Source organism: Cryptomeria japonica, chromosome 5 (genome assembly GCF_030272615.1).
Source record: "Cryptomeria japonica chromosome 5, Sugi_1.0, whole genome shotgun sequence".
In the NCBI taxonomy this organism is placed as follows: Eukaryota; Viridiplantae; Streptophyta; class Pinopsida; order Cupressales; family Cupressaceae; genus Cryptomeria; species Cryptomeria japonica.
The window spans coordinates 10367923-10512101 of NC_081409.1; positions in this window are offsets into that span (position 1 = coordinate 10367923).

The window sequence follows — 144179 nt, forward strand, 5'->3', positions numbered from 1 at the left end:
CAGTGCTAACTGCTTCTCTCCAATACACATGTGGTAGATTTGCTTCAGATAACATACTTCTTGCTACATCCAAGATAGTTTTGTTTTTCCTTTCAACAACTCCATTCTGCTGTGGTGTCTGAGGTGCTGATAATTGTCTTTTGATTCCATTCACTTCATAGAATGTATTAAAGTCCTTAGATGTGAATTCTTCTCCTTGATCTGATCTTAAAAATTTGATTTTCTTACCGGTTTCATTCTCAACCATTGCTTTGAACAGTTTGAACTTTCCAAGTGCTTCTGATTTTTCTTTGAGAAAAGTAACCCAATACTTTCTAGAATAATCATCAATAATTAGCATGAAATATCTATCACCTTGTAAGCTTTTAGTTCTAGCTGGACCACATAAATCAGTGTGAATCAAATCAAGAGCATTATTGGATTTGTTTGGAATACTTTTGAAACTAGCTCTAACTTGTTTTCCAAATTGACATTCCTTACAAATTGTATTCTGAGGTTTCACAACTTTAGGTAGATCTCTAACTGCCTTAGAAGTACTGATTTTTACCATGCAATCAAAGTTTACATGACATAGTCTCTTATGCCATAACCAAATTTCATCTATATATGCAATCAAGCATGCCTTTTCAATGTTATTCAAATGAAAGATATTACCTCTAGTCTGATTACCGGTTGCAATTTCCAAACCAGTTCTATTCATGATTTTGCATTTTCCATTTTTAAATTGTAACTAAAATCCCTTCTCAACTAATTGACCAACACTTAAAAGATTATGCTTTAATCCTTCAACATAGTAGACATTGTCAGTGTTATGCTTACCATCAAGAGATATTGAACCCTTACCTTTGATTGAATAGGCTTTGTCATCTCCAAATCTTACTAAACCTCCATTGTATTCTTGAAAGTTCAAGAATTTACCTTTGTCTCCTGTCATATGATGTGAGCATCCTGAGTCAATGATCCATTCATCCTTTACTTCAACTTTAGCTGCTAGGGCTTGTTCTACTGGTTGAGCAGTAGGTGTCGGTTGATCTTCTGTTATAGCAACAAAAACCCATCCATTGTCTGCTGGATCCTCATCAGAATCATCAGTCACACCTTCATCAACAATGTAACAAGATTTGTCTTTGTTCTTCTTAAATTTGTTTCTCTGATATTCAGGATTAGGCTTGTATGTTCTTCTAGCTTCTTCTCTTAGTCTAGCATGTCTATTAGGGCATCTCGAAGCCATATGACCAATTTTATTGTAGTTGAAACATTTAAAGGGTGCTTTACACTCATACTTACTTCCAACTGGACCTTTTGGCATTTTCCTTGCAAATAGTGCTTCAAGTTCTTCAAGCTCTTCATTCTCCTTCCTAGTTTCTTCAAGTTCTCTTGCATAAAAGGTTTTCCAGTCTGATTTGTCAAATGATGGAGCAGATGATGTTGATGTTTTAAAGGCCAAATCTATTTTTATAGTAGCAACAGGACCAAATTCCTCAATTTCAAAGTCTGAAAGTTTTCCAATCAATGTATCCCTAGTTACTGATGTATTAGGCATCGTTCTCAACTCATTTATAGTAGTAACCTTCATTTTATATGCCAGTGGCAATCCTCTTAAGATTTTTGACACAATTTCATCCTCACTCAGGGTTTCTCCACAACATTTAATACCCAAAACAATTTCATTTACTCTTTCCATAAAAGTAGAAATTCTTTCTTCTTCCATTTTCAGATGTTCATACCTAACTCGGAAGCTTTCAAGTTTTGCAATCTTAACTGTGGAATCTCCTTCATTTAGTGTTTCCAAATTATCCCAAATAACTTTAGCAGTAGACCTATCTAATAATCCCATGATTTGTTGATCTGATAATGTGCTCAAAAGTGCTTCTCTTGCTTTGCAATCATTCTCCTCATCTTTAGCTAAGGTAGTTGGAGCAGTCTGACTAGCTACAGTAGCAGTATAACCATTCTTTGTAACTTCCTAGATGTCTTTACCAATGCAATTTAGATGTGTCTCCATCCTAATCTTCCATATCCTATAGTTGGTTCCATCAAGTTTAGGACTGTCCTTCTTGAAATAATTAGTAGACATTGGATCTCCTCGAGTTGTTAAACTTCTGCAAAAGAGAACTACGCTCTAATACCAATTGTTATGTCCCGAAGACAACTGAGAGGGGGGGTGAATCAGTTGTCTAATAAATTCAAACCAAAAACCATTTAACCAATTTAATGCTTAATACTAGTAAACCAGTTAAGTATGCTGGTAGACAGTGTTAACAGTAAATTGCTATACTGGTAAAGATTAATGCATGAAACATAAACATAAAGTCATCCGCAACACATAACACCAATATTTGTATGTGGAAACCTTGTAAGGGGAAAAACCACGGTGGGAAACCTTACCCACAATCAGATGATACTACTGCAGATAGTAAGTGTACATAAATGGGGTTTGCACATACAAAAAGGCCAACAGCCTAGAGTTCACTGCTCAATCACAAAATGGGAGTCACACTGACTACAGTTGGATGGTTAAATCCAATAAGAATGTACTGTACAAAATAGCATCTTCATATGCTAGATTCAGTACCGGTGTAATGCTGATATGCTTCTACAAAAACCTAGCTTCACCTTCAAATGATGTCTTCATGTATACCTCTTCTTAATATCACATATACCTTCTCACAATTCTTCTTCACATTCCACATTTGATCTTACAAATAAGATCTTACATTTATACCATAACCTAAGACCAATTTTAGTAGGTCGGCTCTACAAGATATTACAATAAAAACATTTTACAAAAAATATAATATCCGATGCAATAACCGATTGAACATGTCGGCTTAATGCATTTACAACAATAATAAACCATCTCCATAGCATGCCATGCTGATCTGGAAAAGATAAACCTATCGGTGTAACCCTAGATAACCCTGGACCTATTTGCCGGTAAAAGAAAATATGCAAATATGAATATACCAATGGTTAATTCTTCAAAACAAAGTGTCCAGATGATGTCTTCGACATTACCAAGTGTCTTCCATATCATTCCAAGTGTCGGTGATCATTATATCCTGTCGGTGAACCATATATCAGTAACTGTACAATAGTTACTTGCTTGTCGGTAAATGTTGCTGGATCTCCAAAGTGCTAATGTTTCAGTAGGTGTTGACATCAATGACAAAACCATACCAAAATACCAACACAATTCTCATCCAATAATCTATAAATTGAGCATTCAATCTCCATTTTCAACAATCATGAACTTTGAATCTTTGTGTCACTTGCAGGTTGCCAGCGCGATATCTGAGAGCCACCATACCACAAAGAGCAGAAGAGCAATGAAAGCTATATGTAGTTTTGGAATAGGGGATTTTGATTGATTAACTTTATATTCTTATTTCTTGCTTGTTTTACATTATTCCATTGTATGTTTGTTTGAATTCCAATTAGGATAGGTATTTGTGAGATCCCTTTCATTCCTAGTTGGTTTGATTGATGAATTTTAGCATACAAAATTTTGGTGAACTCGATGTGAACTAACAACAATTTAGCCTTTTTTTTCTTTTGTGTGGTTTTATAGATCATATGAAATTTTTAATATTTTTTTTGTAGGTTTGTACAGATTGCAGAACAAATTCTGAATCACGCAATCACATAGATAGGCTCATGCAATCGATCACACAGGGTCATGCATTTGTGTGGAACCCATCATGCTAAATCCTTTACTCTGTCACACATTCACTTAAATATTGTCACACATTCGTCAGGGTTATTTCTATGTTTGTTTATCTACTATTTCTTATTTCCTGCTCTTTGTTATGTTAAATTTTTTATGAAATTGGGTAAATATGAATAGGGATTACATTTATTGCATGCTTAATTATGACATTTTATGGCACGTAAGGTACAATTCAAAATTTTAGGTGCAAGGAGGACGAAGGAACAAAGAAGACAAGCCAGACACTATCAACAAATCCTAAAGGCAGAAAAGAAGATACAAGATCTAGAGGATCAACCAGCCATCGACGTATACAACAGCCTAGTTCTCTCATATAGAGTAAAATATGATTTTCTTAACATAGAATGGATGATGAGAGATCTTGCTAGGGCATCACAATCTATTTTGCAGGTTCTAGATTAGAATTAGCTTTATTTTTTATTTTTTTGTGTGGTCTGTCTATGGATCGTGCAATTGATCATATAGAATCACACGATTGCTCAGGTATCATCACACATTCATGTTTTTCATAGTTTAGTTTTCTATTTTTTGTGGGTTTTATTCAGTTACTGATTATGTATTTGCAGCATGTGGCGAATTTATAGAGAGGATTAGATTATTACTGAATCATAAACACACATTCTCTCACACTTCAGTTTTGGGCTTAAAATATATAATGGTTAAAATGGACATCCATGTTATCACACTTCAGTTTTGGGCTTAAAATAAACAATGGTTAAAATTGACATCCATGCATTCACATTTCAGTTTGGTGTTTTAAAATTGACATGAACATGCATATCTCATACCTAAATTTGGGTTTTAAAATTAAGGTGAATCAGTCTTCTCAATAGAATAACTCACATTTCATTTTTCTTAAGGGAAAGAACTTTTTATCATGTTTGGGGTGGACCTACTACTGCATTAACTACCTTTCCACCTGCCTTCGGGGTCTTGGGAGAAAGGGAGAAGGTGATAACAACACCCATTTTTTCATTTTAGTAGTGAGGGGTATCTTTAACTGGGGATTTCATCACCCCACAAAGGTACTTCAAATTGGGATGCCTTGGGGATATCATCTCTCCCAGTGTACTCTCGAGCGGGTTTTATGAGCCATTATATAAATATACTGGTTAGGTGGCTAGAGTGTTGAGTGAATTCGACGTATGTGGAGGCCTTTCCTGCATCGATAAGCTCAACTAAAATCTTAAGTCATTTTCTCTAAGAATTCATCGTTAAATCGAGATCCCTCAAAATTTTACAATAAGAACCAACTTAGTAGCCCAAATCCTACATTCAGTGATTCCGGGAGTGCGGATCGTACCCCATAGATACCCCTCATGTACCTTGCATTATGAGACAGAAATCCCTCTGTGATAAGATCTTCGGATCTTTGGGGTAAGAGAGACTAGCATGCCTGAGAAGTGTGTGCCATAGAGTGGAGCTAGTGTTGCCAGACTCTCTATTTGTTCATCTTGTTTCGGTATTTTGATGCAGGGGCCTCATTGAATGGTGTCCACTTTCTAGCCTAAGATTGTATTCTGTGCTTTTATGTGTATCGTTGTACTAGACCAATATTGAGTCAGTTTTTGGGATATTTTAGGCCCTATCTTATGTATCTCTAAATTCTTAGAGTTGGTCAAAACACAGTTCAGTCAGCTATACCTGTCTTCAAACAACTGTTCTTAGATTTGGAAAACAACAAACTTGTCCTACACACAGAATTACTAGAAACAAAGTCCATCTTGAAATGTCAGACAATCCTGCAAAATTAAAATTTTACATACTTATGACCATAGGCAGTCCTTGCATAGTCCTCATTTACATCCTTATTATCATCCTTAGAAGTTACATAGTCCTCATTTACGTCCTCATTATCATCTTTAGAAGTTGCATAGTCCTTATTATCGTTCTTAGAACTTGCATAGTCCTCACTTATGTCCTTATTATCGTCCTTAGAAGTTGCATAGTCCTCATTTACATCCTCATTATTGTCTTTAGAAATTGCATGTCCTCATTTACACCCTTATTATCATCCTCATATATGTTGCATAGATTTTGTCCTTATTGGATTTCATATACGTTTGTCTTAGTCCATCATCATTTGCATAATCATCCTAGAAAGTCATACCATGTGTCTTAATGGGTCTCCCAGGTGATGGTTTTCTCCCCTTTGAGCAACCTAATCTAGTGCTTGTTGGTATTATGGATGTGTTGCATTAGTTTTGTCATTGATGTCAACACTTATCCTTCTGGAGATCTTTGGTTACGTTGAACCGACACATTATGTTCACCGGCATGTTCAATGATTTATGCACAGTCACCGATATACTGTTCACCGATAGGTTATATTATTCACTAGCACTGAGGATGACTTGTTATCATCTAGAGATCACTTGGTTTTGGTATTTTGGTTATTGGTCTAATCGGGTTGATATATTTTCTATTACCGACAAATTGGTCTAAGTTATGGACTGACATGCATTATCTATTCCAGATCAGCACGACGGGTTATGGAGATGATTTAATTAATTGGATATTGTTGTAAATGTATTGAGCCGACATGATGCATCGCATCTTGACTTATTTTTAATTGGTTTAATTGTAATATTCTTAGTTATCCGACCTACACATTTGGTCTTGGGTTTTGGTATATATTAAGATCTCATTTGTGAGATGACATGAGAAGATATATGGTTATGGTATTGTAACATGGTATGTGCGAATATTGAAGATCATATGAGAAGACCATAGAGAAGGTTCAAGGAAGGTTTGAAGGTGATTATCAGAGCTTAACCGATACTGAATCCAATATTAGAGATGCTACTTTGAGTAGTACATTATCATTGGATTTAACCATCCAATTGTAGTTAGTGTGACTCCTATTTTGTGATTGAGCAGTGAGCTCTAGGCGGTTGGCCTTTCTGCATGTGCAGACCCCATTTGTATACACATTGTAGACATCTAAAAATGGTCAATGCTTGTGGAGTCATACTTTAACATTTGCGCATTGCCCTATTTTAGGGTTCTTGCGTCGCATTAACATTTCTTCTATGTTGTGCACTTGGTCTTTATCATTTGCGAGCATCGAGTCCTTCTTGTGCATTCCTCATTTTTCTCGCTTTCGAATTAGGTCTTGTTGATAGCAATCTTCAGTCATGATTTTGGTCAATCTTATCCTGTCACATCATGGTGCGTGCTCATTTATCATCATTTTGGACATCGTCAATCCTAATCGATGATAGAATTAGGGTTTTGTCCTCTTGTCAATCTTGTCATTTTGTGATTGATTCATCATTGATCCTTGTCCTTTTCAATCATGTCAATTTGGATCGATTAGTCATTGTTCCTCGTCAATTGGCGCCTATCAATTTGATCCCCTTGTCAATCTTGGTCAATTCATTGATTTTTGTCAACCAATTTTAATCATTTATCAACATTGGTCCTTTGTCAGTCAGAATCATGATCAAATCGACCCTACATCAATTATCTTTTGTTAAGACCTAATTTTTGTCCTTGCATTTCTAATTCATCTTCTAGGATTTTATGATTTATTCATTTAATCTTGTTTGTCATTTTCCCTTTAGGGTAAATAATTTATTTATTTATCCTAAGTCTTCTTGTCACAATTAAATATTTATTTAATTGGCTAATTAAATCCTCTCTCTTTTTGTAAATTAATTAATGAATGAAAAATTATTAATTAATTTACCTAATTTTCATCAATTTCTAATTTCCTAATTTCCAATTCATCTAATTTTCTATTTTCTCCTATTTTTCTAATATTTCCCCTAATTTCATGGGAATGACATTTCAATCTTGTCATAATTTGTCATAATTTGTCAATCAATCAATTTTGCATAGCAACCTTGTCAATTTTGTCATAATTTGTCAATCAATCAATCTTGCATAGAAAGTGTCAATTTTGTCATAATTTGTCATATTTGTCATTCTTGATTTGAAATTTCCTTTCAAATCTCTTCATGTTAATCTTGTCATCTCTCCAATTTGTCTATAAATTGGATGAATTTCTTCAATCAAGGGACCCAAATCAATCACGCTTCTAGTATCCTTATGTTGTCTTGTCAATCTTGCTTTCATATTATGCTTATGCACTTGTAGGTGAGATCCACAAACACACTAATTTGAAGGAGAAAGAAGGACAATGGAGAATTCTGGAGGAGATATTCACGTTTGTAATGGTTTGCATTTGATTTGAATGTCTTGTTTTCAATATCTCTAATGAATGTTATTAGGATTTGTCATTGTAATCTAGTTTTTGTGATTGAGCTAGGCTAATGTTTATATTGCTTTGATGGTTTCCAAATTCCTATCATACATTAATTGGTGAACCCGACGTGAACTAACCATTTAACCATGTTTTGAGTGCCTTTTGAGTTGTTTGTAGGTGAAAAAAATCAAGAAACAGGGCAACTTAGAGCTTTCTGGACACTTCTGCACCTGTGTTGGAGTTTTCTGCACTTGTGTTGGAGTTTTCTGCGCCTGTGTTGGATTTTTTTGTGCCTCTGTTGGAGTTTTCTATGCTTGTGTTGGAGTTTTCTGCACCTGTGTTGGAGTTTTTTGTGCCTGTGTTTGAGTTTTATGCGCTTGTGTTGGAGTTTTATGCGCTTGTGTTTGAGTTTTTTGTGCTTGTGTTGGAGTTTTCTGCTCTTGTGTTGGAGTTTTCTGTGCCTATGTGGGAGTTTTTTGTGCCTATGTAGATGGGTTTTGTGCCTGTGTTGAGGCATTCTATGCCTGTGTTCAATCATTCTATGCCTGTGCAAGGCCAGAAACAGAGGTGAAACTAGTGTTTTTACTTGCAAATTACTTTGTTTTTCATTCTGTTCTTATATTCTGGTTTTCTTTGGTACTGATTCTCTATGCAACACCTTGGCATTACGTGTGATGAAGACTAAGAATGAAACTACTAACAAATCTTATGCAGGACGCGGTCAAAGACTTCTATTAAAACATCTTGCATGTGATTTTTTAAAGTAGTTGCACATTTAGTTTCCTAAAGGTTAATGAACACCATGCATTCTTTGATTGCTTTTAGTTTGATTGCATGTTTTAACCCTTAGAATTGGGCCTACCTCCTGATTTGCCTGGCACTTCGCATAGGCATTTGTGAGAGGGAACGACCCTAAGTGGTGACGGGCTAAAACTAAGCTCTTCCGAACCATTCTAAATAAATATGGATGCAACAAAAGTTGTAGACAACGGGTGCTGGAATGGTATTGCGACAATTTATTTTCCGGATCAATACCCACCTGAACAGATGCCCTTACTAGAAGCTCTTGTTTAGATGCCAAAAACCTTCTATCTGTTGGCTCAGGCGTTGTGATACGCGCATGCCAAAGACACCTCTCATGTACTCCTTAGTTAGAGATAGCAAGTTCTTGGGAAGTGATGCCCCTTGAACTCGAAGCTTGGTATGCTTGAGAAGTGAGTGCACTGTAAGGGGGAGCCAATGCTACCAAACATCTAGCTATCCAACTAAGTGTTGTATTTCAAGTAGAGGATTCAACAGATATTGCCCTTGCCAGCCATAGGATTTGTTGTAAATGTGCTTGATTGTTTTGAGTCAAAGTCAAACAAACATTTTGTCTTCCATGATTGTCAAAGGTTAAATTAAAAACAAACTTTCAAAAGTGCTCATAATCAACTTGGATTTTTGAAATCAACAACATTCAACTCAAAACACAATCCAAACAAAGGTCCAAGTTTGTCTAAGTATTCATCCAACATTTGAACATGGTCATCAACACATTAAATGTCTTTGTTTCAAAATTCATGTCACTTTAGGCTAGGTTTTGCATAGTCCCATTTAGGTCATAGGGCATATTGTCATCTCCTTTCATTTTAGTCCTTTTCATTGCAAGCATCCTCATTTTGCACTTAGGTCCAAGATCATTTCCCTAAGTTTGCATTTCATTGTCATATCCAAGACAGATTTCCATTTAGGTTGCATAGGTTGCATTATTCCAAGTCATTGGTCTTCGCATATCTTTATCATTGCATTGTCATATCATATCCTTAGATCATTTTCATATCATATCCTAAGTCATTGTCATAATCATTGCTTTCTTGTGTGTAGTCTCAAAAATTGGGTTTGTCAAACTTAAAAAAATCAAAACTTTGGATGATACCCTAAGTTGTTGTTAAGTAGTCTTGACCTTGTCTAAAACTTGTCCTTTTATTAATATCATTTTTGTCAAACCTAGCTTAGTATCCAAGCATATAGGTGAGATATTTTCAATTTGTCCTATTGTCATTTGGTCTTTTGTACTTTAAGGTCTTCGCTTCATTTCAACTTCCCAAGGTTGAGTCTTTAGGTTTGCATTCCAAAAAGTTTGTCAAAATCTTGAAAAACAACAAAAACATTAAGTTGCATTGTCATCCTTTTAGGTTGCATTTGTCAATCCCATTAGTTGCATTGCATAGTGACATGTTTGTTGAAATGAAGTCTCAACCTTCTTATGAAGCCATGTAATCACAATTGAGAAATCAATCATGTCAATCCAATCTCTACATGTCTCAGAACTTGGATCAAACTTATCATGATGATGTAAATGTCCAAATACAAAAACTAGAGGAGAAAATAGCTCAAGAAAAGGATATTTTGGAACAAAAAGTGAAAAACATTGAGAAGAATATATCACAAACGTCCAAAATGTTTCAAAAATTTCCAAGTCGAAATCCAAATATTGAGCCAATTGATGTAAGATCTCTTATTGAACGATCAGACATACCAGCTCTCCTCTCGCAAATAGAGATGATGAAACAATTTCAAGAAAAGAGACAACAACATTATGTGTCTCCACAACAAGAACAAGAAGGTGTTTACTATCAATCACATTTTCAACCATCACAACCAATTGTTCAACAGTTTCAACATTTCCAACAGACACAACCAATGGTCCAACATATACAATAGACACAATCAATGGTCCAATTTCAACAATATGTCCAACCAACTATACAATGTCAACAAATAGTTCAACCAATGGTGGAATATCAATGTCAACAACCACAGCCAAACATTGAAAAACAAAGGTTGCAGCACACACCAAGCCAAATTTTGAACATGTCAAACCAATTTGATCAACATCTAGTTCGAAATCAAAACATGACATCAAACCAGAACCAATTATGTTCCAAAAAAGTTCAAATTCTAGATACAACTATGTCAAAACCTCGAAAGAAAGGTGGCTTTATTGCAATGATCTTAAGGAAATTACCAAGTGAGTTCTTTGAGGAAGATCAAAATAATACACTTATGTCTAGCAATGCCTCACCCCCCCACAAACAAATTGACTCTCCAGTGGCATCTATCCCTACACCTTTAGAAGTTTCACAAGAACCTTCCATATTGTCCTCATCAAACAATACACCCAAGGATGAAATTATCCAAGAGCTATCCATAATTGATTGCCAAGATAATCCAATTCATGATGCACATCCTTGTCATGTTTTAGAAATACAAGACCCAATGCCACCATGCACTTTATTGCCATTGCCTGTTTTAGAGGACCCCATTCAAAGTCCCTCTTCCTCATGTTCAAGAATTGATTCCTTGCCAGAATCCATCACAAATGTTCAAAGTGCATTTCCTTCATGCCAAAACATTGATTCCTTGTCAGAATCCCCCATGCATATCCAAATTCCAATCCCATGTCAAGAGGATAATTTAGAGCATGAAGAAACGTGTCTTAAAACATATCAAGTTCAAGATCCCCAAACCTTATCATCCCATTCAATTGTTGATCAGGGCCCCATGTTCCTAGATACTCAAGATGATTCCCCTATTCTTGTCTATCCTATCCAAAGTCCTATTGACACTCCATTCCCTGAGCAAGATCAAGATATCCCAGTCCATCCAATCCCAAACGACCCCCTTCCATTTCATGAAAAAAATGTCCTTTCAAATCCCATTGACATTCCACTTCCTAAGAAAGATCAAGATATCCCTTCCATCCTTTCTGATGATCCCATTAAAATTCAAGAGCAAAACACCTTTAAAGAGGATTCCAATGATCTTCCTCCTTGTCAAGATCAAATTATTCCTTTAAATCATCCACAAGATCCTTTTGTTCCTCCATCTCCTTGTCTTAATGCTCCATATACACTCCAAGATTGCATCTCTTTTGATGATCCCATTATTTCTCCCATTCCATCTCTTGAAGAGCCTGTCATTGAACCATGTCCACTACAGAATCCTAGTCCCCCTCACAATCCTAGTCCCCCTCATGATCCTAATCCCCTTCATGATTCTAACATGTTAGTGCAAGATGTTCATGAACCCTCGACATGCATAATGGGTTCTTCCACTTTGGTGCAATCCGATCCACTTCAAGATCTCATTATTTCTCTCATATCATATCCACCTCATAATGGACTCGCATCTTCTTCCCAAAGAAAAGAGTATCCTACAAGTCAAGATATTCATAAAGGCAAAGGAGTAGACCTTCATGAGAAAGAACCCCTCCATATCAAAGAAGATCTTAAGGGTCATCTCTACACAACTCACTCTCAACATGTTGGTATCCCTCCATCAAAATCAAAACATACACCTTCCCCATCATACTTTCCATCCATCTTAGGTCCTTATATTCCTTCATCCTCTATTCAAGGTCAGAAAAGGCACACATCCTTGAGTAAATTTCATCCATCCAAAAAACCTCCACTTCATTCCTATCAATCCATGCATTCCTTTCCCCCTCCAAGCAATTTGGATGCCAAGCATAAAAGTCATAAGTCTAAAAATCCACATGTATTCAAGGATCAACATGTCCAATATAATCGACATGTCAAAACAAAGAAAAATATGATCCAAAAAGAAAAGGAAAAATCCAAAAGGTCATAAAGGCCCATTGCTCAAAAACAAAAGTCAAAATATATATGGGTTCCTAAATCCCTTGTGCAAGAAATGCACTCCAAGGAACCACAAAAGCATGAAAAATCAAAAACCATGTGGATCCCTAAGTAGCTTCTTGAAGCACAAAAGGAAAAATCCAACTTGGCCTCCAAAATTGATATTCCTCTATCCAACCCTCTCAAATTTGTTCCTCCATCACCTTCTTCATCCATTTTGGGCCCTTATGTCCCAAAATCCATAGCCTTTCCTTCGTCAAAATCTCAATATCCAAAATACATCTTTCCTCCATCAGTCCATCACCCCTCAAGGTGTGTGCCAATGTTGATCTTGCCTTCATTTCCATCCACTGAAGCCCAATTCTTCCAATACCCTATCCATTATCCAATGCATATTTTCCATCCTTCGATCCCTTTGATCCCATCCTTTGCATAAATCCTTGCCTTAATTTCATCTCTTTTTTTTTCATGTCCTTATCCTACCAACGTCTTTGAGCATACTTTTAAAGGTCATGGTCCATTTTTTTCAAGGCTACTATCCAAACAAAAAGATGTTTGAGTCCTTCTTCCATCCCGTATCATGTGTCCATTTTCAACTAAAATGTCAAAATCCAAAAAAAAAAAAAGTGAGAAAAAAGGAAACAAAAGAAAAAAAGTAAAGCAAAAATAATTCGTCCACTGGTGAAAACCTGGCAAACAGGCACCTTGGGCAAGTACCGTGATGAAAACTTGGCAAACAAGTGTCATGCATAATTTATGAACTTCTTGTACACCACACTTGGGGGCAAGTTTTATCCTATCATATCCTTTTGTCCTTCATTGTTCCATTATCCTATCATACCATGTCATTACCCTTCATATCCTATTGTCTCTCCTGTCCATTTCCTCTTTCCACCTTTGATCTTGACAAGGCTAAGGATCGTCATGAGCATCATGCATCTTGTTTGCAGCTTTTAGTCCATCACAGCTTTTGGTCTTTATCCATTTGCTTATTATAACCTTTCATCCATATTCCCTAGCTTATTGCAACTTTCTGCCACTATCCCGTATCCTATCCTGACCTTCAGTCCATGTCCCTTATCCATTCATGGTCTTGCTTATCCTATCCATATCTTATCACTATCCATACACTCTTTTTGTCCCTTGATCTTGATCTGACATAAGGACGTGAAATACAAAACATGTTTTTCAAAAACCTCTTGATATGTCCCTCATGCCATGTCACTGCTTTACATTGTCATATCCAGTCTCTTGTCCCATCACGCCATAGCCCTTGAAAATTGAATCCGTATTGTCTCCATAATAAAAGGCCTTTGTCTTCCCTCTATCCACCAACATTTCAAAAAGCCTATTTATTCACCTGTCATATTCCTTGCCTTGCTAGACACTAGGGGCAAAATCATAAAAAATCAAATAATGTCCTGAAATAATCTTAAAAAAATTGAAAAATGTCCTGAAATAATAAAAAATAAATAAAATTGAAAAATGTCCTAAAATAATCTAAAAAAATTGAAAAATGTCTTGAAAAAAATCCCTAAAAATCATATAATGTCATGAAAAAATCCCTAAAAAATCACATAATGTCCTGAAAAAATCCTAAAAAGTCAAATAAAGTCCTGAAAAAACGAACAAAAAAATTTCAAAACATCAAAATCCAAAAACAATTTCTTTGACATTTTGCATTTTGTCAATAAATGGTACCCTCTGTGCATAGATAGATCATTGAGCATACATCCAACAACAATCGATCAAAATTTATGTAGACAACAAACAGATAACATGTTACAACACTGCGCTTTACTGAAATCATGCATTAATAGATGAATTTTTCAATCAAACCAAACATTCAAACTGATCAAAATTGTCATATCAATCAATCAACATCAATATCATTTGTCCTTATCATTATTATCATGGGTCTTATACAGGGTGTGGTATACTCAAAACCAGATTGTGTCCTATCTTAGACGAGGTACCGCATTCCCTAGAACTAGATAGCATGATCATTCTTGTGTTCCACTTTTGACAATGACGATCAAAATGTTTGTTTGACTTGGTCAAATTTGTGCGTCTTATCTTTTTACTGATTTATCTTTGGCTTCGATCATGTTCCTATGTTGCTCGAGGATGTCCCTAAGTGATTTAGAGTGACCGGGATGGTTCATGGTCCCTTTTTCTTTTCTTTGTTGTGTTTGTTGTTTGTGGAATGTTTGTCACCAACTAGGGCAACTATATCATTGGGTGTTTGTGATAAGTACGTTCGCTTTGTGAACGCCACACATACCTCAACCCTTGATGTATGCACCCTAGGATGCTTCACTCATTCCTTGTGTGCGATGTGTCTGTCTTTTGCAAAAAGGGTTGCATTTTAGCTTTGGCCTTCAATGCCATGATGCTTTGCATCCGCTTTGCTACATTAAATAATGGTTCTCACCTACTTATGTGCATTTGTAAAAGCAAGTTTTCCTTCATCTCTAACTGTCCTCTGTCTAATTTCTTCTTACTAACATTTCTTCCGTCAGTCTTGGGGATCCGTTCGAACCTATCATCTTCTGTCCTTCTTATCGATCAATTGGCCTCTTTTCTGGATTTTTTCCGGCCAATTCCTCGAGGGGGCATGCATATCTCATTGTTATTGTCTGGGGCATTTTCATTATTGTTCTTTGAAACAACGCTTAAAATCGCATTGTCTCAAAGAGGGGCAAAATGTAGACATCTAAAAATGGTCAACACTTGTGGAGTCATACTTTAACATTTGCGCATTGCCTTATTTTAGGGTTCTTGCATTGCATTAACATTTCTTGTATGTTGTGCACTTGGTCTTTATCATTTGTGAGCATCGAGTCCTTCTTCTGCATTCCTCATTTTTCTCACTTTCGAATTAGGTCTTGTCAATAGCAATCTTCAGTCATGATTTTGGTCGATCTTATCCTGTCGCATCATGGTGCGTGCTCATTTATCATCATTTTGGACATCATCAATCCTAATCGATGATATAATTAGAGTTTTGTCCTCTTGTCAATCTTGTCATTTTGCGATCGATTTGTCATCGATCCTTGTCCTTTTCAAGCATGTCAATTTGGATCGATTAGTCATTGTTCCTCATCAATTGGCGCCTATCAATTTGATCTCCTTGTCAATCTTGGTCAATTTGTAATTGATTTTTGTCAACCAATTTTAATCATTTATCAACATTGGTCCTTTGTCAGTCAGAATCATGATCAAATCGACCCTACATCAATTATCTTTTGTCAAGACCTAATTGTCATCCTTGCATTTCTAATTCATCTTCTAGGATTTTATGATTTATTCATTTAATCTTGTTTGTCATTTTCCCTTTAGGTTAAATAATTTATTTATTTATCCTAAGTCTTCTTGTCACAATTAAACATTTATTTAATTGGCTAATTAATTCCTCTCTCTTTTTGTAAATTAATTAATGAATGAAAAATTATTAATTAATTTACCTAATTTTCATCAATTTCTAATTTCCAATTCATCTAATTTTCTATTTTCTCCTATTTTTCTAATATTTCCCCTAATTTCATGGGAATGACATTTCAATCTTGTCATAATTTGTCATAATTTGTCAATCAATCAATTTTGCATAGCAACCTTGTCAATTTTGTCATAATTTGTCAATCAATCAATCTTGCATAGAAAGTGTCAATTTTGTCATAATTTGTCATATTTGTCATTCTTGATTTGAAATTTCCTTTCAAATCTCTTCATGTTAATCTTGTCATCTCTCCAATTTGTCTATAAATTGGATGAATTTCTTCAATCAAGGGACCCGAATCAATAACGCTTCTAGTATCCTTATGCTGTCTTGTCAATCTTGCTTTCATATTATGCTTATGCACTTGTAGGTGAGATCTACAGACACACTAATTTGTAGGAGAAAGAAGGACATTGGAGAATTCTGGAGGAGATATTCACATTTGTAATGGTTTGCATTTGATTTGAATGTCTTGTTTTCAGTATCTCTATTGAATGTTATTAGGATTTGTCATTGCAATCTGGTTTTTGTGATTGAGCTAGGCTAATGTTTATATTGCTTTGATGGTTTCCAAATTCCTATCTACACACATAATATTTGTAGTAGTATCATCTGATTGTGGGCTAAATAGAGTATAAAATTGTTAGAGTAAAGTAATTAATTAACCTTACTCTCCTCTTAAGATTTCACTTTATGCATATATTAGTCATTTAATAATTAATATTTAATTATTAAATGCACTCACCTTAGGGTTAGGTTTTCCTTTGGTGTTGATCTCCTTTATAAGGATTGATCTCTTGTATTATTGTATCTTCTTGATTCATTTTTCTCTAATAATAAATCTTTTCACTTTGTCAGAGCCAAAACCCTTGTTTTTCGTTCTCTCTCTTTCTCTGTGACAGGTTTCTTGCATGCAGGTTTCTTTGGGTTCTGTGGATTTGTATTTCTCAAATCCTACAAAAATTGCCCATAGAATTGATAGAGAAATTGCTGCAAAACTTCTAAGAGAAGAGCTTGAAAAAATTCTGTTTTAAAAATCTCAAAATACTCAACAAGTCTCATGTCAAAATCCTCAATAGAGAGTTTGGTCTAGTGTTGCATACTCCATATTTAGGTTTAGAGTCTTTCATTATTGTCGTCTTGCATTAGGTTCTAAACCATCCTCATATAGAAGTCTTAAATGCCCGTCACAAGGTCACAAAAGGCAAAAAATAAAATGGACCCAAACAATGACCTGTCAGTAAATCCAACTTGGAATATGGACATGTCAACTAATCAACAATCAAATCCTCAGGCAATGCCCACAATACATGAACTACAACAAAATTTAACACGCGAAGAGATTGAATCAACTCAACAAGACCCACATGTCCTTATGATCTTAGATGCTCTTATACATAATGATAGGGACAAATATCTCTCATTGTTATTAAAAAATGGGGCCAAATTACCTGAAGATTTTGATATCACACCAATCTTACCACTAGGAAATACTTTGGGTCCAAATAGCAGTCAAAGACCACATATGACACAAATGCAAGCAATGACCTCAAGTTTTCCTCAAAATTCTCCAACATCATCTATGTAGACATCTAAAAATGGTCAACGCTTGTGGAGTCATACTTTAACATTTGCGCATTGCCTTATTTTAGGGTTTTTGTGTCACATTAACATTTCTTTTATGTTGTACACTTGGTCTTTATTATTTGCGAGCATCGAGTCCTTCTGCATTCCTCATTTTTATCGCTTTCAAATTAGGGTTTTGTCCTCTTGTCAATCTTGTCATTTTGCGATCAATTCATCATCGATCCTCGTCCTTGTCAATCTTGTCATTTTGCAATCGATTCGTCATCGATCCTCGTCCTTGTCAATCTTGTCATTTTGCAATCGATTCGTCATTGATCCTCATCCTTGTCAATCTTGTCATTTTGCAATTGATTCATCATCGATCCTTATCCTTGTCAATCTTGTCATTTTGCGATCGATTCGTCATCGATCCTTGTCCTGGTCAATCTTGTCATTTTTTGATCAATTTGTCATCGATCATTGTCCTTTTTCAATCATGTCAATTTGGATCAATTAGTCATTGTTCCTCATCAATTGGCACCTATCAATTTGGTCTCTTTATCAATCTTGGTCAATTTGTCAACCAATCTTCATCGTTTATTAGCATTGGTCCTTTGTCAATCAAAATCATGATCGAATCGACATTAATTTATTGTTGTCTTGACCTAATTCCTTATCCTCTTATTTCTAGGATTTTATGATTTATTCATTTAATCTTGATTGTCATTTTCCCTCTAGGTTAAATAATTTATTTATTTATCCTAAGTCTTCTTGTCACAATTAAATATTTATTTAATTGGCTAATTCCCCCTCTTTTTGTGAATTAATTAATGAATGAAAAATTATTAATTAATTCACCTAATTTTCTAATTTCATCAATTTCTAATTTCCTAATTTCCAATTCATCATTTCTAACCTTATTTATTAATTTCTCCTAATTCCTAATTTTCTATTTCTCCTATTTTCTTCAATTTTTCTAATATTTCCCCTAATTTCATGGGAATGGCATTTCAATTTTGTTAATTTATCATAATTTGTCAATCAATCAATCTTGCATAGAAAGTGTCAATTTTGTCATAATTTGTCATATTTGTCATTCTTGATTTGAAATTTCCTTTCAAATCTCTTCATGCTAATCTTGTCATCTCTCCAATTTGTCTATAAATTGGATGATTTTTTCTTCAATCGAGGGAGAATCAATCACGCTTCTAATATCCTTATGCTGCCATTTCATCTTGTCAATCTTGCTTTCATACTATGCTTTTGCACTTGTAGGTGAGATCCACAAACAAAGTAATTTGAAGGAGAAAGACGAACAATGGAGAATTATGGAGGAGATATTCGCATTTGTAATGGTTTGCATTTGGTTTGATTATCTCTTCTTCATATCTCTATTGAATGTTTTTAGGATTTCTTATCATTGCAATCTATTTTTTGTGGTTGAGCTAGTTTAATGTCAATTGCTTTGATGAATTCCAAATTTCTATCTACATTTTCTGGTGAACCTGACGTGAACTGACCCCTTAACCATGTTTTTGAGTGCTTTTGAGCTGATTTGTAGGTGAAAACCCAAGAAATAGGGCAACTTAGGGCTTTCTAGACACTTCTGTGCCTGTGTAGGAGGGATCTGCGCCTGTGTTAAGGAGATCTGTGCCTGTGTCAAAGAGATCTGCGCCTGTGTCAAGGCATTTTGTGCCTGTGTTGAGACATTCTGCGCCTGTGTAAGGCTAGAAACAGAGGTGAAACTAGTGTTTTTACTTGCAAATTATTTTGTCTTCATTCTATTCTTATATTCTGGTTTTTCTTTTGTACTGATTCTCTATGCAACACCTTGGTGTTATGTGTGACAAAGACTAAAAATACAACTACTAACGAATCTTATGCAGGACGTGGTCAAAGACTTTCACTAAAACATCTTGTTTGTGATTTTTAGAGTAGTTGCAAATTTAATTTCTTAAAGGTTAATGAACACCATGCATGCTTTGTTTGTTTTTAATTTGATTGCATCTTTTAACCCTTATAATTGGGCTTGCCTCTCAATTTGCTTGGCACTTCGCACAGGCATTGGTGAGAGGGAACTACCCAAAGTGGTGACGGGCTAAAACCAAGCTCTTTCGAACCACTCTAAATAACTATGGATGCAATGAAAGTTGTAGACAATGGGTGCTGAAATGGTATTGTGATGATTTATTCGCCGGATCAATACCCACCCGAATGGATGCCCTTACTAGAATCTCTTGTTTTTAGAGGCCAAAATCCTTCTATCTGTTGGATTAGGCGTTGTGATATGTGCATGCCGAAGACACCTCTCATGTACTCCTTAGTTAGAGATAGCAAGTTCTTGGGAAGTGATGCCCCTTGAACTCAAAGCTTGGTATGCCTGAGAAGTGAGTGCACTATAAGGGGGAGCCAGTGCTACCAAGCATCTAGCTATCCAGCTAAGTGTTGTATTTTATGGTTAGAGGATTCAACAGATATTGCCCTTACTAGCCATAGGATCTGTTGTGAATGAGCATGATTGTCTTGGGTCTAAGTCCAAACATCTTGTCTTTTGTGATTGTCAAAAGTTGGATTATACAATTGTCACAAAACATCATTTGTCAAACAAGTCCAAACATTGTCCAAACAAGGTTTTAAAAAGAGAACATTCATCCAATAAAGTTCAAAACATGGCTTTCAAACACATTGAAATAAAAAACTTTGTCTCAACATTCATGTCACTTTAGGCTAGGTTTTGCATAGTCCAACTTAGGTCCTAGGACATATTGTCATCTCCCTTCATTTTAGTCCTTTTCATAGTAAGCGTCCTCATTTTGCACTTAGGTTCAAAATCATTTCCCTAAGTTTGCATTTCATTGTCATATCTAAGCTAGATTTCTATTTAGGTGCCATTCGTGCTTTATCCTTGTCATGCTAAAATTAGGTCTTGCCTAGGTTGCATTTTGCATATTCCAAGACATTGGTCTTCGCATATCCTTATCATTGTATTGTCATCTTGTCTTGGCTTCATCTTGTCATATCATATCCTTAGATCATTTTCATGTCATATCCTAATTCATTGTCATAATCATTGCCTTCTTGCATTTAGTCTCAAAAATTGGGTTTGCCAAACTTAAAAAATCAAAACTTTGGATGATACCCTAAGTTGTTGTTAGGGAGTCTTGACCTAGGCTCAAAATTTGTCCTTTCATTAATATCATTTTTGTCAAACCTAGCTTAGTATCCAAGCATATAGCTGAGACATTGTCAATTTGTCCTATTGTCATTTGGTCCTTTGTCCTTTAAGGTCTTGGCTTCATTTCAACTTCCCAAGGTTGAGTCTTTAGGTTTGCATTCCAAAAAGTTTGTCCAAATCTTGAAAAACAACAAAAACATTAAGCTGCATTTGTCAATCCCATTAGTTGCATTGCATAGTGACATGTTTGTTGAAATGAGGTCTCAACCTTCTTACAAAGCCATGTCATCACAATTGAGAAATCAATCATGTCAATCCAATCTCTACATGTCTCAGAACTTGGATCAAACTTATCATGATGATGTAAATGTCCTAATACAAAAACTAGAGGAGAAAATAGCTCAAGAAAAGGCAATATTGGAACAAAAAGTGAAAAACATTGAGAAGAATAGATCACAAATGTCCAAAATGTTTCAAAAATTTCCAGGTCAAAATCCAAAGATTGAGCCAATTGATGTAAGATCTCTTATCAAATGATTAGACATACCAGCTCTCATCTCACAAATAGAGAGGATGAAACAATTTCAAGTAAAGAGACAACAACATTATGTGCCTTCACAACAAGAACAAGAAGGTGTTTACTATCAATTAGATTTTCAACCATCACAACCAATTGTTCAACAATTCGAACATTTCCAATAGACACAACCAATGGTCCAATTTCAACAATATGTCCAACCAACTATACAATGTCAACAAATAGTTCAACCAATGGTGGAATATCAACAAGTTCAATCAGCATATCAATGTCAACAACCACAATCACAAATTCAAAAACAAAGGTTGCAACATGCACCAAGCCAAATTTTGAACATGTCAAACCAATTTGATCAACATCTAGTTCAAAATCAAAACATGACATCAAACCAAGACCAAATTCTTGCCAAACAAGTTCAAATTCTAGATACAACCATGTCAAAACCTCGAAAGAAAGGTGGCTTTATTGCAATGCTCTTAAGGAAATTACCAAGTGAGTTCTTTAAGGAAGATCAAGATAATACACTTATGTCTAGCAATGCCTCATCTCCCCACAAACAACTTTAATCTCCAGTGGCATCTATCCCTACACCTTTAGAAATTTCACAAGAACCTTCTATATTGTCCTCATCAAACAATGCACCCAAGGATGAAATTATCCAAGGGCTATCCATAATTGATTGCCAAGATAATCCAATTCATGATGCACATCCTTGTCATGTTTCAGAAATACAAGACCCAATGCAACCATGCACTTTATTGCCATTACCTATTTTAGAGGACCCCATTCGAAGTCCCTCTTCCTCATGTTCAAGCATTGATTCCTTGCCAGAATCCATCACAAATATTCAAAGGGCATTTCCTTCGTGCCAAAGCATTAATCCCTTACCAAAATCCCCCATGCATATCCAAAGTCCAACCCCATGTTAAGAGGATAATTTAGATCATGAAGAAATATGTCTTGAAATAGATCAAGATCAAGATCCTGAAACCTTATCGTCCCATCCAATTGTTGACCAAGATCCCTTTTCCCCAGACACTCATGATGATTCCCCTATTCTTGTCCATCCTATCCAAAGTCCTATTAACACTCCATTCCCTAAGGAAGATCAAGATATCCTAGTCCATCCAATCCCAAACGATCCCCTTCCATTTCATGAAAAAAATGTCCTTTCAAATCCCATTGGCATTCCACTTCCTAAGAAAGATCAAGATATTCCTTCCATCCTTTCTAATGATCCCATTAAAAGTGAAGAGAAAAGCACCTTTGAAGAGGATTACAATGATCTTCCTCCTTGTCAAGATCAAATTATTCCTTTAAATCCTCCATAAGATCCTTTTGTTCCTCCATCTCCTTGTCTTAATGCTCCATATACGCTCCAAGATCACATTCTTTTGATGATCCCATTATTTCTCCCATTCCATCTCTTGAAGGGCCTGTTATTGAACCATGTCCACTACACAATCCTAGTCCCTCTCATGATCCTAATCCCCCTCATGATTCTAACATGTCAGTGCAAGATGTTCATGAACACTCGACATGCATAATGGGTTCTTCCACTTTGGTGCAATCTGATCCACTTCAAGATCTCATTATTTCTCTCATATCATATCCACCTCATAATGGACTCGCGTCTTCTTCCCAAAGAAAAGAGTATCCTACAAGTCAAGATATTCATAAAGGCAAAGAAGTAGATCTCCATAAGCAAGAATCCCTCCATGTTAAAGAAAATATTAAGGGTCATGGCCTCAGTGGAATTCCTCAAGACGTGGGTACCCCTACTAAATCCAACATCCCTTCAAAATCCAAACATATCCCTTCCCCATCATACTTTCCATCCATTTTAGGTCCTTTTATCCCTTCATCCTCTATGCAAGGTCAGCAAAGGCACACATCCTTGAGTAAATTCCATCCATCCAAAAGAACTCCATTTCATTCATATCCATCCATGCATTCCTTTCCCCCTCCAAGCAATTTGAATGCCAAGTATAAAAGTCATAAGTCTAGCAATCCACATGTATTCAAGGATCAACTTGTCCAATATAATCGACATGTCAAAACAAAGAACAATATGATCTATAAAGAAAAAGAAATATCCAAAAGGCCACAAAGGCCCACTGAGAAAAATAAAGAAAAGTCAAAATATATATGGGTTCCTAAATCCCTTATGCAAGCAATGCACTCCAAGGAACCACAAAAGCATGAAAAATCAAAAACCATGTGGATCCCTAAGCAATTCCTTGAAGCACAAAAGCCTAAAGAAACATCCAACTTGGCATCCAAAATTGTTATTCCTCCATCCAACCCTCTCAAATTTGTTCCTCCATCACCTTCTTCATCCATTTTGGGCCCTTATGTCCCAAAATCCCAAGCTATTCCTCCATCCAAATATCAATATCTAAAATACATTTTTCCTCCATTAGTCCATCACCCCTCAAGGTGTGTGCCAATGTCGATCTTGCCCACATTTCCATCCACTGAAGCCCAGTTCTTCCAATACCCTATCCATTATCCAATGCATATTTTCCATCCTTCCATCCCTCTGGTCTAGTCCATTGCATAAATCCTTGCCTTAATTTCATCTCTTTTTCCATGTCCTTATCCTACCAACGTCTTTGAGCATACTTTTAAGGGTCATGGTCCATTTTTTTTTAAGGCTACTATCCAAACAAAAAGACGCTTGAGTCCTTCTTCCATCCCCTATTATGTGTCCATCTTCTATTGAAAAAGTCAAAATAAAAAAAAAAGTGAGAAAAAAAAAGAAAAAGAAAAAAAAAAGTAAAGCAAAAATAATTCGTCCACTGGTGAAAACCTAGCAAATAGGCACCTTGGGCAAGTACCATGATGAAAACCTGGCAAACAGGCATCATGTGTAATCTATGAACTTCTTGCATACCGTACTTGGGGACAGGTTTTATCCTATCATATCTTTTTGTCCTTCATTGTTCCATTATCCTATCGAACCCCTATCATTACCCTTCATATCCTATGGTCCCTCATGTACATATCCCCTTTTCCACCTTTGACCTTGACAAGGATGAGGATCTTCATGAGCATCATGCATCTTATTTGCAACTTTTAGTCCATCATAGCTTTTGGTATTTCTCCATTTGATCTTACAACCTTTCATCCATATTCCCTAGCTTATTGCAACTTTCTGCCACTATCTCGTATCCTATCCCGACCTTCAATCCATGTCCCTTATCCATTCTTGGTCTTTCTTATCCTATCCATATCTTATCACTATCCATACACTCTTTTTCATTCCTTGATCTTGATCTGACATAAGGATGCAAAATTTAAACATGGTTTCAAAAACCTCTTGACATGTCCCTCATGCCATGTTCCTGCTTTACATTGTCATATCCAGTCTCTTGTCCCATCATGCAATAGCCCTTGAAAATTGCATCCGTATTGTCTCCATGATAAAATGCCTTTGTCTTCCCTCTATCCACTATCATTTCAGCAAGCCTATTTATTCACCTGTCATATTCCTTGCCTTGCTAGACACTGGGGGCAAAATCATAAAAATTGAAAAATGTCCTGAAATAATCCAAAAACATTCATATAATGTCCTTAAAAAAAAAAATCCCTAAAAAGTCAAATAAAGTCCTGAAAAACAAAACAAAAATATTCCCTCTGTGCATAGACAGATCGCTGAGCATACATCCAACAGCAATCAATCACACACTGTGCTTTCCTGCAACTCATGCATTCATAGATGAACTTTTCAATCAAACCAGACATTCAAACTGATTAAAATTGTCATATCAATCAATCAACATCAATATCATTTGTCCTTGTCACTACTATCATGGGTCTTATACAAGGTGTGGTATACTTGAAACCAGACTGCGTCGTGTCTTAGATGAGGTACCACATTCCTTGAAACCAGACAGCATGATCATTCCTATTTTCCACTTTTGACAATGACAATCAGACTATTTGTTTGACTTGGTCAAATTTGTGAGTCTTATCTTTTACTAATTTATCATGTTCCTATGTTGCTCATGGATGTCACTGAGTAATTTAGAGTGACCGGGATGGTTCATGGTCACTTTTGTTTTTTGGTTATGTTTGTTGTTTGTGGAATGTTTGTCACAAACTGGGGCAACTATATCATTGGGTGTTTGTGATAAGTACGTTCACTTTGTGAATGCCGCACATACCTCGACCCTTGATGTATGCACCCTAGGATGATTCACTCATTCCTTGTGTGCGATGTGTCTGTCTTTTGCAAAAGGGGTTGCATTTCAGCTCTAGCCTTCAATGCCATGATGCTCTGCATCCGCTTTGCTACATTAAATAAAGGTTCTCACCTACTTCTGTGCATTGGTAAAAGCAAGTTTTCCTTCATCTCTAACTGTCCTCTATCTAATTTCTTCTTACTAACATTTCTTCCGTCAGTCTTGGCAGTTCGTTCGAACCTATCATCTTCTGTCATTCTTATCAATCACTTGGCCTCTTTTCTGGATGTTTTCGGCCAATTCCTCGAGGGGGCATGTATATGTCATTGTTATTGTCTGGGACATTTTCATTATTGTTCTTTGAAACAACGCTTAGAATCGCATTGTCTCAAAGATGGGCAAAATGTAGACATCTAAAAATGGTCAACGCTTGCGGAGTCATACTTTAACATTTGCGCATTGCCTTATTTTAGGGTTTTTGTGTCACATTAACATTTCTTCTATGTTGCGCACTTGGTCTTTATTATTTGCGAGCATCGAGTCATTCTTCTGCATTCCTCATTTTTATCACTTTCGAATTAGGGTTTTGTCCTCTTGTCAATCTTGTCATTTTGCGATCGATTCGTCATCGATCCTCGTCCTTGTCAATCTTGTCATTTTGCAATCGATTTGTCATCGATCCTCGTCCTTGTCAATCTTGTCATTTTACAATCGATCCTCATCCTTGTCAATCTTGTCATTTTGCAATCGATTCATCATCGATCCTTGTCCTTGTCAATCTTGTCATTTTGCGATCGATTCGTCATCGATCCTTGTCCTGGTCAATCTTGTCATTTTGCAATCGATTTGTCATCGACCGTTGTCCTTTTTCAATCATGTCAATTTGGATCAATTAGTCATTGTTCCTCATCAATTGGTGCCTATCAATTTGGTCTCTTTATCAATCTTGGTCAATTTGTCAACCAATCTTAATCGTTTATCAGAATTGGTCCTTTGTCAATCAAAATCATGATTGAATCGACATTAATTTCTTGTTGTCTTGACCTAATTCCTTGTCCTCTTATTTCTAGGATTTTATGATTTATTCATTTAATCTTGATTGTCATTTTCCCTCTAGGTTAAATAATTTATTTATTTATCCTAAGTCTTCTTGTCACAATTAAATATTTATTTAATTGGCTAATTCCCCCTCTTTTTGTGAATTAATTAATGAATGAAAAATTATTAATTAATTCACCTAATTTTCTAATTTCATCAATTTCTAATTTCCTAATTTCTAATTCATCATTTCTAACCTTATTTATTAATTGCTCCTAATTCTTAATTTTCTATTTCTCCTATTTTCTTCAATTTTTCTAATATTTCCCCTAATTTCATGGGAATGGCATTTCAATTTTGTTAATTTGTCATAATTTGTCAATCAATCAATCTTGCATAGAAAGTGTCAATTTTGTCATAATTTGTCATATTTGTCATTCTTGATTTGAAATTTCCTTTCAAATCTCTTCATGCTAATCTTGTCATCTCTCCAATTTGTCTATAAATTGGATTATTTTTTCTTCAATTGAGGGAGAATCAATCATGCTTCTAGTATCCTTATGCTACAATTTCATCTTGTTAATCTTGCTTTCATACTATGCTTTTGCACTTGTAGGTAAGATCCACAAACAAAGTAATTTGAAGGAGAAAGAAGGACAATGGAGAATTATGGAGGAGATATTCACATTTGTAATGGTTTACATTTGGTTTGATTATCTTGTCTTCATATCTCTATTGAATGTTTTTAGGATTTCTTATCATTGCAATCTAGTTTTTGTGGTTGAGATAGTTTAATGTCAATTGCTTTGATGAATTCCAAATTCCTATCTACAATCTATACAAACAAATGTCATTTCAAACACAAATTATTAATCAAGTGCATCATCCTCAACAATAAACATTAGCACACTGACATAGGCTATATTGATAATGTCAAGTGTCTCGGCACCTATTCAAACACAAGTTCCTCATACAAAAAGTGTGACTCAACCTCCGGTTTCCTATTCCATAGGATCTACATACAGTCATCAGAATACAAATCTAGGTTCTGCTAATACAATGAATACAACCCAGTAAAACATGGGTTCACATACCGCTTATTTCATAGTACCCAACAGAACCCATAACACACGGAATTATAATTATGGTACCTTTCAACAACCTCCTACTTATACTACCACAAATCCTTTTGTGGGAGATATACATGTGCAAAGTGTACCCTAACTCAAACAGATATTGTGTCCCAACAAGTACAGAATCTACAACAACAAATGACAACTATGCAAACCGGTAACGATAAAAAGAACTACACAATGCAAAACTTACGTGCTTATCCTTTTGATCACACTTTATACATGCCGCCTTTCCCACCACATTTTGAAACACCAAAATTTAACAGATATTGAGGGAAAGGTGATCCTAGAGATCACATCAGAGAGTTTTTGATGGCATGTATAGAGGTTGCAACTGAAGACACTTATCTAATGAGACTATTTCCTAAAAGTTTGGGAGGCTCAGCCTTGGAGTGGTTTTCACATCTACCACCAACTATCACATCATGGGGTGAATTATCTGAACATTTCATTGCTAACTCACATAACATTGAAACCCCAATCACTTTGATGGACTTATGTGCTGCAAAACAATATGAGAATGAAATATTTGCATCCTTCATACAAAGATGGAGAGCTCTCTATAAGAGATGCAAGGCTATTATTCCAGAAACAGAGCAAGTTGACATGTTCACAGAAAAATTAATCCCTAAAATCAAATACTCGATACAAATGCAATGTTTGACGACATTTAAACAAATCATAGAAAAGGCCATAAAGTGTGAGAAAGGATTAGTAGAACAAGGTCTCATAAAATATGGCAATAACAACAACAATGATAAATCCAAATTTTGGTCGAAAAACAAAAATGTGACCAACAATGTGTTGTAGATGCCCATACAATGAATATAACTCAACCGATTTTGTCTTTACAAGGTCCAAGTCAATAATTTAGTCCACTTATAGAGAATAATACTGTATCGGCCAATGTAAATGTTGCGCAAACCATGAACACAAAATTCCCAAGGGTAAATGCTCCAAAAAGGAATTACACGCCTCTAGGGGAACCTATTGAATCAGTGTTAGTAAACTTGATACAGAAAAACATGATCACTTTGCCAGACTTAAGAGTATATGAACCAGGTCCTTTCAAACCTACATGGTGGAATGATAGTGATTTATGTGAATATCATCGTACTAAAGGTCACAAAACTGCAAGTTGCTATAAATTGAAAAACTTAATCCAAGACATGATCGATCAAGGTGACATCATGATTGATGCCAACAAAACATTAGCAAACATGAATCATACCATCTTTAAGGATCCATTTGTCAAACATGATAAAGAGAAGGCATCTACATTGATAACACAAGACAATACAGCTAACTACACAAAAGTCTCATACGACTATACTATTCATGCCATTAGCTCAAAAGATGTAGTAAATGATGATTCAGAAGAAGCACTCGATAATGATGAGAAATATCAAAAGACTTATAACGATGATAACCAAATTTTCATGCTGCCAGAAGCACCAAAATATGATGAAGACGAGAACCTTTGTCTTATGGACTGCAGGCGTGAAGAACCATTTCATTTGGGATGGTTTGAAGATGAAATTATAGCACATATCATGGATGTCAGACTTGGACATGATGATTACAAGAAGGGATATGAAATAAACCTTGATAACACAACATATGTTATAGACAATTCCTTCACAAGAGATGATACAGTGGCTACAATCACGATAACTCCCAGAGACAGAGACTTTGTAGTAGTTACTCATAGATCTAAAGTAAATTTACAAGGAGTACCATCAAACACACCACCAATAGTAGGGATCTATAATGTTGTTGAGCAGCTCAAGAAAACCTCAGCACAAATATCACTATTTGAACTATTGCATATATCAACAACACATAAAGCTATCCTGGACAAAGCACTTCAAGATTCAGTAGTTTACAGAGATAGATGAAAATGCCTTCCAATCCATGGTGGGGAATCTAGCACAGGGTACCCATATTGCGTTCACACAACAGATATTCCCAGTGATAGAATTCTCCATAATGACCCGCTACATATATAATCTTACATACATAAGAGAAGAATTAGAAGAGTACTTATAGATGGAGGAGCCGGTCTCAACATCTGTACATTAAAGCTGGTTAAGGCATTGGGATATTCTGAGCTTCATATTGATCCTTCAAAAAGAATAAACATCAAAGCATATGATGATGAAGAGAATCCTTCAAAAGGTATAGTTACGCTACCAGTGCAAGTAGGACCTATAAAAATAGAGGTTACTTTCCAAGTGTTGGACAGAGAACTAGGGTAAAACATGTTATTGGGCTACCCATGGATTCATACCATGCAAGCTGTACCATCAACATTTCATCAATGTGTTAAATTATCATACAATGGCATTGAAATCACCATAAAGGGTGATCCAAACCCATTCCAACACTGTAATCACTTAAAGGAAAGTGTAGATAACCAGGTACTCATTAATCAAGTAGCACCCCTCACTACACAAATGGAGCCATTAACGATCACATAAATACAAAAGAATGTGCCTACAACATCTTCTTTGCAGATTAAGAATATTGGTTGTGGGGAATACTCTATTTCAAGTACCTCAAATGGAAAATAGTTATCTCTTTCTCCTAGGTCTTTTGGGAAGCCTCAAAACATAGTAATGAAACAAGACAAAGGAAAAGAAATAGTTAGATACTCAGATTCATGCTCTTTCATTAGGTGGGGAGATTTACAAGAAGAATCTCTGACTGAAGATTTCAATCACTGGATATACAAAGAAGAAGATGACATGACAATACCCAAGTTACCTTTAGATCAGTATGAAAATGGATTCAAGATGCTAAAAAACATGGGTATGATGGTACCATAGGCCTGGGATTACAAAAGCAAGGAAGATTAGAACTCGTTGTACCAAATGAAAATCCAAAGAATCAAGGGTTAGGATATAAAGATGTACCAAATATAATGAAAGAAAGACAATGTACACTAGATATAATGAACAGACCAAGGCTACCATTACAGTACATATCTCAAAGTCAATTGTCAACACGAGTATTTCCCTCTTCATCTCAGACATGCGAGAAAGTACCAACATCTCATAGTATGGAATTAGATGGTGAAGATATGAGACAACTTCTACAAGAAGCTAGCACTGATTCACCTAGCAATACAGTATTTGAAACATCCGCACAAGCAAATACAGTAACAAACACAGGCTTAGCACCAGTAAATGAGCCTAATCCTTGGTTGTTGTCAATACTTTTTCCAAGGGAAACAACTCAAGCTCCACCCAATGAATTAGATGAAGAAAGACTACAATGACTTATACCAGGTTTAAGAAGGGTGACCTCCATACAAAGGAGACCTACAAATATACAACAAAATTAGATGCAAGAATAAGAGGAGATAAGTGATACAACCTCAGAAGCTGAAACATACATAGAAAGTGAGATAGATTCTCATGACTATGAATTCCTATTTGATCATGATTCCATCCCATGAACAATTGACATGATAGAGTATCACAAATCGCCTATAGATGATGAAAATATACCCGATCACTAAAATAACCAGGTATGCATGTTATCAAAATCTGTTACAACAGAAGGGAGCAATGAATTACCCCTTGTACACTCACATTTGATTGATTAGGGACGAGAAGGAGAAACAACTCTAGACTGGTTTGAGAATGATGAAGCTATTGTAGAATTCCTTGGTGTCAGAGAAGGGTTTCCACAAGGTGATCACAAGGCAGGATTTGTTGTAGACCTAGATAGAACAAAATACTTTGGAGAGGCAAGTGCCTCTATGATAGAAGATATAGATCAGAGTGATAGAAATGGCAAGAGTGAGTTAGACAACCTCCCTATTGAAAAAGACAATTAAACATTACTCACGGAAGAAACAGAAGAAGTCAATATAGTAGAAGGAGAAGTTGTACATAATATCCACTTGGCAAAATCATTAAACCGGGAAGAAAAGGACAAATTCATACAATTTTTCAAACAACATCCTATCAATTTTGCTTGGTCCTATGCAGATATGCCAGGCCCAGATCCATAATTGGTGTTACATCATTTACCATTGCTACTAGGAATTAAACCGTACAAACAAAATCTAAGAAAGATGCATCCACAAATTGCATTACTGCTCAAAATAGAACTCCAAAAGCTTCTGGATGTGGGCTTCATTTGACCTATTGACTAGGTAGAATGGATATCCAATCTGGTGCATGGGGATATAAGAATCTATACCGACTTTTGAGATCTAAACAAAGCATGTCCTAAGGATGATTTCCCATTACCCAACATAGACATGATAGTTGACTTAACTGTTGGGAATGATATATTTTCATTAATGGATGGTTTCTCAGGATATAACCAGATCAAGATTGCACCAAAAGATCAACACAAGATGACATTTACCTATCCATGGGGAACATACTGCTGGAATGTCATGTCGTTTGGTCTTAAGAATGTAGGAGCAACATATCAAAGGGCTATGATGACACTATTTCATGACATGATCCACAATATCATGAAAGATTATGTGGATGATCTACTAGCTAAATCACAGACAAGAGAAGGTCACCTTGAAGTCCTTGCAAAGATATTTGATCGATTAGAGTAGTACAATGTTAGGCTAAACCCAAAAAAGTGTGTGCTCAGTGTAACAACAAGTAAACTTTTAGGATTTATTGTGTCTAACAGAGGAATTGAAGTAGATCCTACAAAGGTCAAAGCAATCATGGATATGCAACCTCCATCAACACTTAAGAAGTTAAGAGGGTTGTAAGGAAGACTATAGTCTATAAGGAGGTTCATAGCACAACTAGCAGATAAATATCACCCATTTCAGTATTTTCTCAAAAAAGGAGTTACCTTCAAATGGATAGAACAATGCCAAGAATCTTTTCAAGCTTTAAAAGATTATCTTCTGAATACTCCAGTATTAGTTCCACCTACTCAAGGAAAGCCCCTATTACTATATATATCAACAAAAAACTCATCTTTAGGAGCCTTGTTGGCACAACATGATGATAAAGTAAAGGAAAGAGAAATCTACTATATAAGTAGAACCCTAATTGGATATGAGCTTAATTACACTCTTATAAAATGAGCATGTGTAGCAGTGATTTTCGGATCTCAAAAACTTAGACATTATATGCTGAGTCACAAAATCCAACTCATCACACATTTTGATCCACTCAAATATTTGTTAAGCAGAGCAAAATTGACTGGAAGATTGGCTAAGTGGGTCATGATTTTAAGTGAGTTTGATATAGAGTATGTGGACAAAAAGGCAATCAAAGGGCATATTATAGTAGAGGCTCCCTTGCAAGATAGTCACCCGCTACTAATAGACTTTCTTGGTGAATCTATATTTACATTAGCAGCATCTACCATGTGGAAATTATACTTTGATGCATCCTATACAAATCATGGAGCTGGAGCTGGGATTATTTTTATCACCCCTCAAGGTGATTCTATCCCTAAGTCATTTAGAATAAATTTTCCTTGTACGAACAATATGGCTAAATATGAATCTCTCATCCTAGGATTTCGTATTGCTGTACAATGGAGGATAAAAGAATTGCAAGTCTACGGTGATTCACAACTGATTTTCAATCAAGTCAATGATGATTATAACACAAAAGATGATAAAATACTACCTTATAAACAAATGGTAGAAGATTACAAAGAACATTTTAGTAATGTCACTTTTGAATAGATTCCAAGGATATAGAACAAGGCATTTGATGCCATGGCTAAAGTAGGATCTCTGCTAAATATGTCTAATAATGAAACTCATTTTGAGTTTATTATAGAATAATTGATGATACCGGCATATGAGATTCCCTCATCAGAATATGTATGTGCAATTGTGGGTCCTGAATCCCCATTGTATAATTAGATACACATACTTACATAGTTAGTATATGTCTCCTGATTTGTCTAGAAATCAAAAGAAAATTTCTTATTCATCAAGCGTCCAAGCACACTATTATTGCTGACACATTATATAGAAAGGGTTTTGATGGAACCCTTCTTTGATGTCTTAATGAAAGAGAACCACAACTTTCCCTAAAGGAGGTACATAATGGAATTTGTGGGGAGCATCAAAGTGGCCCACCACTATTAAAGAAATTGTTAAGAACTGGATACTATTGGCCAACTATGGAAAAGGATGCCAATAAATATGTACAAAAATATAAACAATGTCAAATGCAAGGAGACCTCATTCATGCACCTGTACAAGATCTTCAACCTATTACATCACCATGGCCATTTCCACAATGGGGGTTAGATCTAGTTGGTAACGTTAATCCTACTTCCAATTGGCACAAATTCATCTTAAAAACTACTGAGTATTTTACTAAATGGGTCAAGGAAATTCCCCTTATATACACCACTGGTAAGCAAATAGCAAAGTTCATACTTAATTACATTATCTGTTGGTACGGGATTCCAATGTGCATAGTGCCAGACAATGGACGTGTTAGGAACCAGGAAGGAAAACTGAGAGGGTGGGGGGGTGAATCATTTGTAAACCAGTTGTCATAAATTACAACCCAAAACCAATTAATCCAACTTGAAACTTAGTGCAGGTAAAAGAAACTTAATGCCGGTGAAATAGATTAATAGTTATAGCAGTACCGATAAAACTTAATGCATGAAACAGAAAGAGAAACAACATCCACAACACATGACACAGATATTTTGACATGGAAACCCTGTAAGGGGAAAAACCATGGTAGGATACCTTACCCACAAGCAGATGATACTACTGCAGATAGTAAGTGTATACAAATGGGGTCTGCACATGCAGAAAGGCCAACCGCCTAGAGCCCACTGCTCAATCACAAAATAGGAGTCATACTAACTATAATTGGATGGTTAAATCCACTAACAATGTACTTCTTCAGAATAGCATCTACAATGTTGGATTCAGCACCCGTTTAAGCTCTGACTATGAGTGCGAAACACCTTCATAACCTTTCCTTCAACCTTCAGATAATGTCTACGTGATTCACACACTCTCATAATATCTTATTTTCAATAAGATCTTACAATCATTTATACAAAACCTAAGACCAAATATTATGGTTGACTCACTAAAGATATTACATTTAAATCAATTACAAATAAGTCTTGATGTGATACATTATTTCAGCTCAATACATTTACACAATATCCAATCAATAAACCATTTCCAAAACGTGTTGTTTTGATCTGGAACAGATATCATGTACCGGTCCATAACCTAGACTTATCTGCCGATAAAGGCAAATATGTGAACTTGATTAGACCAATAAAAAAACACCAAATTCAAACATCCAATCTATGTCTTTGACATAACCAAATGATCTCCAGATGATAACAAGACATCCTGTCAGTGAAGCATATACCAATGACTATGCATAAGCCAATAACCATGTCAGGACCACAATGTGTCGATTCAATAATAAACCAATATAACCATAGTGCCAAATCAACAATGTAGACCTCTAAGAAGATAAGTTTTGACATCAATGACAAAACCAATGCAACACATGATGAAGTCATCCATAATACCAACAATCTCCCCCTTTGGCATTGATGGCAACACTAAATGGAAAAACATCTAAGTTCCAAAAACAGAATGCCAAATACCAATAAACCAACAATCTCCCAAAATAGATCAATACCATAAATCAAAACCAAAATAAATCTCTCCAAGTAGAATGCCCATCTCTTCCTAAAGTACAAAGTTTTTCCATAGATATCTCTCCCCCTTTGACATCAAATGCCAAAGCAGTTAAGAATCAAAATCGAAACTTAACACACAGCTAACTACTCCCCCTGAGTAGTATCTCTCCTTCATCAAGACCGGAAAAAGATTTTTCTATTAGTCCCTGTCGGTTTGATGTCAATCTTCATTATTCAAGTCTCTGCTGGTGGGGAAATTACCCCAAGCTACTCTCTAAGATATTCAAATGTTTCCTTAGGCAAAGGATTTGTAAAAATATCTGCAATTTTCTCTTTAGTATTCACATAAACCAATCTCACTTCACTTGCTTCAACATTCTCTTTTGGAAAATTATACTTAATAGAAACATGCTTTGTCTTAGAGTGAAATACCAGATTCTTTGATATATTAATTGATGTTGAATTATCACAATAAATTATTATCGGTTCTTTGCATTTTACCTTTATATCCTTCAACATTTGCTTGATCCATAATACCAGAGTACAATTAGTTGCTGCTACAACATATTCTAATTCTGCTATAGATAATGATGTACAAGTCTACTTCTTACTTATCCATGAAATTAACCTTCTGCCAAGAAATAATGCACCGCTAGTGGTACTCTTTCTGTCATCTACATCTCCTGCCCAATTTGCATCTGTATATGCACATAAATCAAAATTTTCATCCTTAGGATACCATAAACCAAGATTTGTTGTGCCTTGTAGGTACCAGAAAATCCTTTTTACTACACTTTCATGATTTTCTTTAGGACTGATTTGAAAGCTAGATACAATACACACTACATTCATTATATCAGGTTTGGTTTGTGTTAAATATAGTAATCCTCCAATCATAGATTTTTACCTTGTCGGATTAATAGGAGTTGAATCATCCTTTAATGTCAATTTATCTATTGTAGTCATAGGAGTGCTTACTGGTTTGGAGTTTTCCATACCAAATTTCTTCAAGAGTTCCTTCAAGTATTTTGTTTGACATATGAATATACCTTTATTTGTTTGTGAAATTTGCAAACCTAGAAATTTTTTTATCTCTCCAATCATAGATATTTCAAATTCTTCCTGCATCTTGTTAGCAAAGTCTTTACATAACTCTTCTTCACCTCCAAAAATGATATCATCCACAAATACTTCAATAACCAAAATATCATCATTGGTAACTTTGTAATACAAATTGTTGTCAGCATTACCTTTTGTGTAACCAATCTTTAAAAGATATTTATCCAATCTAGCATACCAAGCTCTCGGAGCTTACTTCAATCCATATAAAGCTTTCCTTAACCTGCAAACTATATCCTTATTATCTGTCAATAAAAATCTATCAGGTTGTTCAATGTAAACTTCTTCTTCAAGATCCATTCAAAAATGCACATTTTACATCCATTTGATAAACTTTATAGTTCTTATGAGCTGCAAATGCAAGAAATAGTCTAACTGCTTCAATTCTGGCTACCGATGCAAAGGTTTCATTATAATCAATTCCTTCTTTCTATGAATAACCTTTACAAACTAATCTTTCTTTGTTTCTAATTACTTCACCATCCTCATTAAGTTTATTTCTATATACCCATTTAGTTCCAATTACATTTTTGTCTTTAGGCCATGGAACTAATGTCCAAGTATTATTCTTTTCAATTTGTTCTAATTCATCTTCCATTGCTTTTATCCAATGTTCATCTTGACATGATTCAATAATAGATGTTGGTTGAACTTGAGAAATTCAACATACCTCTTCATTTGTCAATCTTCCTATTGTCATAACACCTTGATTTTTATTTCCAATTATTTGATTCTCTGAATGATTCAATCTTACATACCTGGGTTTATTCTTATTTACATTCACATGTTGTTGTTATTCAGTCACAGTTGAGTTTTCTAATGATGTCGGTGTGACAGGATCTTCACTTTGTATCAGTGCAATCTGTATTGGTTCATTTATAATCATTTCAACTGTCGGTTCTACAGATCTTGAATCTCCTCTAAAATGTTCATCTATCTTCACATTAGTACTCTCTATGATTTTCTGCAATCTTTTATTATAACATCTATATGCCTTGCTTCTAGTTGAATAACCAAGAAATATTCCTTCATCACTTCTAGGATCAAATTTGCCAATATACTGATCTTTTCTAATATAACATTTGCTTCCAAATATTTTGAAATATTTAAGAGTAGGAGTATGACCAAACCATAGTTCATAAGGGGTCTTACCAGTTTCACTTTTGATGTGAATTCTGTTGAAAGTATAAATCATTGTATTCATGGCTTCTCTCCAATACACATGTGGTAGATTTGTCCATCATCATGGTTCTTGTTGCATCCAATATAGTTTTGTTCTTCCTTTCCACAACTCCATTCTACTAGGGTGTATGGGGTGCTGATAGTTGTCTTTTGATTCCATTCTCCTCACAGAATGAATTGAATTCCCTAGATGTAAATTCTCCTCCTTGATCAGATCTCAAACATTTGATTTTCTTGCCGGTTTCATTCTCTACCATTACCTTGTATATCTTGAATCTTCCAAAAGATTTTGATTTCTCCCTGAAAAAAGTAACCCAACACATTCTAGAATAATCATCAATTATTAGCATAAAGTATCTATCTCCTTGAAGGCTTCTTGTTCTTGTTGGACCACATAAATCAATATGAATTAAATCAAGAATATTATTAGATTTCTCAGAAATGCTCTTAAATGTTGTTCTAACTTGCTTTCCCATTTGACATTCCTTACAAACCAGATTATGAGGTTTCACTATCTTAGGTAAATCCCTTACTACCTTAGTTGAACCGATCTTTACAATGCAATCAAAATTCACATGACAGAGTTTTTTATGCCATAACCAACTTTCATCAATGTGTGCAATCAAACATGTCTTATCACTTGTATTCAAATGAAGATATTACCTTTAGTTTCATTACCGGTTGCAATCTCCAATCCAATTTTGTTCACGATTTTGCATTTTCCATTCTTGAATTGTAATTGAAATCCTTTTTCTACTAACTGACCAACACTCAAAAGATTATGCTTCAAACCTTCTACTTAATAAACATTGTTAGTATTGTGCTAACCATCCAAAGATATACTGCCTCTTCCTTTGATTAAACAAGCTTTGTCATCTCCAAATCTTACTAGACCTCCATGAATTTCCTGTAAAGATAATGATTTTCTTTTATCACCAGTCATATGATGCGAGCATCCACTATCAACGATCCATTCATCCTTTTCTTCAATTTTTGCTGCTAGTGCCTGCTCTATCGGTTTGACAATATGTGTCGGTTGATCTTCTTTTATTGCAACAAATGCCCATCCACTATCTGTTGGATCTTCATTTGAATCATCTGTAACACCTTCATCTGCATAGTAACATGACTTATCTCTATTTTTCTTAAATTTGTATCTTTGATATTCAGGGTTAGGCTTATATGTTCTTTTTGCTTCTTCCCTTAGTCTTGCATGTCTATCAGGACACCTAGAAGCCATATGACCAACTTTATTGCAATTAAACATTTGAAAGGTTATTTACCTTCATACTTACTTCCTGCTGGACCTTTAGGCATCTTCCTTGCAAATAGTGCTTCAAGTTCTTCAAGTTCTTCATTTTCTCTTCTCATATCTTCAAATTCTTTTTGCATAAAGTACTTTCCAATCAGTTTTGTCAAATGATGATGATGATGCTTTGAAAGCCATATCAGTTTTGAATGTAGCAATAGGACCAAACTCTTCAAGCTCAAATGTTGAAAGTTTTCCAACCAAAGTATCTCTAGAAATTGATGCATTAGGCATTGTTCTCAACTCATTAATGGCAACTACTTTCATTTTGTAAGCTGGTGGCAAAGCTCTTAAAAATTTACAAACAATTTCATCTTCACTTAAAGATCCTCCACAACATTGTATTCCTAAAACAATTTCATTAACTCTTTTCATAAATAAATAAATTTTTTCATCTTCTTCCATTTTTAAATTTTCATAACTGACCCAGTAACATTCTAGTTTTGCAATCTTGACAGTGGTATCTCCTTCATTCAATGTTTCCAGTAGATCTATCTGACAATCTCATGATTTGTTGATCTGATAATGAGCTCAAAAGTACTTCTCTTGCTTTGCAATCATTCTCCAAGTCTTTAGCCAATGTCGGTGGATGAGGGATATTCAGAGTAGGACCAACATAGCCATTCTTTGTAACATCCCATATATCTCTTCCAATGCAGTTCAGATGTGGTTCCATTCTGATCTTCCATATACCATAATTAGTTCCATCAAGTTTCCGATTGTCCTTCCTAAAAATATTTAGTGCCATAGGATCTCCTCAAGCTATTAGGCTTCTACAAAAAGAGGACTAGGTTCTGATACCAATTGTTAGGAACCAAGAAGGACAACTGAGTGGGGGGGTGAATCAGTTGTGAACCAGTTGTCATAAATTACAACCCAAAACCAATTAATCCAACTTGAAACTTAGTGCCAATAAAAGAAACTTAATGTCGGTGAAACAGATTAACAGTTATAGTAGTACCGGTATAACTTAATACATGAAATAGAAAGAGAAACAACATCCACAACACATGATAGAGATTTTGATGTGGAAACCCTATAAGGGGAAAAACCATGGTGGGAAACCTTACCCATAATCAGATGATACTACTACAGATAGTAAGTGTATACAAATGGGGTCTGCACATGCAGAAAGGCCAACCGCCTAGAGCTCACTGCTCAATCACAAAATAGGAGTCACACTGACTACAATTGGATGGTTAAATCCAATAACAACGTACTGCTTCAGAATAACATCTGCAATGTTGGATTCAGTACTAGTTTAAGCTCTGACTATGAGTATCAAACACCTTCATAACCTTTCCTTCAACCATCAAATAATGTCTGTGTGATTTTCACAAGGATCTGCTTATTTTTTCTCTTAAATGATCTTCAATATTCGCACACACTCAGAATATTTGATCTTCAATAAGATCTTACAATCATTTATACAAAACCTGAGGCCAAATGTTAAGGCTGTCTCACTAAATATATTACATTTAAATCAATTACAACATGTTAGCTCAATATATTTACACAATATCCAATCAATAAACCATTTCCAAAATGTGTCGTGTTGATCTGGAACGAATATCATGTACCGGTCCATAACCTAGACCTATCTGTCGGTAAAGGAAAATATGTGAACTCGATTAGACCAATAAGAAAAACACCAAATTCAAACATCCAATCCATGTCTTCGACATAACCAAATAATCTCCAGATGATAACAAGTTATCATCACTACTGGTGAACTGTCGGTTCAACATATATCGGTAACTATGCATAAGCCAATAACCATGTCGAGACCACAATGTGTCAGTTCAACAATAAACCAATATAACCATAGTGTCAAATCAACAATGTAGACCTCTAAGAAGATAAGTGTTGACATCAATGACAAAGCCAATGCAACACATGACAAATTCATCCATAATACCAACATGATGTCCATTCAAAAATCAAGAAATGAGAGATTTGTGTGAAAAATTTCAAATACAACAGAGATTTGCAGCACCATATTATCCGCAATGCAATGGACAAGCAGAGACAACAAACAAGACAATATTGAAGATCCTAAAGGAAGTTGTCACTGACATAGAACAAGACTGGAATCTCTAGATAAATCCTACTCTTTGGTCTTATAGAACAGGAGTATGCACCCCTACAGGAGCAACACCATATTCATTGGTCTATGGTACAAAAGCAATACTACCTATTGAAATAGAACTACTGTCTTTAAGAGTCTCCTTAAAAAACATCATATCTGAGGAAGACTATCAGGTTGCAAGATTACAAGAGCTTGAAACGCTCAATGAAAAGAGACAAACTGCTTTAAATCATTTGCAAGGTTAATATAATAGATTGAGAAGGAGTTACAATAAATGAATATGCCCAAGGAATTTCGAAGTGGGAGATCTAGTTCTCAAGGAGAACCAAAGGAACCTAGTGGAATGAGAAAATCTAGGGAAGTTTGAACCTAACTGTCTAGGTCCTTTTATCATAACAAGGGTTATAGGAAATGGAGCATACAATTTGGCTACCATGGAGGGAGATCCATTCCCTGACCCTATGAACAACATGCACCTTAAACAATATTATATCTAAGGGCTGGGTTAGTTTAGATTTTACTTTCCGCATTGCATATCATTTTATTCAAAGCACTGCATCACATATAGTTTCTTTTTCAAATGCATTGCATTCACAAATTTTATGACATATATCAGCATCAATAAAATAAGGCAACTTTCCAAGTCTATCATTTGTTTGCATTCAAGAGAAACAAGGCTCCTCTCCTTTCTTAGATATTCAAACATGAAGTCTTTGAGGTCCTAAGGTCATTCATTTTCAACATTACCCTATGACGACACTTTACTTATAGTTGGGTAGTGATTCACTATTTGAGACGTGTTGACCCAAAATATATCAATTGCTATATCTCAAACACATTAACAAAATCTCTAATTCATTCAAGACACCTAGTTGATCATATGACTAGTGAAAAATATAAAATTCTACTTTAGCACCACTATAATTGTCACACCCAAGTAGGTTTCATTACTTACAAGTCAAGGCAAGAAAATATAAAAGAAAAAGAGTGATGCCAAATATTCATCTCAAGGCAAAAGTGCAATGATATATAACTGAAATATCACACATGCAAGTGTGACAAAAATATTGATTATGGAAACATGTAAGTAACTCCATCAGGACTATGGACGCCTACTGGCAATGGAGCAATATTTGAGAAATTACAGTCTATAACCTCGTCGGAGCTCTAAAAGCTTGCTGGTAGTGAGGCTCTATTCGGGATGCTTTTGAAGTTAGGATAATCCATGTAGCTATTCGTATAGGATGCTAAGGATCTTTAATGAATACAGGAGTAGGAATTAACTCATTTGCACACACATGGGCAAAAGAAGATCAAAGTTTCAAGAACCAATGGGGAAGTTTTCCGCATCTCCATTTGTAAATCCTAGTCACTAAGTGTGTTAATTTGGATGTTCCAAGGGACCTTAAGGATCGATTGACTACTTATCTACTAAATTTTTTGTACCTCCAATTCAATTGGTGTATTACGAAATGCTAAACAAACACAATCATCCTTGTTCAAGTAAGAAGTGCATCTTCATCATGCATATTGCATTAACATAGGTCATGTCAAAAATTCATTGTCCCCACATGCATTCTGTAGATCGTCATGTCATATAGGTTTGCACACTGGGGGCATATCTAAAAAAATCCTAAAAATCATATAAAGTCCTGAAAAATTTCAAAAACATTGAAAAACACAAAATCCAAAGACATTGAAAAATCTTTCAAAAATAAAAAACAATGAAAAACATGAAAATTAAAAAATAGTGAAAAGCACAAAATCAAAAAACAGCGAAAAATGTCCTAAAAAAATCAACCAAAAACATTCAAAAAATTATTGAAAAATCATACCAAAAACATCTTATAATGTCCTGAAAAAATACAAAAAAATTAGCGGAAAATGTCCTAAAAAATCAACCAAAAAAATTCAAATATCAATCCACAAAATCCAAAAACAATAAAAAATCAATCAAAAAACTTGCAATAAAATGTCTCACAAGAATCATATACCCTATCAAATATCCAACAAACACTTCGCACGAAGTTAACAAAAGATATGACTATTTGGTCAAATATCTGCAATCAACTGATCAAACTGTCTTATCAATCGTATCATATCTAAATCAAGTGATCATTATCTTGTCTTAAATAGAAGATGATACACTCAAAATCAAACAAGTCATTCTTAAACAGTGTCCGCAACTTTCTGAGATCAGACATTATCAACTATCACAATAAGCAACTGAGAACGAAGGCACAAGGTCAGTATAGCTACTGAATTTTGTCCAGATCAGTCTTTATCTTTTATCATTTGGCGATAGATCGTGTTCCTATGCTACTCAAGGATGTCCATAAGTGACTAGAGGAGTCGGGATGGGCATTATCTTTTTCTTTGTTTGTTGTTTGTGGTGTGAACCAATGAAGTTCTAGGGTAATAGTTCTAGTGGGTGTCTATGTTGGCATACTCATTCAACAACTAGAATGGAGGGTTCACTCCTTGTCTGCTATGCGTTTGTTTCTTCAATGAGATATCTTTACATCTTGGTTCCTTATACCCTGATGTACTAAGATCCATTGTTCAATAATAAGGCTCAGTGATGAATATATATTGCGTAATAAATAATGACATGGGTTTGTGAATCAATCATTCTCATTTCATCTCATTTGCTTATTGCTAGTTTGTTGATTCTTTTCTCATCATCTCTTTCTAAATCATTTTCTATCATCTAACATTATTTTATTTTATTCTAAGGTTCATTCTCTCATATTATATCTCAATATCATCTTCACATCACCTATCTCTATCTCTAACCAACTAACCATTCTTCTATCTTTTATCTCACATTCTTTTTTTTCGAGAGAGATTATTCATGTCTTTAATGCACAAACAATCTCTCGAGGGGGCATTATACCCTAAGCGTCGTTGGGGCACACTGGGGCATAATTTTTTTTATTTTTTGTTGAAATAATATTGTTCTGACATTGTCTCAAAGAGGGGCAAATGTAGACACCTAAAAATGTCTCATTGATCATGTACTAATTATTCCTCTAATTGATTAAATAATTCTTTGATTATTTAATTAAGTTAATTAATCTTATTCTTCTAATTTCATATTTCCTCATCATCTTACTAATTATTCTATTTTTAATTCTATTTTTAATTTGGATGTTCCAAGGGACCTTAACGATCGATTGACCGCTTATCTACTAAATGTTTTGTACCTCCAATTCAATTGGTGTATTACAAAATGCTAAACAAACACAATCATCCTTGTTCAAGTAAGAAGTGCATCTTCATCATGCATATTGCATTAACATAGGTCATGTCAAAAATCCATTGTCCCCACATGCATTCTACAGATCGTCATGTCATACAGGTTTGCACACTGGGGGCATATCTAAAAAAATCCTAAAAATCATATAAAGTCCTGAAAAATTTCAAAAACATTGAAAAACACAAAATCCAAAAACATTGAAAAATCTTTCAAAAATAAAAAACAATGAAAAACATGAAAATTAAAAAATAGTGACAAGCATAAAATCCAAAAACAACAAAAAATGTCCTAAAAAAATCAACCAAAAACATTCAAAAAAGTATTGAAAAATCATACCAAAAATATCTTATAATGTCCTGAAAAAATTTAAAAAAATTAGCGAAAAATGTCCTAAAAAAATCAACCAAAAACATTCAAATATCAATCCACAAAATCCAAAAACAATCAAAAATCAATCAAAAAACTTGCAATAAAATGTCTCACAAGAATCATATACCCTATCAGATATCCAACAAACACTTCGCACGAAGTTAACAAAAGATATGACTATCTGGTCAAATATCTACAATCAACTGATCAAACTGTCTTATCAATCATATCATATCTATATCAAGTGATCATTATCTTGTCTTAAATAGAAGATGATACACTCAAAATCAAACAAGTCAGTGTTAAACGATGTCCGTAACTTTCTGAGATCAGACATTATCAACTATCACAATAAGAACTAAGAACGAAGGCACAAGGTCAGTATAGCTACTAAATTTTGTCCAGACCAGTCTTTATCTTTTATCATTTGGCGATAGATCATGTTCCTTTGCTACTTAAGGATGTCCACAAGTGACTAGAGGAGTCGGGATGGGCATTATCTTTTTCTTTGTTTGTTGTTTGTTGTTTGTGGTGTGAACCAATGAAGTTCTAGGATAATAGTTCTAGTGGGTGTCTATGTTGGCATACTCATTCAACAACCAGAATGGAGGGTTCACTCCTTGTCTGCTATGCGTTTGTTTCTTCAATGAGATATCTTTACATCTTGGTTCCTTATACCCTAATGTACTAAGATCCATTGTTCAATAATAAGGCTCAGTGATGAATATATATTGCATATTAAATAATGACACGGGTTTGTGAATCAATCATTCTCATTTCATCTCATTTGCTTATTTCTAGTTTGTTGATTCTTTTCTCACCTTCTCTTTCTAAATCATTTTCTATCATCTAACATTATTTTATTTTATTCTAAGGTTCATTCTCTCATATTATATCTCAATATCATCTTCACATCACCTATCTCTATCTCTAACCAACTAGCCATTCTTCTATCTTTCATCTCACATTCTTTTTTTCGAGAGAGATTATTCATGTCTTTAATGCACAAACAATCTCTCTACGGGGCATTATACCCTAAGCGTCATTGGGGCATACTGGGGCATAAAATTTTTTAATTTTTGTTGAAATAATATTGTTCTGACATTGTCTCAAAGAGGGGAAAATGTAGACACCTAAAAATGTATCATTGATCATGTACTAATTATTCCTCTAATTGATTAAATAATTCTTTGATTATTTAATTAAGTTAAATAATCTTATTCTTCTAATTTCATATTTCCTCATCATCTTACTAATTATTCTATTTTTAATTCTATCGCCATTTAATCATTTAAACCATTATCTAATGTTAATTAAATATTTATATTTAATTAATTGTGATTTTTAATCCTCAATTTAAATAATATTTATTATTTAAATAAATTCATTTTCAATTTCTATCTCTTGTCATCTAATCATTTAACTCTCTTCTAAAATATTAATTAAATATTATTTATTTAATTAATTGTGATTTTAATCCTATAATTTAAATAATCTTTATCATTTAATTAAAGTCCATTTCTAAATAATTAAATAGTTTCTTTAAATTATTTAATTATTTAATTAATTCTTCTAATTCAAGTTCCAAATCCCCAAATGCTAATTTCATTTAATTAATTCTTTTAATTTCATTTTCTTCTAATTTAATTCAAATTCTTCCAATTTCTTCTAATTTCAAATATATGTGCATGATTTCAAAAATCAAATTGAAAATCAAAGTCAAGTTCTAAATATATTCAAATAACAAATTGAATTAAAATAAATTCAATATGTGAATTAAATCTCATGCAAAGATTAAATTGAAAATCCAAGTCAAAGTTCAAGCACATGCTAAATTAATTAATTCAATCAATTAATTAATTAATTCAATTATCTCTTCAATCTCTATTTCTATCTTTTAGTTAGCTTTTTTCTAAATAAAGCTCTTAATCAACTTTCAATCAGTTAACTATCTCCTCCTCTTTATTTCCTCCAATCATTTTTTTTCATCCTTCAGTCAGCTTTTTCTCAACTAGTTAACTCAATTAATCTATTCAATCAATTGAGTTCCACCTCCAAATTACCAGTTCAACTATCAATCAACATGTGAGCTCACCTGAGTTCCACCTCTTGATCAATATATTCTACCTCTCATTCAATTCTCATCCAATAATCTATAAATTGAGCATTCAATCTCCATTTTCAACAATCACAACTTTGAATCTTTGTGTCACTTGCAGGTTGTCAGTGCGATATCTTAGAGCCACCATACCACATAGAGAAGAAGAGCAATGGAATCTATATGCAGTTTTGGAATAGGGGATTTTTATGGATAAACTTTATATTCATATTTCTTGCTTGTTTTGCATTATTCCATTGTCTGTTTGTTTGAATTCCAATTAGGATAGGCATTCGTTATTTCTCTTTCATTCCTAGTTGATTTGATTGATGAATTTTAGCATATGGCAAAATGCATAAGTAAAAGTGTTGTGAAAGTTCCAGATTCTGAATTGTTCTTTCATAATCATAATTTTATTCAAGAAGAAGATGTTGCAAAGGAGTCTTGTTACAAAGGGAGGAAAACCAATGTCTCCTATATCTTATTGTCAGAGTTTGACAGTTTTAAATGAAACAAATTTTCAAGCATCTTATGTGATTGAAGCTTGCACCTCTAACACTGCAAGAATTTACTATTTATATGCTAATGAAAATGATCCCTCTAGAGATGCAAAAGATTATGTCACACAATTGAAAGGATTGGTGACCTACGTAGTAATAGCTTCTATTGAGAAAACTTGTGATAGCATGTGTGATGAGGAATTAAACAAAGACATGCTAAAGATTTCTACTTCAAATTTAAATGTCATTTCAACAGATGATTTTAATCAGGCAAACATAAGGAGCAAGCATAGAGAATAAATGTGTAATCATGAGCAACCAAGAGATGTCTCTTATGCCAATATACAAATGGATTATGAATCATTTCGATTCATTTGCAACTATAATGATGAAGAACTATTGCAACCCGAATGTATGGAAAATCATAAAGATGCTAGGAAAAAAGTTGGGGATAATGAGTAATCTATCATTGACAAAAATTTCACACATTGAATCTGATTTTTGAGGTATCCAATTGCAATAATGAATATTGTGAAGACAAGGTATGCTTAGAAGAATTCAACAGTCATCCCATACTAGAATCTTTTTGTTTTGAAGATGAATTTGATGATGCATTCTTAGAGGGAAAACATTCAAAGAGTTCAAATTTGAATAAGAATATTCCTCTAGATCACCCTAGCATTCTTTATGTAGGCTGCCTATTAGAGATCTGATTCACCATTCAAAGAATCACATTAAAGATGCTACTGTTCTTGGTGCAGATTTAGATCATCTTACACAACATGGTGTCAATAATTCATAGCTAGAAGTTTATAATCTAGAGTGGCCTTTTGGATTCCATGTTTTATTTGAAGGGCTTTTTTAAGACATTATTGTTGAGTCTTTTCTCACGGTGGTTGCATGTTGGCTATTGAGAAGGATGCCTTTTTCTTACTAACCACTTTTTCACACCGAAATGTATTTCTCCCAACTTGTCAATGGTTTTACATGAGAAACCTAGTGCATTCCCTGAGGTAAGGGGCTCATACCCTTGTACATATTTGTAACTAGTTTTGGTGTGTTGTAGGCTTAGTTTGGTTTGAGTCTGCTTCCAATTTTGGCTTGTTAGTTTCTAGCTTGTGCCCAGTTTTCCCTCCACCCTTATGCAAAATAATGCCCTATCTTCCTTCTATGTTTTCTGAATCTGCAACCCAATGGATAATGCACTAGTCTTGCTTGAGATTCTAGGTCCCTTGCTTCATCCTTAACAGTTCTTGTCCCCAATCATAGCTAGTTGTTAGCATCCCCTCAATTTTCAAACTTAAATTCCCTACATTCATTTTATTAGTGGTCTTCTTTATTGGTTATGCCTTTAACAGTAAAACCTTAAAAGTCCTTGAGTTCTAATTTGACCCAATGTCGTGATTCCAAAGGGGTTTTTAGATATAGTAAAAAAAGGAAAAAGGAGGGAAGGAGCTTATATTTTGATAGAGTCTTGTTGTACAGAGAGACGAGTCAGTGAACTCATGCTCTATTAGTGAAGAAATAAAGAAGATATTTTAAATCTTTCATTTTTTTGGTTTTCTTTAAATTGCAATGAACTATTTTTCTTTGTAGTTTTACTCTTCAATGTTACTCTGCTATAATGAACTATATATGTATTTAATTCTAAAGATTTGAATTCATATTAAATCATCTTTCGAAAAGATTCTATTATTATTTCTTTTCCTGGGTAACATTTGTGGGTGTGGAATAAATAAAATTTGTATTATTTATCTATATTCACTTCATTTTAAGTCCAATCATTTGCATCTACTTTCATGGTTATGAGTAGGTGTCTGTTTACTTTTTCTTCTTTCTGGTGAAAAGTATACCCTATTTTCATTCATTTCATATCTTTTGAAGGTAACTGCGCCTTGTAAAATAAGCGGATAGCGCATACAAATACTATTGCATGTGACTCAATTGTTGGTCATATTGTCATTGATATGGACAAGAGAGTATAAAACTGAAGTGACAAATCTATCGACCAACAATAAATTAATCATTCTTGTTCAACATAGTTGTAGCGTCCTAAATTGTACGCACTTGCTAAAGTAGTACAATTTCACACCTAGTTTAGCACCCGCCTTGGTGCATCTTGCATTTTGCATTGCATTTCCCCTTTAGCACTTAATTAATTAAATTAATTAGGTCTAAGGTCCTATTTTATCATCTCCTATATCATAAAGTTGGGCCCTTTCATTAAAGTGTGCCCTTTTCATTTTATTTCTCCAATACATCATTTAATCAAAAACCCTGATTAGGTCCTATTTTGAACTTGGGGGCTTGATTTCGGGGGTCAAAACATCTCGAAATCACCTGTAACTTCGGGATTCTCTCTAAAATCATCATATCCGACAGTCCTAAAAATTTGGTGAAAAGTTGTCGGGACCATGGCGCCCGGAGTGCAACATGGTCCCGGACATTTTTCCCAAAATTTTAGGAGCGCGATCCAATCATAAAATAAAGCTTAACCCCAAGAAATTGGTGGGAGATTCAATCTCTAAGTCGGCCTAAAGTTGAAATTAAGACCTAGGGTTTCATATATAAGAGCTCTCTTTCTTCATTTGAAAGGATCCGATTTTTGTTTTCAAGGACCTTCTATGCAGCGAAAGAGCAGATCTTTGAAGACTTCAACAACACTCAACATCCATCTATCAAGCATTCATTCAATTTCATTCATCCATTTTAGGGCTTGGAAGACATTGAAGAACAATAGGAGATTACCGACTGAAGATTGGCTTGTACTCCTCCCTTGAGGGTTGGGTATGATTTCATGTTGTTTTCATGTCTTTGCATAAGCTTCAATATATCACTTATTCATGCTTTAGATCACTTTGCATCTTGATTTAGAGCATTTATCTTATCATTTACAAGCAATTAGGGTTTACTTTCTAGGTTGCTCTAGTTTGCTTTCTTGCATTTTAGGACCTTGCACACACACTAGGTCTGCACACACAATACATTTTACAATACAACTTGGCTATTCGTGGAGGTGGAAATCACCGAAGTGGGGGTTTGACTAAGGCAAAACCCTATATAGCCGCTCAAACACCTTTTCAGATATAAGTGCAGGTTTCGGGACTCGGACGACGCCGCAGGTTGCAGATCCGGGAGAAGCAGACTGAGACCGACCTTCCCACCAAATTTCAGAGCAAAAGACCAAGATAGGGGCATGGGGCGCCCTGGTCCTGCCAGGACAGGGGCGCTGGGTGCCCTGGTCCTCCTGACAGACAACATTTTCAGCATTTTCAGCAGTTTCAGGGGCAGATTCAGGATAGTGGCGCCCGCGCCCCCGTCCCGAACATTTTCATTCATATTTTAACACCAGGTATGCATTTACATTCTTGTCTTGTCCTTGTGTTTACAGCTTTCCATTGTTTAAGTTCAATTCTGCAATCTTGTTATTAGTTCATACTTGCACTTTGGGGTTAGGGATTGAACTTGCATCATTCTATCTATCATTTACAACAAAGGAATAGAAATCCTAATAGGTAGCCCGTGGCTCTCTCTTCCACAAGAAGAAGTAGCCAATTGTGTGATACCTCTAGGCTCTTTCGTATTCCACAAGTGTGTGGTTGAAAGTGAGATTAGGGCATGTTTGCTTAGTGTCACTTTTTCTCCCACATATTTTGGTGAACCCGACGTGAATTCCAATCTTCTCTAATTCTGATTTATGATTTCAAATTTGAGTGTTTATGCTATTTCAAATTCAAATTTGTATTTACAAGTCTTAATTTCTTGCAAGATTCAAAAATTTAGAGGAAATTTTTGCTAAAACCCTAATTTTTCAATTCAAAGTTGAACTTGTGGATAGCTTAATTGGGATCAATAATTTCAAATCTGATTTAGGAACTCATTTGAATCATAAATTTCATTGTCTAAATCTACATTCTAAGTTCTTGCATTGGTTAAAATTGAACATTTCCTTCTATTTTGCATGTGTTATCATTTGAAAGAGGAAAATTAGTGTCATGATGCATTCATTTCATAGATGTGATAATGGGTTAGCTTCTCTTGTTTCAATTTTTCCTTCTCCTAAAGAACCTCCCCCTATCTATAACAACATTTTAGTGCCTAAAAGATTTGCTATCAATCCCTTTGAGACTCTCCCATGCTCTAAGGATGAAGACTTTAAGAGTGATCTTGACAATTCTCCTAAAATGTGCCCTTCCTATTTAGCTATCCTAGAGGAAGAGAATGATATCATAAACACCTTTCTTAATTTTACTTCACCTTCCCTACATGATGCCTCTCTAAGTGAAAAGGTGTTGATGGATATTGACTTATTTTCTCCTAAATTTGGTCCTTCCAATGGGGGCATGTTAGTGCAACAAGAGGTTATGAACACTTCTTTCAAAGATCTCCTTCCTAAGAATGAACCTTTGGAGAAATATGTTCATGTTCCTCCTAAAAAACACTCCCTTCATGAGGATCCTTTTGTGCAAGAAGATGACATTATCCCTACATTTCCTATTGATGGCATTTCCTTTTCTAACAAAATTCCCACTAGAGATGATGAATTAATGATAAATGCTTACCCTTCTCCTAAAGTTTGTCTTACCCATAAGCATCCCTTAGAGAAGGAAGATGAAATAATAAGCAATTTCCTTAAATCTCTCTCCCATAAAGATCATATTGAAAATATTTTGAGGAAAGAGGATGAGTTTAACACATCTATTGATGCTCTCCCTCCTAAGGATGAGGAATTAATAAACAATGTTATCTCCTCTCCCGAAATTGACAATACTTCAAACATTCCTTTCAACCACTTCACTATTTGGGATGAACCATTAGAAGAAGGTATAGATTATTCTCTACCCCTAGCCAAAGTGGATGAAATCAAGATTGGAAACTCCCTTGATAGTTTCTCTCCTTCCTTGAATATCAATTATTCTCCCTCTAAAAATAAAGCATCTCCCTCTCCTCAACTTGGTTCTACTCAGAAGGAAACCCTAGTTCAAAGCAAGATGGTTAACATCTCTTTCAAAGATCTCCCTCTCAAAAGTGAGACTTTAGAGAGTAATGTTGATCCTTCTCCTAGAGAGTTTATTCCCCATGTAGATCATTTGATGATAGAGGATGATATGACCTTTCCTCTTCCTACTAGAACATCAATGCCTACCCCTTGTCTCTCTCCTAAAATTGATTTAATCTGTGATAAGATTTTAGTGCAAGAGAAGACTATCAATAATTATTCCAACACTTTTGTTCATTCCTCTAAACCATCCTCAATCAATTTGATACATGTGAATGAAACACCTAACAAACCTCTCTTCACTGTCCAAGGTGCTTGTCCTTCTCAAAATTCTCAACCTTTCAATAAGCCTATCTTAGTGGTTCAAGGTGGTTATGCTAATGATTCTTTTTGCACGCCTAAGAAACCTATTATTACTATGCAAGGAGGTTATTCTACTAAGAGCCCTTATGAGTATGCTAAGCAATTGACTAGAGAGAGTTATCATGCGGTTGCTCATACCTATAACACAAGAAACAATAGGCAACCTAATCCTCCTCCAGTTATCCCAACTTCACTTCCTCCTTCCCAACCTATTCTTCCCCAAGCTCCACGTATTTCACAAGTTCTTGGTAAGGAATATGATCTCATAGAACAACTTCAAGCTACCCCTGCTAAGATATCCCTTTGGGATTTGATTCAAACTTCTTCCGCTCATCATGGAATGTTACAAGATGCCTTGAAAGATTTGAATGTTCCTCCACCGAATACATCTAGTAATATAGCATCTTTGGTTAACTCTGCGATGAATCCTAAAGCTCAAATTGTGTTTACCCAAGATGAGTTGCCTACTAGTGAAATTCAACATCAATATGATCCCTTGATGATTGTGGTTATCATAAATGACACTGCTATAAGACGAACACTGGTAGATAATGGCTCTGGCCTTAATGTGTGTAGCATTAATCTATTGCATAAGATGAATGTGGATACATCCCTTATTAAGCCTGACTCTCGTCCCATTCGAGGCTTTGATAATGTGGATAAGTCTTCATTAGGTATTATCACCTTACCCATCACAGTGGGACCTGTTACTTTGCCTACTCCTATCCATGTTATGTCGGGAAATCTAACATACAACTTGTTATTACCTTGGATTCACAGTATGCAAGCTGACCCCTCTACATTGCATAGACAAGTTAAATTCATTTATAACAATAAGACATATACCTTGATAGGTGACACTAATCTTCAGGCTTGTTTGCAAACATCTACTTCCAAAGGGAGTTCTTCTAAATCTTCCTCTTCTAATGATGACTCTTTAAACAAGATACCTATGAACAAATCATTACCCTATGATAATCAAAATTCTTTGGATGAGTCTGAAGTTCCTGAAGAATATTCTTCTCAACTTGAATCTACACATGAAAAGGCTTTTGATCCTGAGAAGGTTCTCGCAGAAGATGATTGGGGATCTCTTGACTTTAATCCCACCTTTGTAGGTGAGTATAGGGTTCCTCCTAGAGATCTTAAAGTTAAAAAGAAGGAAGAAACTAGAGATCAATCAGTCTTACCTGAACCTATGAGTAATAATTTTGTGGCCGCTTCTCAAACTTCTTCTCCTCACACTTCTAATTATGAAGAGTTTGATTCTTTGTCTTATGAAAAACCGCCTTCTCTTTCTGAAATGGTTGATCGTTATGGTCATGGTTTTCGCATTTTTGCTAAGCATGGGTATCATGGAAATGGTTGTGGCGCTCATGAACAAGGGATGAAGGTTCCTCTAGAGACTAATTTTCACAATTATGCCTTTGGACTCGGCTATAATCCCTGCAAACGTACCAAAGCATCTAAAAGACCATCTCTCAATGTGAATGCTATATTTAGTAGTGATGATGATCTCACTTCAACTAAATCATCTTCTACTTCTATCAACTCTCATTCCCCTCATAAGGAAATCTTGGCGATGAACAAGTCCCTTTATGACTCCCCTCAAATTTCTAAATACACTTATGCATCTTTATCTCCTATTCATCATAAAGTCCTTTCCTCTAGGGATAAGGCTCTAATAAATTACACTCATCCCTCTTCTAAGATTTCTTGTGACCTTTCTTCTTCAATTTTTATCACTTTATAAATGTTTTTGATCTCACTTATAGTTGAGCATTTAGCATGTCATATTCAAATACCTCATTCAATCCATCATGTCTTTAAATAACATTAATGGCTATTATGTTGCTCATCATTATGTGACATTGGTAGCTCATTTACTGGGGGCTCATTGTCATTCATGATGGTACAATTTCAAGTACAATCATATTTTTGAAGCAACATAATAGCCTAATTTTCTATGTTATCTCTTGTTCCTATGGGGACAAGAGTGATTTCATACATCTCTTCTTTTTCTTATGTCCAAATCTCTTCCTAGAAGATTGTGTAAGTCCTCATTGAGGCAATGATCTTTCCTTATTTTTATCTAAGGATCCACTTTTTCCTATTTCGTGGATGGTGTGAAATTTATTACTTGATGTTATTCCTTGTATGCATTTGTTGTTGTTTGTTCAAGGATTCTCTCTTACAAGAGGTGTAAGTCCTTGACTACAACCTCTTTTGCACTTGGTAAACTACATCCATAATGAATTCACTCTCCCAATTGGGTTAAAAAGAGCGTCATCCTTCATTAAGAATCACTTTCACCTCGCAAAAGAAGGCAGTATTGCATTCTTATTCTCTTCTTTGTCTTATTCTAGAAGATGTTATATTTGTCTAAGACAATTCCTCTTGGGGATAGGTGTCTTTTGTACAAAAATCTCTTCTCCTCTAAGGATCTCCTTTACACATACTACAAGATATCCCTTTTCAACTATCTTATCCTTGCTTAAAGAGTGCAAAAATCTCTTGCTTGGATCTATGACATTGTTGCATTTTTGGGGTATCTTCTTTTGTGATGAAGGTAGGTATCCTTGTTCTACTTTTCTTATGACATAAACATTACACTTTTGAGCAATGGGTCATTCTCGGAACCAGAGCACAGACTCTTAGAGAGAGATGTCTCCATTTTTCTTTTATGCAAGGTGATTATTCTCGGAACCAGAGCACAGACTCTTAGAGCGAGATGTCACGCTTTTGTACTATACATATACAGGTTGTAGCATACTTAGGCATAAACTCCTATGAGATGCTTCTAACCTCACTTACACACACATGCACGAGGTTGAGTGGAACTAGCGGCATAAGGCTAGACTTTCTCACTCTCCTCCCTTACATGGATCACCTAGACAGACTCTAGGGGCTAGTTTTCCATGTCCTTTTTCCCATGGATCACCTAGACAAGATCTAGGGGTGAGAAGTCCATGTTTTCTCTCTCACTATTCTTCTCATGGATCACCAATGTGTGCATTCATGCTTTTTTTCCTTTCTTTTCTTCTCTTTGCATTTTGTTTCCATTTACATCCTTCATCTCGTGTTAGAGAACTCTCAAATCCTCACACTCTTTGTTGTGTTGGAATTGAGATTTAGTCCTCTTTCTTACCAAATGATTCTCCATTAGTTTTTGATCTCATATCAAATCTTCTTGTGAGCATTTGTCATCAATTTTCTTTAACAATTCGAAGTGGTAAACATGATACCCTGTTTCAACTCACTAAAATTAGCAAGCTGAAATAGGGGGGGGCATATAGCTACCCTCGAATTTTCATCACCTTCCTTAGTAAGCATTAGGTGATTTTGTGATCTAACGTGTGTTTTGTAGGGTGCGGTTCCTAACTGTGTACTGCAGATACCGCTGGGGGCTTCGTTCGACGGACTTATGGATATATCCTTTTTCAAATAATGTTTACTTTTCTGTACTTTAGCTTGCATATGCACGTAGTACTCATATGACCGCTAAAGTGGGGGCTAAATGTAGCGTCCTAAATTGTACGCACTTGCTAAAGTAGTACAATTTCACACCTAGTTTAGCACCCACCTTGGTGCATCTTGCATTTTGCATTGCATTTCCCCTTTAGCACTTAATTAATTAAATTAATTAGGTCTAAGGTCCTATTTTATCATCTCCTATATCATAAAGTTGGGCCCTTTCATTAAAGTGTGCCCTTTTCATTTTATTTCTCCAATACATCATTTAATCAAAAACCCTGATTAGGTCCTATTTTGAACTTAGGGGCTTGATTTCGAGGGTCAAAACATCTCGAAATCACCTGTAACTTCGGGATTCTCTCTAAAATCATCATATCCGACAGTCCTGAAAATTTGGTGAAAAGTTGTCAGGACCATGGCGCCCGGAGTGCAACATGGTCCCAAACATTTTTCCCGAAATTTTAGGAGCACGATCCAATCATAAAATAAAGCTTAACCCCAAGAAATTGGTGGGAGATTCAATCTCTAAGTTGGCCTAAAGTTGAAATTAAGACCTAGGGTTTCATATATAAGAGCTCTCTTTCTTCATTTGAAAGGATCCGATTTTTGTTTTCAAGGACCTTCTATGCAGCGAAAGAGCAGATCTTTGAAGACTTCAACAACACTCAACATCCATCTATCAAGCATTCATTCAATTTCATTCATCCATTTTAGGGCTTGGAAGACATTGAAGAACAATAGGAGATTACCGACTGAAGATTGGCTTGTACTCCTCCCTTGAGGGTTGGGTATGATTTCATGTTGTTTTCATGTCTTTGCATAAGCTTCAATATATCACTTATTCATGCTTTAGATCACTTTGCATCTTGATTTAGAGCATTTATCTTATCATTTACAAGCAATTAGGGTTTACTTTCTAGGTTGCTCTAGTTTGCTTTCTTGCATTTTAGGACCTTGCACACACACTAGGTCTGCACACACAATACATTTTACAATACAACTTGGCTATTCGTGGAGGTGTAAATCACCGAAGTGGGGGTTTGACTAAGGAAAAACCCTATATAGCCGCCCAAACACCTTTTCAGATATAAGTGCAGGTTTCGGGACTCGGACGACGCCGCAGGTTGCAGATCCGGGAGAAGCAGACTGAGACCGACCTTCCCACCAAATTTTAGAGAAAAAGACCAAGATAGGGGCGTGGGGTGCCCTGGTCCTGCCAGGACAGGGGTGCTGGGTGCCGTGGTCCCTAGGATAGGGGCACTGGGCGCCCTGGTCCTCCTGACAGACAACATTTTCAGCATTTTTGACAGCTTTTCCAGAGTGCAAAAACAACAGTTTTCGGAGCAGTTTCAGGGGCAGATTCAGGACAGTGGCGCCCGCGCCTCCGTCCCGAACATTTTCATTCATATTTCAACACCGGGTACGCATTTACATTCTTGTCTTGTCCTTGTGTTTACAGCTTTCCATTGTTTAAGTTCAATTCTGCAATCTTGTTATTAGTTCATACTTGCACTTTGGGGTTAGGGATTGAACTTGCATCATTCTATCTATCATTTACAACAAAGGAATAGAAATCCTAATAGGTAGCCCATGGCTCTCTCTTCCACAAGAAGAAGTAGCCAATTGTGTGATACCTCTAGGCTCTTTCGTATTCCACAAGTGTGTGGTTGAAAGTGAGATTAGGGCATGTTTGCTTAGTGTCACTTTTTCTCCCACACAATAGTTTAACTAGGTGGTTAATTTACAATGTAGTACCCCTCCTTGACTCATCCTTTATGAGAGGATGTGGTAAACACTTTTATATTTGTGCTCTGATATTCTCTTTGACATTAGTGGATTCATTATAATTTATGTGGATGAAGTTATGTCCTGGACTAATATGTTTATCAGACACATGCGTAGAGATCTAGATGCACTCATTATTAATGTATGGATTATATTTCTTATGAGGTTAAGATGGCATATTGATTATGCTAACCCTGTTCCATGATTGTGATGATGATTGACTTGATGTTATGATGATTGTGACTATCTTCTAGTGTCTTTGTGATAGGGACTATGTCATACCACTCATTGCGAGCATAATATGGCATTGTGATTCTCTAACACTTGCCTAATTATTAATGATAAATTATTGTATATATTATATTGTGGTTATTGGTGATTGCAAGATTGCAGGTACTAGACATCAACTCCACCAAGTCTCATAGGTCTAAGCGTGTCTTATCCTAATGGCAACTTGTCGGAGATAGCATAAGTTTCCTTTGTTATACTCTAGGTCATAGTTGAGTTGACATGTGGCATCTTGCAGTGGTGTTCAACCCTTATATCAGTTTGCCTTATGGAATTGAGAGTAATTGATTATATAATTAATTAATAATTGATTAATATAGTTAATTAATGTTGAAATTAATTTGTTATATAGCTTGGTCATTTAATTTTTATTTGTCTAATTTATTATTGGGATTTGATATTTATTTGTATTATTTAATTATTTTATATGGTTTGTAAATCAAACATTATGTGAGGAAGTAGGATGGTGAGCGAAGGTGGTGAATTCGACAGTGGCAGCGGCAACAGTAGGCCTCAAACCGACAAGCAGATTGTTGGGGCTCCGATTTATGGCAAGGATCAGGGGAAGTTTAGGTCTTGGAGAGATGAAGCGGATGAAGCTTTTCCAATCGAAACAATGTGGAAGCTTACGATCAGCAAGCAACCAATTCTCAAAACAATAGCATGGAAAGATCAATCCCCAGGCCGGCCATGGAAGGTGGATGTACCTAATCCTGTGATGAGAGGTAGTAGGGAACTTGGACCACAGAGGAAATCAGATGCTAGTCACCCCTACACAGATAGTAATGTCAGGCCAATAAACTCGTAGGCATGTAAGAAAAATGGCTTCTCATGGAGCAATGATGGTTGGTTTCAAAATGCGAAGCTTCCTGCTTCTGATTTGGCGTGCAATTGGAAGTCAATTTTAAAACCTAATCCCTCTATATCAGAGTCAAGAAAACTTAACATTTATAATTGTCATAGGCAAGGTTTTAAACCCCCTCTGGGTAACTACCCTAATAAATTTCAAAATGGGTGATTTAGGCAAGACAAAACCTCATGCATTGATCGTTCTAAGGCCTGGTAGTCCACTGCCTCGGCTAGAAGACAATGATCTAATCTGGATTGAGTTTGGAAAAATGAACACTGGCGAAAATACAATCCATCGGCTCATCTAGCCATCCACAAACCAGTAAGGAAAACTTTGAGACCCACTCTTATTTTGGATGATAATAAGATTAATTTGGCTAGTTCAAATCTTCAAGATTTTTGTTTCTTTACCAAATGGGGTGGTGGCAAATGGTTAAGGGGAAATTTTGAGAAATGGTGTAGATCGCAGTGGGGGGAGAACATTAACTTTAATGTCTTTCCAAATGATTATTATCTGATTGAGTTTATGAAAAATGAGGACATGTTTAATGCTAAAAATAAAGGTCCTTATACTTTGGACGAGATTGGGGTGCATATCATTGATTGGAAACCAAATTTTAATCCCCGGTTCCATACCCTGCTAGAAAACATAGTCTGGTTAACGTTATATAACTACCCATTAGACTATTGGCACATTGAGATCATAAAAGATATTTGCAAAGAGCTTGGCACTTTTGTTTCTGTGGACGATATTCTGGAGGATAGGGTGTGGGGTAGCTTTATCAGGATATGTATTAATATTGGCCAAATCTCCAAAATCCTAGAAGAAGTCAAACTTATTGGGGCTGGAGAGGTATGGATTCAAAGGATTGACATGGAAGATCAATTGCACCTTTACCCCAAATGCTTCTCAAGGTAGCACATAGGTATTGATTGTGAAGTATCGACCTCTAGCCTTAAAAGTTATGCTTGTTTGCAATCTAAGCTGGTTGACATGAAGTTAGTCAAGGAGAATACAAAAAATCAAGAAGAAAATGATGTTGAGCAATCCTCGGCGGCCAGTATGAAGGAGATGGAAAAGAATAATCTTGTTGTTTATTCTCCTCTTATTGTGTCTAGCCATCAATAGGCCCTTTCTGCCAACAGTGAAAGTGCTCAAGCTCTACTAAATCTTTTGGAAGATTCTAAAACCCTTCAAAAGGATATTATAACAGAGTTTGCATCTACTCTTTCCTCAGTACCCAATAAGACTAGTGATTTTAGTATGATGGAGGATGAGATTACTCCCCCTCTGCCAGATGGTCCAACCCCCTTTGATGATCCAGGCAAGAAAGGCTTCACCATTGTCTTGGAAGAAGGAGAAATTATTTCCTCTGCCTCAGAATGGGAAGAAGATATTGAACCAGTTGCCAATCTTATAATGGAAGATACTGCAAAAGGGTTTGGGAAGTCTGAGTCACATATTAATGTACCAAACTTCCATCCAAAGGGTAAAAGGGGGCGCAAATCAAGGAAAACAATGCTGATAATTGTAGGTGCAGCTAATGGGCAATCCAAGCTTAACTTAGGGAAGGGGAACCCCCTTCCCTAGGCTCCATGAAACTACTATCTTGGAATTGATAGTTTTGATACTTAATGTAAGTACAGATCCAATAGCTAACAAGATGAGAGGGGGGGGGTGAATCATACAAACTTAATCTTCCATAAAAACAATAGATTCAACCTCGGTAACATATACTTCAGTAATATAACCAAAACTGCTAAACATGCAAACTCAAAAGCATATAAATATCATAACACTCATAACACCAGATTTAACGTGGAAACCCAAATAGGAAAAAACAACTGTGGGATTTCGGACCCACTAAGAAATATACTCTTCTAGAGTATGCTTGGTTAAAAGCAAATCCTGTTAAAGATTACAAACACATTGCTAGATGTGACCCGGTTAAGGGATTTCCCTTAGATCTGTTAGGATCTTCACCTTGTTAGAAGTGACCTTGTTAAAGGATTTCAAACACTCAATCAGAATCTCACCTTGCTAGAGGGTTTTACAAATAGACTGTTAAGTCCACTCAGTTAAGAGATTTTCTGTCACTTTACAAAATAACAGTAATAAAATTCTATCTGCAACTTCACATATAAAATGCTAAAGCAGATTCTTATTTGCTCAACTAGGACTTATCTTGTCCATCTATTGGGCTCTATACTCTGTTATTCAAAATAGGTCTTCAAGCTTCTATGCTTGGTAATTACTATGTAGCATCCCTGTGCATACACTTGCCCGCATACATTGTTTATCAACGGTTCCTTATTTATAAACAATTTGCTGACCACTTAATCTCCTTGATCACATTTCCCATGATCAATCATAGCCATCAGATCTTCAAACTTTGATCAGGTTCAATGTATCCTTTGATCTGAAAAACATTTTAGCCCGCCTTGGAACTTGCATACATTTCTTAGAAATTGTGCTAGGGTATTGCGGTTCAATCTGATCTGTAGATCTTCTTGCCAATTTTCCTTTGCCATAGATTCTTAACAAACTTCATGCATGGCATACCAATCATTTAATCATAGCCAGCTCATCAGCTTCCTTCATTGAATAATGCTTTTATTCATTCAATGCATTCTGTTACTACTTGGTTGCAACTCGGTAAATACTAAACTTCACTCGGTAGGCATCCTGCCTTCATTAACCGATAGCGATAACCTTAGGGTTTACCGACTAGGTTCTTTGCTCAGTAACATAGTATAGTATTAACCTTACAATCAATAACATATGTAGGATATCAAAACAATCTAAACATCATGATCTTATCATTGTCTAACTCGGTAATAGTTGCCCATTGAATAACTTATTCCTCCCCTTATTCATCACATTCTTTCTATGTCTTTTACCGACATCTTTATACTCATCAAATCATACTTTTTAAGATATGGCAACATCATATTGAATTAGAAAATCAATTTCTTGACATCAATGACAAAATAATAATATTAAGACAGTAAACATCCTTAATCAGTTGTATCCATAATCATCAACAACCTTCTCAATATCCTTATTGAAATGCCAACAATCTCCCCCTTTGGCATTGATGGCAAAACCAATTGATTTGACCTAATTGATTTGGATTGTTGTGAGATTCTGAAATGTTGAAATGCTCTCCCCCTATCATCAGTCTCCTCCCCCACCTGTCATCAATCTTCTCCCCCATACATTAGTATCCACTCCTTTTCTCCAGTCTTCTCTCCCTTTGACAACAATGCCAAAAAGTAAAGAACTAAAACATAATTTCTTCCTGTATGAAGTGATTTCCTGCTGTTATGTCAACTTAGTCTCGGTCAGAGCATTTTGCCTTGAATTCTTGTTCCCTGTATTGTTTCCTGCACACCTTTAGAAAACATCCTAAAGTGTGTAAATCAGCATCAACTCCTAAAAGATATTCTGTAGAGTCATCGAATTGATCCTTTCACCAAACTCGGTCAGTGAATGAAAGATAGGGGTAGGACCCCTAACTTACTTTTGAGATACTCAAAAGTGTCCCTTGGCAGTGGCTTGGTGAAGATATCTGCTATTTGTTCCTTTATGCTAACATACTCCAACATCATTTTCTTCTCTTGAGCTTCTTCTCTAAGATAATGATATTTGATAGAGATGTACTTTGTCTTAGAGTGCATAACAGGATTCTTTGAAATGTTAATGGCAATAGTATTGTCACAGAATATAGTTACTAGCTTGGTAACTTTCTCATTTATACCTTCCAACAGTTGTTTGATCCATGCTATGTTGGTACAATTCAATGCTGCAACAACATATTCAGCTTCTGGTGTTGACTATGAAACACATCCTTGTTTCTTGCTAAGCCAACTCACTAGTCTTTCTCCTAAAAAGAAAGCTCCTCCACTTGTGCTTTTCCTGTCATCAATGTTTCCTACCCAATCAGCATCAGTATAAACTTTTAAATCAAAGTCATTTCCTTTCTGATATACTAAGCCATAATCCTCAGTGCCTTTCAAGTATCTGAAAATTCTCTTGACTAATGCCATGTGTTTTTCCTTAGGATTTGCAGAGAATCTTGCAACTATACCTATTGCATGTGCTATATCTGGCCTGCTGTGAACAACATATTGTAGCTTTCCAATCATGGATTGGTAAAGTGTCTCATCAACAGATGCAGATTCATCATTCTTTGATAGTTTACAGTTGGTAGTCATAGGAGTACTTACTGGTTTTGAATCCTCCATTCCAAATTTCTTCAAGATTTCTTTTATGTACTTGGATTGAGTAATGAAAATCTCATTTTTCATTTGTAGTATCTGTAAACCTATAAAATACTTTATCTCACCAATTAATGACATCTCAAATTCTTTGCTCATTTCATTTCCAAAGTTCTTGCATAAAGAGTTATTTCCACAAAAGATAATATCATCAACAAATATGGCTGAAATCAGTATTTCATTTTCATCATTCTTCATGTACATATTGTTGTTTTCACTTGTTCTTATAAAACCAATCTTGATAAAATAAGAGTGCAATCTTTCATACCATACTCTAGATGCTTGTTTCAAACCATATAAAGCTTTGTTCAATTTACATACCTGATCTTTATTATTGTCTTCAACAAATCCTTCAGGTTGTTCAATAAAAACTTCTTCTTCTAATATACCATTCGGAAATGCAGATTTGACATCCATTTGATATACCTTTAAATTCTTGTAAGCAACATATGCCAACAATGTTCTTACTCCTTCTAGTCTTGCCACAGGTGCAAAAGTCTCACCATAATCAATTCCTTCTTCTTGGGCATAACCTTTGCAAACCAGTCTTGCTTTATTTCGAATGACCTCACCTTTTTCATTCAGCTTGTTTCTGAAAATCCACTTTGTACCGATTACATTTTTGTCCTTCAGTCTTGGGACCAGTGTCCATGTGTCATTCTTCTTGATTTGATCAATCTCTTCTATCATAGCATTTATCCAATCTTCACTATTAAATGCCTCTTTCACTATTCTCGATTCAAATTCAGATATCAGACATGTGTTCTGCCTCTATTTGTTCCTTGTCATCACTGGATCATCCTTATCTCATATAATCTGACTTGATGCATGATGTCTTCTAACATACTTGGCTAATATAGGCTTGGTAGGCTCTGTATGATCTTATTCATCACTCGGTAACTGGACATTCTCTTCATTTCCTTCTGCAGTTTTCTCGGTAGGACTTGTGGGTTGAACATAGAGAAATTCATCATAATCTTTTGGTTCTTTGGAGTTTCCTTCATCATTTCTTTCTGCAAATTCATCAATTTTCACATTTGCACTTTCTACTATTTTGTTAGATGATTTGATCAGACATTTAAATGCTTTACTTCTAGAAGATAACCAAGAAATGTTCCTTCTTCACTTTTTTGATCAAACTTGCCATTTCTATCATCCTTGTGTACATAGCATCTACTTCCAAAGATTTTAAAATAACTTACATTAGGTTTCTTGTCATACCAGATTTCATATGGTGTTTTCAAAGTTCCTTTCTTCAGTTGTACTCGGCTCAGGGTGTAAACTACTATGCTTATTGCTTCTCTCCAAAATGTTTGTGGCACTTTCTTTTCAATCATCAGGGCTTTGGTACAATCCACAATAGATCTGTTTCTTCTCTCAGCTATTCCATTTTGTTGTGGAGTTCTCAGTGCAGAGACCTGTCTTTTAATACCATGATCATTGTAGTATAAGTTGAACTCATTAGATGTGAACTCTCCTCCTCTATCTGATCTAAGACATTTCAGTTGTCTTCTTGTTTCATTTTCAACTCTTGCCTTGTACCATTTAAACATTTGAAAAGCTTCTGATTTATCTTTTAAAAACATAACTGACATCATCCTTGAATAGTCATCCACAAATAAAATGAAATATTTATCACCATAATAACTTTGAACTTTCATAGGACCACAAAGATCAGTGTGCACAAGATCTAAAATTCCCTTAGAAGTGTAGGACTTACTTGTAAAGCTTGATCTTGTCATTTTACCCATCTGGCATCCTCGGTACATAGCATTCTCAGGCTTTTCCAAACGTGGTAGACCTCTTACTCGGTGCTTCTTGCTTATTTTGATCAAATTATCAAAATTTACATGACAAAACATTTTATGCCATAACCAGGTATCATCTATCTTTGCATATAGACACTTGTTCCGAGTTGAGTCAAGATGAAATGTGTTACCTTTTGTTTGTGTCCTGGTAGCAGCTAACTTTCCATTCTTGTCATGAACTTTGACAATTCCTTTCTGAAATTCTATTTGGTAACCTGTGTTGTTTAGCTATGCTAAACTCAACAAATTGTATTTCAAACCTTCAACCCAATAAACATCATTGCATCTTGCATTGTCAAGAAGTGTTATAGATCCTTTACCTTTTACCAGACATGGTGCATCATTACCAAATCTTACATAGCCTCCATCATAGTCTTCTAACATAACAAACTTGTGTTTATCTCCTGTGATGTGATGTGAGCATCCACTATCTATGATCCAAGAATCATTAGTATTTATGTGAGATATTAGGGATTTTTCTTCATACCTTTCTTCATCTGATCCATCTTTGGTGGCCACATAAACTACTTCCTCTGTATCAGTTTCATCTGATTTATCATCATTGGATTCCTCATCGGCTATTAAGCATGACTTTCTATCTCTTCTTTTGAAGTCTCAGTATCCTCTATAATGATTATCTTTTTGTCTGTCATCTCGATAATCTCTCTTTTCAGTAGAATCTTTGTTAGGATAGTTAGAAGCCATGTATCCTATCTTATCACAATTGAAACATTTCAAAGGTAGTTTTCCTTTATACTTACCTTTGCCTCTAGGTAACCTTCTGGCTAATAGTGCTTCAAACTCTTCTTGCTTTCTGATTTCTTCATACAGTTTGTGTACTTCCTCCATGTTCTTGTGAAATCTTTCACTTGCTCCATTGTGATCCCCTTTAGTGTACTTACTCATTCTATCATTGTAATCATTAGATCCACCAATATGAAAAGAACTAAATGTAGTTTCAACTTTCTTTATCGATGACCCACTGTTATCAAAGTTACTTAACTCAAATGCATGTAGCTTACCAATAGTAGCATCTAAAGAAACTGGCATATTGGGTATAGACCTTAATTCATTGATTGCAGAGACTCGGATTGCATAAGCTGGGAGAAGGGTTCTTAATAACTTACTTGTTATATCCTTTTCTTCAATAGTTCCACCTACTCCTTTGATTTGATTGACAATCTCCTTTAGTCTTGTACTGTACTGGGTTATGTTCTCACCTTCATTCATCCTCATAGATTCAAGTTGTCCTCTTAGACTATCCAATTTTGCTCTTTGAACATGTTCATCTCCACCATACATAGATATGAGCTTGTCCCACATTGCCTTTGCAGCATTGTAGCCTTCTAGATCATTAAACTCTGAATCGATCAATGTAGATGTTATTTCAATCATTGCTTGAATATGTTCTTGCTTTGCCTTTATCTCTTCCATTGTCAATGGATAGGTGCTTAGTGTAATAAAATCTTTCTCCAGATAATATACAACATATTCTCCAACTCTTGATAGGTGCAGCTTCATCCTTTTCTATCATGTAGAGAAACTTGACTTGTTCAGCTTCGGTGCATCCCTCTTATACATCTTTAGATCTTTGCCTCAAGTACCTATAAAATTTTCTTTCAGAGTCCAAAGATCTAATACCAATTGATAGTTCTGATACTTAATATAAGTACAAATCCAATAGCTAACAACATGAGAGGGGGGGGTGAATCATACAAACTTAATCTTCCATAAAAACAACAGATTCAACCTCAGTAACATATACTTCAGTAATATAACCAAAACTGCTAAACATGCAAACTCAAAAGCATATAAACATCATAACACTCATAACACCAGATTTAATGTGGAAACCCAAATAGGGAAAAACCACTGTGGGATTTCAGACCCACTAAGAAATATACTCTTCTAGAGTATGCTCAGTTAAAAGCAAATCCTGTTAAAAATTACAAACACATTGCTAGATGTGACCCGATTAAGGGATTTCCCTCAGATCTGTTATGATCTTCACCTTGTTAGAAGTGACCTTGTTAAAGGATTTCAAACACTCAATCAGAATGTCACCTTGCTAGAGGGTTTTACAAATAAGACTGTGAAGTCCACTCAGTTAAGAGATTTTTTGTCACTTTACAAAATAACAGTAATAAAAATCTATCTGCAACTTCACATCTAAAATGCTAAAGCAGATTCTTATTTGCTCAATACAATAGGACTTATCTTGTCCATCTGCTAGGCTCTATACTCTATTATTCAAAATAGGTCTTCAATCTTCTGTGCTTGGTAATTACTATGTAGCATCCCTGTGCATACACTTGCCTGCATACATTGTTCATCAATAGTTCCTTATTTATAAACAATTTGTTGACCATTTAATCTCCTTGATCACATTTCCCATGATCAATCATAGCCATCAAATCTTCCAACTTTGACCAGGTTCAATGTATCCTTCGAACTGAAAAATGTTTTACCCCACCTTGGAACTTGCATACATTTCTTGGAACTTGTGCTATGGTATTGTGATTCAATTTGAGCTATAGATCTTCTTGCCAATTTTCCTTTGCCATAGATTCTTAACAAACTTCATGCATGGCATACCAATTATTTAATCATAGCTAGCTCATCAACTTCCTTCATTAAATAATGCTTTTATTCATTCAACGCATTTTGTTACTACTCGGTTGCAACTCGGTAAATACTAAACTTCACTCAGTACACATTCTGCCTTCATTAACCGATAGCGATAACCTTAGGGTTTACCAACTAGGTTCTTTGCTCGGTAACATAGTATAGTATTAACCTTACAATCAATAACATATGTAGGATATCAAAACAATCTAAACATCATGATCTCATCATTTTCTAACTCGGTAATAGTTGCCCATTGAATAACTTATTCCTCCCCTTATTCATCACATTCTTTTTGTGTCTTTTACTGACATCTTTATACTCATCAAATCATACTTTTTAAGATATGTCAACATCATACTGAATTAGAAAATCAATTTCTTGACATCAATGACAAAATATTAATATTAAGACAGTAAACATCCTTAATCAGTTATATCCATAATCATCAACAACCTTCTCAATATCCTTATTGAAATGCCAACAATCTCTCCTTGTCTGTTATAATGCCAATAGGAATGTCAGGGGCCTTAATGCCCCTGAAAAGTGGTGTTTAATTAAGCGCTAGATTGATGAGACTAAGGGGGATATTTGGGTATTACAGGAGACTAAATGGAGTCAGTCCAAGATTGGAAAAAAAATGAAAGTATGGAAACAATGGAAAGGTCTTTTAAGGCAATCTGAGGGAGCCTCTGATGGCATGGGAATAATCTAGAACCCTTTGAATGTTCAAATCACTCTCCTTAGCGAAGATAAAAATTGGCAGCATTATCTGGTCACTTGTTTATGCAAAAATGAGAGTTTCAATCTCTTTAATGTCTATGGACCTTCTGCTGCTAATGACAAATGTGAGCTATGGGCACTCCTGTCAAACAAATTCCAAAATATCACTATGGGCAGCTGTGTGTTTGCAGGCGACTTCAATGCTATCTTGGCAAGTAATGAAAAGAAGGGTGGTATTCAGAGGATTGGTATGGCTTAGAAAGATTTCCAGGATTTTGTTGATAAGAATCAGTTATTGGATGTTGCCCCGAAGAATGGTACCTTTACATGGACAAATAGGCATACCAATTTCACTAAAATTGCAAAACGTCTTGACCGGTTTTTGGTGGCTGGTGATTGGCTAGCTCAAAATCTTATTCTTGAATCAACTATTCTACCCCTTATAGGTCCAGATCATTTCCCTATTTGCCTTAATGTGTCTCTAGGACATTCTAAGGGTGGCCATCCTTTCCGATTTGAGTTGATGTGGCTTAGAGTGTTAGATCTACATGATCTGATAGCAGCATGGTGGAATGAACCAGTTCTCAAAAATAACTCAAGGTTGTTCAAGCTAAATAAGAAACTCAAGTATATTAAGATCAAAATCAAAGAGTGGAATTTGAGTCAGTTTCAAAACATCCATATGGAGAAACTTAGGGTTACGGCAGAATTGGAGGATCTTTCCGATTCTATCATTAAGTCGGGCATGAATGAAGTACTCTTCCAAAGGGAAAGCTCTCTCAAGTCTGAGCTAAATGAAATTCTCTAGCATGAAGAAATTAACTGGAGACAGAAATCTAGAGAACTTTGGCTCAAGGATGGTGATAGAAATACGAAGTTCTTCCATAGATCGGCTAATGCCAATCGTAGCAAGTCCAGAATATCGGAGGTGGTAAAACCAGATGGTAGTATTGTCAGAGATTATGAGGATATTGCCTGGGAAGCAGTAAGACATTTTGAATCTTTGATGAATGGCAATTGTCAAAATGACCAGGAAGTAAGAAATAAATTTCTAGATGCAATCCCTCCTTTAATTAGTGAAAGACACAATATAGAGCTCTTCAAACCTATTGACTTAGAAGAAGTCAGGAAAGTTACCTTCCAGTTGAATCCTGATAAGACTCTAGGCCCTGATGGTTTTCCTGCGGCCTTCTTTCAACATTTTTGGGACATTATTGCCCAGGATTTGCACCTAGCAGTAGAAGAATCCAGGAAAAAAATGACTATGCTGGGAGCCATCAATCATATCTTTCTAGCCTTAGTACCGAAAAAAAAACCCTCAGCAAATGGATGATTTTAGACTAATTTCTTTATGAAACGCAGTTTACAAAATAGTAACAAAGATCATTGCTAACAAGCTGAAACCTCTTCTAAAAAATATTATTTCAGATGAACAGAGTGGCTTTGCCCCTGGTCGCTCTATTGTTGAAGGCATCATCTCTACTCATGAAACCCTCCACACCACTAGGAAGACTAAAGATTCTTCTATGATATTAAAGTTGGATATCATGAAAGCCTATGATATGGTGGATAGGAAATTTCTTGTAGAAGTATTGAGGATATTTGGCTTCTGTAATGAATGGATCGCTTGGGTCAAGAATTGTCTATCAACCCCCAAATTATCAGTTTTGGTTAACGGTTCATCTCATGGTTTCTTCCCTTCAACAAAAGGCATTTTCCAAGGGAACCCTAAGTCACCATTTTTGTTTATAATTATGGCTGAAGCTTTAGGTTGAATGATTAAATCTATTCACTATGATGGTCACTGGCTTGGTGTTAATGTGGCTACAGGAGTTGAATACTCAACCCACTTGCAATTTGTTGATGATACTATTATTTTTGGAGCCTCTAGTAGAAGAGAGGCAAGCATAATAAATACATGCCTGAATGACTACTGCAAGGCTTCGCAGCAAAAAATCAATTGGAACAAGTCAAAAATTTTCTTTATCAACACGATGCCAAATATGCAAGCTGTCCTATCAAGAATCCTTAATTTAAGAGTGGCAAACTTTCCAAGTAAATTCCTTGGGACTCCTCTTTTTAGTGGCCGCAATAAGACTTGCTATTAGATACATCTTATTGAGAAATGTAACGCTAGGCTTGAAAATTGGAAAGGGAAGTGGTTATCATCTACTGGCAAGCTTACTATGATAAAATCAGTCCTCTCTGCCTTACCGGTTTTCTCCATGGCTTGCATGAAGCTACTGGTTGCCATAGAAGATGAGTTAATCACCATAATGATAAAGGGAAGTTTCCACTTATTGCCTAGGGAAAAATAAGCCAACCAAAAAATACTGGAGGTGTTGGCATTCGATAGATTTCTATTATGAATTTGGCTATGGGTGCAAAATTGGTGTGGGAAATTTGTAGAGGCGGTAATTAGAGATGGACAAGAATCCTTAAACACAAATATCTAGACTCACTTGAGCCTAAAATTATTCTCATAGTTACCAACACTCCTAGGGGCTCGACCATTTGGAATTTTATTCTGGAGTGCAGAGAGATCATTAGCGATCAGGTCACTTGGGATGTCAGAAATGGGAGGAATGCATCCTTCTAGCTAGATTCTTGGAGTGGCAATGAAGCCCTGTGTCATAACCCTGTTCTTCAACCTATAATGAGAGAAGCTTGTTGGCTTTGGGGTCACAAGGTTTTTGATTATGGTCATTCAATTAAGGAGAATGGTATGGACAAATGGGTGTGGAACTCTCTAGACCCATTAGTTTTAGCCCAAAATCAAAAAGACCTTCTTACCGATATTCTAAAGAATTGAATTATTCATCCATCCCTGGATGAGGACATCATTAGATGGTGTGGCTCTTTTGATGGTAAGTATAAGGTATGTTTTGGCTATAATTTGAAAGAAGCATCAGTAGATAAGAAGGATTGGTCGATTAGGCTGTTCTGGCACAAACATCTTCTTCCTAAAGTAGGTTCATTTGCTTGGATGGCTTTTCAGAGGAAAATCTTAACCAATGAAAGACTCCTTAAATTAGGTATTAATGGACCTAGAAGATGTGTATTATGTCAGAATCAAGAGGAAACAATTGATCACCTTTTGCTGCACTGCAATTTCTCCAGCAACAGTTGGTGGCATTTTATGGGTAAGTTAAATTTGGTATGCCCTTTTCTGAAAGGTTTGGATGATTGGTTTCTACTATGGCCTAAATCAAAATGCAAGGCATTATTTGGGGACTTATTTGTTATCCTTCCCTCACTGATGATTTGGGAAATTAGGAAAGAAAGGAATCAAAGAATTTTCCAGGATAAAGAGATGGGCCAGTTAGCTCTCTGTGGGAAAATTGAGAACCACCTTGTTGAGCTCCTGAATGAAGCGACCAAGTCCAAATCGCCAAAAAAGAATCTATACACTAACTGGGATTGGAAGTTAAAGCTTGCATTCCCAAATTTGAGCATCCCCTCGCTTTTTGGTAATGGTAATCCTGAGATATTGGTTAATCCAAGATTGAATGTTAAGTGGGAAGCCCCAGAACTAGGGTGGCATAAGATTAAATTTGATGGTGCCTTTGAAGGGAATCCAGAGCGTAGTGGTATTGGATGTTGTATTAGAGATTCTGAAGGCATCTGCATTAAGGAAATTTCTGAAGACATCAGTCTGGCCACTAACAATGAGGCTGAATTCCAAGCAACATTAAGAGGTTTGCAATTGGGAGCTGAGTTGGGGATAAAAAGAATCCATTTGGAGGGTGATTCATTAAATGTTATCAATACTGTTTGTAATAACCATACCCCTAGTTGGCATCTCAACCTATGGCTTCAACCTATGGTGGGTTTTCTTGAGACCTTTGAAGATTTTCGGATCAGCCATATCTATAGAGAAGGCAATGTGGATGGAGACAAACTATCTAAGATGGAAATTGTAGATGGTGGTCTTGATCTGGGCATTCGGATCAGGCATAGGTAAATCTTTATAATAGCAATTATTATGGTTTAATGCTGCATTTATTTTAGTAGAGGAATGAACCACTTTGGTTCCCTGAAGTTTGGTCTCTACCGGTCAAGAGTTCAAATCAAGGAATGTACCCTTACTAGGTATGGGTCTCCCTTTGATGGTGGTTTTTCTAGCTCCTACCAGTAGGGGTTTTAGTCTCGGCTACTCGGTCTTTATCGGTTGGAATTGTTGTTGTTTACATAGGCCTCTTGCACCTTCCCCCCCAACCGGTAATTTGTATGCTCTGGTTTAGGATCTCTTCAGAGTTACTCCAGTGCCTTTGTTGATGTTGCCAGAACGATTGTCTAGCAAATTTATGATAATTGGCTACATTCAATTCACTCTCCAAACACCCTGTTTGGATGGAGGCACATCTACATTTTAATTATGGTGATTATTATGGCTGAAGTGTTACATCCGATCTTGTTCTAAGAAGGGATGTCTGTGCCCCCAATGACATTGGCCCTTACTAGTTGGTAGTTCTTACTGGCCTCTTGACTATCCCCAACCAGTATTCTTTATGATTTCAGTAGTATGATCCCACCAAGGTCATTAACTCAAGCTCTAATTTAGATGTTGTCAGAAGATATCTAATTTGCATCATTACTTTTAGATACAGTAAAGTTGGATGGTGGCTGACATCAAAGAGGCAATCAATTGTGATTAAGGTGGCATGCTTAAGATGTACCTTACTTGTGCGAAGTAATTCGGCTCGCTTAGCTAAGCCCTCTAGCTCCTCAACCTTTATGAGCTGGTGAGATAAATAAAGGATGACCTGCTTATTTTTAAAATATCAAACTCTTCCCATTTCTTGCTCTGTTGCTTATAATGGAAACACCAGTTTTGTTGGAGGCAACCTACCGTCAGATGGCATTCCTAGGATAAATCTTTGATAAGAGCCTGCAATCAGTTCTCTCCTTGAGTCACCCTTTGATTCTGCACTATGTTAAAAGAATTTTGGGGGAGGAATTCCTTAATGTATACCATAGATACAAAGCTAATGCAGATATCCCGGCTTTCTTCCTAGCCATGTTTCTCTATATGGGGACTAGCAAGAAAAGTGCGAAGCTTCTCACCCAAATGGTGTTTGAGCAACACTTTCTTGGGGAAATTGATGCAGTATTGGATAATGTTGATGGCAATCTCAGATTTCCCTTTCCCCAAAATTATTATATGAGTTTGGGAAATGGTGCGGAGGTGCGGAAAATGGTGATCATAATCTCTCTTGACTTCAATGCCTTGGAAGCCTCTTGGCCTATTATTAAGAAATATTGAGTTCCTCTGCAAGATTGTCAGTATACTACCCAGCTTCACGACTGACTGGAGAAGAACCTATATCCTGGAGGAAGGGCTTTCAGGTAGAGAAGACCTTGGTATTACAACCAATGGTGACATAGTTGAAGGCAACTCTTGGGGGCTTGGCAGTGGAGAAGAGTGGATTCCAGATGATGATTGTCACCCCTGGGAGAAAGCAGAATCATTGGCCCATGCAGCTTGTGGGAATGATTGCTTGGTAATTTTGGATGCAGTTGTTGCTCCTACTCTAGGTACTAAGGACCCAGACTCAAATACAAAAGAATCTTGTTTTCCTTGTTGAATTTCATACGTTGTTTAGGCCTTTGGTTCAACCGACATTTTTCTCCTCTAGTTGTTTTCTCCTAGCTTTTTAGCATCTCGACCAATGCTAGCTTTTTTCTATTTACTATTGGAGCAATGGTAGGGGGCTTTCTTACTAGTTCTTTCCCCTATGGCTCTTTCTAAACCAGTTATTTATTTTTCAAGTTTTGATTAATACAAGGGTGTTGCCCCTCTGCAGTAAATTATTTTATATGGTTTATTATTTATTTGTTTAATTATATATTTGTGATATTTATTTTATATTGATTTTGATTTATTAGATTATTACTTTTGTATTTTATTTTTCCCATGAGGTTATTTTATTTAATGGTTTTGATTTATTATTTCTCTTGTTATATTTGGTTAATAAATATAATATATTTATTACATACCCTTGTATCTTATTGGTTGATTATTGGGGGATAAGTAAATAAAACTATTTTATATTATTTACCTCAAAACTATGCATGGTAGGTACATTATATGATTTATTAGAATTTTCTGATTGGTCGATATATTTCTATAGTTTTGAATTAATTTTTTATTTATTGGATTTGACTGTGTGTTGTCGGGGTTTGACATTTAGGAGTAATTTTTTCTTGTATTTTGGAATTTGATCTTGTTGAAGCTTGGATCTTGGATTATTGAAGACTTCTTGTTGGATTAAAGATTGGTTGATTGGATCCATTGGATTTGGATTTTCTTTACTTCGAACTTTCTTGCCATCACTCTATTTTTCCAAGTTGGAGCTTCTACTTCATTTTGCATTTTGATTTGAAAGATCTGTCTACTCTGAGATTGTAAAAGATTTTTTGTAGGGGGAAGAATTATGTTTATAGTTTTCCTATTGTTAAGATTCAGGAATTGATGATTATATATAATGCAATATTGTATTCTATGTGTGATATCTTGGCATTTCTTGTCTTGTGGACTTGAAGGGTCCTTAAATTGATTTTTATCTGATGTATGAATCCCATCTCTACCTTATGATATCTATTGGAGTCATCTCTGAGTTTTGTGCATTTTTTAGTGTGATTGTGTGAAGGAGGTGCAGGGTATTGGTGTTGGATTTTTTTATATGACTTTGTTGTATCATTTATGTGTTGTCTTAGCTTTATTTTGTCCTTCTGCACCTTCTAGGAGTGTTATGTGTTAATTTTGTGAGCCTATGTGCAAAATCATGCGTTATCATCACTTTATTTCTTTGTATTTCATTATTTTTACACTGTCTTGGATGTGCTATTCGACACCTCCTATGCACTAAATTTTTCCTTAGATGTTCTAGAGAACGTGCTAGCTGTGCTAATCTAGTCCTTTTATACACTAATCTTCCCTGTGATGTCAGTTTTGTCAGTTATGACTTATGTGGTTACTTTTCTAGATTCTGAGCTTGTACTAGAGGCTTTTGTGTTTTTTTTTTATGGAAATAGGGCAGACAACTTGATAGTTCTGATACTAATTTTTAAGTACAGATGCCAAGCTAACAAGATGAGAGGGGGAGGGGGTGAATCATACAAACTTAATCTTCAATATATTCAACAGATTCAACCTCGGTAGCTTAAATAGATATATGTAATCAAAACTATAAAACATGCAACCTTAAGAACACATAATCATAACAACACTCATAACACCAGATTTAACGTGGAAACCCAAATAGGGAAAAACCACTGTGGGATTTCGGACCCACTAAGAAATATACTCTTCTAGAGTATGCTCGGTTAAAAGGAAATCCTGTTAAAGATTACAAACACATTGCTAGATGTGACCTGATTAAGGAATTTCCCTCAGATCTCTTAGGATCTTCACCTTGTTAGAGGTGACCTTGTTAAAGGGTTTCAAACACTCAATCAGAATGTCACCTTGCTAGAGGGTTTTACAAATAAGACTGTTAAGCCCACTCGGTTAAGAGATTTTCTGTCACTTCACAAAATAACAGTAATAAAAATATATCTACAACTTTGCATCTAAAATGCTAAAGTAGATTCTTATTTGCTCAATACAATCTAGTCATAGGACTTATCGTGTCCCTCTATTGGGCTCTATACTCTGTTAATCAAATAGGTCTTCAAGCTTATGTGCTCGGTAATCACTATGTAGCATCCTTGTGCTTACACTTGCCTGCATACATTGTTTATCAACAGTTCCTTATTTATAAACAATTTGCTAATCGCTTAATCTCCTTGATCACATTTCCCATGATCAATCATAGCCATCAGATCTTCAAAATTGACTAGGTTCAATGTATCCTTCAATCTGAAAATGTTTTACCTCGCCTTGGAACTTGCATACATTTCTTGGAACTTGTGCTAAGGTATTGCGGTTCAATCTGAGATGTAGATCTTTTTGTCGATCTACCATTGCCATTGATTCTTTAACAAACTTCATGCACATCATACCAATCATTTAATCAATTCCATCTCATTAGCCTCCTTCATTAAATAATGCTTTTAATCATTTAATGCATTCTGTTACAGCTCGGTTGCAACTCGATAAATACTAAACTTCACTTAGTAGACATTCTGCCTTCATTAACTGATAGCAATAACCTTAGGGTCTACCGACTAGGTTCCTTGCTTGGTAACATAGTATAGTATTAACCTTACAATCAACAACATATGTAGGATATCAAAACAATCTAAACATCATGATCTCATCATTGTCTAACTTGGTAATAGTTGCCCATTGAATAACTTATTTCTCCCCTTATTCATCACAATCTTTATGTGTCTTTTACCGACATCTTTATACTCATTAAATCATACTTCTTAAGATATGGCAATATCATACTGAATTAGAAAATCAATTTCTTGACATCAATGACAAAATAATAATATTAAGATAGTAAACATCCTTAATCAGTTATATCCATAATCATCAACAACCTTCTCAATATCCTTATTGAAATGCCAACAATCTCCCCCTTTGGCATTGATGGCAAAACCAAATGATTTGACCTAATTGATTCGGATTGCTGTGAGATTCTGAAATGCTGAAATGCTCTCCCCCTGTCATCAGTCTTCTCCCCCACCTGTCATCAATCTTCTCCCCCATACATTAGTATCCACTCCTTTGTTCTGAAAAATCAGGTTAAATTCAACCTCTTTTCTCAATTCAATCTAGAATCACATAATCTAGAGTCATAGTCTTCAAAATAGTTGCTAATCTATGCAGGAAATCAATGCAATACCTGAGAACCAATTCAACAACAACTAAGGAGAAGACCATTGTAAGCCTTGTTAAATCAATTGAGGGAGTCTTGAAATTAGATTTCAATTCATTTCATAATTCAATTGATATTAGCATTATTTCATTGTAATTTAAAAGTAAACTGATTAGATTAGAGTTCATGATTTGCTCTGATAATCTACTTATGTTATTTATGCTTAATTTACCCCTAGAAACAAATGGTGAACACGACATGAAAAAATAGATCTAACCTTCGTTCTCTGGTTTCTTTGATTTTGCAAGTCCATACAAACCCAAAAATTGTAGGTTCGCAATTGACAATGCAAAAATTTTCAATTGCAAATATCAATTCACAATTGATGTCATATTCCTTCACAATTGCTTTCATAATGTCTCGCAATTGCTAAAACTGCTCCGCAATTGCCAGAATGGGTCAAAATTGAAATTTTGTTTGTCATTTCTCAATTAATTGGTTTTACACACCTAACCCATATATATTTTTTAATTCTAGAAAATTCATTTTTTTGCATGAGATGTGTCTAATCTGATGATAGGAAGGGTTACCTTCAAGATTTTAGGTGCAAGAAGGAGGAGACAGCACAAGAGGCATCTTAAAGCACACCAAAGGCTTCTGAAGACAGAGAGAAAACTTTATGAACTTGAAGAGGAAGAGGCAATCGCTCAATACCTCATAAACATTCATCGATTCCTTTCCAAATTTGATATTTCTATGATGACATTGAAGTGATGACTCGCGTAATCTGGAGTGATATCATCACAGAATAACAAGTCTTTGATCTATCTTTTCATTCTTTTTTTTAATTTTTCAAAAATTTTCCAGTTTAACTAGTGTGCAATTGATCTGTCATCAATTCGCAATTGATGTCATATTCATTCATAATTGATTTCATAATGTCTTGCAATTGCTTTCATAATGTCTCGCAATTGATGTCATATCCATTCGCAATCGCTTTCATAATTGAGGTAAAAAATTATAACTAAAAAAGAAAAGAAAAAAGAAATTAGGCTGGATAGCCCACCATGTATCAAGTAACATTTTCTGATTTTCTTGTAGGGGTAGCTTAGAAACACTTCTATTTGGTACAAATAAAATAAACTACAAACAATCTATTTTATTTTTCACAATTTCTATGAGGGATAAAATTAACACATGTTTTTATGCAGCAACATCTCCATTTAAACTAGACAATTTTGCAATTGGGGTTAAAAATAACATTGTTTTCCATGTTTCTGAGGTGATAGGTATATGCTCTCCCCTCTTTTGGGTGATCAAAAATCTAGACCCACCTCTTTTATGCTTTCTTTCAATTTCAACAATAGGATAAAACCTTTAGCAAGCCTGCCTCCTAAGTAGCCCATAAGGCCAAGTGAGAGGGAATGACCTAAAGTGGCAACGGCTAAAGCCAAGTAATCTGAGACACTCTAAAATAAATGTGTTTGCAATGAAAATCGTAAGTAACGGGTGCTATAATGGCATAGCAATGATTAAATTCACTGAATCTATACCCACCTGAATGAAAACCTAATTAAAAACCTTAGGATCTAGAGGCCAAACCGAGTCAGTAACCAAACACTCAAATTATCACAGTGCAAGGGTGGGGAAGGATTCATCGGGCCAAGACACTCACCATATATCTCCCAAGATAACAAGCCAATTAAGGAGTAATCTTCTTTGGTTCAATTTCCAAAAAAAGGCAAAAAAATGGGCACATCCTAGGGTGTGACAAGTTTGTTTGAGTTGACGGAGTATCAAGGTTGTTTGACCAGATAGAGAAAAATGGTACATGGTCCTTGGTACCCAGACCGAAGCACAAAAATGTCATTGGTACCAAATAGGTCTTCAGAAATAAGCTGAATGAGGATGTCACAGTGATTAGGAACAAAGCCAGATTGGTGTGCAAATGATATGCCCAAGAAGAAGGAGAAGACTATGGAGAAACCTTTGCTCCTATAGCTAGATTGGAAGGAGTTCGTATGCTTCTTGCATATGCAACTTTTAAAGGCTTCAAAGTATATCAAATGGATGTAAAATCTGCATTCCTAAATGGTGTACTTGAAGAGGAGGTGTATATAGAGCAACCAGATGGGTTTGCCCTATCTGAAGACAGTGACATGGTATGTAGGCTACATAAAGCCTTATATGGGCTAAAGCAGGCATCTAGAGCATGTTATGAATGCCTGCATTCCCATCTTGTGAAGATTGGATTTGAGAGAACAAGTGAAGATAGCAATATCTACTTAAAGTCTAAAGGAGATCAGATCCTAATCTATGAGGTATTTGTTGATGACATTATCTTTGGTGGAGATGACAAGATGAGTCATGAATTTGCAGATGAGATGAAGAAAGAGTTTGAGATGTCACTCATAGGGGAGATTAAGTTCTTCATTGGACTGCAGATCTAGCAGATGAAGGATGGAATCTTTATCACTCAGTCCAAGTATGTCAAAGAGGTGTTGAAGACCTTTGGCATGGAAGATAGAAAACCAGTTGGTACACTGATGGTGACCGGTTGTAAACTATCCAAAGAGGATGACTCTACATTGGTTAATGAGAAGGAATACCGATCAATGATTGGTAAGTTACATTATGTAGTGCATAGTAGACTGGATATTGCACATGCAGTTGGCATTACTGCAAGATTCTAGAAAAGTCCAAGAGAATCCCACCTGGTTGCAGTCAAGTGGATTCTTAGGTATCTGAAAGGAACTATTGACTATGGGTTATGGTATCCATACAATAATGATTTTAACCTGAAAGTGTTCACATATGCTGATTGGGCTGGTAATGTAGATGACCGGAAGAGCACAACTGATGGTGCATTCTTCCTTGGTGGTAGACTGGTCTCATGGATGAGTAAAAAGTAGAGTTGTATCTCTCAGTCTACAGCGGAAGCAGAGTATGTTGCAGCTTTGATGAACTACACTTAGACAATTTGGATGAAGCATGTATTGAATGGCTTCAAAGTTCCTGTATCTGAACCAGTAAGTATATTTTGTGACAATACTAGTGCAATTAATATCTCCAAGAATTTGATTTTACATTCTAGAACCAAGCACTTTGAGCTTAAGTATCATTTCTTGAGGGAAAAGGTTCAGAACAAAGAGATTGCACTGGAGCATGTTTCCAGTACGGAGCAGTTAGTAGACATATTCACCAAGCCTCTCCTAAAGACTACATTTATATACTTAAGAGGTGAATTAGGGGTATTTCCCCTTCAGGAGGTGAACTAAAAGCATATGCTCCACATCAGTCAGGTATTGCATAGTCAAATTTATTTTGGATTGATGTGTTGAAGGATGCTACTCCTCAGAGGGAGCAGCATAATGGAACAGGGAAGCTTGTGCCTCCACCTTGGCATTGTTGTCAAAGGGGGAGAAGATGTGAAGTGGAGAAGATATCTGCCGAAATTGGGGGAGAAGATGTGAAGCAGAGAGATATCTTTGTATATTCCATCAATGCCAAAGGGGGAGATTGTTGACATTATGTGAACCGGTATGAGGGCATAATGACATTGCATGTTGTCATTGATGTCAATATGTTGAAGAGGTGTGAACTGGCATATGTGAGAACCAGTATAACACTGTGAACTGACATTTGTGCCAAAGTGAAGCGGTGTGCTTGTTCATGATGAACCGACATATAGTTATGGGAACCGGCATATGGAAGTATTATATGACTACCAGTTGGTAGTCTCAACTTTAGGGTTTCCGGTTGATGTGCTTCAAGCCTATGTGGCTCAATCGATGATATTGTGTGATGAGTTAGCATTGTAAAGAAGAATAGATTGTGTTACCACATAAGCCTGTGTGCGTGAAGGATCTTGCATGAGGTAGATTGTTCCTATCTACCTCGGGAATGTGCGAAGTCTGTAAAATGGTGATAACATGTGATGGGTTATCAGCCGCCATAAAATCAGTGGAAATGGATGATGGAGAATGTCTTGAGTTTGGATCAAGATCTATTGCATTTAATGCAGTGTGCTCAATGGCTAGGATTGAACTGTTTGAATTCCTTAACCTAACAGGTTTAGGGTTTAGGGTTTATGCTACTGACCTATCTATTTTCCTATAAGGTAGATGTTGTGTCTCTTTCTGAGGTCGTTGGCAAAAGTTGTGTGTATCCAAGAGAAGGGATATGTGATTCTTGTCAGACCAAAAAGGAGAGAAGTGATACCTATAGAGTGTAAGTGCAGAAGGTGAAAAGGAGCTTAAGCGGATCTGCATTGGCATTGAGTGTTGTTACCAGATCATTGTAATACTTGTTGATCTCTAACCACCTCAACAACTAGAAAATCCCTTAACAGGGTAGCCTTAACCGGCTTGCTGAAAATCCTTTAATAGGGTAATTCAAAGCTACTGAGTTCATAATCCTTTAGCTATTGAGTTCTTGAAATCCTCTAACAAGGTAACCTTTAACAGGGTTTAACCCTTAACCGGGTATTGTAGCCATCCCTTAACCGGGTGATCCCTAACAGGATCGGTTCCTAGCAAAACCTATTGTAATGTCTCTAACCGAACAAGGCTTCTAACAGAGAAGACTTCTAAAGAGTTCAAAAATAGCTTGTGGGTATTCATCCCCATTGTGGTTTTTCCCAGTTGGGTTTCCACGTGAAAAATATGTGTGTCATGTGTGATGCTTTTATCTTGTGATGCTTTGCTATTGTCTATCAAGCATATGATGGTTCTGTGTTTTATGCCTATCAATAAAACATGTTGAACTAGCTGTTATTTTGGTTTGATGATAGATTACCTATTTATGCATAAGGGTAAAATGGTAGTGTAGTCTCAAGTTGAGTGAAAAGCTAAGTGTGTAACTAGTTAATGCTTGACTCAGACATTCTTAGCTTTATTGGTTGCACTCTATTTCAAACTGGTATCACTGTCTACTAGTCATTTGAAGTGTTTGCTATCAAATCGGTTTTGGACTATATTTTTGCCTGTACTAATTCACCCCCCGTCTCAGTACTAGTTTGGTACTATTCGCTCATCATTGAGTTATCAACTACACAAGACAACTTGTCAACAATTGTATGTGCACCATTATCACATGCCAATATGGTGATAGAAACAAGCATGGCACCATCTAATGAAATCAACACCCAAATTATTATATCATCTTCTTCAAGCACAAGCATAACACCAGCTAATGAGATCAACACTTGGTTGGCTTCATCATCCTCTTCAAGTGCATCAATAGAAACATGCATAGCACCTGCTCATGTCACAACTTCGAAGCCAAAATCTATTTGCCTCATTAATCCCACACTTAAAAGACTGGGGGCAAGAAGGTCTACCACAGCTGGATTGGTTTGAAAATAAGGAGGCTATAGCATAAACTGTACATGAAAGACTCCAAGACTCCCAGTTGAATATCCTATTGAAAAAGACATGTTCATCCAACTCTTCAAACAAAGACCAATGAATTATCTACACAAAGTTCATATCAACTCAATAACAACATGCACCTAAAAAGATATTTTATCTTAGGGAGAGGTTCATTTAAATTTTCAGTATTGCATTTGCATATTTATTTATTGCATTGCATATATTCATTTTAGAGTACATCATAGTTGCTTGCATCTCACCATTGCACAACATATAGCTGCATATCATTATTGCTTTCTCATTTAGTTGCATCAATAAAAACATGATGATTGTCTGAATCATTCACCTGTCTGCACTAAAAGGAACAAAGGTTGTCTCATTTCCTAGATACTTGTTCATGAAGTCTTTAGGAGGCATTTAGTCATTCATCTTCAACATCACCTTATGATTAAGCTTTATCCTTGGTTGGGTAGAAGTTTCACTATCAATTCTTGTTACCCAAAGTCTATCAATTGCTATATCTCACACATTAATCAATAGCTCTAAGTCATTATAGATACCTAGATGGTCATGTGGCTAGTGAAAAACCCAAAGTTCTACTTCAACGTCATTGTAATCGTCACACCTAAGAAGGTTTCATTACTTACAAGTCAAGGCAAAAAAGAAGAAGAAAAAGTGCTATGCCAAAATCAATATCAAAATATCATGGAAAAAAGAGAAAAGATATATTACTAAAATATCACACATACAAGTATGATAATAAAATCTTGACTATGATAACATACAAATAACTCCATCAGGACTATGGACGCCTACTAGCAATGGAGCAATATTTGAGAGATTACAGTGCATAGCCTCATCAGAGCCCTAAAAGTTTGTTAACAGAGAGGCTCTATCCAGGTTGCTTTTGAAGTCAGAATAACCTACGTAGCTAGTAATATAGGATTCCAAGAGTCTTTGATGGTTATAAGAGTTATAATAAATTCAATTGCACACACATGGGCAAATGAAGATCAAAGTTTCAAGAATTGATGGAGAATTTTTCTGCGCCTCCATTCATAAATCTTGGTTACATAATGTGTTAGGTTGGATGGTCTAAGGTTTTTCGAGAACGGATTGAAGTACTATCTAGGAAACATTTCTTACCTTTGATTCAATTAGTGCATTTCAGAATCAAGAATGCACACAATCATCTTTGTTCGAATAGGAACGTCATTTTCATCATGCATCTTGCATTAACATCTTATATCGAAAATTCATTGTCTCCATGTGCATTTCCTAGATCATCATATCATACAGGTTTGCATACTTGGGGGCATAACTAAAAAAGACCTAAAAAATCCTAAAAATCATAACATCCAAAATCCGAAAAATCTGAAAATCTCCTTAAAAAATTTAAAATCACAAAATGAAAAATTGAAAATCAAAGCAAGAAACCATAGACCATCCATCGAATTAAATCAATAATAGACTATAGACACCTAAAAATGGTCAACGCTTGCGGAGTCATACTTTAACATTTGCGCATTGCCTCATTTTAGGTTTTTGCGTCGCATTAACATGTCACGCACTTGGTTTTTATCATTTGTGAGCATCGAGTCTTTCTTCTATATTCTTCATTCATCTCGCTCTCAAATTTGGTCTTGTCGACAACACTATCCAGTCATGATTTTGGTCGATCTTTGTCCTTGTCAATCTTGTCATATTGCGATCAATTCGTCATCGATCCTTGTCCTTTTCAATCATGTCAATTTGGTCAATTTGTCATTGATTTTTGTCAACCAATCTCAATCAACTCTTTTATCAACACTGGTCATTTATCAATTCAAAATTATGATTGAATCGATATCAACTATCCTTTGTCAAGACCTAATTGTCGTCTTTGCATTTCTAATTCATCTTCCAAGGTTTTATGATTTATTCATTTAATCTTGTTTGGCATTTTCCCTCTAGGTTAAATAATTTATTTATTTATCCTAAGTCTTCTCATCATAATTAAATGTTCATTTAATTGGCTAATTATTCCTCTTTTTGTGAATGAATTAATAAATGACAAATTATTAATTAATTCACCTAATTTATCTTAATTCCTAATTTCCTCTTTTTCTAATTTCCTAATTCCTCTTTTTCTAATTTTCTATTTTCTAAATTCCTAATCTCAATTCTCTCCTATTTTTCTCCTAATTTCATGGGAATGACATAGAAATTTGTCATAATTTGTCATAATTGACAATCAATCAATTCTTGACATAGAAATTTGTCATAAATTGTCATGAATTGTCAATCAATCAAATTTTGCATAGAAGGTGCATAATTTGTCATAAATTGTCATAATTGACATTTTTGATTTGCAATTTCTATTTGAATTGAATCATGCTAATTTGATCATTTCTCCAATTTATCTATAAATTGCATGAATTTCTTCAATCTCAATCTAATAATCGCTTGTTTTGAATTATTTTGTCGAATCAATCACACTTCGAGTACTCTTGAGCAATCATCTTGTCTACTTGCTTTCATATCATGATCATGTACTAGTAGGTGAGATCCACAACAGAGATATTTGGAGAAGAAAGAAGAACAATGGAGCCGCATGAAGGAAGCATTCAGATCTACATTTGGTTTGCATAAGTCTTTAGTTTTGAATGTTTCATTTTCATGTCTTTATTGAGTGTGTTTAGGATAGATCATTGCAACTTTGCTTTCGTGATTGAGCTAATGATTAATGTTTATATTGCCTATGATGATTTCCTATTTCCTATGCTACACAAACAAACTCTCAAAGTCTAAAATCAAACTGATTACATGTCTTGTTAATCAATCTATCGATCAAACTTCATCAAACATCAAAATGTCTTATACAAGGAAGGGTACTGGTGCAGGAGCACCTAGTTGAGCAAAACTCCCATTTTTGAGTATTTAATGATTTTATGTTTGTAAAGTTTTGTGTTAGGTTGATTATGCTGTTTTAGGTTGTTTTTTTGTCATGTTTAGTGGTTTTGATCTCATTTTGGGCTCAAGAGATCAAATTGTGCCTTTCAAGCTGTGAGTTGACAATTTTTGGCTAAATAGTGCAAAATTGCCAAAAAGGTCTTCTAATGCTTTCTAAAGCATTGAAACATTTTTTTTAGGTGTTTTTAGGCATGTCTAAGTTGTTTAGACAAGTTGATAAGGTTAGATTGTGAAGAATGCCTGCTTCAGCAAGAAAAGTTGTCCTTTGGCTTAAAAAGTTGTCAAAATTGTCATTTTCTTGAAAAATGAGGTTAAGGAAGCCTTATGTATGTACTAGGGCATGAAAACCAACTGGAGAAACTATATAAGGCCTCCATTTTGTCTTGGAAAAGGTTGGTGATTGTTAAAACAAAAGGTTCTTCAATAAAATCAAAAAATAATGGCTTTATGACTAGTTTTTGTATCTTTTAGAGCAATGGTTCGTACTGTACCTTCTTAATCCATACTGTACCTTTGGGAAAGTGTTCATGGTACTTTTTTAATGCTTTTTAGTGCATAATTTGTCATAAATTGTCATAATTGACATTTTTGATTTGCAATTTCTATTTGAATTGAATCATGCTAATTTGATCATTTCTCCAATTTATCTATAAATTGGATGAATTTCTTCAATCTCAATCTAATAATCGCTTGTTTTGAATTATTTTGTCGAATCAATCACACTTCGAGTACTCTTGAGCAATCATCTTGTCTACTTGCTTTCATATCATGATCATGCACTAGTAGGTGAGATCCACAACAAAGATATTTGGAGAAGAAAGAACAATGGAGCCGCATGAAGGAAGCATTCAGATCTACATTTGGTTTGCATAAGTCTTTAGTTTTGAATGTTTCATTTTCATGTCTTTATTGAGTGTGTTTAGGATAGAGCATTGCAATTTTTCTTTCGTGATTGAGCTAATGATTAATCTTTATATTGCCTATGATGATTTCCTATTTCCTATGCTACATTAATTGGTGAACCCGACGTGAAAACTAACCATCTAACCCCTTAACTATGTTTTTGAGTGCTTTTGAGTTGATTTGCAGGTCAAAAAACCCAAAAATAGGGTAGTGCAGGGTTTTCTGGGAACTTCTGTGCCTGTGTAAGACAACTTGCACCTGTGTTAAGCATTTTGCGCTTGTGTTAAAGACATTCTGCACTTGTGTCATGACTTCTACGCCTATGTCATAACTTTTGCGCCTGTGTAAAGTCCAGAAACAGAGGTAAAAAATGCAGTGTTTTACTTGAAAATTGTTTGTTTTGCATTTTGTTTTCTGCTGTTTGGTTTTTGGTACTAATTCTCTGTGCAGAACCTTGGCATACGCATGGCAAAGACAAACAAATGAAACTACTAACACATTTTTGTGCAGGTTCGATAGTCAAAGACTAAACATTTCAAACTTTTGACTTGGGTTTTGCAGGTTGCCTTAGACTACAACTAAACCTTGTGTTTGTAATTAATTTTTAGGCACCTAGTGATTTCTAAATAGGATGGAATGAATCTATGCTTGATTTGATTGTTGAGTTTTACATTGGAGTAGGAGAGTATGCTCTCATCCTTCTTAGGGTGATCAGAAATCCAGATCTTCAATACCATGCTCATGTCTTTGATTGTGTGTCACCTTTAGAGGGTCTGCCTTCCCGACCATTTGCTTTTGTAAGCAAGTGATAATCATGAGAAGGGAATGACCCAAAGTGAGTACAGCTAGAATACCTTGGCATTCTAACTCACTATAAACAAATACCTGATGGGCGAAAGCTTTGAGGGAAGGGTTACGTGGGAATTGCAGTTACTTGGGAAGTGATGACCCTTGAACTCTTTCTCATATCAACATCTAAGTACGACCTCATGGTCTAAATCATGCTTGTGAGACTACATTTGTTTGGTATCTTGATGGGATTAATGTCTCAATCACACTTGCATGACATCAAGGAGTAACGCTTAACAAAAATCCTTACTAAACACCTTGTATTTAGAGGCCAAAAATCCTTCTAGTTGCTTGAGAAGGACAAGTTTGGATACTTGGAAGAGATACTAAGTTCACCATGGGGAGATTTCCATGGGGATTGATGCTTGGCTGCCCTAAGAAGTGAGTGTCGTGGAGGGGAGCCCGTGGGGTCAAGCATCTATGTATTCTCCTTGAATCTTATAATGAGTCTACCTCTCAAGTACCTAATGTCCTTGCCTACCATAAGAAATGTGTGAATGAGCATGATTGTCTTGAGTTTATGTTAAAATATCTTGTCTTCTTTACTTGTCAAAAGTTGAATTGCATCTCATTTCAAAAACAAGGCAAATTGATTCAAAACAAGGTTAAACACAAGAGACATTCATCCAACAAAATTCAAAAACACCTTCAAACATGGTTATCAAACATTGTTCAAAATCTTGTCTCAACATTCAAGTCACTTACATTTAGGTTCATCCTAGGTTGCATTTTGTAAAGTTCATTGTCAAGTACCAAGGTTAGGTTTCACCTAAGTCATACTCTTTTGCATATCAATAAGAGTCATCCATTTGCATGTGTCTTCTTGCATTAGAGTAATACCATTGTCATACTTTGCATACCCTAAGTCTCTTCATTAAGTGTAGGTTATTATCATATCATATTAAGGTCATTTGCATAGTAATTGTCCCTTTGCATATAGTCTCAAAAACTAGGTTTTGTCATACTTGAGTAATTGCAAATCTTTGATAAACCCTAAGTCATTGTTAGGAAGTCTAGACCTTATCAAACTTTTGTCTTTATGTCATTATTGTCATTTGGTCAAACCTAGCTTAGTATCCAAACATATAGGGGAGACTTTGTCATTTGTCCTATTGTCACTTGGTCCTTTTGTCCTTTGAGGTCTAGACATCATTTCAATTTCCTAAGGGTCTCTTTTAGATTTGCATTCCAAAAAGTTTGTCAAAATCTTGAAAAACAACAAAAACATAGATTGCATTCTTGCCATAGATTGCATTTTCATCTATTTAGTTTGCATTTAGTTGCATATCATATATCATCCTTGAAAAATCCCAAAAACATTGCATAGTGACATGTCTATTGAAACAAGGTTCCAAGCACCAATGATGCAACAAAGTTTGACATATCAACCGACAATGCAATCACAATTCTATCCAACCCAACAACAAAGCAACATTGGTCAAACTTTTTATGATGAAACAAGTCTCCAAATACAAAAACTAGAGGAGAAGCTAGCTCAAGAAAATGAGATATTGGAACAAAAAGTGAAAAACATTGCAAAGAATAGATCACAAATGTCCAAAACATTTCAAAAATTTCCAGGTCGAAATCCAAATATTGAGCCAATTGATGTAAGATCTCTTCTTGAACAATCAGACATACTAGCTCTCCTCTCCCAAATAGAGATGATGAAACAATTTCAAGAAAAGAGACAACATCAATTTCAACATTATGTGCCTTCACATCAAGAACAAGAGGGTGTTTACTATCAATCAGATTTTCAACCAATACAACCAATGGTTCAACCAATTGTTCAACATATACAACCAATACAACCAATGGTCCAATTTCAACAATATGTCCAACCAACTATACAATGTCCACAGATGGTTCAACCAATGGTGGAATATCAATGTCAACAACCACTACCAAACATTCAAAAACAAAGGTTGCAACACACACTAACCCAAGTTTCAAACATGTCAAAACAATTGTGTGTGGGGGAAAAAGTGACACTAGGCAAACATGCCCTAATCTCACTTTCAATCACACACTTGTGGAATACGAAAGAGCCTAGAGGTATCACACAATTGGCTACTTCTTTTTGTGGAAGAGAGAGCCACGGGCTACCTATTAGGATTTCTATTCCTTTGTTGCAAATGATAGATAGAATGATGCAAGTTCAACTCCTAACCCCAAAGTGTAAGTATGAACTAATAACAAGATTGCAGAATTGAACTTAAACAATGGAAAGCTGTAAACACAAGGACAAGATAAGATTGCAGATGTGTACCCAGAGTTAAAATCTAAGTGAAAATGTTCGGGACGGCGGCGTGGGCGCCACTGTCCTGATTCTGCCCCTGAAACTGCTCCGGAAACTGCTGTTTTGCAACCTGGAAAGCTGTCAAAAATGCTGAAAACTGCTGTCTATCAGGAGGACCAGGGTGCCTAGCGCCCCTGTCCCAGGGACCAGGGTGCCCAGCACCCCTGTCCTGGTAGGACTAGGGTGCCCCACGCCCCTGTCCTGGTCTTTTGCTCTGAAACTTGGTGTGGAGTGCTGTCTCAACCTGCTTTTCCCGGATCTGCAACTTGTGGCGTCGTCCGAATTCCAAAACCTGCATTTATATCTAAAAAGGTGTGGTGGGTGGCTATATAGGGTTTTGCCTTAGTCAAACCCCCGCTTTGGTGATTTCCACCTCCATGAATAGCCAAGTTGTATTGTAAAAGTATTGTGTGTGCAGACCTTGTGTGTGTGCAAGATCCTAAAATGCAAGTAAGCAAACTAGAGCAACCTAGAAAGTAAACCCTAATTGCTTGTAAATGATAATGTAAATGCTCCAAATCAAGATGCAAAGTGATCTAAAGCATGAATAAGTGATATATTGAAGCTTATGCAAAGACATGAAAATAACATGAAATCATACCCAACCCCAAGGGAGGGGTACAAGCCAATCTTCAGTCGGTGATCCCTTATTGCTCTTCAATGTCTTCAAAGCCCTAAATGGATGAATGAAATTGATGAATGCTTGATGGATGGATGTTGAATGTTGTTGAAGTCTTCAAAGATCTGCTCTTTCACTGCATAGAAGGCCCTTGAAACCAAAAATCTCTGGATCCTTTCAAATGAAGAAAGAGAGCTCTTATATATGAAACCCTAGATCTTAATTTCACTTTTGGCCGACCTAGAAATTGAATCTCCTACCAATTTCTTGGGGTTAAGCTTTATTTTATGATTGGATCACGCTCCTAAAATTTCGGGAAAAATGTCCGGGACCATGTGCACGCCGGGCGCCATGGTCCCGACAACTTTTCACCAAATTTTTAGGGCCGTCGGATATGATGATTTTAGAGAGAATCCCAAAGTTACAGCTGATTTTGAGATGTTTTGACCCCCGAAATCAAGCCCCCAAGTTCAAAATAGGACCTAATTAGGGTTTTTGATTAAATGATGTATTGGAAGAATAAAATGAAAGGGGCACACTTTAATAAAAAGGGCCCAAATTTATGATATGGGAGATGATAAAATAGAACCTTAGACCTAATTAATTTAATTAATTAAGTGCTAAAGGGGAAATGCAATACAAAATCCAAAATGCGCCAAGGTGGGTGCTAAACTAGGTGTGAAATTGTACCACCCTAGCAAGTGCGTACAATTTATGATGCTACATTTAGCCCCCACTTTAGCGGTCATATGAACACTACGTGCATATGCAAGCTAAAGTACAGAAAAGTAAACATTATTTGAAAAAGGATATATCCATAGGTCTGTCGAACGAAGCCCCCAGCGGTATCTGCAGTACACAGTTAGGAACCACAACCTACAAAACACACGTTAGATCACAAAATCACCTAATGCTTACTAAAGAAGCTGATGAAAATTTGAGGGTAGCTATATGCCCCCCCCTGTTTCGGCTTGCTAATTTTAGTGAGTTGAAATAGGGTATCATGTTTACCACTTCAAATTGTTAAAGAATATTGATGACCAATGCTCACAAGAAGATTTGATATGAGATCAAAAACTAATGGAGAATCATTTGGTAAGAAAGAGGACTAAATCTCAATTCCAACACAACAAAGAGTGTGAGGATTTGAGAGTTCTCTAACACAAGATGAAGGATGTAAATGGAAACAAAATGCAAAGAGAAGAAAAGAAAGGAAAAAAAGCATGAATACACACATTGGTGATCCATGAGAAGAATAGTGAGAGAGAAAAACATGGACTTCTCACCCCTAGATCTTGTCTAGGTGGTCCATGGGAAAAAGGACATGGAAAACTAGCCCCTAGAGTCTGTCTAGGTGATCCATGTAAGGGAGGAGAGTGAGAAAGTCTAGCCTTATGCCGCTAGTTCCACTCAACCTCCTGCATGTGTGTGTAAGTGAGGTTAGAAGCACCTCATAGGAGTCTATGCCCGAGTATTCTACAACCTGTATATGTATAGTACAAAAGTGTGACATCTCGCTCTAAGAGTCTGTGCTCTGGTTCTGAGAATAATCACCTTGCATAAAAGAAAAATGGAGACATCTCGCTCTAAGAGTCTGTGCTCTGGTTCCGAGAATGACCCATTGCTCAAAAAGTGTAATGTTTATGTCATAAGCAAAGTAGAACAAGGATACCTACCTTCATCACAAAAGAAGATACCCCAAAAATGCAACAATGTCATAGATCCAAGCAAGAGAGTTTTGCACTCTTTAAGCAAGGATAAGATAGTTGAAAAAGAGATATCTTGTAGTATGTGTAAAGGAGATCCTTAGAGGAAAAGAGATCTTTGTACAAAAGACACCTATCCTCGAGAGGAATTGTCTTAGACAAATATAACATCTTCTAGAATAAGACAAAGAAGAGAATAAGAATGCAATACTTCCTTCTTTTGCGAGGTGAAAGTGATTCTTAATGAAGGATGACGCTCTTTTTAACCCAATTGGGAGAGTGAATTCATTATGCATGTATTTTACCAAGTGCAAAAGAGGTTGTGGTCAAGGACTTACACCTCTTGTAAGAGAGAATCCTTGAACAAGCAACAACAAATGCATACAAGGAATAACATCAAGTAGTAAAGTTCACACCATCCACGAAAATAGGGCAAAGTGGATCCTTAGATAAAAATAAGAAAAGATCATTGCCTCCCAAGGATAAGGTCAATGAGAAGGACTTACACAATCTTCCAGGGAGAGATTTAGACATAAGCAAATTGTACTACATACTCACATGAGTTCATGCAAGCAAGACATTAGTGTATGTAAAATGCTCCTCACAAGAAGTGGGGTAGGATAAGAAAGAGAATACGCATCTTCTCCCATATCTAGGAAAAGAGGATTCTAAAGAAAAGATGATCAATATTTCCACACTATTACCCCATAGGAACAAGAGATAACATAGAAAAATTAGGCTATTATGTTGCTTCAAAAATATGATTGCACTTGAAATTGTACCATCATGAATGACAATGAGCCCCCAGTAAATGAGCTACCAATGTCACATAATGATGAGCAACATAATAGTCATTAATGTTATTTAAAGACATGATAGATTGAATGAGGTATTTGAATATGACATGCTAAATGCTCAACTATAAGTGAGATCAAAAACATGTATAAAATGATAAAAATTGAAGAAAAAAAGTCACAAGAAATCTTAGAAGAGGGATGAGTGTAATTTATTAGAGCCTTATCCCTAGAGGAAAGGACTTTATGATGAATAGGAGATAAAGATTCATAAGTGGATTTAGAAATTTGAGGGGAGTCATAAAGAGCTTTGTTCATCGCCAAGATTTCCTTATGAGGGGAATGAGAGTTGATAGAAGTAGAAGATGATTTAGTTGAAGTGAGATCATCATCACTACTAAATATAGCATTCACACTGAGAGATGGTCTTTTAGATGCTTTGGTGGGCTTAGAAAGATTATATCCAAGTCCAAATGAATATTCATGCATGTTATGTTCTAAAGGAACTTTAATTCCTTGTTCATTTGCGCCACAACCATTTCCACTATAGCCACTCTTAGCCAAAATGTGAAAACCACGACCATAACGATTAGCCATTTCAGAAAGAAAAGGTGGTTTTTCATAAGACAAAGAATCAAATTCTTCAGAATTAGAGGTGTGAGGAGAAGAAGTTTGAGAAGCGGCCACAAAATTATTGCTCATAGGTTTAGGTAAGACTGATTGATCTCTACTTTCTTCCTTCTTTTTAACTTTAAGCTCTCTAGGAGGAATCCTATACTCACCTACAAAGGTGGGATTAAAATCAAGAGATCCCCAATCGTCTTCTACGAGAACCTTCTCAGGATCAAAAGCCTTTTCATGTGTAGATTCAATTTGAGAAGAATCTTCTTCAAGAACTTCAGACTCATCCAAAGAATTTTGATTATCAGAGGGTGATGATTCATCCATAGGTATCTTGCTTAACGAGTCATCACTAGAAGAGGAAGGCTTAGAAGAACTCCCTTTGGAAGTAGATGTTTGCAAACAAGATTGAAAATTAGTATCACCTATCAAGGTATATGTCTTATTATTATAAATAAATTTAACTTGTCTATGCAATGTAGAGGGGACAGCTTGCATATTGTGAATCCAAGGTCTCCCTAATAACAAGTTGTATGTTAGATTTCCCGACATAACATGGATAGGAGTATGCAAAGTAACAGGTCCCACTGTGATGGGTAAGGTGATAATACCTAATGAAGACTTAGCCACATTATCAAAGCCTCGAATGGGATGAGAGTCAGGCTCAATAAGGGATGTATCCACATTCATCTTATGCAATAGACTAATGCTACACACATTAAGGCCAGAACCATTATCTATCAGTGTTCGTCTTATAGAAGTGTCATTTATGATAACCACAATCATCAAGGGATCATATTGATGTTGAATTTCACTAGTAGGCAATTCATCTTGAGTAAACACAATTTGAGCTTTAGGATTCATCACAGAGTTAACCAAAGACACTATATTACTAGATATATTAGGTGGAGGAACATTCAAATCTTTCAAGGCATCTTGTAACATTCCATGATGAGCGGAAGAAGTTTGGATCAAATCCCAAAGGGATATCTTAGCAGGGGTAGCTTTAAGTTGTTCTATGAGATCATATTCCTTACCAAGAACTTGTGAAATACGAGGAGCTTGAGGAAGAATAGGTTGGGAAGGAGGAAGTGAAGTTGGGATAACTAGAGGAGGATTAGGTTGCTTATTGTTTCGTGTGTTATAGGTATGAGCAACCGCATTATAACTCTCTCTAGTCAGTTGCTTAGCATACTCATAAGGGCTCTTAGTAGAATAACCTCCTTGCACAATAATAATAGGTTTCTTAGGAGTGCAAAAAGAATCATTAGCATAACCACCTTGAACCACTAAGATAGGCTTATTTAAAGGTTGAGAATTTTGAGAAGGACAAGCACCTTGGACAGTGAAGAGAGGTTTGTTAGGTGTTTCATTCACATGTATCAAATTGATTGAGCATGGTTTAGAGGAATGAACAAAAGTGTTGCAAGAATTATTGATAGTCTTCTCTTGCACTAAAATCTTATCACAGATTAAATCAATTTTAGGAGAGAGACAAGGGGTAGGCATTGATGTTCCAGTAGGAAGAGTAATACTAGGAAAGGTCATATCATCCTCTATCGTCAAAGGATCCACATGGGGAATAAACTCTCTAGGAGAAGGATCAACATTACTCTCTAAAGTCTCACTCTTGAGAGGGAGATCTTTGAAAGAGATGTTAACCATCTTGCCTTGAACTAGGGTTTCCTTACGAGTAGAACCAAGTTGAGGAGAGGGAGAATAATTAAGATTCAAGGAAGGTGAGAAACTATCAAGGGAGTTTTCAATCTTGATTTCATCCCCTTTGGCTAGGGGTAGAGAATAATCTATACCTTCTTCTAATGGTTCATCCCAAATAGTGAGGTTGTTGAAAGGAATGTTTGAAGTATTGTCAATTTCGGGAGAGGAGATAACATTGTTTATTAATTCCTCATCCTTAGGAGGGAGAGCATCAATAGATGTGTTAAACTCATCCTCTTTCCTCAAAATATGTTCAATATGATCTTTAGGGGAGAGAGAATTAAGGAAATTGCTTATTATTTCATCTTCTTTCTCTAAGGGATGCTTATGGGTAAGACAAACTTTAGGAGAAGGGTAAGCATTTATCATTAATTCATCATCTCTAGTGGGAATTTTGTTGGAAAAGGAAATGAAATCACTAGGAAATGTAGGGATAATGTCATCTTCTTTCACAAAAGGATCCTCATGAAGGGAGTGTTTTTTAGGAGGAACATGAACATATTTCTTCAAAGATTTATGCTTAGGAAGGAGATCTTTGAAAGAAGTGTTCATAACCTCTTGGTGCACTAACATGCCCCCATCGGAAGGACCAACTTTAGGAGAAAATAAGTCAATGTCCATCAATACCTTTTCACTTAGAGAGGCATCATGTAGGGAAGATGAAGTAACTTTAAGAAAGGTGTTTATGATATCATTCTCTTCCTCTAGGATAGCTAAATAGGAATGGCACATTTTAGGGGAATTGTCAAGATCACTCTTAAAGTATTCATCCTTAGAGAATGGGAGAGTCTCAAAGGGATTTGTAACAACTCTTTTAGGCACTAAAATGTTGTTATAGATGGGGGGAGGTTCTTTAGGAGAAGGAAAAATTGAAACAAGGGAAGCTAACCCATTATCACATCTATGAAATGAATGCATCATGACAACAATTTTCCTTTTTCACATGCAAAATAGAAGGAAATGTTTAATCTTAACCAATGCAAGCACTTAGAATGTAGATTTAGAAAATGAAATTTATGATTCAAATGAGTTCCTAAATCAGATTTGAAATTATTGATCCCAATTAAGCCATCCACAAGTTCAACTTTGAATTGAAAAATTAGCAAAAATTTCCTCTAAAATTTTTGAATCTTGCAAGAAATTAAAACTTGTAAATACAAATTTGATTTTGAAATAGCATAAACACTCAAATTTGAAAACATAAATCAGAATTAGAGAAGATTGGAGTTCATGTCGGGTTCACCAAAATGTGTGGGGGAAAAAGTGACACTAGGCAAACATGCCCTAATCTCACTTTCAATCACACACTTGTGGAATACGAAAGAGCCTAGAGGTATCACACAATTGGCTACTTATTTTTGTGGAAGAGAGAGCCATGGGCTACCTATTAGGATTTCTATTCCTTTGTTGCAAATGATAGATAGAATGATGCAAGTTCAACTCCTAACCCCAAAGTGTAAGTATGAACTAATAACAAGATTGCAGAATTGAACTTAAACAATGGAAAGTTGTAAACACAAGGACAAGATAAGATTGCAGATGTGTACTCGGAGTTAAAATCTGAGTGAAAATGTTCGGGATGGGGGCGTGGGTGCCACTATCCTGATTCTGCCCCTAAAACTACTCCGAAAACTGTTGTTTTGCAACCTGGAAAGCTGTCAAAAATGCTGAAAACTATTGTCTGTCAGGAGGACCAGGGGGCCCAGCACCCCTGTCCCAAGGACCAGGGTACCCAATGCCCCTGTCTTGGTAGGACCAGGGCACCCCACGCCCCTATCCTGGTCTTTTTCTCTGAAACTTGGTGTGGAGTGTTGTCTCAGCCTGCTTTTCCCAGATCTGCAACTTGTGGCATCGTCCGAATTCCGAAACCTGTACTTATATCTGAAAAGGTGTGGTGGGTGGGTATATAGGGTTTTGCCTTAGTCAAACCCCCGCTTTGGTGATTTCCACCTCCATGAATAGCCAAGTTGTATTGTAAAAGTATTGTGTGTGTAGACCTTGTGTGTGTGCAAGATCCTAAAATTCAAGTAAGCAAACTAGAGCAACCTAGAAAGTAAACCCTAATTGCTTGTAAATGATAATGTAAATGCTCCAAATCAAGATGCAAAGTGATCTAAAGCATGAATAAGTGATATATTGAAGCTTATGCAAAGACATGAAAACAACATGAAATCATACCCAACCCCAAGGGAGGGGTACAAGCCAATCTTCAGTCGGTGATCCCTTATTGCTCTTCAATGTCTTCAAAGCCCTAAATGGATGAATGAAATTGATGAATGCTTGATGGATGGATGTTGAATGTTGTTGAAGTCTTCAAAGATCTACTCTTTTGCTGCATAGAAGGCCCTTGAAACCAAAAATCGTTGGATCCTTTCAAATGAAGAAAGAGAGCTCTTATATATGAAACCCTAGGTCTTAATTTCACTTTTGGCCGACCTAGAAATTGAATCTCCCGCCAGTTTCTTGGGGTTAAGCTTTATTTTATGATTGGATCGCGCTCCTAAAATTTCGAGAAAAATGTCCGGGACCATGTGCACGCTGGGCACCATGGTCCCGACAACTTTTCACCAAATTTTCAGGGCCGTTGGATATGATGATTTTAGAGAGAATCCCGAAGTTACAGCTGATTTTGAGATGTTTTGACCCCCGAAATCAAGCCCCCAAGTTCAAAATAGGACCTAATTAGGGTTTTTGATTAAATGATGTATTGGAAGAATAAAATGAAAGGGGCACACTTTAATAAAAAGGGCCCAACTTTATGATATGGGAGATGATAAAATAGAACCTTAGACCTAATTAATTTAATTAATTAAGTGCTAAAGGGGAAATGCAATACAAAATGCAAAATGCGCCAAGGTGGGTGCTAAACTAGGTGTGAAATTGTACCACCCTAGCAAGTGCGTACAATTTATGACGCTACAAATTGAACCAAGTCCAATATCAAAACATGACATCAGATCAGAACCAACTCCTTGCGAAACAAGTTCAAATTCCAGATACAACCATGTCAAAACCTCAAAAGAAAGGTGGCTTTATTGCAAGGCTCTTAAGGAACCTACCAAGTGAATTCTTTGAAGAAGATCAAGATAATACACTTATGTCTAGCAATGCCTCATCCCCTCACAAACAAATTGACTCTCCAGTTGCATCTATCCCTACACCTTTAGAAGTTTCACAAGAACCTTCTATATTGTCCTCATCAAAAATTACACCCAAGGATGCAATTATCCAAGAGCTATCCATAATAGATTGCCAAGATAATCCAATTCATGATGTACATCCTTGTCATGTTTCAGAAATACAAGACCCAATGCCACCATGCACTTTATTGCCATTACCTGTTTTAGAGGACCCCATTCGAAGTCCCTCTTCCTCATGTCCAAGCATTGATTCCTTGCCAGAATCCATCACAAATGTTCAAAGTGCATTTCCTTCATGCCACAACATTGATCCCTTGTCAGAATCCCCCATGCATATCCAAAGTCCAACCCCATGTCAAGAGGATAACTTAGAGCATAAAGAAATGCGTGTTAAAATAGATCAAGATCAAGATCCTGAAACTTTATCATCCCATCCAATTGTTGACCAGGACCCCATGTTCCCAGACATTCATGATGATTCCCCTATTCTTGTCCATCCTATCCAAAGTCCTATTGACACTCCATTCCCCGGGCAAGCTCAAGATATCCCAGTCCATCCAATCCCAAATGATCCCCTTCCATTCCAAGAACACAATGTCCTTTCAAATCCCATTGACATTCCACTTTCTGAGAAAGATCAAGATATCCTTTCCATCCTTTCTGATGATCCCATTGAAAGTCAAGAGCAAAGCACCTTTAAAGAGGATTCCAATGATCTTCCTCCTTGTCAAGATCAAAGTATCCTTCCAAATTCATTTCCAACACAAGACCCTATCATTCCTTCAGATCCTCCACAAGATCCACTTGTTCCTCCATCTCCACATCCTAATCCAACGTATCCACTCCAAGATCACATTTCTTTTGATGATCCCATTATTTCTCCCATTCCATCTCTTGAAGAGCCTATCATTGAACCATGTCCACTACACAATCCTAGTCCCCCTCATGATCCTAATCTCCCTCATGATTCTAACGTGTCAGTGCAAGATGTTCATGAACCCTCGACATGCATAATGGGTTCTTCCACTTTGGTCCAATCTGATCCACTTCAAGATCTCATTATTTCTCTCATATCATATCCACCTCATAATGGACTCACGTCTTCTTCCCAAAGAAAAGAGTATCCTAGAAGTCAAGATATTCATAAAGGCAAAGGGGTAGACCTTCACAAGAAAGAACCCCTCCATATCGAAGAATATTCTAATGGTCATGGCTACAGAACTCACACTCAAGGCGTTGGTATCCCTTCAAAGTCAAAATCCAAATGTCCACCTTCCCCATCATCACTTCCATCCATTCTAGGTCCCTATATCCCTCCATCTCCTATGCAAGGTCAGCAAAGGCACACATCCTTGAGTAAATTTCATCCATCCAAAAGAACTCCATTTCATTCATATCCATCCATGCATTCCTTTCCCCCTCCAAGCAATTTGGATGCCAAGTATAAAAGTCATAAGTCTAGCAATCCACATGTATTCAAGGATCAACATGTCCAATATAATCGACATGTCAAAACAAAGAACAAATTGATCTATAAAGAAAAAGAAATATCCAAAAGGCCACAAAGGCCCAGTGAGAAAAATAAAGAAAAGTCAAAATATATATAGGTTCCTAAATCCCTTGTGCAAGCAATGCACTCCAAGGAACCACAAAAGCATGAAAAATCAAAAACCATGTGGATCCCTAAGCGGCTTTTTGAAACACAAAAGCCTAAAGAAACATCCAACTTGGCATCCAAAGTTGCTATTCCTCCATCCAAACCTTCCAAGTCTATTCCTCCACCACCTTCTTCATCCATTTTGGGCCCTTATGTCCCAAAATCCCAAGCTATTCCTCCATCCAAATCTCACAATCTGAGATCCATTTTTCCTCCATCAGTCCATCACCCCTCAAGGTGTGTGCCAATGTCGATCTTGCCTTCATTTCCATCCACTGAAGCCCAATTCTTCCAATACCCTACCTATTATCCAATGCATATTTTCCATCCTTCCATCCCTTTAATCCAATCCTTTGCATAAATCCTCGCCTTAGTTTCATCTTATTTTCCATGTCCTTATCCTACCAACGTCTTTGAGCATGCTTTTAAAGGTCACGGTCCATTTTTTTCAAGGCTACTATCCAAACAAAAAGACGCTTGAGTCCTTCTTCCATCCCCTATCATGTGTCCATCTTCTATTGAAAAAGGTCAAAAAAAAATCAAACAAAAAAAAAGTGAGACATTTAAAAAAAGAAAAAGGAAAAAAGTAAAGCAAAAATAATTCGTCCACTGGTGAAAACCTGGCAAACAGGCACCTTGGGCAAGTACCATGATGAAAACCTGGCAAACAGGCATCATGCATAATCTATGAACTTCTTGCACACCACACTTGGGGGTAGGTTTCATCCTTCCATTATCCTATCATACCATGTCATTACCCTTCATATCCTATTGTCCCTCATGTCTAGTTTCTCTTTCTACCTTTGATCTTGACAAGGCTAAGGATCTTCATGAGCATCATGTATCTTGTTTGCAGCTTTTAGTCCATCATAGCTTTTGGTCATTTATCCATTTGCTTATTATAACCTTTCATCCATATTCCCTAGCTTATTGCAACTTTTTGCCACTATCCCTTAGCCAATCCCGACCTTCAGTCCATGTCCCTTATCCATTCTTGGTCTTGCTTATCCTATCCATATCTTATCACTATCCATACACTCTTTTTCATTCCTTGATCTTGATCTGACATAAGGACGCAAAATTTAAACATGGTTTCAAAAAAAAAAAAACTCTTGACATGTCCCTCATGCCATGTTCCTGCTTTACATTGTCATATCCAGTCTCGTGTCCCATCACGCAATAGCCCATGAAAATTGCATCCATATTGTCTCCATAATAAAAGGCCTTTGTCTTCCCTCTATCCACCATCATTTCAGAAAGCCTATTTATTCACCTGTCATATTCCTTGCCTTGCTAGACATTGGGGGAAAAAATCTCTTAAAAATTGAAAAATGTCCTGAAAAAAATCTCTTAAAAATTGAAAAATGTCCTGAGAAAATCCCTAAAAAAAAAAGTCATATAAAGTCCTGAAAAAATGAACACAAAATTTTTTGAAAACATTAAAATCCAAAAACAAGCATTTTGCAATAAATATCCTCTTGGTGCATAAGACAGATCACTGAGCATACATCCAATGACTCGTAATCAACATTGTGCTTTACTAAAATCATGCATAAACAGATGACCTTTTCAATCAGATCAGACATTCAAACTGCTCTGAATTGTCATATCAATCACCCTCAAAATCATTCGTCCTTGGCACACTATCATGGGTCTTATACAGGGTGTGGTATATTCGAAACCAGACTGTGTCCTATCTTAGATGGGGTACCGCATGTCCTGAAACCAGACAACATGATCATCCTATCAACACTTTCAACTTTTGACAATGAACCTCAAGATGTTTGTTTGATTTGTTGGAATTTGTGCATCTTATCTTTTTACTGATTTATCTTTGGCTTCGATCATGTTCCTATGTTGCTCGATGATGTCACTGAGTGATTTAGACTGACCGGGATGGTTAATGGTCCCTTTCTTTTTAGTTGTGATTGTTGTTTGTCTGCAATGTGTCTGTTTTTTGCAAAACAGGTTACATTTCAGCTCTGGCCTTCAATGCCATGATGCTACGCATCCATTTTGCTACATTAAAATAAAGGTTCTCACCTACAAAGTGCATTACTGAAAGCAAGTTTTTCTTCATCTCTAACTGTCCTCCGTCTCATTTTTCTTCTCACTAATATTTCTTCCGTCAGTTCGGATAGTCAGTTTGGTCTAGTGCTCAGATTTCTCTACATACATATGTTGCATCCTACATCCATTTGGTTAGTACATTTGCATTACATCAAGCATTTTATCCATTTCATCTTATCAATGCATCAAAAACACATTAAAAAAATACATTCATACATCTTCCACAATGGTATATAAACAGTGCATAAGTCATCCATACATGAAAAATATAGCTATCAGTCATAACACATTGCATCCCATCATATCGATGTATATCATATCATATGTCACAATAATATCGGAGTACAAAATTGGACTGTCTTCCCTAAGTATGGCCCGCAGGCTGACTACAAAATGTCAAACTACATAAATGTCCACTGTCTGTCATAAGGAGCATGTGCCTCTATCACTGGGTGCTCTCTCTGTCCTCCTCATCCCTACCATTTCTTGCAGATGATGTCCCTCCTGGTCCTGGCTATGGTGGTCTCATAGGTCCACTCACCCCAATGCTGCTCAATGACCGTCGAGAGCATGCCCTACTCTCTGTCCTCGATCGTGTCCGATATGATGCTGCTCTCTGCTCTGGTGGGACTGTGCTCTCATATAGTGTCCTCCAATGGCGTATCTCCTTTCCGGTCTCTACCAACATCTGTGCCATCTCGCGTGCACTGGCATCCCGAATCGACCCAATATACTCAGTGACTCTCTATTCCTCTCGCTGTGCCTGAGCAATTGCTGCATCTCGAGTCGCTGTGAGTCTGGCTATCTCCGCTCTGAACTGATCCTGTTGTCTCTCTAATGTCACAATGTGATCCTACTGACTCGCTATGATAGCCCTGCACATCTCCAGCTCCTCTGTCCTAGCTGTCTCCGGCTCTATGGGTATATCCTGCAATGCCTCATGCTCGCCTGAATCTGGCTCATCCTCGTCATCCCCATCCTCATCTCCATCCTCATCATCCCCATCCTCATCTCCATCCTCATCCCCACCCTCATCCTCCTCGTCCTCATCATCTCCATCCTCCTCTCCAGTGAGTGGGAAGTCCTCTTGCCGCCTCGGTACTGGAATATCCGGATCTGTCAATGGCACTGGCTGTAGTCGTGCAAACCATCTCTCATACTCTTCTGTCATCCCAGCGTCAACCACATCTGATCTCCAATCCCACTGTCTCTGTTGTAGCTGTGAGAAGTCAGCATATGCTATGTGTGGCTGAATCATACTCCCCCACTGACTCATCTCTCTGTGAGATCGGGCAAAATGTGCAGTCCTCCTAGGTACATCTTGCCTCTCTCCAAACTGTCATCTGACTCTCTTTGGCAGGTACAACTCAATCACTTTCTGGTGATTCACTGGTTGCCCAATTAGGTACCTCTCCTGTCTACAATAAGGTAGCTCCTCACTGTCATCTGACCATCCCGGGCAATCACGATATGGCCTCCATGTGAACTCTCTCAATCTGTCTAGCTCATGTTGCCTATATAATATGTATCCAAAAGGACCCCGTCTCAGTGCTCCACCATAGCAGTACACATATGGTCGGTGTGGTACTACTTGTCTCTCTATAATCGATCGACATATGGCTATGTGCTCAAATGCCCATGCCTGTAGCAATGTGACTCCACAGCTCAAAGTCTGCACTCCCTGATATGCTATCTGATGCAACTGAAAATACAGCATAGCCAGTACACATGGTCCCCATGCATACACAGTCCCCTCTATCGCCATCCGCTCTAGCACTCTTCCCCATCCAATCGGGAATCCATGTCCTCATTTGTCTCCTGCTAGTAGGCATGCTATCACCACTGCTATCACCACATACCGTCGATCATACTCCGATGCCATAGTCTCCCAGCCAATCTCCCTCTCTATGATATCCAGATCATCTGCATCGCACTCAAATAATCTGCACAATGCGTCTCTCCTTGTCACTGGGTCATACTCTATCATCTCTCCATGAATCAGAATGCGGAGGATACGCCATACATCCTCTAGTGTCATAGTCGCCAGATGGAAGGAGGAGGTCTCTGAATGCCATCGCTCTGCCAATGCAGTAAGCAGTCCTGTGTTTGCCCTAATCTTGGGCATGAACATGATATAGTATATCCCCAGTCCTGCTAATGTATCTTTGTCCATGCTCATAAGTCTATGTCGTAGCATGAAGCAGTCAGGTTGGTTCTCTCGTGTGATCAATGGATATTGTCGACTCTGCATCACAATTGGGGCACATTTTGTTAGTTTTAGGGTTTTCTCCTATGGGTTGCATTTCCTCATTTTCATGTCCACATCAGGGTGTTTTTCATCTATTCTGACTTATCATACCCTTATCCCCCCTTTTCGAATCATTCGCATGTCATTTTGGACCAAAATTGAGTTCCCAATGCACAACTGCGCCTGTGTCAAGGAACCTGCACCTGTGTCATGTAACCTATGCCTGTGTACCCTACACAAGCGCATAAGACCTCACACAAGTGCAGGATTCGCCCTACACAAGCGCAGAAGTCAGTTTCTGCACTCCCTGTGGGCCTCGCAATGTCCCGCAAGCAAGTCAAATTCATAAAATTGAACACATGGGTTTTTGAGATACATACCGCTGCTCTTGCGTCATCCGGTCATTTGAATGTGCGTACACGTTCTCTGAGGTGATCTTCCCTTGGAATGTTTACCATCTCTCTGCAAGTGTCCTTTTCTAGAGCAACAAATTCTCCTCTTGGGCTAGTGCAAATGAGCACTTTTCCTTCTCTCTTGGTCTCATTTATAGATCTTTGTTAGTGCATAGATGGACGTGCACCCTCTCCATCTTATGTTGGTCATGGTCTTTTGTGTCGTTAATTGCTTGTCCTTCACACATCCGGTATCCGATTGTCAGTCCGTTCGATTCTGTCATTCTTATCGATCAATTGGCCTATTTTCTGCATGTTTCCGGCCAATTCCTCTAGGGGGCATGCATATGTCATTGTCATTGTTTGGGGCATTTTCATTAATGTTCTTTGAAACAATGCTCAGAATCGCATTGTCTCAAAGAGGGGCAAAATGTAGACACCTAAAAATGGTCAACGCTTGCGGAGTCATACTTTAACATTTGCGCATTGCCTCATTTTAAGTTTTTGCGTCGCATTAACATGTCATGCATTTGGTTTTTATCATTTGCGAGCATCGAGTCTTTCTTCTGTATTCTTCATTCATCTCGCTCTCAAATTTGGTCTTGTCGACAACACTATCCAGTCATGATTTTGGTCGATCTTTGTCCTTGTCAATCTTGTCATATTGTGATCGATTCGTCATCGATCCTTGTCCTTTTCAATCATGTCAATTTGGTCAATTTGTCATTGATTTTTGTCAACCAATCTCAATCAACTCTTTTATCAACTCTGGTCATTTATCAATTCAAAATCATGATTGAATCGATATCAACTATCCTTTGTCAAGAACCTAATTGTCGTTTTTGCATTTCTAATTCATCTTCCAAGGTTTTATGATTTATTCATTTAATCTTGTTTGGCATTTTCCCTCTAGGTTAAATAATTTATTTATTTATCCTAAGTCTTCTCATCACAATTAAATGTTCATTTAATTGGCTAATTATTCCTCTTTTTGTGAATTAATTAATAAATGACAAATTATTAATTAATTCACCTAATTTATCTTAATTCCTAATTTCCTCTTTTTCTAATTTCCTAATTCCTCTTTTTCTAATTCTCTATTTTCTAAATTCCTAATTTCAATTCTCTCCTATTTTTCTCCTAATTTCATGGGAATGACATAGAAATTTGTCATAATTTGTCATAATTGACAATCAATCAATTCTTGACATAGAAATTTGTCATAAATTGTCATGAATTATCAATCAATCAAATTTTGCATAGAAGGTGCATAATTTGTCATAAATTGTCATAATTGACATTTTTGATTTGCAATTTCTATTTGAATTGAATCATGCTAATTTGATCATTTCTCCAATTTATCTATAAATTGGATGAATTTCTTCAATCTCAATCTAATAATCACTTGTTTTGAATTATTTTGTCGAATCAATCACACTTCGAGTACTCTTGAGCAATCATCTTGTCTACTTGCTTTCATATCATGATCATGTACTAGTAGGTGAGATCCACAACAAAGATATTTGGAGAAGAAAGAAGAACAATGGAGCCGCATGAAGGAAGCATTCAGATCTACATTTGGTTTGCATAAGTCTTTAGTTTTGAATGTTTCATTTTCATGTCTTTATTGAGTGTGTTTAGGATAGATCATTGCAACTTTGCTTTCGTGATTGAGCTAATGATTAATGTTTATATTGCCTATGATGATTTCCTATTTCCTATGCTACACAAAAAAACTCTCAAAGTCTAAAATCAAACTGATTACATGTCTTGTTAATCAATCTATCGATCAAACTTCATCAAACATCAAAATGTCTTATACAAGGAAGGGTACTGGTGCAGGAGCACCTAGTTGAGCAAAACTCCCATTTTTGAGTATTTAATGATTTTATGTTTGTAAAGTTTTGTGTTAGGTTGATTATGTTGTTTTAGGTTGTTTTTTTGTCATGTTTAGTGGTTTTGATCTCATTTTGGGCTCAAGAGATCAAATTGTGCCTTTCAAGCTGTGAGTTGACAATTTTTGGCTAAACAGTGCAAAATTGCCAAAAAGGTCTTCTAATGCTTTCTAAAGCATTGAAACATGTTTTTTAGGTGTTTTTAGGCATGTCTAAGTTGTTTAGACAAGTTGATAAGGTTAGATTGTGAAGAATGCCTGCTTGAGCAAGAAAAGTTATCCTTTGGCTTAAAAAGTTGTCAAAATTGTCATTTTCTTGAAAAATGAGGTTAAGGAAGCCTTATGTATGTACTAGGGCATGAAAATCAACTGGAGAAACTATATAAGGCCTCCATTTTGTCTTGGAAAAGGTTGGTGATTGTTAAAACAAAAGGTTCTTCAATAAAATCAGAAAATAATGGCTTTATGACTAGTTTTTGTATCTTTTAGAGCAATGGTCCGTACTGTACCTTCTTAATCCATACTGTACCTTTGGGAAAGTGTTCATGGTACTTTTTAAATTCTTTTTAGTTGATTGTGGCATTGGTTTCTTCAAAAAGTTTGATTTTACAAAATTATTTCTAAAACCGGGTGCTTGCTGCCCTATCAAGGGTTTGAAGCTCCAAAATGACTCCACTTGACTAATCCATGCTTGGGATCCCACAATATGGATTCAGTAAAGTTTGCACTCATTTATATACTATACATATGCTTTTTTTTAATCCTAAATGGTGGTTGGAAGAAGGATTTGAGTGTATACTAGGCAAGTATTGATTACTCAGCTAGTAGTGTGTTTAAACTCAAGATTTGCACCCAAAGTCTAATTTGGGGTGTGCAAATACATGGGGCAGAGGTATGGACATATGGCCAATGGTTTGTAAGATCAAATTTCCTCATTGGTTGAGCTTGATCCAATCAAACTTTATCATTTTGTAAGCAAACAGTGAGTTCACTGTTTTTATGAGTTGTATTTGACTAAATGCTCATGGAATGCCTTAAGAGCATAATCCAAGCCTTGAATCATGAAGACATTGTAATAGGAGGTTTTATAAATGTTTTAAGACCTCATTGAGGCTTTTTAAAAGTTAATATTTCTTGTGTAACAAGTCCAAAGAGTGCAGCAGCAGTCTGACTGGTAAAGGGTAGCAAATTGACAGTCTTAATGACATTTCTCTCCATTTTTCAGTTGCTTGCCAAGTGTTTGCTAAAATGCTTGTATGGAAAGGGTAGGGGAAGCTCTAAATTTATATGGTAGAGGTCTCCAAGAATTATGGGAGGATGAAACAAGTTTGATGGAGTGAATCCATGGTGGAAGCACCCAAACCCTCTTGAAAACCCTTGTTTTGAGGCTACAAAATAGGATAGTCATAAATTAACCTTCCCAAGACCTATCTTGGCACTAATTCATGATTTTTTCCAAAAGGGTACTCAAAAATATTCACCTTTTCTAAAGATTCCAAGTTGGGAGTGAGTAATGAGCAAAATAGTGTTTCAGGAGGGCTAAAAAGGGCTCTTTCCTTGTAGCCCTGTTTTGGGAAAAACTAAGAATCCGATTGGAGTAAGGTTTGGTGACCTTGTAAAACCTTTTGAAATCAGTCCAAATCAAACTTGGAAACCTTGTTAAGCCCTTAGAACACTAGTTTAGACATTTGGGGGTTTGGACTTAGAATAGTGGATTTGAGTAAGCAAATGACTATGAGTCTAAAACCAAGTTTGACTAACAAACCTTGAACAAAACTCTGTTGCCCCCACATGTTCATGTTGGATTTGCTAATGTGCATTTGGAAATAGAAATTTGGATGCCAAGAGCAGGGGTTGAGTAAGTATAGTTGGAAGGGTTAAGTATTTTGAGTAGTTTTGTGCATGGGCAAGAGACATCACCTAGAAGGGAGTTTGCTGGGCAAGCCAACCATTGAGAATTTGACATGACAACAATAGGACAGATTGGATATTCAAACACAACAAACTCTACAAGTCCTTAGCCAATAAATTGTTCATTTTGAGTAACTAGCCTTGGGAGTGCTTACCTACCAAGCTCCCTATCATAGTGGTATCAGAGCAAGCGAAAGGTCTGGGATATAGGGGTGAAGATGGAGTTAACAAAATCTAAGAAAGAGATAGTAGGTGCTTACAAGAAGTGGAAGGAACTAATGTTTGGTGGATAGAAGAAAAGAGAGGAAGAAGAGTTGAGGAAACAAGAAGTCGAAAGAACGAAGCGAGAAGAAGAAGAAAAGACACAAGATGAGTTGAGAAGTTTAAGAAGGGCTTTAGAATCAAATGAAGCAAGATTGAGGGAGCTTAAAGAGGAACTAGAGAAAAAGAGAAAGGAAGATGTTAAAGAAGTAGATGGTGCAGCAATACACAATGGAAGTTTAGTGGAAGAAGTGATCCCAAGTACCAACGAAGGTGAAGTTGAAGAGGTAGACAATCCATTCAGTGACTTGGAGTAGCAGATGCATGCTGAAGTGAAGAGTGAGCAGCAAAGAGTTGAAGAGGAACCTTATATGGCAAAGGTTCTTGAGAATGAGCAAAGGTTAGAGACCAATGTGGCTGAAGAACATGGTCTTTATCCTGATGATGGAGTTGTTGAATAGATTAGACAAGAAGAAGACATGGTACAGGGGTCGCGTGCACTTGAGAAGCCTATTGACAAGAAGGATATAGAGATAGTTGTTACTGATCTTTATGTTACTACAAAGGTCTACATGCATGAACACTATCAGATTGGTATTAGTCTTTATGAAGGTGTCATGACCTTTATGGGAACAATGCTCTATCTTGGGTTCCTGAAGCATGACAACAAGCACCTATATTGGTCCCCACAAATGAGTACTTATCCTCACTTTCAGATGAAGTTCATTGATATTTCTCATATCTATTCATGGAGTTGTTCTTGGACTAAGAGTTTTCTGGAATGGCAGTTGATGGTATCATCTACACCTTGTGAGCAGCTACAACTATGGTGGATGTTGATTTTTGAAGCAAGGCCTAGAGTTAAGATGAAGGAAGGAGCTTTTCATTTGGACATACATGATGAAGCCGAAGACAAGTACATGACAAAGATCATGATGAAACCAATTTGTTTTGTAGGTATCATTTCCAAGAGGACTTGGAACTTTTTCAATTTTGGGGAGTATGGTGCAGGAGCACCTAGTTGAGCAAAACTCCCATTTTTGAGTATTTAATGCTTTTATGTTTGTAAAGTCTTGTGTTAGGTTGATTATGTTGTTTTAGTTTGTTTTTTGTCATGTTTAGTGGTTTTGATCTCATTTTGGGCTCAAGAGATCAAATTGTGCCTTTCAAGCTGTGAGTTGACAATTTTTGGCTAAACAGTGCAAAATTGCCAAAAAGGTCTTCTAATGCTTTCTAAAGCATTGAAACATGTTTTTTAGGTGTTTTTAGGCATGTCTAAGTTGTTTAGACAAGTTGATAAGGTTAGATTGTGAAGAATGCCTGCTTGAGCAAGAAAAGTTATCCTTTGGCTTAAAAAGTTGTCAAAATTGTCATTTTCTTGAAAAATGAGGTTAAGGAAGCCTTATGTCCGTACTAGGGAATGAAAACCAACTAGAGAAACTATATAAGGCCTCCATTTTGTCTTGGAAAAGGTTGGTGATTGTTAAAACAAAAGGTTCTTCAATAAAATCAGAAAATAATGGCTTTATGACTAGTTTTTGTATCTTTTAGAGCAATGGTCAATATTGTACCTTCTTAATCCATATTGTACCTTTGGGAAAGTGTTCATGGTACTTTTTTAATTCTTTTTAGTTGATTGTGGCATTGGTTTCTTCAAAAATTTTGATTTTACAAAATTATTTCTAAAACTAGGTGCTTGCTGCCCTATCAAGGGTTTGAAGCTCCAAAATGACTCCACTTGACTAATCCATGCTTGGGATCCCACAATATGGATTCAGTCAAGTTGGAACACATGTATATACTATACATATGCTTTTTTTTAATCCGAAATTGTGGTTGGAAGAAGGATTTGAGTGTATACTAGGCAAGTATTGATTACTCAGCTAGTAGTGTGTTTAAACTCAAGATTTGCACCCAAAGTCTAATTTGGGGTGTGCAAATACATGGGGCAGAGGTATGGACATATGGCCAATGGTTTTTAAGATCAAATTTCCTCATTGGTTGAGCTTGATCCAATCAAACTTTATCATTTTGTAAGCAAATAGTGAGTTCATTGTTTTTATGAGTTGTATTTGACTAAATGCTCATGGAATGCCTTAAGAGCATAATCCAAGCCTTGAATCATGAAGGCATTGTAATAGGAGGTTTTATAAATGTTTGAAGACCTCATTGAGGCTCTATAAAAGTTAATATTTCTTGTGTAACAGGTCCAAAGAGTGCAGCAGCAGTCTGACTGGTAAAGAGCAATAAATTGACAGTCTTAATGACATTTCTCTCCATTTTCAGTTGCTTGGAAAGTGTTTGCTAAAATTCTTGTATGGAAATGGTAGGGGAAGCTCTAAATTTCTATGGCAGAGGTCTCCAAGCAGTATGGGAGGATGAAACAAGTTTGATGGAGTGAATCCATGGTGGAAGCACCCAAACCCTCTTGAAAACCCTTGTTTTGAGGCTACAAAATAGGACAGTCATAAACTGACCTTCCCAAGACCTCTCTTGGCACAAGTTCATGATTTTGGCCAAAAGGGTACTCAAAAATATTTGCCTTTTCCAAATATTCCAAGTTGGGAGTGAGTAATGTGCAAAATAGTGTTTCAGGAGGGCTAAAAAGGGCTCTTTCCTTGTAGCCCTGTTTTGGGTAAAACTAAGAATCCAATTGGAGTAAGGTTTGGTGACCTTGTAAAACCTTTTGAAATCAGTCCAAATAAACATTGGAAACCTTGTTAAGCCCTGATAACACCATTTTAGACATTTGGGGGTTTGGACTTAGAATAGTGGATTTGAGTAAGCAAATGACTATGAGTCTAAAACCAAGTCTGACTAACAAACCTTGAACAAAACTTTGTTGCCCACACATGTTCATGTTGGATTTGCTAATGTGCATTTGGAAATAGTAAGTTGGATGCCAAGAGCAGGGGTTGAGTAAGTATAGTTGGAAGGGTTAAGTATTTTGAGTAGTTTTGTGCATGGGCAAGAGACATCACCTAGAAGGGAGTTTGTTGGGCAAGCCAACCATTGAGAATTTGACATGACAACAATAGGATAGATTGGATATTCAAACACAACAGACTCTACAAGTCCTTAGCCAATAAATTGTTCATTTTGAGTAACTAGCCTTGGGAGTGCTTACTTGCCAAGCTCCCTATCAGGTACACTCGAAACCAGACAGACTGGTCTTATATGGGGTACTCATTCTTTAAAACCAGACATTCCTATCAATGATCACACAAATCAATACAATGACATAAATGAATATGGTTGTTGAATTTTGTCTAGGTTAGTCTTATCTTTATCAATTAATGGGAGGTCATGTTTCAAAAAAATTCAAAAATCAATCAAAAACATCAACATACCAAAAACATTTGAAAACCATAAAAATACCAAAACATTCAAAAAAAGATTTGAAAAAAAATTAAAAATAAGAAAACATAAAAATCACAACAAAAACATTCAAATATGATCCTGAAAAAAGCACAAAAACATTGAGAAAATACCAAAAACCCTAAACATCGAAAAGTTGTTTGAAAACAAAGTAAAAATTGAAAAACATAAAAAAATTGCAATAACATGTCTCGCAAGAATCAAATATCCTAGTAGCTATCCAACAAACACTTCACATGAAGTTCACAAATGATATAACTATCTTAAACCAAATATCTACAATCAAACTGATCCAGTCTTATCAATCGACAATCTATCCTTATCACGTGATCATTATCTTGTCTTAAACAGAAGAGGATAGACTCATCAAACAGGTCATTCTTAAATGGGGTCCACAACTTTATGAAACCAGACATTATCAACTATCACATCAAGCAATAACACAAAGACACAGATCTGTGTGGCTGTTGGATTTTGTCCTAGTTAGTTTTTATCTTTTATCATTTGGCAACAGATTATGTTACTATGCTACTCAAGGATGTCCACAAGTGACTAGAGGAGCCGTGATGGGCATGATTTTTTTCTTTGTTTGTTGTTTGTGGTGTGAACCAATGAAGTTCTCGAGCAATAGTTCCAGTGGGTGTCTATGATTGGTACGTTCATTTGGCAAGTATCTCATGATGGATAACTATGCTTGTGACTATCGCAATACCTCGACCCCTGTTGTTATTCCTAGAATGGAGGGTTCACTCCTTGTCTAGTATGTGTTTGTTTCTTTGCAATGAGATATCTTTACATATTGGTGATGGTATGATGAATCAATAAGGATTCGATCAACTACTGAGAGGGGGGGTGAATCAGTAGATAGAAAAATGACATAAGCTTTTCACCAAACAAAACAACCTCTCAAGTCAAACTCAGAACTAACTGGTTCAAACACTGAACTATCAAATCACAATATCATTGTCAAGTAAACTGCTTGACTATCATAACAGAATAACAATAAAAAAACTCAGAAACTCTCAAAACCTTTTAACCAAAACATCCAAATACTTTATTGACAAAAGTAAAAGCTTATTTCAGATTGTTGTCGGTCATCATATCATATCTAAGTGTATTTAGTTGTTAAGAAAATTAACCATATCAAACATAACCACAAAAACATTCACCACATGACACAATGATTTTGATGTGGAAACCCAAATGGGAAAAACCACAGTGGAGATGAATACCCACAAGTATTCTAAACTCTTCTGAAGTTCACCCTATTAGGAGCCAAGCCTATTAAATCTTTACAATAAGTCCTCTTAAGAAAAGATCCTGTTAGGGACCACCCGGTTAACTAGGGATTGACTATAATACCCTATTAGAAGCAATATCCTGTTAGGAGTAACCTCGGTAGATAATTTGAAATCCAAGCTAATGGATCACCTGGTTAGAGGATTTAGATAACACTCAGCTTGTTAGAGCTTACCCAGTTAAGGGATTTGACTATTGTAATTGTTAGAGAACAATAGGGGTTTGTTGATCTGGTGAATAGAATTACTCTTCTTGAAGAAAATTTTCATGCTCCTATCTGCCTTTACAAATACGCAGATACATCATCTGGTTTGGTAACCAATCACTCTTACATTCAACCAAAATTGCCAACACTACAACAAAACAACTCATCGACCTTATTAAAAAAACAATAGGTTGGTAACACATCACAAACCTAATATCTCATAGAGATTAAAAACAAATCGGTTCAAGTATGACCATTAGATTACCTAGCAATCATTGCACATAATTCAAGACAACCTCGACCGCTCCTTGGTCACCGCTTCATCAATCTCTGTAACTCATCACGTCATTTCCATTACATGCAATGAACTTTCTCATTCCCAAGATTAAACCATTTTCTCTACGCACCAAAAACCATTTGAAACTTCATCTCATACAACATGGCATAATCATTACCATTCATCATTTTATCATAAACCAATAGAATCAATTCACCAAGCTCCATCTGTTAGGGTTTAGCATATCAACAAGTAGGGTTTAGCTGTTGATATCACTTCTTCTCTAGTAATACCAGTTTCCTTCACAAGTTCTCCTACCGATTGCAAAACAACATTATTACAACATCATTATCGATTATAATTGACATCAATGATAACATAAAAGTTCATCGATGCAATCTTCATGCAAGTGCCAACAATTGGTTCTTCATACCTTGATGTACAAAGCTTCATTTTTACATAATAAGGCTCAGTGATAAAAATGTTGCACTATGAATAAAGACAAGAAGAATATTCATCATCATCATATCATTTCATTTTTTTAAATCTCATCATGTTGATTGTATCAATCAAGATCATTCTCTCATCAAGAATCTTTTCTTGAATCAACCTTTTCAATTCTTCCAATCATTTTAACATGATCTCTCTCATCACCTAATTCTAATCTTTCCATCTATAATTCTATTATTTCCTCACATCAACTATTCTATCTTTCAATCAATTATTCTTCACTTTCATCATTCATCCAATTTTTATTTATCTTCATCTTATACAAGATGTATCCTTCTTGAAACTAGACGTTTTTTATCTATCATTTGTCTTATATAGGATTAGTCATTACTGAAACCAAACATGATCATCTATCTTTGTCTTATATAGGATGTATCCTTTCTGAAACCAAACAGATCAGTCTTATATAGGATGTATCCTTCCTGAAACCAGACGTTTTGATCATTTTTGTCTTATACAAGATGTGTCCATCTTGAAACCAGACTTTATCTTTATCCTATCAAATCAATCAATCTACAAATCACTTCAACCATTTCTTTTCTATAATCAAACTCATTCATGTCATCTGGTTAACCATTCTACCATCTCTCATCTAGCATTCTTCTTCTTTCAAGAGATCACTCATGCCTTCAATGCACAAACAATCTCTCGAGGGGGCATTATACCCTAGTGTCATCGAGGCATATTGGGGCAGAAATTTGTGTTTTCTTTGAAACAACGTCGCTTCAACATTGTCTCAAAGAGGGACAAATGTAGACACCTAAAAATGTCTCATCGATCATACATTAATTATGCATATATTTCATTAAGTTATTCTTTAATTATTTGATTAAACTAACTACTTCTTCTAATCATCACCAGTCAACACTCCTAATTATCGAATTTCTATTCTCTAATTAATTTATTCAGTTAATCCTCTTCTAAATATTAATTAAATATTATTTATTTACTTAATCACGATAAATTCTTTTGTTAAATAATCTTTATTATTTAATTAAACTCATTTCTAATGTTTAAATAATTTCATTTAAATTATTTAAATAAATTAACTTTTTCCTCCAATCTCCCAAATTCTAATTCCAATTAATTTCATCTAATTTCATTTCACATTTCCCCAAATTCAAATTTTATATCATTTCAATTAATTTCATTCCTTCCAAATTCACATTTCACCAAATCTGAATTCATTGAATCTCATGTGCATTTCAGCATTCATCAATCCAAATGCAAATCCAAATAAAAATGGAATTGAATTTAAAAATCCTACAACACATGTTGAAATCATAACTAGTTGATCAAATCAACTAACTAATTAGTTAACTTAGTTAACTCTTCAATCTCTCTTTTTTCGACTAATAAATCAATTCAGTCTTCTGATCCATCAATTCAATCATCTCCTTCATCATCTCAGTCAACTGGCTAACCTATTTAGTTGACTCCCCAATCAATCTTGTTAACAGACCAATCAATTGAGTTCACTGATCAATCAAATTTAGTTATCTATCAATCAACACTTGAGTTCTATTTCTCACCTCCTTTGTGTTGAAAATCTATAAATTCAACCTCTTTTCTCAATTCAATCTAGAATCACAAAATCTAGAATCATAGTCTTCAAAATAGTTGCTAATCTATGTAGGAAATCAGTGCAATACCTGAGAGCCAATTCAACAACAACTAAGGAGAAGTGCAATGGAAGCCTTGTTAAATCAATTGAGGGAGTCTTAAATTTGATTTGAATTCATTTCATAATTCAATTGATATTAGCATTATTTCATTGTAATTTAGGAGTAATTTGATTAGATTAGAGTTCGTGATTCGCTCTGATAATCTAATTATGTTATTTACGCTTAATTTACCCCTAGAAACACAAACAATCACGAATCATTTTCCAAAATTATGAACTGAGAAGCAACATCTCCTTAATGTCTAGTTTAGTTCCATTGAAGGACATAACAACTTTCTTCTTCATACTTCTTCTCTACCTTCAAAAGATGTATACATTCAGCGCACATACACACTCACACTCATCCACACACCACACTTGAATCCAAAATTATTACAATTATTTTATACATGACATCAACCTTGGAGAAATCATCAAAGTCGACTCAACACTCACCACCTAATTACAAAAATGCAACCATACTCAATGTATAAACATAAAATTGGCTATGAATAATTAATTAAATATTTATTATTTATTTAATATATATTCTTCTATTAATTAATTAAATTGAAAAGATTAATTTATTTAATTCAATTTGATGCTTATTCTTCCATTAATTAATTAAATTGAAACATTTTTATTAATTAATTCATTACCCCTTTCTGCTAAACCAATTCAATTAAATATCTAATATTTAATCATCCCCTATCCAAATCTTCTATAGTCTCATCAATTAAATAATTTCTTAAATGTTTAATCTCCTATCCAACTCATCTCATCTCCACATCACTTCCTCTTTTTCCAACTCATCAATTATGTGGCTAAAGATATTAATATTTTTAAATATTAATTGATCACTTATCTTCAACTTCCAATTCATAAATAAAAGAATGTGTACGTACACACATTTCTTAACCAATCCTATATTTCCTCCACCATCCGTAAATCTTGGGAGGGAGTTGATTCCACTTGTCTCAACATCCCTAAATCTTCTCCAACCTCCTATATTCTCTCAAGTCTTCAACTCCAGTCAAGGTAAGCCTTCTGACACTTGGCTTCTCCTTCCACCTTTTCGTCCATCTTGCAGGTGTAGGAGGAACATCTTCCTCCTTTTTCTCTCACATCCCAAATAATCTCTTCATAGCCATCAATCTTGCAAGATTTAATCTCAACTGTTGATCTCTGCCACATGGGATTTTTGCTCATGAAAATCTATAAAGAGGCATTTCCTAAGCCGTTTTAGAGCTAATAGTCATCTAGGAGTAATCTTGCATTCATGTGAGTTTTAGCAATCAAGCATTTTAGCAACTTACAGTGTGCCTTTGGCATTTTAGCTTATCATTTTCATATAGCTTATCATATCAACAACTAGTTATCAGTATGTTCATCATTGTCATCTTGGAAGAAACCACAGTGCATGTCTGAGAGAAAAACATATGCAACCAAGTTCAAATGGTGATAGGACACAATGAGACAGTAGGATAGAGGTATAAGCTTTCATGTTTTGTGCTCCTTTATTTGTTTCATTAGTTAAAATTGGAGTTTACCTATAGCTTTTATCTTTATTATTGTTGAAAACTAACAAGTTGCAAGTATATTCTAAAGGGAAATTCCAAGTTGACACATTTTGGCACCCATCGTGGGGCTGAGGCCTCACTTTCTATTATTTTTCTTTCATTCTCGCAGGTTTAGTAGAGTCGCGCATTTACTCATTTTGTTAATGCATTTTTTTAGCCTTTTAGCGCATTTGTCATGTAGTTTAGCACATATGTTAATTTTAGCAACACATTAATCATGTTTTAGCGCATTTAACATGCAGTTTAATGCATTTGTTAGGCAGGGTAGTGCATTTGTTAATTTAGATAGCGCATTCGTTGTTTTTCAGTGCATTTGTTTAGGTTCTTTGACACATGTAGCTTTTTGACCGTCAAAGACAAAATCTTTCAAATAGCCAACTGGTGGTTTTGCAGGTGTTTTTCTTGCATTTTCACATCTAGTCTAACTAGGGGTTCAATAATTGATCATTTTTGCTCCACATAGCTTAAATAGGAGATTAATTAAAAGCATGCAACTTGCATTTGTGTTTTCTTTAAATAGTTGGACTTAAAATAATCTAGGGGTTAATTCATCTATTGTTTTCCGTGTTTGCACAAAGTGGTAGGTTATTATGCTCTCACCTTAACTAGGTGATTAGAAAACCAAACCCACTTTCTAAAATGTGTAACTTTTAAAGGGCCTGCCTCCCAAGTATCCCTTAAGGCTCAATGAGAGGGAATGACCCAAGTGGTAATGGGCTAAGGACAAGCTCTTCCAAACTACTATAAATAAATTATGTTTGTAACGAAACTTACAGGCAACGAGTGTTGATTAGTCCATACCAACATTATGACTCCCCATAAACCCTATATAGCGCAACCTCTATAGGTTGGGAGGCTTTCTTTAATGAAGCATAACATGTCACATGTATGGCTACTTGACCAAATGCCCTTACTAAAAACTCTCTTGTATAAAATTGAAAATCCTTCTAGTTGTTGGTATAGGAGGTTGGACCTCTGTTGAGACTCACACACATACGGTTCTTAGTAGAGATACAAGTTTTCCATGAGGATTTTTCATGGGAACTGATGTTTGGTTGCCCCAGAGAAGTGAGTGTCATGTGATAATCTTATAAGGCACTAAGAGGGGGGGTGAATCAGTGCAAGCAAAAACAATAACACAATCTAATCACCACTTTAAATAGCTTAAAGTTTAATAAATATAAAAGAAATATCACCACATAAGCTAACACCCAATATATCAAGCACCACATAGCACAAAGATTTATACGTGGAAACCCAAAAGGGAAAAACCATGGTGGGAGTTAATACCCACAAGATTCACTATCTGCAGAATATAAATCTTTGACTGGTTAAGGTCTTACAAATATGCCCGGTTAGGAGCAGACCCTATTAGGAGTCACCCGGTTAAGGGATTTACCTCAGCCCTATTAAAAGCTTTTCCCTGTTAGGATCAACTTTGCAAGAGGATTTAGAATCAAGTTAATGAGCTACCCTATTAGGGGATTTACTATTTCAGGCATGTTAGGACCTACCCGGTTAGGGGATTTGACTGTTGCAGCTATTAAGAAAACAACAGTAAAATGATCTGCATGTAGCACCTATGTGCTTGATAAGATCCGCTTCAGCTCTTCTCAATACATCAACAACACATCAATACAAAGCTTCTCAGATTAACGCACAATCAAACTCTGAATATACAGTCACGATCTCATTCCACATCTCATAACTCATCACACTTTTTATAAGCATCAACTTAGTCAGCTACTAACCTTGGAACAATTTCCTAGGTTCAATGAATCTAGTCAATCTTGCACTACACGCTTTACTTATGTTTTCCATCAACATAACAAGCCAAAAATAAAACATAATATGTACAACATAACTCACTCATCCTGTTGAATATGCCACTGTGGTGTGAAACATAGCTACTTGATACAATCTCCAACACTCCTACAAAACTGCATCACCTAACTCTTCATTGATCACTCATACTAGTTGCTTTGAATACAAATTTGTTCCTGTTTACCAGTTGAAGTCCTATTTGTCGATTCACTGATAAACTGTCTCCTCTACCGGTTATGCTTTATCGATTGGCCTAAAAGACTTAGATGAATATCAAAACGTAGTTGCCATCAATGACAACATAAAACAAGTCATCAATCAACCTATTACATCAAAACATCAATTGACCTAACTTATCAATCGGTGCAGATAGTTTATTTGTGCTTATCTCTGGTAATAGACTAGACAAAATCTCAACTGCACATTGTATAGTTTGAGCTTCCTTTTGTTGTTCCTTCATTATTTTCTTCTTATCTCTAGATTGCATAGCAGTTGCAATCTATATTAGTTCTGTAGAACTCATTGCATCCATATTGATGGGTCCTTGAATACTTAATGCATCCTCATCTTCATCATCTTCAATTTTCTTCTTAGAAGTAAGTGATAGAGATATCACTTTAGGTTCTGGTTTCAATTCTTCCTCTTCTTTCTTCTCCTCTTCCTTGTCCTTATCCTTTATCGGTGGTGTCTGTGTATCAACTATTTGAGTGATTATCGGTGGTTCTTGCTCAATCTACTTTTCTCCTCCTCTCTTTGGTTCCTATTCCTGTTGTTCAGCCATCTAAACACCTTCATCCTGTATATCCTTAGCATGATCTTTCTTTTCCTCCTCAGTACCAGTTGTATCAATTTATGTATCATCATCAGGAATTACAACTATCTCACTCTGTACATTAACCCATTTATCATCTTCTGGTTGATTAGTAAAAACAATCTCATCCGGTGAAAAATCATCAATATCTACATCATCTGGGAGATCTTCTGCCTTAAACTTCTTCGGTTTCTTTTCCTCCTCATCAAGTATCAAACCCAATAACTTCTTCAATACTTGCTCTGTTTCCATATGAACTAATTGGGTCTCACCAATTAACAGTCTTGTTAACCTTTTCCTAGATCTAAAAGATGACTTAGCCTTTCCAATAATTTCATCTATCTCCTCCTTTGTGGCTTTAGGTTGCAAGTTTTTAAAAATAAATTCAATAAATTCTCTATCATGTTTTATGGCTGTCTACCATCTAGCATCAAGCTTATCATACAAATAATTTGAAATCTGCCCTTACAATTTAATTAGGGCTTTACTATATTTATTCATCATAAAAACAACTACATCCTCTATCTGCATTTGTTCATCCTCACTAAACTTATCATACAACTTATCCAAACCCTTAAGAACACCATATTCCTTAAAAAGCATTAACATCTTTTCAAAAGGTGTAGTTTAGTTACCAGTTTCTTGACAGATTTGATAATAGATGCTCCTACAACCTTTGAATTTTCACCACTAGCTCTCAGAGCTTTCTTCTCACCTTCTTTAGGTGCAGGAGCTCAATGACTTTACCTTTTCTCTTGAATTGTATCTTGGAAGGTTTCTCCTTCTTTTCCTCTACATCTTTCTCCTTCTTAACCTCAACACTTCTTGTCTTCATATTGGTGCTGGTTGGGGAACTAGATGCTCCTGCTTGTTTAGCTTCATATTTTTCTCTAGCCTCTGCTATTGCCTCCTTAGTAAATCATTGCTTAGCAAACTACTCAACTTCCTTTCTCACTTTCTTATCAATTATCGGTCTAGCAAGCTCAGAATGCACCTCAATAGATTTATCCTTATAAGTTCTAAACCTCTCAGTAGTAGTATCTACCAGTTGTGCTAGAAAGTGTTCAACATAAGCAACCAAAAGATCTTCTTCAACTTTGTATCCCATAGCCATCACCCAAGTTGTCCTGGGATCAACTACCTCCATCTGACACATGTTTGTGTCAACCAAAAAATAGATGGTATCCTCATATCTACTGACAACCTTTGTTGGTATCATTTCTCTTGCATGTATCTTTTTCTGAAAATATTTGAAATAACCCCAAGCAATCTTACCAAAATCATTACCCAACATCCTGATGTTGTTCTTCATTTGTAACAATTCCTGTGTGTCCTTAGACCACTGAACATCACTGATATGAGGAAAGAAATTCTGAAAATAGAAGAACAATCCAACAATCAGTTGTCCAAATTTAAACTTCAGTCTTTTATCTTTCTTGATGGATTCAAGATTGAGCACCAACTGGCTTCTCAATGCCTCAGATAAATCATAATCAACATTTTCTTTGATCATCTGGTAAGTAGTATGGATGGTTGCAACAATGATGTTGTTCATCCTACTAGGCTGATATACCCAGTATCCTATGACCATTGAAGCAAATTTTACAGTGGGATCATCAATCTCATTAACAATAATAGCTCTTCCATCCCATGGTGACTTGGTCAGGTCAACAACATCATTCTTAGGAACTGATCTCAGTACTGGAAGTTCACCAGTGGAACACAATCCAGTTATTACATGAATGACTTCCTTAGTGATCTTATGTGGTCGATTGAAAGCCACATAAACTGGTCATGTACATGACTCAAAACATATCTCACAAGATCATCATCAAAATCATCAATAGAATTCAGTGCATGAAGAAAACCTTTATCGGTAACCGTCCTATACTATTCTTTCAATACTCCATCCTTGTCACACCTTACCCTATATTGATCAAATATAGCAAAAATTCCTAGATCTTCCAACTTGCAGTGAATGCATGATATAATATCCTCTACATGCAAGACTCCATATGGGACTCCAGATAAGGCTCCATCGGGATCAGTTTCAATGGATTTAAAAGGGTGCCTCTTAAAATTTGGACGAGGCCTGACTGTAACATCTACCAAATGTAGTGCATCCATCTTCAGAGATTCAGACTTAGAAACAAATAACATGATTTTTTGGATAAATACCTTTCAACGCTTCCACAACTAGGGTTTCAACATTGAGAATGCACTTTCACCGATTACTGATCACAGATCACTCCAAATCTTCTATTAATCTGATCAATTTTTGCTCACACAAGCTCTTCTCTTCTCTTTTTTCTCTCTAAGTGCTCTCAAGAATGTAAAGTGACAAATGATATTCAAAAATTCCTTTTTATTTGCTCTAAATTCTATTCTCATTTGTATAAATAAACAAACCCTAAAACACCATTCAACATACTACTGATTCTCATATCAAATCAAACCTACTGGTTTGATCATAAAAACACTTCAAAACATCATAAAGCATAAAGATATGCAGATTTATCTTACCGCACAGTTGGATATTGTTGGCATATGATGAACCAGCATGTTGATATGATGATAATGTATGTTGTCATTGATGTCAATAAGTACAAGTAAATTGGTATGTAGATTTAAGAGAAGTTGGTGAACCGGTATGAAAAGGTATGAAGAGATCTTGTGAACCGGTGTCGGGGTTTCACTAAGCATGATTACCGGTTGGTAGTCTCATCTCTAGGTTTATTGGTTTGGCAATCCAGCTTGTGCATTGCAACCAATGATACTTTGTGATGAGTTAGCTAAGAGATAAGAATGAGATCGATGTGCCACGTCATTTTTGTGCATGTGAAGGATTTCCTTTAAAATCTTGCATGTGAAGATCGACTACGTTTGAAGTCTACCTTGAGAATGATCATTCTTCTTAGTAGTATGAGAAGAAAGCGTGATGGGTTATTGATTCACATGTGTGGTGAAGAATGAATGATGCATATACTCTTGTGATCTGTTTGAAATCGTAATACTCTATACAATGTGTTTGGACGGTTAGGATTGGATAGCTTGTGTTGTAAACCTAAGATGCTTAGGATTTAGGGTTTATGCTACCGACCTAACTATTGTCTATAAGGTCCATGATGTTTGTTATTGTAAAGCTATTGGCAAAAGTTGTGTGTGTGTATCCAAGTGATGAGATACTTTCTAGACTAGTAAGTGGAGAACTGCAGAGTGTGATTGTAGAGTAGAGGAACTGAAAAGGATCTGCCTTGGCATGTAGTGTTGTTATCAAATCAAAGTTTTACCTATTGTCTTCTAACCATTTCAACAGTTGGAAAATCTCTTTGCTGGGTAGCTTTAAAAGGCTTATTGTAAAACCTTTAAACAGGTGACTCAAGATCATTGAGTTCTTCAAATCCTCTAGCGAGGTAACCTCTAACAAGGTTTCAACCTTTAACAGGGTATATAGCCACCCCTTAACCGGGTGATCTCTAACAGGATCGGTTCCTAATAGAACCTTATTGTAAAGTCTTTAACTAGACTAGGCTCCTAATAGAGTGTTGGCAAACAGATTTGTCTCTCACAATTTATTTAAATTTTATACTCTTTAGCCCAAGAAATGAAAGACAAATTTCACCATATAGTTGGAAAATCATCGTATTGATTAACCTCTGAATTAAGGTACAACTCCCTTTAATAGATATTCAATCAGCTCCAAATTACATACAACCAATATTATAATTTTCACCAGAAAGTACAAAAAGGTAATTGTATTCACCAGTCAATATCAAATGAACACAAGCATTGATTCATATATAATTCTTTGTGTAAATCCGACAGACTTCACATGTACGCTAAAACAAAATGAAAACCTTAAAAGATGAATCTCACTGATATTTCTGCACATATAGAAAGCTATGACAGATTCTTTCTTGAAATAGATTCTCACATAAATCAAATTTCAAACACCAAACACACAGATTTGAAGCCAAAGATAAGCTATCATTTGAATTTTATTCATAAATGATCATCAACTTCCAACACATACATAAAGTATTCAGCCAAAATTAAAGAGATAGTTTTTCAAAAACTCAGCGGATCCATGTAAAGTCATTACAAAGCTTGTAAATAGGCCCCCAGATCAATAGTTCAACCAAAGGTAAAATTAACTTGAAATGAGTTAATTAGAAACTGTCCTAACTGCATAACTAAAAACAAAAAGAAAGCTAGACACGTTGGCATACAACTGCCAACAATGCTAGTCATGTTGTCGATTATGTTTCAGTCGGATTGCCCAGATTGCTATACTAGGTGGAACCCTTGAGAATTACAGGATTACCGCTACATGTGGTAGGCTGATATGAATTACCCTTTGCTTCCAGAGTTCCTTCTTTCTTTTCACTAGCTTCACTTTATCTCTATGAGAGTCTAAGTGATCTAGACATACTCTAAGCATCGACTCCACTTTAGCAATCTTCCTAAAATCTTACACGGCTAAGGACTTTTCTACCTTAATCTGTTTAATGCGTCTGCTGAATTGATTGACCATTTCTATTGTATCTTCCAAAGTCTAACCATCCTCTTTAAGCAACTGAACATTTACACAGTGAAAATCCTTTTGCATGGTTGTTCTCAGGGTTGTTAGTTCACTTTACAGACTGGCAGACTCACTATGACGTTGCTCAATGATTTGGTTATGCCACTCTATACTTTCTTTGCATATCAACATTATATCTTCATGTTATCCTGGCACTTGTCTTTCAGCAAGAAAATTCATCAAGCCATAGCGTTGAATATCACGCATTTGCATTGAAATTACCACCCATTTAGTCTTTTCATTCTTCCATGCAATTAAGTCAGCATCCAACTCCTTGGTAACATCATTGGCATCTTTGAAAATTTGAACTAAATCCGATACATAATTAGTTCCTTGATGCACAATTGATGTAAGCCACTCAGAGAAAATCTTTGCAATCATCTTGTTCCTTTGAACTTCATCCAAGAACTTCTGATTACTAGGGGATTTTAAATTAAAGGGAACATAGCTTTGGGACAATGGCAGCGGACTATTATGCCGAGTGTGAATGTATTGAGCCATTTGCATTAAACTCTATTTCAACTCTTCTTTATCCTTTTCATCCTTCCAGCTGTGAGAGATAATCATTTTGGTTGAAGTTTCTAAATGTTTCACATCAACCGCTCTACTTCCTACCCCCAGATCGACTCGCTCAATAGTATAATCGGCCTCTGAGGCAGTGGCGACATCCTTATCTGATGTAGGCTTAGCAATATCTACAGTCCAATGTTTTGTGCCATCATCAAAACCGATCATGGTTTCCACTTTTAGTCGCTTAGGCTTCGTGGCTCTTCCTAGACATTTACTCATGGCATCTTCCATTGACACTGAAATAGGCACAACATTCCTTTTCTTGGTAATTGAATCACTCAAATATTTAGGAGCCACAGTTAGGTCTTTGGATTGCATGGGCGAAGGCCCTCCTGAAGTCAGCAGCATAGCATTATCTGTATTAGACAAAACATCAAGCACCTGTGAATCCTGGACATTAGCATCAGCATCAGTTAAAACCTTGTTAGCATCAGAAACAGGTATTGTCATACTGCCTTGTACTTCCTCAATGTCCAAATCAAGAATGAGATGAGCTGCAGGTGGCTGAAAATTCTTCTTGTGTCTTGATCTAGTAACTCAGCCACCAATGGAATGTGCAGCTTCAAAGTTAATTTTTTCCTCTCTAATCTTAGCTTGCTTCTTTCCTGCAACAAAAATAGGAATAGTAGTTAAAACAGTGGTTTTGCTTACAATCTCCTTTTTTCCACCCTTATTTCTTGAATTGGTTGCCTTTCCTAGATGAAATCTGCAGTTCCTTAGCCAATTCTCCATTCTGTGAATTATACTAAAGGTGCGTGCCTGTACATTATCCTTCATCCTTGTACTCCAATCAACCTCTAGAAGAGGTTCATTGTGTACCCGTTTCATGAATTCTAGATCTAGTACATCTTCATTATCAATAGTCACACCAGAGGTATCCATTTGCAACTTCATGTCGACAATCGGCTTTAGAGTTAACCTGGACAAATTTCTTTTTCTTACTTCAAATTCATCTAAGAAGTCTTCCCAGTAATCTTCCAACTATGTCACATGTTGATCAGGCATTGTCATTTTCACATAATGAGCAATAAAACCTTTGTTATCAAAATTATCTCTCTTCATGAAAGTTTTCAAATGAAACCTTTGAAATTCCAATTCAAGATTTAGTGCAACAGAAATAGACTTGCAACTGTAATGGCCTAAATCAATAGGAAAAATTCCACTTGTGCCAAAATCTTCACCAGAATCCTTTACAAAATAGGCTAATTGCCTAGAAACTTCAATCAAAACACAGTAGTCTGAAACATATCTAGGTAACCTAAAGGGTTCACCTTTAAAACCTCCAACTCTTATATAAGTGAAGTGATTAAATTGAATAAAGAATCTACCATAGTTGTTGATTAGTTCAACAACTTCAACGACATTCTCCTGTGCAAATTAATTTGTAACTCAAAAGTTAACCTCCTAGCAAATATATCATTCCAGCGAAGGTAATTGTCAAAATGTCCTTTTTGGGTCAAATGGGGGTGGTATTCATAGATTTTTGTACCACGAACCCATTTTGTATGGAACAGTCCAAGCCACTCCCTCACACAAGCTAACATGTAGAACAAATATGAAGACATATAAAAATTTGAAATCCCAACGTAATTGCTCAAACCCTCATGCAATCTTTCTGCAATTAATATGCCCCAGTCAATGAACCAGTTTTTGTCTAGAGTGACTTGGATGAAGAAATACATCCAGTCCTCCCAATAAAAGGAGTGTGAATTTCCCCTAATTCTGCTCAACATTATTACCAAATCCCTGATTTCAGGAATCAAATGCTCTTGGGTTAATGGCCTTGGCAGCCTTGAGCCGCCCTTTTGATACTTTAGAAGCTAATTTCGTGCAATAATGGTTATGTAATACTGCTTCTTCTTGGAATAAGTCCCATAAGACTTTCCAATAGTCCAATCCCCATAGGGTTCCTGATGTGGGATACCCATGGCCGCCATTACCATCTCTCTATCAATAGACAATAGATCCTCACCATTATTTCTCCTAATGCACTTGTTAACCTTGTCATAGTGATTCATGCACTCTAAAACCAACTCAGGACAAGGGGCAACTGTGGGAAATGTTGTCACTTCCAATAAACCACTTTGTGCAATATCTTTCAGCATAGAATCAGCAGTTGGGTTCCTCACTATTTCTAAGAAAACATCTAAATCTAATTGAAGTAGAGCCATATCAGCTAGATCTGGTAAGGAACTCACAAGGGAAGAAGAGCTCACTAATTTAGGCAAAGTCAACCTCATGCTTAACCCATAATATTTTCCCAATCAACTCAGATAAAGCAGAAAACAAGTAAAACAGAAACAAGCAGCTAAACAATATACCCTGATCTTTTAAAAATTGTAGCAATTAGGAAATTTGTTGAACATACCTTCCTCTGTCATCTGCAAAACCCCTATCGTAGTCTATTTTTCTTTCGCTCCAAAAACTCTCCTTAAAACTTATGTTTCACAAATGACAATCTCAACAAGACAACTGCTCAATTTAAAATACCCGAGAAAACCTTACTCATGATTTCCATAAGTTATCATCATTACTCTTCACTCATACAACATTACTTTGAAATGATCATAAATGAGCATGCATTTAATAACAAGTCACTTCATATCTGAAAACACGGATTCCCATGCCATACTTGCTATAAATGACAACTTTTAAATCATTAAGAAAGAATATTCCATTTTTCTGTCGTTGTTAGCCATTCCTTAAAATCCATGCCGCTACCTTATGAAAAGTTATATAATTTCCAAGAAATCAAACATTGAACTTTGAACCTTGAAGAACAATAGCAATGCAAAAACATATACATGACAAATATTGAACTCTGAACCTTGAACCCGAAAGGTTCAAGTTCAAGGTTCAACCAATGCTAAACACCAACAAACACTAAAACAGACTTATAAAGTCACATGGGGAAATAAACATTTAACATGAAACTCGTTGAAATTTGAACCCTGAACCCCAAAGGTTCAAATTCAAGGTTCAAGTTCAGCACAATGGAACTTAAATAAAGAAAACTACGAAGACTGAATTGCACAAAAAATTCAAGAAACACAACCCGACCAAAGGACCAGTTAGGGACATGACTCAATAAGGTGATATTAAAATGGAAATTTATATGAACCACCAATAGTGGCTCTACATGGGGACTGGAACTATAAAGTACCAAGCAATGAATCCCAGAATCCCTGGTTTCGCAAATGACTTTAAAGTAAGGCCCAACTCACACCAAAAATTACACACCTAAGCTAAACACAACAAAAACTATATGCACAAACTGTCAGGGGACTCTGACTTACAATTGATACAATTTTAAGTCCTGCTCGTTATAGGATAGGGGTAGTTCAAAGCCATCCTGATAAGCAAGTTTAAAAGAATTGGGACCTTTTACCTCATGAATTACATAAGGTCCTTTCCACGGGGACTCGAATTTGCCATGGGTGCCTTTTGGCTCCCTCCTTTTATCCCATAACAACACCATATCACTTTTCATGAACTTCCTGGGTCTTGCCTTCTGATCAAAAATCTTTTTCACCCTCATCTAATGTTTTGTAATCCTGTTGACCAGCTTTTCCCTTTCTTCCTCGATCTTAATTAAGTACATAATTCTCTTCTCAAAAGAGATTTGAAAGAATGTGTCTTCTACTACAATCTGTAATTTGGAAGCTGCTAATTCTAGAGGAAAAGAGGTTTGGGCACCAATGTCATATACCAACTCAAAAGGAGACATCCCTATAACTCACTTAGGTGAGGTTCGATTTGCCCATAGTGCTTCATGCAACTTCTTATGTCAGTCTGTGAAATTTTCACTAACCAACTTCCTCGTGATGTTAATCAAGTTTTTTTTACTTGATTCTGCTTGGCCGTTACCCTATGGATAACAATCAGAAGCATGCGCCAAAGAAATTCCATGATCATAGCAAAATAAAACTAATTCAGATGAAGAGAAATTTGATGCATTATCTATGACTATTTTCTGAGGAACCCCAAACCTGATAGGAATATTGTCCTTAAGGAATGCACACACAACCTCTGAAGTGGTCTTTTTCACAGGGATAGCTTCCACCCACTTAGTGAAATAATCTATTGCTGTTAATATGTGAGTGTGTCCTATGTTGGAGGTTGGGTTCAAAGGACCAATGAAATCTAATCCCCATTGTTTAAAGGGTTCCTAATTCACTACAGGTCTTAAAGGCAATGCAGACAACTGGGGTTTACCTGTAAACAATTTGCACTTTTCACACTTCGCCACCCAAGCATACGCATCTCTGAACATTCTTGGCCAATAGTAACAATTCCTCAAGATTTTATATGTAGTCATCGCAGAAGAGAAATGACCACCGCACGCCTCATCATGAAAAGTTTTCAGTAAAGCTTCTTGATGCAGCTTATCTACACACTTGAGAAAGGTGCCATCCAAACCTTTCTTTTATAGTATATCATCAAAGATAACGTACTTTGCAGCATTCATCTTCAAATTTCATTTCTCCCTAGGAGAAAGATGATCTGGACAGTCTCCATAAGTGAGATAATAGGCAACATTGGTGAACCAAGAATCCTGATGACTAACAAATAAAGTTAAGGGCAGATTCTCCTCCTCTTCAAACTTGCTCTCTGCCATTAATTTACAAAGGCCTTTTCCTCTGACCATCTTAGTGGGCTTAATGTCTAAATTGAACTCTTGAATCTTAGAGACACAAGATGCTCTATTATTGATACCAACATCCTATTGGGTTAAAATACTTTTCACTGTAGAGTTCAGAACAAAGACAATTACATGTGAATGAAGTATATATTACCTGAATTGTTTTACGGCTTCCACTACTGCATAATCTTTCTTTTCTATCTGCAAGTATTTTAACTCGTGCTTCTTCAGAGGTACACTCATGAAGGAGATTGGGACTTCCTCATTATCTTCACCATTCTGCACTAAAATTTCAGATATAGTATGCTCTGATGCATAACAATAAATAATAAAATGTTTACTAAAATCCGGATTAAGCAGAGTAGGTGCATGCGCAATTGCTCTTTTTATTTCTTCAAAAGCCCTTTTACCTTCCTCTTTCCACTTAAAAATTACTTTCTCACTCATCATATTTACAATATATTTAGTAGTCTTAGCAAAATCGGGAATAAAACATCTTAGAAAGTTCACCTATCCAGAGAAGGACATCACTACATTTTTGTTATAAGGAAGGCTGAGTTGTTGTATTGCTTTTACTCTCTCTAGATCCACTTTACTCCCTCCTTTGAAATAATATATCTGAGAAGTTTTCCTTCTGTGATGCTAAAAACAAACTTTTTTAGGTTTTAATGACACTCCATGCTCTCTGCATCTCATCAGAACTTTCCTCAAATCTCATAGATGATGTTTTCTCTTCCTAGAGAACACAGTCAAATCATCTAAATATATTACAATGATCTTATCCCTCAAATGCCCAAAGGAAAGATCCATCGCCCTTTGAAACGTTGCCCCTGCATTAATCAATCCGAAAGGCATCCTATTATATGCAAAGGTACCCCAAGGAGTTATAAAGGCTATCTTGTGTTGATCTTGCTTCGAGACACTGATTCGGTTATATCCAAAGAAGCCATCCAACATGGACATCATCTCTGATCCTAAAACAGTTTGTAAAATATGATCCATTGCTGGTAGAGGATAATTATTCTTCAGGCTTGCTTGATTCAAGTTTCTGAAATCAACACGGATTTGTATTTCACCATTTTTCTTCCAAATAGGGACAATATTAGCAATCCAGGTAGAATGATGTATACGATAAATAATTCAGGCCTTCAACATCTTGTCTACCTCGTGAAAGATCGATTCTGCTACCTTTGGATTAAAGTTCCTCAACTTCTACCGGAAAGGATTGACACCAGGTTTCAAAGGAATGTGATGTTGGAACTTACCATCTCTGAAATTCTTTAAATCATCGTAGCACCATGCAAAAACATCTTTGAACTCAATCAATAGGCTGATGAACCTCCTCCTCTCCTCTTCAGAACAACATTTTCTTAAATTAAAAAATTTAGGATCCTCCTTAGTACCAATGTTGATTCGCTCATATTCACCAAAGTTTTGAATTACAGGAGTCTCTTTCTCCCCTTGCTTAAGATACCCATCCTTTATATCAAAAAGACATTCAAGAGAAACCAAGCCTTTTGGGATTTTATTTCCTTTCAACTGTAACACCCCATCATGTAGTTCCTCTGGTGAATCAGGAGAAAATTCTTTACAACTTGCTTCTGATCCTTCATAAAACAAGGATGTGAAAATCTCAGCACACCATAATTTTTTTTTAATCTGCTTATCATTTTTGAACACCTGCCAGGATTCAAAATTGTCAGGCACGCTCGGTCTATAAACCAATTCTACCTTGTAGGTATCAGTTGTGAAATCAGGATGAGGCACTAATAAACCTATAGATGCTGCCAAAGAATCAGCCTTCAAGTTGAACTCCCTTGGTACTACTTCAATTGAGAAAGAATCGAATGCTTCAATCTCATCCCAAACATGGTTTCTATAATGTCTCAGTATCTCATTTTTAATAGTGAATAAACCTTTCACTTGCTTCACAATAAGTTCAGCATCACCTTTAACTTTCAACATTTTGATCTGCAATTTCTTTGCTTCAGCAAGACCTAATAATAGAGCTTCATATTCAGCCATATTATTAGTGTTTTGAAACTCCAATTTGAAAGCATAAGGAACAACTTTACCTTTAGGAGGTATTAATACTACCCCAACCCTTAAACCAGAAGATGAACAACTCCCATCAAATTCCATAGACCAGAGTTCATCAGACATACCTGAATCTACAGTCTTATCCACATCTTGAAAATCGGTTGATATAATATAATTTCCAAAGCCACAATCTTGATACAAAATTTGAGCTTTCGAATCATCTGAAGGAAAGACTATGTATTTGGCTTTTGTTTCAGGATGCAAGACAACTCTCTGTTTTCCAACTGTGATCATTGCCCGAGACCAATCCATTCTAATTTCCCCACCCATGTCTTTACAAAAGGTATGACTCAATAACATGCCATAACTGGTAGGGATGTCAGCCACTAGAATTGTCAACTTGATTCTTTTGTCAGGATGTGCTACTTAAGCCACTTGTGCATCCTTAATTTGCCCTAACAAAGGACCCTGCTTGGAATCCATGGAATAACATTTGCCAAAGGTTTTTGTTAAGGTTAAACCTAAAGCTTTTGCTACTGCTGAGGGCATGAAATTGTCTAAGGTTCTAGAATCTATTATACAATTACTCAATTTATGCCCATTGATAAACAAGGACACATAGAAAGGTTCAAGCTTATCTTCAAGACTAGGTTCAACCAATACAACTTGTTGAGGAACAGTATTTGATGAAACTTCAGGGATTACTAAAGCAGGGCTGACATTTTCCTGTGCTGAAGAATTACAAGTCACGGGTATTTGGGTTTCACTTGCTAAAGCCTGAGTATCATTTCCCTTGACAAATTCAACTAGTCTATCTAACTCCTTAGGGTTCAACTTCAGATACTCAGTCGGAGTAATCTGAATACAGGATTATTTGCAAAATTCAATGATATCAAAGGAACTATTAGATGAATCAGAACTTGAAGAAGCAAATTCTTGAACAAATTTTGAAACACTTCTAGGATGAGTCAGAATTTCCTTACCCTTTGCAGTGCTATGGATAGGTGTTACAACATCTTGAGGCTTCAAAGTTTGTTGAGTTCTAGTAAGAACTGCATATGAGGAATCCTCCAAAGTCACCAACATGTTTCCTCCCATTTCTGAGTTAGAGACATATTCCATATAATGAATTTTAGAGTTGCCAGGCATACTTTGGGAACCTCCTTCATCAGCTTCTAAGCTTGTTTCTCCTTTACTGATCATTTGATAAAAATGAACCATCTCTGGACATGAAGAACCATCATGTTCATCAGTTAAATGAAACACACGTGTTTGTCTTAGGAGGTGGCGCTTCAATAGTAAGTCTTTGTTGCGTAGGAGGTAATTGTAATTGTCTTCCTCCATTTCCTCCTTGTTGAATGGGATATTTTCTAGGAATGTCTTGGTATAGTTGAGAATGTGAAGTACTTGCTTTAGGAGCCTATCTTTTTAAGGAAATCACATCATTCATTAACCGTTGAATCACAGGGTCAGATGAAGTAGAGGCACTTGTAACTTGAGAAGTAGAAGTTTGCACTTCTCTTTTCCACTTGCCTGTCATGATTAAATCATCTTCTAGACTCACAACTGAAACTTTCATAGCATCAAGGGTTTGTAACCAATCGCGCCTCATCAAGAAACTTATTTCTGCAAGCATGGAGTTCATGAAGAAATATTTCATGTTTTTATCAGAGGTTTTTTGTGCTGTTGGAATCTTATGACAAAGTTTATCAAAAAGGGCAACAAAGTCCCTCATAGGCTCTATTATTTCTTTCCTTAATTGAGCCAACTAAGCAATGAGCGAATGCTCATCCTCAGCCAATTTGAATCTTGCCTCAAAACTATCTATTAAAACCTGCCAATTTTTAATAGCTCCATTAGGCAAATGGTAGAACCAATCGGTGGCAATGTCAGTAAAAGTTTGAACAAATAACCTCACTACCACATCTACATGTTGTACTGCCAACACTCCACATGCAACTTTGAAAGAATTTAAGTGTTCAGTGGTGGTTACTTTTCCATCACCACTAAACTTAGGTAGATGATCTTTTTCTCCCTTAAGAAGGTTATGAATTGCCCCCAAAGCTAAAGGTTCGATAGCAGCACCCCAAGGATTTTTTTCCATTGCTCTAGTAGTATTCAAAGGGGTAAGGTTTATAACAATTGGAGGTACAACACCGTGTAAAGTTAAGGCTTGATAGATAGGTGAAGCATTTTCTCTTGGTGGAGATACGAGTCTACTTCTAGCCCTTCTAGGTGTAGCTTGAGAAACAAAACTGAGGTCTAAGAGTTCCTAGAAGGTGTGATCAACAATTCCCTCCCTTCGTTGTGACCAGGTATAAGGCTTAGACTCTAGTGTGAAAAGCAATCAGGGTAACAAGTGTCTGGGATTTTGTGGTTGATTATCAGGGATTCTAATAAAGAAGACTCTAGGAACAATCACCCTCTCAAAAACTAACATAGGATGATCTTCTTGCCTTTCTACTTCCTCAAGGAATGCACTTATTCTATCGTATTCAGTTCAACTTCTTCTATGTCTCCAAGCTAGAGTATCCAACTCAGAGATAATGTTACTTTTCTCTTCTTGCACCCAATCTAGATTTGGTTGTAAAATAGGTAAGAACACTTCGTGACGCAGCACCATTTATAAACAACAAAGCACCACCATAAAGATGACTATTTTTTAAAACCAATTATCTCGTTTGATCCCCAGTAGAGTCACCAAAAAATCTGTTAGTAAATAGATTCGTCTCTCACAATTTATTTAACTTTTATACTCTTTAGCCCAAGAAATGAAAGACAAATTTAACCATAGAGTGGGAAAATCATCATATTGATTAACCTCTAAATTAAGGTACAACTCCCTTTAATAGATATTCAATCAGCTCCAAATTACATACAACCAATATTATACTTTTCACTAGAAAGTACGAAAAGGTAATTGTATTCACCAGTCAATACCAAATAAACACAAGCATTGATTCATATATAATTCTTTGTGTAAAGCCGACAAACTCTTTCTTGAAATAGATGTACGCTAAAACAAAGTGAAAACCTTAAAAGATGAATCTCATTGATATTTCTGCACATATAGAAAGCCATGACAGATTCTTTCTTGAAATAGATTCTCACATAAATCAAATTTCAAACACCAAACACACAGATTTGAAGCAAAAGATAAACTGTCATTTGATTTTCATTCATAAATGATCATCAACTTCCAACACATACATAAAGTATTCAACCAAAATTAAAAAGATAGTTTTTCAAAAACTCAGCAAACCCGTGTAAAGTCATTACAAAGCTTGTAAATAGGCCCCCAGACCAATAGTTCAACCAAAGGTAAAATTAACTTCAAATGAGTTAATGAGAAACTGTCCTAACTACATAACTAAAAACAAAAAGAAAGCTAGACACGCTGGCATACAACTGCCAGCAGTGCTAGTCATGTTGTCGATTATGTTTCAGTCGGATTGTCCAGATTGCTATACTGGGTGGACACCATAATCGCTTTCATTTCACTCCACTCCCGATGAACCCTTGAGAATTCCTGGATTACCGCTACATGTGGCAAGCTGATATGAATTACCCTTTGCTTCCAGAGTTCCTTCTTTCTTTTCAGTAGCTGCACTTTATCTCTATGAGAGTCCAAGTGATCTAGACATACTCTAAGCATCAACTCCACTTTAGCAATCTTCCTAAAATCTTCCACGACTAAGGACTTTTCCACCTTAATCTATTTAATACGACTGCTGAATTGATTGACCATTTTTGTTGTATCTTCCAAAGTTTGGCCATCCTCTTTAAGCAACTGAACATTTACACAACACAAATCCTTTTGCATGGTTGTTCTCAGGGTTGTTAGTTCTCTTCAAAGACTGGTAGACTCACTATGACCTTGCTCAATGATTTGGTTATGCCACTCTATACTTTCTTTGCATATGAACATTATATCTTCATCTAATCCTAGCACTTGTCTTTTGGCAAGAAAATTCATCAAGCCATAGTGCTGAATATCGTGCATTTGCCTTGAAATTATGGCCCATTTAGTTTTTTCGTTCTGCCATCCGATTAAGTCAACATCCAATTCCTTGGTAACATCATTGGCATCTTTGAAAATTTGAACTAAATCTGATATATAATTAGTTCCTTGATGCACAATCGATATAAGCCACTCAGAGAAAATCTCTGTTATTATCTTGTTCCTTTGAACTTCATCCAAGAACTTCTGATTACCAGGGGATTTTAAATTAAAGGGAATAGAGCTTTGCGACAATGGCAATGGACTATTCTGTAGAGCGTGAATGTATTGAGCCATTTACATTAAACTTTGTTTCAAATCTGCTTTATCCTTTTCATCCTTCTAGTTGCGGAAGATAATCATTTTGGTTGAAGTTTCTAAATGTTTCACATCAACCGCTCTAGTTCCTACCTCCAAATTAACTTTCTCAATAGTATAATCGACCTCTGAGGCAGTGGCAGCATCCTTATCAGATGTAGGCTTAGCAATATCTGCAGTCCAATGTTTTGTGCCCTCATCAAAACCGATCATGGTTTCCACTTTTAGCCGCCTAGGCTTCGTGGCTCTTCCTAGACATTTACTCATGACATCTTCCATTGACAGAGATAGGCACAACATTCATATTCTTGGTAATTGAATCACTCAACCATTTAGGAGCCATAGTTAGATCTTTGGATTGCATGGGCAAAGGCCCTCCTGAAGTCAACAACATAGCATTATCTATATTAGATAGAACATCAAGCATCTGTGAATCCCGGACATTAGAATTAGGATCAGTTAAAACCTTGTTAGCATCATAAACAGGTGTTGTCATATTGCCTTGTACTTCCTCAACTTCCAAATCAAGAATGAGATGAGTGGCAGGTGGTTGAAAATTCTTCTTGTCTCTTGATCTAGTAACTCGACCACCAATGGAATGTGCAGCTTCAAAGTCAAGTTTTTCCTCTCTAATCTTAGCTTGCTTCTTTCGTGCAACAGAAATAGGAATATTAGTTAAAACAATGGTTCTGCTTACAATCTCCTTTTTTCCACCCTTATTTATTGAACTCGTTTCCTTTCCCAGATGAAATCTGTAGTTCCTTATCCATTTCTCCATTCTGCAAATTATACTAAAGGTGTGTGTCTGTACATTATCCTCCATCCTTCTACTCTAATCAACCTCTTGAAGAGGTTCATTGAGTACCCATTTCATGAATTTTGGATCTAGTACATCTTCGTTATCAATAGTCACACCAGACGTATCCATTTGGAACTTCATGTCGAGAATCTGCTTCAGAGTTAACCCAGACCGATTTCTTTTTCTTACTTCAAATTCATCTGAGTAGTCTTCCCAATAATCTTCCAACTATGGCACATGTTGATCAGGCATTGTCGTTTTCACATAATGAGCAATAAAACCTTTGTTGTCAAAATTATCTCTCTTCATGAAAGTTTTCAAATGAAACCTTTGAAATTCTAATTCAAGATTCAATGCATCAGAAATAGACTTGCAACTATAATGGCCTAAATCAATAGGAAAAATTCCACTTGTGCCAAAATCTTCACCAGAATCCTTTACAACATAGGCTAATTGCCTGGAAACTTCAATCAAAACACAACAGTCTAAAACATATCTAGGTAACCTAAAGGGTTCACCTTTAAAGCCTCCAACCCTTATATAAGTGAAGTGATTAATTTGAAAAAAGAAGATACCATAGTTGTTGATTAGTTCAACAACTTCAACTGATATTCTCCTGTGCAAATTAATTTGTAACTCAAAAGTTAACCTCCTAGCAAATATATCATTCCAGCGAAGGTAATTGTCAACATGTCCTTTTTGGGTCAAATGGGGTGGTATTCATAGATTTTTGTACCCTGAACCCATTTTGTATGGAACAGTCCAGGCCACTCCCTCACACAGGCTAACATGTAGAACATATATGAAGACATATAAAAATTTGAAATCTAAGCGTAATTTAAAAAACCCTCATGTAAACTTTCTACAATTACTGTGCCCCAGTCAATGAACTAGTTTTTATCGAGAGCAACTTGGATGAAGAAATACATCCAATCCCATAAATAAAATGAGTGTGAATTTCCTCTAATTCTACTCAGCATTATTACCAAATCCCTAATTTCAGGAATCAAATGCTCTCGGGTTAATGGCCTTGGTAGTCTTGAGCCGCCCTTTTGATACTTTGGAAGCCAATTTTGAGCAATAATGGTTATGTAATACTGCTTCTTCTCAGAATAAATCCCATAAGAATTTCCAATAGTCCAATCCTCATAGGGTTCCCGATGTGGGATACCCATGGCCGCCATTACTGTCTCTATCAATAGACAATAGAACCTCACCATTATTTCTCCTAATCCACTTGTTAACCTTGTCATAGTGATTCATGCACTCTAAAACCAACTTAGGACAAGGGGTAGCTATGGGAAATGTCGCTGCTTCCAATAAACTACTTTGTGTAATATCTTTCAGTATAGAATCAGCAACTGGGTTCCTCACTCTTTCTAAGAAAACATCTAAATCTAATTGAAGTAGAGTCGTATCAACTAGCTCTGGTAAGGAACTCACAAGGGAAGAAGAGCTCACTAATTTAGGTAAATTTTGCCTCATGCTTAACCCATAATCTTTTCCCAATCAACTCAGATAAAGCAGAAAACAGGTAAAACAGAAACAAGAAGCTAAACAATATACCCATATCTTTTAAAAACTATAGCAATTAGGAAAGTCGTTGAACATACATTCCTCTGTCATCTACAAAACCCCTATCGAAGTCCTTTTTTTTTTGCTCCAAAAACTCTCCTTAAAACTTATGTTTCACAAATGACAATCTCGACAAGACAACTTCTCAATTTAAAATAGCCGAGAAAACCTTACTCATGATTTCCATAAGTTATCATCAGTACTCTTCACTCGTGCGACATTACTCTGAAATGATCGCAAATGAGCATGCATTTAATAAAAAGTCACTTCATATCTGAAAACATGGAATCCCACACCATACTTGCTATAAATGACAACTTTTAAATCATTAAGAAAGAATCCCTTTTTCTGCCACTGTTAGCCATTCCTTAAAATCCGTGTCGCCACCTTGTGAAAAGTCATATGATTTCCAAGAAATCAAACATTGAACTTTGAACCTTAAAGAACAACATCAACGCAAAAACATATACATGACAAATATTGAACCTTGAACCTTGAACCCGAAAGGTTCAAGTTCAAGGTTCAACCAATGCTAAACACCGACAAACACTAAATAGACTTATAAAGCCACGCGGGTAAATAAACTTTAACATGGTGCTCATTGAACTTTGAACCTTGAACCCCAAAGGTTCAAATTCAAGGCTCAAATTCAAGGTTCAAGTTCAGCATAGTGAAACTTAAATAAAGAAGACTGCAGCGGGTAAATAAACTTTAACATGGCGCTCATTGAACTTTGAACCTTCAACCCCAAAGGTTCAAATTCAAGGTTCAAGTTCAGCACAGTGAAACTTAAATAAAGAAGACTGCAAAGACTGAATTGCACAGAAAATTCAAGAAACACAACCCGACCAAAGGACTAGTTAGGGACATGACTCAATAAGGCAATATTAAAATGGAAATTTATATGAACCGCCAACATAGAGCGAGCTTCAAAAGAGTTCAAAACAAGATTGTGGGTATTCATCCCCACCGTGGTTTTTCCCATTTGGGTTTCCACATGAAAAATTTGTGTTATGTGTTATGCATTTTTCATGTAATGTGTATGTATTATTTGGTTGAAAGATTATGCATGCAGAGTTATTACGTTTTGGTGTTACTGGTATACCACATGCATATGTTTATGGGTGAAGTTATTATCAAGTATTAGATGTATATGAAGTGTTCAGACTTATCAGTTTATGTTGTTTGAAGTCTTACTGTGTTTAACCGGTATCGCCATGGTTAAGTTTAGTTAAGATGACAATCAGTTGGTATTTCTTTAACTTGATAAGTAGCAGAGAAAGTTTTTGCTTGTATTGATTCACCCCCCCTCTCAGTATGGATTAGGGTATTTGTTGTTCATCATTATTCATCAATTGGTATCAGACCATCTCCAGGTGCTCGATGATATAAGCTTAACTGCTTGAGGTAAAAGATCCTGTTGTAATGATGAAGAGGGAAGGTCCTAAGTTTAATATAGATTAACTTTAAGATATGGAAGGACAGAATGAAGATTTACATCAAAATTATGGGTGCTCAACACTGGAGCTATGTTGAGAATGCCTATGTGACTCCCACTAGCACTCTGACTGATAATTAGAAGAGAGAGATCCAGGAAAATGGGAAAGTCATCGAAGCTCTTATCAGCAGCCTGTCTGATATTGAGTTTATTGATGTGCAAGATAAGGACACACCTAAGGATGTATGGGATGCACTGGAAAACATTTATGGTGGTGACGAACATGTAAAGAAAGCTAAGAAAGAGAGCTTTAGAGGTAAATTTGAGGATATGAGGATGGTTGAAGGTGAGACCATTCAACAATATGGCATTAGGATCAAGACTGTGGTTGGTGATATCAAAAGCTCTGTTGGAACTATTGATGATATCATTTTTGTTAGTAAAGTCCTTAGATCATTGTCACCAATCTATGCAATCAGAGTTGCTGCTATCCAAGAACTAAGGTCTATTGATAAAACCAAGGTATCCTTAGACTCTATCGTTGTAAAGTTGACTGCATATGAGTTGAATAGCTATGATGGAAGTGTTTAGAAGACTGACTTAGCCTTTAAAGAATCTACTACACCATCTAGAAAAGGAAAAGAAACTAGTACCAGTTATGAGTCCAAACAATGTAGATATATGGATGATGAAGATATTCTGATGGAGTTTGAAGCTCTTCTTGCTAAAAGACTTCCGACGGGAACTGGAAAATATAGAGGTAAACTTCCTTTAAAATGTTTCTCCTACAACAAGATAGGACATATAGTTGTTAATTGTCCTAACAATGACAATAAGGATAAACCAGAGAGGTTTAGAAAGTATAAAGGAGGAAATAAAAGAAATTGTCTCATTGTTGTGGATGACGGTGTTACTAATGAAGAATCAGAGGATGAAGAAAATGAAGACATAGTGTTTGTAGCTGTAAAGGAAGAAGTGTCTAACAAGAAAGCTCTTGTCTCTCACATTGACAACTTTAATGAGTGGATAATTGATAGTGGTTGTTCTCACCACATGACTGGTGATCAGAGAAAGTTTCTGTCTCTGGAGGAATATGATGGAGGTGTTGTCAGATTTGGCAACGATGCAACATGCTTGGTGAAAGTTAAAGGATCCATCTCACTAAATGGAAAGAGCAGTGCAGATGATTTCTACTAGGTAGAAGGTCATAAGCATAACCTGTTGAGTGTTGCTCAGCTGAATGACAAAGGACTCTTTCTGGAATTCAAAGGCGGAGTCTACAGTATAATTAGGAAGAGTGGTGAACTTATTGCCACTGGTAAGAAGACCAGAGGTAACCTATTTTAGTTGAATGCAAAGATAAGTCAGTGTCTAATGGTTAAGTTTGATGACAGTTGGATATGGCATAGGAGACTCTATCATATGAACTTTGACAACATTGTTAAAGCTGGTAAGATCAAGGCGGTAAGAGGATTACCTTTACTAAACAAACCTGAGAATTCTTTGTGTAGAGAATGTCAACTTGGGAAGATGTCTTCCTCAACTTTTAAAGGTAAGTCCTTTTCAGCAGAAATTTACTTGATCTTGTGGATACTGATTTATGTGGTCCTATGAAAACTAGAAGTATTCAGGGAGATAGGTATTTTATGATTCTTACTGATGACTGCTCAAGAATGATTTGGGTCACATTCTTGAAAGACAAGTTTGAAGCATTTGGAAAGTTCAAAGCTTTCAGAGCATTAGTAGAGAAATAAAGTGGTAAAAAGATAAAATGCCTAAGAACTGATCAAGGAGGAGAATTCACTTATGATGAAATCAACAAGTACTGTGAAGATAACGGCATCAAGAGGAAATTGTCTGCCCCAAGGACACCACAATAGAATGGCATAGCAGAAAAAAATAACAAGACTGTAGTTGAAGCAGCTAGAACAATGTTGATCAAAGGAAAGGTTTCTCACACTGTTTGGAGAGAAGCGGTGAGCACTGCAGACTATACTATGAACTCGATACTCATCAAGAAAAGCAAAGATAAAACCCCTTATAAGTATTGGACCAGGAAAAATCCCACTGTGAGTTACTTTAAAGTGTTTGGTAGTAAGTTATATATCAAGAGAGGTGAGCATTTGAGAAAATTTGATGCAAAATGTGATGAAGGAATATTTCTGGGATATTCCACTAAGAGCAAAGCTCTCAAGTGATACAACAATAGAACTCAGAAAATTGTTGAAAGTATCAACATTGAGGTTGATGAATCCCCTGAGGAACCTGAGGAAACATGCAACAAAGAAGTGGAAGATGAACCAGGTATAGCCTTTTGGGAACCGGTTAAGAAAGAAACTTGTAAAGATCTTAGTGTTCCTGTACCAGTAGAAGCTGCAGTAAGAGAAGAAGAAGTAAGTGAAGAAGAAGAAGAAAAGCTAGCAGATCAGGCTAGAGTCACTCCTAGATATGTGAAGATACATCATGATCCGAAGCAAATCCTAGGAGATAAAGATGCAGGGATACTCACAAGAAGAAAAGTGAAGGAGAACTCTTGCATGATTTATGAATTTGAACCCAAGACTTCCAGAGAAGCTCTTATAGATGAACAATGGATTAAAGAAATGGAAGAGGAGCTAGACCAGATAGAAAAGAATGCAACATGGTCTTTGGTGCCTAGACTAGAACATAAAAATGTCATAGGTACCAAATGGGTCTTAAGGAATAAGCTAAATGAAGAAGGCATAGTTGTAAGGAACAAGGCTAGGCTTGTATGCAAGGGATATGCTCAAGAGGAGGGAGAAGACTATGGAGAAACCTTTTCTCCTGTGGCTAGACTAGAAGGTGTTTGTATGCTACTTGCATTTTCAGCATTTAAGGGATTTAAGGTTTATCAGATGGATGTGAGGTCTTCTTTTCTGAATGAAATCCTAGAAGAGTAAGTGTATATAGAGTTGTTGGCATATGTGCAGAGTTTGATGACATGATGGGATTGTATGTTGTCACTGATGTCAATATGCTAAAGTATGAACTGGTATATTGAAGTAAGCAAACTAGCAAGTGAACCGGTATGATGGTATGAACCGGTATATGCAAAAAGTGAACCGATATATTGGAGAGTGAACTGGTATATGCAAAGTTTATATCGGGGTTTCATTTGATATGACTACCGGTTGGTACTCTCAGCTTCAGGGTTTCCGGTTGTTGCATTCCAAATCTATGTGATTCGACCAACGACATCTTGTGATGAGTTAGCATTAAAATGAAGATTAGATCACGTTGCCAAATCAGCCTTGTGCGCGTGAAGGATCTCCTTGAGGATCTTGCATGAAGAAGATTGATTCTATCTACCTCGGGAATGAGAAAAATCTTAGTGAATGGTGGAGAGCGGGTGATGGGTTATCAACTTCTAGAAGCGGTGAAGAACGGACGATAGAGAACATCTTGAGATTTGTTCAAGATTGGTTTACCCTATGTAATGTGTTTAAACAGCCAGGATTGGACTGACTGTATTGTTAACCTAGATGCTTAGGGTTATAGGTTTTGGCCACTAACCTAATTATTGTCTATAAGGTCGATGATGACTTTTATTTGAAGTTGTTGGCAAATGAATGTATGTGAGGTGATTCTTGCCAGACCTAAGGAGTAAGCAAAGATCTGCAGAGTATGATTGCATATGTAAAGAACTGAAGCGAATCTGCCTTGGCATTAAGTGTTGTTATCAGATCAGTGTATTACTTGTTGACTTCTAACCAGTTCAGCAGATTGAAAATCCCTTTACCAAGTAGCTTTAATAGGCTTTTTGTAAATCCTTTAACAGGGTGACTCAAAATCATTGATTTCTTCAAATTCTCTTACAAGGTAACCTTTAATAGGGTTTTAACCTCTAACTGGGTATTTAGCCATCCCTTAACTGGGTGATCCGTAGCAGGATCGGTTCCTAGCAGAATCAGTTGTAAAGTTTTTAACCGAACTAGGCTCCTAACAGAGCGAACTTCAGAAGAGTTCAAGAACAACTTGTG